This window comes from Labeo rohita, chromosome 3 (assembly GCF_022985175.1).
Source record: "Labeo rohita strain BAU-BD-2019 chromosome 3, IGBB_LRoh.1.0, whole genome shotgun sequence".
Classification (NCBI taxonomy): Eukaryota; Metazoa; Chordata; class Actinopteri; order Cypriniformes; family Cyprinidae; genus Labeo; species Labeo rohita.
In genome coordinates, this window is record NC_066871.1 from 11,685,313 (window position 1) to 11,807,208 (window position 121,896).

General features: G+C 35.7%; 9 protein-coding genes across 13 annotated transcripts; 5 read left to right on the forward strand and 4 right to left on the reverse strand.

The window, feature by feature from the left end:
- Positions 1–31,275: 31,275 nt before the first annotated feature.
- On the reverse strand, positions 31,276–45,157 carry slc29a4a (solute carrier family 29 member 4a). Of its 2 annotated transcripts, none has more exons than XM_051106762.1 (11): positions 44,922–45,157; positions 42,864–43,084; positions 41,458–41,589; positions 39,131–39,244; positions 38,658–38,786; positions 38,446–38,520; positions 38,102–38,367; positions 34,722–34,845; positions 32,469–32,656; positions 32,135–32,375; positions 31,276–31,974 (listed from the first exon to the last, which is right to left on the reverse strand). In XM_051106762.1, exons 2-11 carry the CDS (start codon positions 43,024–43,026, stop codon positions 31,841–31,843), a joined length of 1,566 nt encoding a protein of 521 aa, XP_050962719.1. In that variant the 5' UTR covers positions 43,027–43,084; positions 44,922–45,157; the 3' UTR covers positions 31,276–31,840. The 2 variants fall into 2 exon arrangements, with proteins under 2 accessions (XP_050962719.1, XP_050962721.1); XM_051106764.1 differs by having other exon boundaries at positions 38,111–38,367; positions 44,922–45,156.
- A 12,477-nt stretch (positions 45,158–57,634) lies between these two features.
- Positions 57,635–60,108, forward strand: atp5mf (ATP synthase membrane subunit f). Its single transcript, XM_051106445.1, has 4 exons — positions 57,635–57,761; positions 58,613–58,720; positions 59,663–59,779; positions 59,872–60,108. The coding sequence occupies exons 1-4, from the start codon at positions 57,746–57,748 to the stop codon at positions 59,898–59,900; spliced, it is 270 nt and encodes an 89-aa protein (XP_050962402.1). The 5' UTR covers positions 57,635–57,745; the 3' UTR covers positions 59,901–60,108.
- A 218-nt stretch (positions 60,109–60,326) lies between these two features.
- cpsf4 (cleavage and polyadenylation specific factor 4) lies at positions 60,327–63,878 on the reverse strand. 2 transcript variants are annotated; one of them, XM_051106444.1, is made up of 8 exons: positions 63,475–63,878; positions 63,264–63,314; positions 63,027–63,179; positions 62,851–62,946; positions 62,665–62,758; positions 61,701–61,773; positions 61,443–61,610; positions 60,327–61,337 (listed from the first exon to the last, which is right to left on the reverse strand). In XM_051106444.1, exons 1-8 carry the CDS (start codon positions 63,575–63,577, stop codon positions 61,269–61,271), a joined length of 807 nt encoding a protein of 268 aa, XP_050962401.1. In that variant the 5' UTR covers positions 63,578–63,878; the 3' UTR covers positions 60,327–61,268. The 2 variants fall into 2 exon arrangements, with proteins under 2 accessions (XP_050962401.1, XP_050962400.1); XM_051106443.1 differs by having other exon boundaries at positions 61,443–61,613.
- Positions 63,879–68,103: 4,225 nt separating this feature from the next.
- On the reverse strand, positions 68,104–70,855 carry bud31 (BUD31 homolog). The gene is made up of 4 exons (XM_051106476.1): positions 70,614–70,855; positions 70,263–70,385; positions 70,009–70,175; positions 68,104–68,450 (listed from the first exon to the last, which is right to left on the reverse strand). The coding sequence occupies exons 1-4, from the start codon at positions 70,705–70,707 to the stop codon at positions 68,400–68,402; spliced, it is 435 nt and encodes a 144-aa protein (XP_050962433.1). The 5' UTR covers positions 70,708–70,855; the 3' UTR covers positions 68,104–68,399.
- A 217-nt stretch (positions 70,856–71,072) lies between these two features.
- pdap1b (pdgfa associated protein 1b) lies at positions 71,073–75,734 on the forward strand. 2 transcript variants are annotated; one of them, XM_051106473.1, is made up of 6 exons: positions 71,073–71,353; positions 71,555–71,646; positions 73,437–73,532; positions 74,669–74,787; positions 74,938–75,089; positions 75,187–75,734. In XM_051106473.1, the coding sequence occupies exons 1-6, from the start codon at positions 71,341–71,343 to the stop codon at positions 75,249–75,251; spliced, it is 537 nt and encodes a 178-aa protein (XP_050962430.1). In that variant the 5' UTR covers positions 71,073–71,340; the 3' UTR covers positions 75,252–75,734. The 2 variants fall into 2 exon arrangements, with proteins under 2 accessions (XP_050962430.1, XP_050962431.1); XM_051106474.1 differs by lacking the exon at positions 71,073–71,353 and adding an exon at positions 71,405–71,460.
- Positions 75,735–77,009: 1,275 nt separating this feature from the next.
- On the forward strand, positions 77,010–85,986 carry shmt1 (serine hydroxymethyltransferase 1 (soluble)). 2 transcript variants are annotated; one of them, XM_051106552.1, is made up of 12 exons: positions 77,010–77,153; positions 78,579–78,672; positions 78,927–79,072; positions 79,224–79,339; positions 79,435–79,595; positions 80,358–80,439; positions 81,918–82,130; positions 82,205–82,321; positions 83,262–83,384; positions 83,496–83,612; positions 85,290–85,400; positions 85,484–85,986. In XM_051106552.1, exons 2-12 carry the CDS (start codon positions 78,586–78,588, stop codon positions 85,654–85,656), a joined length of 1,446 nt encoding a protein of 481 aa, XP_050962509.1. In that variant the 5' UTR covers positions 77,010–77,153; positions 78,579–78,585; the 3' UTR covers positions 85,657–85,986. The 2 variants fall into 2 exon arrangements, with proteins under 2 accessions (XP_050962509.1, XP_050962508.1); XM_051106551.1 differs by lacking the exon at positions 77,010–77,153 and adding an exon at positions 77,268–77,329.
- A 213-nt stretch (positions 85,987–86,199) lies between these two features.
- Positions 86,200–92,574, reverse strand: smcr8a (Smith-Magenis syndrome chromosome region, candidate 8a). Its single transcript, XM_051105944.1, has 2 exons — positions 89,978–92,574; positions 86,200–89,324 (listed from the first exon to the last, which is right to left on the reverse strand). The coding sequence occupies exons 1-2, from the start codon at positions 92,107–92,109 to the stop codon at positions 88,877–88,879; spliced, it is 2,580 nt and encodes an 859-aa protein (XP_050961901.1). The 5' UTR covers positions 92,110–92,574; the 3' UTR covers positions 86,200–88,876.
- Positions 92,575–92,690: 116 nt separating this feature from the next.
- Positions 92,691–103,747, forward strand: top3a (DNA topoisomerase III alpha). Its single transcript, XM_051105943.1, has 19 exons — positions 92,691–93,201; positions 93,341–93,400; positions 94,794–94,867; positions 94,951–95,026; positions 95,114–95,222; positions 95,315–95,458; positions 95,545–95,715; positions 95,828–95,931; positions 96,076–96,150; positions 97,343–97,425; positions 97,516–97,723; positions 97,808–97,993; positions 98,622–98,751; positions 99,287–99,400; positions 99,493–99,658; positions 99,779–99,925; positions 100,031–100,153; positions 101,511–102,235; positions 103,454–103,747. Exons 1-19 carry the CDS (start codon positions 93,031–93,033, stop codon positions 103,606–103,608), a joined length of 3,021 nt encoding a protein of 1,006 aa, XP_050961900.1. The 5' UTR covers positions 92,691–93,030; the 3' UTR covers positions 103,609–103,747.
- A 1,656-nt stretch (positions 103,748–105,403) lies between these two features.
- On the forward strand, positions 105,404–121,248 carry flii (FLII actin remodeling protein). The gene is made up of 30 exons (XM_051105900.1): positions 105,404–105,525; positions 106,330–106,440; positions 106,548–106,619; positions 107,912–107,992; positions 108,190–108,275; positions 108,902–109,063; positions 109,218–109,321; positions 109,410–109,585; positions 109,772–109,929; positions 110,020–110,104; positions 111,527–111,674; positions 111,843–111,976; positions 112,060–112,272; positions 112,691–112,870; positions 112,966–113,048; positions 113,147–113,221; positions 113,307–113,390; positions 113,470–113,641; positions 113,733–113,837; positions 114,933–115,124; positions 115,228–115,416; positions 115,514–115,653; positions 116,081–116,288; positions 116,891–117,045; positions 117,712–117,772; positions 117,884–118,012; positions 118,985–119,091; positions 119,472–119,577; positions 119,660–119,725; positions 119,834–121,248. The coding sequence occupies exons 1-30, from the start codon at positions 105,463–105,465 to the stop codon at positions 119,966–119,968; spliced, it is 3,780 nt and encodes a 1,259-aa protein (XP_050961857.1). The 5' UTR covers positions 105,404–105,462; the 3' UTR covers positions 119,969–121,248.
- The last annotated feature ends 648 nt before the right edge of the window (positions 121,249–121,896 follow it).

Below are 121,896 nucleotides of genomic sequence, written 5' to 3' on the forward strand. Positions count from 1 at the left end.
TAAATTACTCAGGGTATGTTTTTCGAGTCACTTGCGCGAATAAAAACGTAGGCCGTTTCTCACACGGAAGGCTGCATCCTCCGGAGGTCGCATTTGTAGGCTGCATACGTCATCAAGCCTGGTTTATTTCAGTTAACTGCATTATATTCGCGAGTCATAAGCATATTACAACAATGTACGCTTCACTAAGAATAATGGTAAAATTTGTAACTGTTAATATTATAAAACAAGATCTTCTTTATGACGTATGCAGCCTACAAATGCGACCTCCGGAGGATACAGCCTTCCGTTTGATAAACGGGCAAAGAAAATCGTGTCGCCCAATTTGCGTCATTCGCGTCGCGTGGCGCGAAGTCGCGTCTAATTCCCTTTTTACATTGTCTTTGTGTGTAATCCACTCCCGTGAAGAATTACATTCGCCTTTGTTATGCACACACCATAAGTGTCATCACTTACTTTCAACACTTTGATAGAAAAAAAATCCAGAAAAGGATCAAATATATAAACTGTACAAACATACTTAGCATGCTGTCGATTAAAAGAACTCAGAACTCAGAATTCTGCAGTTATTTTCCAAAAGTTTCCAGTTTTTAATGCAAGGACTACAGCAAATCCATTTGTAAAACCTTAATCTTCCTCTGGAAGAAACGTGGTGAATAAGAATGTTGTTGTGGCTTAAACATTTCCAGTGAAATCCAATCAGGGACTTAACACAAAGCGTCCATCAGACTCGGAGGGGAGAGAGAGCTTTCAGGAAATTAAACTTATTTCAATGAAAAATTAAACGCAGTTCAAATCAGACCCTATTGAGGGGGTATTCAATGCGGGTGGGAGAGCGTTTGACATTTTTAATTAACTCAGGCTTTGTAGTAGCCCTGGGTTCATCACAAACCAGCAGTGTACCTCAGTAGTCGAGATGCAGTCTTTCAAAAGGGCAATGCTTCAGACGTTTCAGCCAGAGCCCAACGACGCACATACAGAGCTATCATGAGCTCTTCCCCAATAACCCTGCACGTCTGACCTCCGGCGACCTTCCCGCTCTCTTTTTCTGCCAGCTTCTACTGACTTCTGGTCCTCAAGTGTCAGTCTGAATAGAATTTTGTTGCCAGAGCAGAATTTAAGTCCATCTTCTCCCCTTGAGCTTTGGCTGAGCTCACACACACATGACACTCCGTCCTCAGCATGGGGAAATAAGGCCCTCATCCAGTAATATTCACGACCCCCACCGTTTCAAGAAGCTGCGTCTTATATGACCACTCATTATTCACAATACAGCAAGGAGTCTCTTTGACATGCTTTGTTTTAAGCTCTGTGATCATAATCCTAGCACGATAGCTTGGCTTTTGAAACCGTTTCCCCCCTCTCATAAGTGCGCTTGGGTTCTGACGCTTAAAAGTGAGATTAAATGTACTGTTGCCATAATGATGTTGTTTATGCGAGTCTGTGTTTTGTTGTATGCAAATAACACTCTGATCTGATGCACATCAGAGCTGCAATTAAAATATAAGAGTTCTTTAGGCCTTCAGAGTTGAGAATAATATCATTTTAAAGTCATTTCTTTATTTATTTAACCAACTCCACAGAAAGACTGGCTGATTACACGCTCGCCGATGTGGATTATAGATGAGATTGTGGAATATAATCAGTGCATATTTATGTCCCAGTGCTTCATTTCAATCTCTTTTATGTTATTGGATGTTTGAACGTCCGGACCGCATGTTTCCGTGATATTGAGAAATTATTCACTTTATCCGCAGAGATGGGAAAAAGTGTGTAGCTCTTGTTGCTTTTAAACAGCTGCTGGGTACAAAGAGAATATAATGAAAAGTACACAAAATCAGAATTTGTTGCTCTCACCGTCTTTAAATAGCACAAAGCTGGCACTGTATTTTGAGGACGGCGATGGTTGAAAACTTGCCATTAAAAAGTCAAGGGAAAAACATAACAGTAAATAGACACATGCAATTCTGAGGAAATACATGGTTTATCTCAGCTTTTCATTTATGGCGGGGTTTTGGTGCTCTGGACCCACAGTCAATTAAGTGCACATGGCTTTTAATACTAACTGTCAAGAACATTTTCTCTGTGGAAACTTTGCATTTGGTTGTATAATAATATATTTAAACTCAAAGCAATATAATTTAATATAAAATATATCAAAATGTATATAATAAGCCAGTGCATCATGAATCCATTTTGCAAACCGTGTTTCTGGGTTATTCTGAATGACTGCGGTACACCTATAATACGTTTTTATATTTGGACTATCTCAGACTGGCTCTAGGAACCGCTGCGGAGTAGCGCAGAACCTGCGTGATTCGTCATAGACATAAAAGTAGCTCCAGCTACAGTGTCCTTCCGCAAAACAGTTCTGTTTATTTTCGAAAGTTACGGACTGCCGCTTTAAATCTTTCAAGACTCTCTCTTGTTTCTTACAAACGCAGATTCTGCCATTTTGCGACGACTGTAATGGATAATATAACTAACAAACTGGTAAGATTTTGAAACATTTTAATCTTAAATCAATGTCTTTAATTGTCAATTATTCATGAGGTAAAATGCCTTCTTGTTTAAAGGATTAGTTCACTTCCAAAACAAAAGTTTACAGATAATGTACTCACCCCCCTAGTCATCTTAAGTCGTAAAGAAATGATGTTTTTTGAGGAAAACATTTCAGGGTTTCTCTCCATGTGATGGACTTCTGTGGTGCCCCACAAATATGAACTTCCAAAATGCAGTTTAAATGCAGCTTCAAAGGGAATGGAAATTAACGGTTATTTTCCAAAAAAAAAAAAAAAAAAAAAAAAAAATTATATACTTTTTAAGCTCAAACGCTCGTCTTGTCTAGCTCTGTGTGAACTCTGTTTTTTTCTGGTCATGTTGAAAAACTCCCGTTTCATTTTCTCCTTCAACTTCAAAATCGTCCTACATCGCTGTTTTACCTTTTTTTGTAAAGGGTGTTTAATCATATTTCCATGTTCACTTTGTAAACACTGGGTTGGTACTTCTGCAGCAATGTAGGGTGATTTTAAAGTTGGAGGAGAAAATGAGTTCACACAAAGCTAGACAAGATGAGCATTTGAGCTTAAAGGGTATATAAATTGTAATTTCTAAAATAACCGATCGTTTCACTAGATAAGACCTTTCTTCCTCGAAGCTGCATTTAAACTGCATTTTGAAGGTTCAAATTTGGGGGCACCATTAGTTCATTACATGGAGTGAAATCCTGAAATGTTTTCCTTAAAAAACATAATTACTTTTACGACTGAAGAAAGAAAGGCATGGATATCTTGGATGACAATGGTGTGAGTAAATTATCTGTACATTTTTGTTCTGGAAGTGAACTAATCCTTTAAACCGGCACTTGATAGCACCTGGTTTCTTCATGGAAGCTTTGTGTTCAAATATTTAAACTCAAATCAATATTTTGTGTCTAATTATTAATTTTGTAGCAAGTAGCTGTGTAATGTACTGGGATAATGCTGGGATAATGTACATTCAGCCAGTTGTTAATGCAAAATAAAGCCCTTTAATCTTATACAACAGCCGATAAGTCTTTCAGGCTTTATTTTGCGATAGCAACAGTCTGGATGTACATTATTCATTACTTACTGCACTATTTATACTAATTTCTTTTAATAAATCTAGTTCTAAATCTAAAATTCAAATATAAAGTTTAAATTCAAATAGAACGTTTCATTAAAATTCAGAGCATTTTTTCCATTCAAAATGGAAAAAAGACAAATATTTTTAAATTCTATTTTTATTTTATTTTATTGCACTATTTAACCTAATTTCTCTTAAATCTACTATTTTAAATCTGCAATTTAAATATAAATGGTTGCGTTTTTAAACCACCCACATCAAGCACTTCCCCCAAATCTACTCCATTTCATTAGCATTCAAAGCATTTTAATTCAAAATGGTTTTAAAAAAAAGTTGGATGAATTATTTAACAATTACATAAAACACTGAGGTGAAAGTCAATGAGGTGCCAGTTATGTCATTTAATTTGCATTAACCTGAACACATATCTAAAGTTTGCACCTCTGCCACTATTTAGACATCATCTGAAAGGTGAATAAATACACTTTCCATTGATGTATGGTTTGTTAGGATAGGGCAATATTTATTCAAGATACAACTATTTGAAAATCTGAGGGTGCAAAAAAAAAAAAAAATCAAAATACTGAAAAAATTGGCTTTAAAGTTGCCCAGTTTACTCCTGCTACTTAAGACTGGTTTTGTGGTCCAGGGTCACATATTGGTTTCATACAATAATATAAGGTTGTGAATTGTCCTATAATGTCTTATGAGTTAGATATGTTTATTTACGTTTCTAGATCATTTACAATGAGACAAAGTCTCTGCAACACCTCTTTATGATTGGGTTTACCAAAACCATTTTGTTTTTGCTTTCAAACTTATTTAACTTACTTACGCATACACTTGAGTGTCTCCGCTGGGTAAATATCTTTCATCTCATGGCTGAAGCTTGATTTCAAGCACAGGACTTCTGACTGTAGAAGTGACTGTGGTTAAGAAGAGGAATGTAATAACAGCATAGACACCCTAAAAAGGAGCATGAGATGCAATAACCAGCTAGTAGTCATCGCTAGTCCAAAAAAGATTTTATTTGCGTTACGAGAGCCATGACAAACAAGCAGTGGAACAAAACCCTCATATGACATTTTCAGAGTTCATTGTATAGCTATTGATCCATAAAGGAGGGACAAATGACAGTCATTTTCTGCTTTGTTACTGGACTCCATCAGTTGTGCTCATTTGCTCTCATTTTGCTTCATGTCATCAATCACATACAATAGAAATCATTTAGTTTGATGTATTTGCTTTTTGCATCAATACATAGTCTAATAAACGGCGGCTCGGTATCGTAAATAAACAGTTTATGGAAACCTATTCACATTAAATGACTAATTATAAATGTCAATGGTTATAAATGGTTCCAGCAGTGCATAAATTGAAAACAAACAGATGTGAACTTTATTTTAGTTCATCCTCAAGCTACATTCTAAGAGATAAAAAGATAAACATAAGGTGCAAATGACAGCACAATCATTGTTGTTTTCAAGCGATGTAATCAAAGATTGAGCCACAAATGAGTGTTTGTCAAAAAAAGACATCTTTTAGGACACTAAGCAACAAAAACACAATATTGATTTTGTGCTACCGCGATGTTTATCTTGGAGTCTAAATAGTCTTTATGTGCATGAAGGTGACTCAGAGCTGGACGGTAAGTGTGGCTGGCTAGGATTTCTGGGAAATACAATGTGATGTGCTTCAGCTGTTTGCCATTAACCCAGGCGCACCTACCTAGGAAGGTCATCTGACCTCTCCCGTGTTAAATAAAGGCCTGATGCTTTGAATAAATTGGTCAGATGAAGAGCAGGATTGCTGTGGCACAGCGTGAGCGTCACTGCATTGTGATACAATGACCCACGATGGCTGCGATTTATAGCACAGCTTTTTATTTAGTGATAAAAGCTGCGGTGATGGAAGGTGACAGCTTCTAGCACAGAAATAAATCACATAGAAAATGGAAGGCTTTCGCTTTGAGCCTGCATATAAAAAGTGTCATTTTGCATTATTGATCTCTTGGAAACTATGACCGGGATGATGGATGCCTGAATTTCTGTGAACCTGCATGGATTTGAAAAATATCAAGTGCATGCATTAGGGATATATATGTGGGAAAACCAGTTCACTATTTCATTGCTTCTGACCACGATCAAGGTTATTGTTTTTTGGGTTTGCTTAATGTGGCGTGAAATACTGACATATATGCATATGGGAGCGTAAAGCTCGACAGGTAGAGATGGCTTAATACAAGCAGGCAATACATTGCTGTACAAACCTTTAAAATCAACTATGCAAGTTTAACATTTTAGTCTTTCCTAAATCACAGTAATCATAATATTCCAGCAGCTGCTGGAAAAAGACAATGTGATCTTTATTCGGTTTTACGCAATAAAACGTCTCTGAGAATGTTAACAAAGCGTCACCCGCATTTACCCGTGTGCAAAAAGCCGACGTGGAAGTGGCTTTGAAGTTGCTAGCGATTGTGCAAAAATAGCGTAGCGTGACAAAACAAACTCCCGTTAATATGCACTGTCTTATTCTGAATGCACCCACACAGCATTTTTATCTCCCGCGTGCGGTTTGCGTAGTCGGTGAATCTGAGGCCTCTGGAGTGCGGGCGTGTCAGCCTCTATCAACCGCAACATGTATGCCATTTCTGGGCATGAAAACCACAGCTCACCCCCGGAGCCGCGACTTAGCCTGCCAAACAATACCTTACAGTTGCATTCGCTCTTTTCAGCATTCTTTTAATCATGACATCATGACATCATGAGTATCGGCTTCCTCCTCTGAAAAGGCGCCCAGATGCAGCTGCTCGTGTCACTCCGCGAAGCAGACAAGTGCGCGCAGATGAGAGAGAAGCTTCGCCGCTTTGGCACAAAAGCGACTTCGTATTACAAGAATGAGAGACAAATGTTTGAAAGACTTTAATGAAACTGTCATTGTCGATGATCTATATCCAGCTGACGGTGTCGGGCTAATGCTCAGGAAATGTGTGCATGTTGCTAACAACACTTTCAGATGGTTTCCTGAATGATGGCATTGCAGTATGTCGAAATCACTGGGGCTTTTATGAAGTCTCTTGGGTCGTATTACACATGATAACTTGCGTATGATTTAGGTGTATAATAATATCATACCTTATTATATCCTACAACCGTTAGTTTTGCTCCTTCAAAAGTGCTGATACACACAGACAGAAAGCACAGAGACTTTTAACAGAGTGTTTAAAAGCAGGGAACTCTTTTAGGAGGTTACACATTACTTTTAGGTGGGTGACTGTAGAGTGTTTTCACGACGTGTCATCAATCGGCCATACTGGCGCCACTGAACCGAACAAAACTTGCATATTTTGCTGATTATTGCTGTTGAAAACGATCAATTATTGTCATGTTTTAGGCTGTACTAATCGGTCCAACCGGGAAAAACGTTTAGAGTATCATAGACTGCCAAAAGTTATATATCAAGAAGAGTGCAAAAAACTGAGGAACTAAACACGTTTGTGGTTGGCCAAACTAAACCAGGATTTCCAGGGCAAGAATCTTAACAACATTTGTGTTTGTTCTTATCATTTCCAGTCAGGTAGGTGAAATATTAGGCTAATGTCTTAATTAATACTGCTCGTATGTATCTTCACCACCAATTAACTTTAGTTTGTCAAAATATAGCGCCCTTTCCGGCTTACTAAGTTCTTCTTCAAATGATTTAGCAGCTTCCACATTTTTTCGGTGGTTTAGACAGCATAAATAAGCAGAACAACATATTCAGTAGTACATTAACTGTGCAATCCATGCTGTTGTTTACATCAGAGTATTGCCAATATGGTCACCTATCCGGGTAACTGACCAAATCATGACGTAAATGCAAAACCTCTATAACTTCTTTTGTCCAGGACATGTCATGGTCGGAATTTCTAAATTGCCTAAAATGCTCACGTTTTGATTTTGTTTTCCTACTGACGTACTTTCCACTGTCATCAACTTCTTTCAGTGGAAAGTAGCTAAAGCCCACTTGAAAAGTTGCTAAATATCGCTAGACGATGTTATAAACTAATTAGCATATTCATGACATCATTTCGTCAAACTGGCTTTTACATGCTGTATTTTAATGCAGCCAAATTCTCAATAAAACAAGTCATTTTCAATGACTTATTTTTCTGTTTCTGTTGTCAGACAATTAGATGAATATGAAATAGTGACTGAAGCACAGCCCACATGCTGCTTGGAGAGATTGTTTACTTTAGCCACATTTAGCGCACAAACTTGCTAACTAGCACATTTTTAGGAAAGGTGATTGCAGAGATTCATAAAAAAACCTTATACTCACTTCTGCTGTAGGTGAAGCTGGATCACAAATGATTTGCGTGAGCATAGATGCATTTATGTAGATCGGGAGGTGCATTCCCTTCACAAACAAATGTAATCTACTGCATCTCAGATGTCGGGAGTAAATGACGACCACTATGTTCATTATTACATCCAGCAACACAACACCTCAATCGCTTAATCTGAGATATTCTTGTCTAACTTACATCCCTGCTCCGGCATCGAAACAAAGAGGGCGGACTGTTACAGCTGATCGAAGGGTAAAACGCTCATGTCAATCAACTATCATGGGAGCGGCCTCTGTCGGTGTGACGCCAAAATCTTTTTAACAGGAAAGGTCTTACAGACTATTGCAGATAAGAAAACATGCACATCCAAAAGATGTCCATGTGAGCTGAATCATTCATTGAATTTATTTGTTCAAAAACAGTGGTTTGTAGTAGAAATCACCCTTATAATTTTAATATTCCCTACATTCCTCCACTATAAAATAGCCTACACTGAATGAATGATATATGGATTCTAAAAAGGAAGTGCTGCAGAGGTCATCTTCTGGCTCATTTAGCTCGTCACTTACCGTAGTTAAGTGTACATCATTTGTTATTGCGGTACATTATGGGACTTAATTAGTGAACTCAATAATATCCACTATGGTTTCGGACACCACTGGCTGTCCACTTAAAGGTGCACTATATATAATGATATGATTTCAGACTCAACAGTTCATTTTGTTGTAGCTTTGTTTATAACTATTTTCAGTGAAGAAGCAAAAACACAACTGAAGTAACTGTCAATATTCCCAGATGAAAAACAAGCATACTTCCATAATGTACTTAAAATGCTCTATTTTCACGCACTAATTTTATAGGTAATATACTAAAAAAAATTATTCTTTAGTACTTCTTAAAATAATCTTAAAAACATGAAGTGTACTCAAATGTGCTATTTTGGTACACCATGAATATGAACTAAAATGTGCTTTTAACATGCTATCTCTGTATTTAAAAATTATTTAGTTACCACTTGTAGCACATTTGAATGTACCAGTGTATGAAAGATGGGTTCAAGTGTACTACAAGTGATAAATAATTTTTTAATACAGAGATAGTATATTACAAGCACAATTTAATTCATATTTACGGCATCCCAAAATAGCACATTTGAGTAGATAGTGACTAAAATGTTGTTGTGACTAAGATGTAAGTTACATTGAAAAAATTTGATGGTAAAAGACTATAGAAATGCTACAGTAAAAAACTGTTAAGTGGTTAACAAGACCTTACTTCATATGGTTAAAAAACATGACATTTCATGTCATTTTACTGTTAAATGTACAGTTTTCAGAAGGAAAATAAGTAATCTCATAATCTACATCCCTAAAATTTCTACATTTGACATTGTTTTTCAATCAAATAACATTTCTTCTTGGTTATTTCTTATCAGTTATGTACATTAAGGTGTTATGTTACAGATTATGTTGGTAAGTTATTGTTTTTGCATTATTTTAGTGTTATGTGTGTATTTGTTATTATGTGCAATTTTATATATAAGTCTTTACTTCAGATAGTGTAAGTGAACTTTGGTAATGAACTGTGATTCATCATGGCTTTCACTTTACCACATTGTCAGCATATTATAAATATTGGTATTTTTACATTTCAGGTAATGAAATATGTTTTACTTTTGTTACATATTACTGTAAATTTACAGTTAAACTTGCCATTAAAATGTTGCTACTGTATTTTTTCAGTAAAGTTCTGACAAACGTATCTGTCCTTTTTGTTTTGTTTGTTTGTTTGTACAAAGAGCTTTGTACAAAATCAATATCAGACTCGGAACTGCTTTGCTGAGCTGTGGTAGTAAATATGTCAGCTGGATAATAATGTTCTCACTTAAAACATGTGGTGAACGCAAACCACAAATTTCAACGACCTTCAGCGTTGCGTAGTTCTAAACTAGAGCTACGCATTATCTAATTGCAATGCATGTCTGCAGGGACTGAGTGTCAAACACATTTACTACAGTGTCATGTAGCAGCCCTTGCCATCTTTGAATGCTACATGCAAGCAATGTTATTCCTCCGAGGATGTAATGTCTCTAAAATGTTAGTCATACCGCATGGGTGGAAACCTTCATTACTCATTTTGCCTTATGAGCTTTCTGGCTCAGACCAAATAAGCTGTTACCAGCACCCACTTCTCCAAAACGAGATACCCAGCTGTGTGGGGAGAATAAAATTATAAGACCTGAATAAAGGATTGATAGAACGGAGTAGTAAAACATATATGCTGCTATTTCAAGCCCAGCAAAGCTGATCGCACTTTGTTTCCTTTTAATTTCTAATGGCTCCATCTCCTGTGCTCTCTGGGGTGTGTCCAAATGCATAGAAACAGCTGTCTGCAAATCTGGGTCATACCGGCCCAGCCTTCACAGCTTTTAACAGAACAGAACCCAGGGAGCATGGCAAACACAACACCGTCCTGTAAGACCTTTGAGTGTTTTTTTATAATTTCGCACAGATTCAATCAATACGTTTTATTACAAAAACCTGCGCTCGTGTCCTTGCCGTCAAACCGTTTTTCCTGGATTTGCGATTGCTTGAGCGGAGCATTGACGGATGCAATTTTTTACAGGCATCCCAGACATCCTTGGGGGTGCTTTATAGTGACAGTAAATGTGGCTTGGATATTGAAACGCACCCTGCAATTCGCATGACAAGATCCGTTGCTCTCTGAATTGCTGTGGCTTATAGCTGTATTCAGGAAAACAGCATTATCTAAATACTCCTATGACTTGGCTGTCTTCTTTTGAACTGGTCTTTGCAGAGCATTTGTCAAGATATAAATCACTGCAGTTTTTACGGTAATTGTTTAAGTAGTCATATAGAAAAAAATCCTTAAGGAATTTTATCAAAATCTAATGTGATCAAATCAGATATGATCCACTGATTCTACAGGATTCTTTGATTTTCAGTAGTTGTAAATAAAATACTTTAATAGCATAGTTAAAAGAAACTACATGGGAAATATATGATTTTAATACAAGATTTTAGTCAAATTGCTGTTGATATCATACAGAGGCATTTTATCCCAAAAAATCTTTGAACACTATGTATGTCTCAATATTATTTTGTGTTATGGTGTAATCCTATAAGAGAGCTATGGAAGCCCGTTTCTGCTACTGAATTTTTTTTTTTTTTTAAATGCTATTGGGATTTTTTATCTCACAATTCAGACTTTTTTTTCTCAGAATTCCACAAAACTCACAAAACTCTCTTTTTCTCAGCATTGTGAGATATAAACAAGCAATTCTTAGAAAAGAAAAAAGTTTAAAAGTTTATATCTCACAATTCTGACTTAATAATTCACAATTGCATGTTATAAAGTCAGAACTGTATGATATAAATATATATATATATAGAGAGAGAGAGTTATAAAGTCAGAATTTCAAGAAATAAATTCACAGTTTTGACTTTTTTTCTTAGAACTGCGTGATTAAAAACTCACAATTGAGCAACAATAACTCATAATTCTGAGCTCTTTTCTCGCAGTTGCGAGTTTTTTTCTTGCAATTCTGAATTTTTTCTCACAATTTTGACTTTTTTTCTCAGAATTGAATTATAAAGTCCAATTTTGAGGGGGAAAAAAGTCACGCTCTCATAATTGCAATTGAATAATAATTCGTAATTATTATATAAGTCAGAATTGTATGATATAAACACAATAAAGTCAGAATTGCAAGAAATAAACTCACAATTGACTTTTTCTTAGAATTGAGTGCGATAAACTCACAATTGTGAGAAAAAGTCAGAATCGAGAGATAAACTCACAGTTCTGACTTTCTCAGAATTGTGTGATAAAAACTCAAAATTGCGAGAAATAAAATAACAGTTGAGAGATAAAAACTCACAATTCTGACTTCTTTTTTCGCAATTGCGAGTTTCTTTTCTGCAATTCTGACTTTTTCCTCAGAATTGCGTGATATGAACTCACAACTGCAAGAAATAAAGTCACAATTGAGAAACAAAACCTCGTGATTTTGACTTCTTTTCTCACAATTGCGAGTTTCTTTGTCACAATTCTGACTTTTTTTTTGAAAACTGAGTTACAAAGTCCAATTTTGAGGGGGGGGCGGCACGTTCTCACAATTCTGACTTTTTCTTGCAATTTTTGGCCGCAGTTATAAGAAAATAAATCAGAATAATGAGTTTATATCTCACAATTCTGACTTAATTCACAATTGCATGTTATACAGTCAGAATTATTGGCGCCGATAGCCTCGTGGGTAGCGCCGACATATAGCGCCGTTGCACTGTGGGCGTCTCGAGTTCGAATTCTGGTTCATAGACCTTTCCCGATCCCATCCCACTTCACTTCCTGTCCAACTAAACTGTCCTATCTAAAACAAAGGCATAAAAACGCTGAAAATAAATCTAAAAAAAAAAAAGTCAGAATTGTATGATATAAACTTGGAATTGTGACTTATAAAGTTAAAATTGTGAGAAATAAACACACAATTCTGACTTTTTTTTTCAGCAGAAATGTGAGATAAACTTGCAATTGTGAAAAGTCCAATTTTAAGGGGGAAAAAAGACTGCTATGTTCTCAGACTTTATAATTCACAATTGAATTGAGTCAGAACTGGATGATATAAACTCGCAGTTGCAAGTTATAAAGTCAGAATTGCAAGTTTATTTCTCAGAATTTTGCAAAGTTTAAATCTCGCAGTTCTGATTTCATAACTCACAATTGCAAGTTTATATCACGCAGTTCTGAGAAGAAAAAAGTCAGAATTGCGAAATGTAAAAAGTCATAATTGTGCAAAGCATACAAAAATGGCGTTGTGATTGGTTAGATCATCTGTCAATCAAATTCAAACCTTAGATTTAGTTCCAAATTATGACAAATTCCAAATTTGGGATTTTCTGATTATTTCAAACTTAAAATATACATTTTATAAATATTCTAATGAAAATATTCCATGTCGAAGCTGTGTTAGAATTTCAGTAACCAGATCACTTTCCCTTTGTCCTGAGAGTAGTTTCTAATAATAAAACAGCCTTATTGTTACCTCAGCAACTGAAGTTATTCACTGACTCATTCAATAGAAATTAAATACGAGTTTTCCTACAATACATAGTGCAGTCTGTTTCAAAGCATTAACCCTGTGAAAGACGTTAGTGGAACAGGAGAACAGTGGTTGTCCTGACAAACCAAGTTTATAGAACAATAAAACGCACTTATACTCAACTGCGAAGCCTGACTGGAGAAGAGTTACAGCACAGCTTCAATTCATAAAATGACTTTCATTGAATTCTGGCTTACTAGAAGTGACGTCACAAGGTTTATATGCTCTCCTTTTTCGACACAATGCAGTACTCCTTCCAGCAGCCATTTCAGTGGACTCATGCTGGGTAGCTGTAAAATGGAGAACGACCATATATTGAGAGCTGATGGGAAAGCAATTTTCTTTTTCTCGAGGGAACAAATTTCACGTGGTTCTGGTGCCGCAAAATGCTTTGAAAATAGTCTTGAAAATAATAAGTACCAATAGCAGATAAAAAAAAGTTGTCCTAGAGATCCTGAGGGATCATGGACATGATCATTGCCTTCATTCAATACTGTTAGACACTCCCTGGCCCATATATATATATATATTTTTTTTTTTTCAAAAAAAGCTCTTTGTAAAAACACCTGATTTGAAAGTCAATCCCCATATTGAGTGCATGTGTAAGTGAAAATTGAGGTCATACTAATCTGTACCTCTGTCTCTTTCTGTCAAATCATAATCCAATCCATAACCTGCCACTGAAGCCATATAAAAGTAAATGCATAATCCCATATAAGCCTGGGTTTTCACCAAAAGCCTGCAAACTACAGCTAATGCTTTGTGTGTTACAAAAAACAAGTTCATAAGTGATATCCCAAATCAAGGTTGTACCATTTTTTAACCGTAAAAGAGGTTTAGCATGCAAATGCATGAATGGGACCTGAATTATAATCATGACACTCAATTTGTATTCAGGACCATACAACACAATCATAATCCTGATTGCATTTGCTGCTCAAAGTGGATCTTTTGCCTGCACTTATCTCCTAATCCAGAAGTAGAAAGACAGGATGTGACACTTTGGGAGAGAAAGAATAAAAAAGAGAAAAGAAAACACAACCAGCAGGTGGTCTCTAGAGTGATTCCTCTCTTACTTCTGTCACTGTGAAAATCAAAGAGCAAAAAAGCAATGTCAGTCACTTTGTGGAATATCTCTAAAGCAACAAATTAATTTATATCGCTGTCTTGGAAATTGCTTTTATTTCATGTTTTAATCATGGGTAATACATTTTTTGTCTTTTTTTCACAAGGGAAAATAATAGTTACATTTATAAAAATGACCCCTTTCAAAAGTTTACATACTGTCGCCTTAGAATTATAAGTTTTTGTCAAAACTGAATTATTCACATATTCTTATTCAGTGACAACTTATTTACTTTATGTGATGTTTCTTTTGTAAGCTACGTACTTTTTGGGCCTTTTCAGAAAACAAAAATAGTTCTACAAAAGTCTGTGGAACGCAAAAACTGAAGCTCAATATCTCAAAAGTGCTCAGAATGCAGATAGAACCTTATAATTCTAAGGCGACGATACGCTTGATTCTTAATACTGTGTTGTTACCTGAATGATCCAAAGCGGGGTTTTTTTATTTTTATGTGATAGTTGTTCATGAGTCCCTTGTTTATCCTATACAGTTAAACTGACCGCTGTTCTTCAGAATGACTGTATGATTTTGAGATCCATCTTTTCACACTGAAGACAACTGAGGGACTCATATGCAACTATCACAGAAGATTCAAATGCTCCAGAAGGAAACACAATGCATTAAGAGCTTTTTAAATTTGAAGATCAGGGTAAATTTAACTTATTTTGTCTTCTGGGAAACATGTAAGTATCTTCCGTAGCTTCTGAAAGGCAGTACTAAATGAAAAAATACGGTATTTAGGCAAAATAAGAAAAATGTATACACATCTTCATTGTGTTCAAAAGTTTTCACCCCTGGCTCATAATGCATCGTTTTTCCTTAAGGACCATCAGTGAGTGTTTGAACCTTCTGTAATAGTTGCATATGAGTCCCTCAGTTGTCCTCAGTGTGAAAAGATGGATCTAAAATTATACAGTCATTGTTGGAAAGAGTTCAAATACACAAAAATACTGGAAAACCAAAGAATGAAAAAAGATCTGAAAGTGGGAAGTTTAACTGTTCAGAACAAACAAGGGATTCATAAACAACTATCACTAAATTAAAAAAAAAAACAAACAGCTGTGGATCATTCAAGTAACAATGCAGTATTAAGAATCAAGTGTATGTAAACTTTTGAACGGGGTCATTTTTATAAATTCACCTGTTTTCTCTTGTGGACTATATGTAAACGTCTTTTATGTTAAATATCTTATTCAGGTCAGTACTAAATAAAAAATAACATGCATTTTGTATGATCCCTCTTATTTTGGTAAAATAATTGACATTTTCCAGATTCTGCAAGGTGATGCAAACTTTTGATGTTCACCTCAAAATGAAAATTTGCTTTTACTCACCTTTAGGCCATCCAAGATATAGAAGAGTTTGTTTCTTTATCGCAACAGATTTGGAGATATGTAGCATTTTATCACTTGCACACTTGCTCAGAGTCCGAACTGCTGATAAAAACATAACAACAATCCACAAGTAAACCACACAACTCCAGTGCATCTTGTGAATGCATGTTTCTAATAAACAAATCAATGATTCAGACATTTTTAACTTAAAAACTTCTGGATGAAAAAATTTGTCCTCTATTGATAATATTGCTTTCTCCAGTAAAAAAGTCCTTCCCCTGTTGTCCTCTCACATCAAAATCCACCATCATATATTGTTTTTGCTTGACCAGTGCATATATTTCTTTCCTGATTTAGACATTTTACAAGAAATCCTGAAATAAATAATCAAGTATTGCTGATAACCACCATGTCTTTTTGATGCGAGTCCCTCGCATGAGAAGCTGGTTTATTTCAATTACCAGCACAAACTAGCCTGGACCAGCAGGGAAATTCATGCTAAGCTGGTCTATTCATCAGGGAAAACTTGGCTGATAACATGATACATTAAGCTTGTGTAGAACAGGACAATGTTAAGTGATACCTCTAGTTCTTAAACAATGACGTTTTGTCTTCAGTTTCAGCAGCATCTGTCCTTCCCAGTGTTCCTCCTGCTCTATGAGTCATCTAGTGTAGCCACATTAGCACCTTCACAGTCAAGTTCGACTCTTAGCACTGTCTGGAGCAGCTGTGTCAAATGTAACCTTCCCAGTCTGCTCATTACAGTCCCTGTATCTCTGCCATTAACTGGGTCATGGTAATTCAGACACCCACAAGTGGCTATAACAAGAACCTTGACTGTACGATAACTTAAAACCAACCAACATGCTGCTTTAGAACAGAACGTACAACATGAGCACCCCATCTGCTAGCAGAGTCAAAAATGACCCTTTTAGACTGTTACGGCATCCCAATTTGCATATTATTTGTGGATTTATTGATATATTTACTGTATTTTACATTGTTGCCACACAGAATACAAACATGCGATTTCTTTCCTAGCTGTTTACCTTCACAAACATAACTCCTGTGTGTTTTTAACATAAACTTGTGTGTATTTGACAGTTTAAGCTCAATAAGACATGAAAGAGAACTTAGTTTAGTTCTCACATGCCATGTTATAGCGGCTTCCTGTGTGCGTGCTTCAGATGTGTGCGCTCAGAACCCTATATCAGAAGTTTAAATGAATATGCTTTTAAACACATGATTTCAGTGCGATAGACATGACAATCAAAACCAAACAGATGCTTTTAGCAGAGTATCTGAGGTACGAGCTGTAAAGGTACAGTCCTATTCTGGAAAAGGGGGCAGGGAGCAGCAGCTCATTTGCATTTAAAGAGACATGCATGAAAACATTGTTTTGGTTGTGCTTCAGCTCTGCTCATCTGCGTAAATGAATGCAGTTTGATGCATGACAACCTATCAGAGCAAATGGACAAATAAATAACTTTTTTAGTTTCTTCGTTTTTGCAACCACTGTTTCCATACATGTTTGCAGTTTTGAATGATCTATGGACAAATTTTCTCATTACACTCTTTAAAATAAAGGTGTTTCATGATGCCATAGAAGAACCTTTTTAGTCTAAATGGTTCCATAAAGAACCTTTAACATCTGAAGAACCTTTCTGTTTCACAAACGGTTCTTTGTGTCGAAAAAAGTTTCTTCAGATTATAAAAAGGTACAAAACAGATGGTTCTTTAAAGAACCTTTGACTGAATGGTTCTTTCCAGAACCAAAAATGTCTCCTCTATGGCATCACTGTAAAGAAACTTTTGAAACATCTTTATTTTTAAGAGTGTAGTTGCGACAACAAACTTTCAGCATTGGTATGTAAGTGGTTTGCTCCAAAATCTGTCCTGACAGCTCTAAAATATGAATCATTATTATAGGTTTATGAAAGTGTTTTGGGGTAAAGACATGGTTGGTAAGACTGTTTTTTTGCACTCCTGCATTTAATAACATTTCGTCATTTTTTAATATAAAAAGTTAGCGTTAAAGGCATGTTTCACCAGAAAAAAAGAAAGAAATTAGTTTTCTCAAGCTCATGTTGTTCTAAGCCCATAAAACACAAATAGAGGGTTTGCACTTACATCACCAATTTGGTCAGTTATCTGTACACACAGACATTTACTCTGATGTAAACAACAGCGTGGATTGCATAGTTAATGTACTACTGAATGCATTGTTATGCAAATTTATGCTGTCTAAACCATGAAAAAAACACATGGAAGCTGCTAAATCATATAGAGAAGGACATAGTTAGCAGAAAAGGATGCAATGTTTTGACAAACTGAAGTTAACAGGTGGTAAAGATACATACGAGCAGTATTAACGGAGAAGTCCACTTCCAGAACAACAATTCACAAATAATTTACTCACCCCCTTGTCATCCAAGATGTTCATGTCTTTCTGTCTTCAGTTGGGAAGAAATTATGGTTTTTGAGGAAAACGTTTCAGGATTTTTCTCCATATAATGGACTTCATTGGTGCCCCTCTTTTTTTGAACTTCCAAAATGTAGTTTAAAACAATTTTTATAATACTTTTTAAGCACAAAAGCTCGTGTAGCACAGGCTCTGGTATTCACGTTCATGACACTACATACCATTGAATCACGTCGAAAGGTCACACGGAATGTGGTGGAACTACAGACCCAGTATTTACAAAGCGAACACACAAAGACTAAGAAAGTGCAAGTAAGTTTGTAAACGCTGTTTACAGACAAAAAGGTACAATGATGTCCTCCTCTCAAGTTGTAGGAGAAAATAAGATGGAGTTTTTCGCCGTACTCAGTACACAGAAGATGAGCATAGATGTGATTTGTAGTAGTGATGGGAAGTTCGGATCATTTTACCGACTCGGACCTTTGAGTCTCATTCAGCAAAATGAACAAATCTTTTTGAGTAATTTCATTCATTTTAGCAAAATATAATTTAAAGGTTACGTGTTACTTCCCCAACACATCAACTGCTTACACAAACGTTGATCACACTACAAACAAGACAAAACTACAATGCTATAAGAAACAGAAAAGATTAATTCATTGTTTACCTGGGTCTTTAGTCTATGATTAGCTCACTTCACCTTTTATCTGACAAGTTTTCAGGTTTGAGTCGTTCGATCATCATGTGACAAACCCGTAAAATGAACGAACGACTCGAAAAACCTGAAGATTCGAAACAGGTGAACTAATTCTAATACAGAACCTAACAGGATGTTGCGGATGCACGACTGAACAAATCACTCCCCGAGACGACTTGTTCTTCCCGAGTCACATTGAAGATTCATTCAAAATGAAAGAATTGTTCAAGAATAACCCATCACTAATTCGTAGCATCGTGGACGCGCATTCCAGAGCCTGCGCTACACAAGCTTTTGTGCTTAGTAAAAGTATACAAATTTTTATTTTTCGAAAAAAATGACAGATCGTTTCGCTATAGATAAGACCCTTCTTCCTCGGCTAGGATCATTTAGAGCCCTTTGAAGCTGCATTTAAACTACATTTTGGAAGTTCAAAAAAAGAGGGGCACCGATGAAGTCCATTATATGGAGAAAAATCCTGAAATGTTTTCCTCAAAAACCATAACTTCTTCACAACTGAAGACATAAAGACATGAACATCTTGGATGACAAGGGGTTGAGTAAATTATTTGTAAATTGTTATTCTGGAAGTGGAGTTCTCCATTAATTAAGATATTAGCCTAATATTTCATCTACCTGACCAGAAATGATAAGAACAAACATGTTGTCAAGATTCTTGCCCTGGAAATCCTGGTTCACTTTGGCCAACCACAAATGCCTTTTGCTCCTCAGACAGTTTTTTCACTCTTCTCCTTGAGTTGTTCTAACTTTTCCGATCGATTAGTACAGCCCAAAACATGTCAATAATTGATCATTTTCAGCAGCATTATTCAGCAAAATATATGAGTTTTATTCGGTTCAGTGGCTCTGTTTACATTCAGTGCTGCCAATATGGCCGATTGATTATGTGTTGTGAAAACACTCTATATAAAAGATACTTCAATGAAACCTGAGTTTCAGTCCCTCCTTTGAAAGTCCAGGTAGCCAAAACATCCAAAATGATCATAAAGGCAAATCTAAGCAGTTGAATTCATTTATGCGTGTTGATTATTGTTTAGGTGTAAATGAACGTCTAAATTAAATCAGTTCATCATACCTGGATTTGGAACAACATGAGGGTGAGTAAACGATAACAGAACTTCAAATGGAAACAGTCTTTTCCCAATTTTATGCTAAAAGTACTGACATACTCTCTTATTACAGGCTCACCACCAGCAATGTACATAGTTTATAAGTAAACATGCTTGTAAAATGAGTTTTATTGCAATGCAGAGTAAATAAATCATAAAAAAGAAAGTGTAAATCAATAAATTTATGCTCTTGCAAGTCATTTTTAAAATGTACTCACCATAAACAGTTTGAATATGCAATTTGTTGTTGAATTAGTCCCTTACATGATGATCATTAGAAATCTATCAGCATAAACTGGGCCTTCTCAGTACACTTGCTGGCTAAGAAGGCATAAGTCATAAGATTGGGGCCACAGTGTCTGGCGTGTCATTAAACATTCAACACTGTCTCGATTAGAGGTCTCACAGCTGGAAAAATTTGTAGTGCGACGGTACGATGTTCCCGATCTGCTCCGTTCCTTGAGAGTGCACCTCCTTGTAATCAGTATGTCTGTCATGGCTGAGACTCTCGCTCTGACATACTCACAATTTAAAACATTCACATGTCTTTTTCACGAGTTTAACCTTCAAGCAAAATAACTCCACTGCCTGTGTACATTTTTATTGGATCGTCCCTGGCAGAAAGTAACACATACGCATCTAGTATTTGCTTGAGTGTGCTGACACTTGTGTTAGATGAAACAGCTATCAGATACTGTGCAGCTGCGAGTATATGTGTGTGTCAGAGAAAGTGTATAAATGCAACCTTGGCGATGTCCTTGACTTGCGGAGAAGCTTGCTATAAAGAACAAGAGTATTCCACCACAGCGGACATGGGAACTCAATTGAAAATCCCATACTTTCCCAAGGGAAGAACTCTTAACAAGCATATTTAGAGATAATGTTGAGTTTTTAGTGAAGAAACACAGTAAACTGTAGATCGTTGGTCAAAACAGTGATAACACAACTATGACAACAAAGATAAATCAAGGTGACAGACGACAATTTCTAAACTCTAACGGTGTGATTTGGAAATTAGTTATTTCACTTTCTTTTGGAATTCTTGATTCTGATCGGTCAATTGTGGCATTCAGCAGGCATATATATAATATATAGCATCAGCCATGGCAATGCTGTCTGTAACTGACCCTATTTCATGTCTCTAATATCACATAGTGGACCGGCTCTCTTTTCTCCAAACAGAAACAGCTTGTGCCATCTTGCGTCTCAGTTATCGACTGTAGTGAAAATGACCTTAGAGGACTTCAGTATTATTATTACTGTAGTACTGCTGCAGTAGTCTTGTTGCTATAGACTTACTGTGGTTCATATATGGGCAATTCTACAGAACTGGTGCAAACTGCTGTCCCACAACCACAAAACACATTTGAAAAGCATTTAAGTATTCAAATGTTAGATGTTTACTAAGATCCTTTTATTATATATTGAAACCCACAATAATATTTCAAATATCAGGAAGCTTAATATATGTACAATCATAATTTTTTTGGGTACTTTCAATTGGGTGGTGGCTGTCCTGAACCCAAATCCCTAAATTTCAACTTATGAAAATGATATTGAAATAATTTTTGCATTTTATTCCATTGTTTTTAAAAATATCTTTTTGACTTGAAGTTAAAAATATATATATTTAATTTTTTTTTTTTTTTTGTAAATTATGAAAATTTATGTTAAAAAAGGTGTCCCACATTTAATTTCACCAAAACATTAAGTCCAATTGGCTGAGACTGTTTTTAACTACACCCCTACATTTACACTGACCAAAATTATAAATGCAACACTTGTTTTTGCCCCCATTTTTCAGGAGCTGAACTCAAAGATCTAAGACTTTTTCTAAAGGCCTATTTCTCTCAAATATTGTTTACAAATCTGTCTAAATCTGTGTTAGTGAGACCTTCTCCTTTGCCGAGATAATCCATCCACCTCACAGGTGTGGCATATCAAGATCGTCTGAGACAATCAGTTTGCATAACCAAAGAATTTCTGCACAAACCGTCAGAAACCGTCTCAGGGAAGCTCATCTGCATGCTCGTCGTCCTCATCGGGGTCTTGACCTGACTGCAGTTCGTTGTCGTAACTGACTTGAGTGGAAAAATGCTCACATTCGATGGCGTCTGGCACTTTGGAGAGGTGTTCTCTTCACAAATGAATCCCGGTTTTCACTGTACAGGTCAGATGACAGACAGCACGTATGGCCTCGTGTGGGTGAGCGGTTTGCTGATGTCAACGTTGTGGATTGAGTGGCCCATGGTGGAGGTAGGGTTATGGTATGGGCAGGCGTATGTTATGGACAGCGAACACAGATGCATTTTATTGATGGCATTTTGAATGCACAGAGATACCATGATGAGATCCTGAGGCCCATTGTTGTGTCATTCATCCATGACCATCACCTCATGTTGCAGCATGATAATGCATGGCCCTGTGTTGCAAGGATCTTTATACAATTCCTGGAAGCTGAAAACATCCCAGTTCTTGCAGGGCCAGCATACTCACCAGACATGTCACCCATTGAACATGTTTGGGATGCTCTGGATCAGCATATACGACTGCATGTTCCAGTTCCTGCCAATATCCAGCAACTTCGCACAGTCATTGAAGAGGAGTGGACCAACATTCCACAGGCCACAATCAACAACCTGATCAACACGAAGGAGATGTGTTGCACTGCGTGAGGCAAATGGTGGTTACACCAGATACTGACTGGTTTTCGGACCCCCCCCCCAATACAGTAATACTGCACATTTTAGAGTGGCCTTTTATTGTGGCCAGCCTAAGGCACACCTGTGCAATAATCATGCTGCCTAATCAACATCTTGATAAGGAAAAGTGCTCAGCTTTATATGGGGGAAATAAACAAAATTTTAATACAATTCTGCATTTTTTAGTATGTTAGTATGTTTTAGTAGTGTTCTAGTATGTAGGTTAAAATTTTGTAGTGTGATGTGGTTGCTACCAAAACATTGCTGTCACTACTGAAAATGTGCTGTCACGACTGAAACATGGCATGTTTTGTCAAAAAAAGTATGCTGAATTATCAGCTAAGATGTTCTGATAGTGTTTGGTTCAGTGTATATTTACACTAATGAATCCTTAGTTTTAAAATCAGTATGATCCTTTTTTTTCCCTTTTTATAATGAAAAACTGGATTACAACAAATTTCATAAATCACACGTGAAATATTGAAACATTGTAATTGTTATTGATTTACCTCTGAAATCTTTTTAATAAAACAAAAATATATATTTACAAAGAAGACGCGAACACAGTCTTAATAGGTCAATATAACCCTTTTTATTAAATTATATATTAATGTGTTTCTGTCACATTCATGTCTGTGCATGTCATTGGTTTTTCCCATTGTCTCCCCCCGTCGATCTGTCTGATTTGGTTTTACCCTCGTTAGCGTCATTCCCTTCACCTGTTTGCAACAATTAGTTCACCTTTATAAGCCTGTTTGTTTCTTGAGTTCCCTGTCGGTCTTTAACGTTTGTTTGTTCTACGTGTGTGGATTATCGCTCTGTGTTCCTGCCTGTTCCAGCTTATGCTACCAGAAGTTTATATTAAATATTTTGTTGCTTGTTATCTCGTCTCTCGTCTCGTTCCATCCAGCACGCAGCAACTACGTAAGAGAAAGACCGACCGACAACAGTTTAACCGGCGTTATTCCCCTGTGTTTATTTATTTTGTTTCTCAGTGTTTTCTTTTTTGATTTACCCCCATGGACCCCACTGTTCTCCTCATCATAATGAAGCAGGGGGAACGCTCTCTTGAGGACCACACCCGAGATTACATCTTCCTCGCAGAACACTCCCACTTTCCGGATAGCAGCCTTTGCACTTTCTACCGTGCAGGACTGAACACCACCACTAAGGGGCTGCTATCCGGGGAGGGTCCTCAAGAGAGCTTGCCGGACTACATCGAGTGGGTGCTGGCGTCCTGTGGATCGTCATGGACTATTGACTTCGTCAAGGAGGACGTCAGCCCCACTCTAGACCCAGAACCCAGCCAACCATCACCCCGACACGCGGAGTTTGAGCCCGAGCCCACCGCGGATGACGAGCCAGAGCCACGAGCGACAGAGCAAAGGATCGCCACAGAGCCAGAGCCCAACACGTCCGACCAGGTGCGAGAGCCGGCTACAACTACCGCAACGGTGGAGTGCTGCGTGGAGCAAGAGAGGGCTATGGAGAGCCCTGCCCACTGCACCACCGCTGGGGGTGAGCTTGAACTGAACTCTGGGGACTTGATTGACTTCTTTACTGAAGTTCTGGAAACTAACTCTGGAGATTTAATAGACTTTTCTACAGAAATACCTACCTGTCATGATCTACCTGTCGGTATGGAATTCCCACCCACCCCCCCTCTTCTGTCTGTCTGGTCACCGCTGTCCCCTGACAGCCCCTCTGCTCACCCTCAGCCCACTACCTGTGCAGTGGGCTCACCGCGGGTCTGCCAGCTTCCATCGGCGTCAGGGCTGGAGGATCCCTCAGCTCCGCCTCCAGCCTCAGAGTCCAGAACTCCGCCTCGGCCCTCCGACCCTGCGGCTCCACCACGGCTCTCAGCGCCCTCGTCTCCACCGTCGCCCGTCGGCCCACCAGCTCCACCGGGCTCCCTCGTCCCTCCGGCTCCGCCTTGGTCGGTCGTTGTCCCGCCATCGCCTCGGGACTCCACTCCTCCGGCTTTGCCTCGTCGCTCCATCCCACCGGCTCTGTTGGGCTCCTCCCTCCCTCCGGCACAGCCTCCATCCTCTGTCGCTCCGGCTCCGCCGCGGACCTCCGGATCTCCGCCTACGCCTTGGTCGCCAGAGCCTAGGGCTCCGCCTTGGCCCTCCGGATCCTCGGTGTCGCCCTGGATCTTCGGCTCTCCGTCTCCGCCTCGGGCTCCTCCGCCAGCTGCTCCGCCTCTGTCGGTCGGCCCCCTGGAGTCGTCAGCCCTTCCTCCACCATGGCTCCTCCCTCCATCGGCTCCACCGTGGGTCATCATGGCTGCGGTCTGGGTCTCCCTCTGCTTCTCCTGCTCTGGGTCCCTCCTGTTTCCTCCCTGGCTCCTCCCACCTTCGTCGCCCCCCTGGACTGTGTTGTTTTTCCCTGAACTGTCTGTCTGGCCATGGCCTCCTGAACTCCCCGACCCGCCATGGCCTCCTGAACTGCCCACCCTCCCTCCTCTTTCGATGTTATACGGCGCGAGACGCGCCTATTCGGAGGGGGGAGTAATGTCACATTCATGTCTGTGCATGTCATTGGTTTTTCCCATTGTCTCCCCCCGTCGATCTGTCTGATTTGGTTTTACCCTCGTTAGCGTCATTCCCTTCACCTGTTTGCAACAATTAGTTCACCTTTATAAGCCTGTTTGTTTCTTGAGTTCCCTGTCGGTCTTTAACGTTTGTTTGTTCTACGTGTGTGGATTATCGCTCTGTGTTCCTGCCTGTTCCAGCTTATGCTACCAGAAGTTTATATTAAATATATTGTTGCTTGTTATCTCGTCTCTCGTCTCGTTCCATCCAGCACGCAGCAACTACGTAACCGTTTCGCTGTAGTGACAAATTTGGGGAGAGGACAAATATTCCAAAACTTTCTGAAAATACAATATGAGAATTAACTGCACAATTACTAGAAATGTGAACCTTGGATATTACACAATTTGCATACATACAAAATTTGTAGAAAAGATGTTCTGCGTGAAATTCAAATAATATGACCCAAAATATTATATATCATATAATATAACCCAATCAAACCAATGAGAAAAATATTTTCTTCATTTATTTATGAGAAAAATGATCCAGTGTTACTTATCTGTGCATTGAAAAAGTATGTGAATCTTTTGGATTAACAGTTGATTCAAAGGTGAAACTAGAGTCTGTCTGTTCAGAGTTGTTTTCAGTCAGTGAGATGACTTTTAGGTGTCAGTGTGTACTCTGTTTTATTTAAAGAACAGGGATCTATCAAAGTCAGATCACGTTTGTGGAAGTGAATCGTGGCACGAACAAGATCTCTGAGGACCTCAGAAAAAGAGTTGTTGCTCATCAGGCTGGAAAAGGCTACAAAGCCTTCTCTAAAGAGTTTGGACTTCACAAATCCAGTCAGATTTTGTACAAAATCAGTCATAAAAAGCACAGGTATATTTGTAGCATTAGCCAACAATACCGATTGTATGGGTCAAAATTATCTTTTCTTTTATGCCAAAAATCATTAGGATATTAAGTAAAAAACTAGTTCCATGAAGATATTTTTAATTTCCTACTGTAAATATTTCAAATTAAATTTTTTATTAGTACTATGCATTGCTAAGAACTTCACTTGGACAAATGTAAAAGATTTTTACACCCTCAGATTCCAGATTTTCAAATAGTTGTATCTCGGCCAAATATTGTCCTGTCCTGACAAACCAAACATCAATGGAAAGCTTATTTATTCAGCTTTTCAGAGGTTGTATAAATCTCATTTTCCAAAAATTACCCTTATCACTGGTTTTGTGGTCCAGGGTCACAAATAGAGGAAATTCAAGACCATTATTACCCTCTAATGCAGTGGTCCACCAACAAAAATCACTCCAAAAACAAGACCTGTTATAGTCTGTGAGGTCACCAAGGACATCAGAGTAACTTTATAGCAACTGAAGGCCTTTCTCACCTTGGTTAATGTTAAAGCTCATGAGTCCACCATCAGGAGAACACTGAACAACCATGGTGTGCATGGCAGAGTTGCAAGAGGAAAGCCACTGCTCTCCAAAAAGAGCACTGCTGACTGTCTGCAGTTTGCTAAAGATCATGTAGACAAGCCAGAGGGCTACTGGTTTAATGGACGGATGAGACCAAAATAGAATTTGTTGGTTTAAATGAGAAACGTTACGTTTGGAGAAAAGAGCACACTGCATTCCAGCATAAAAACCTTATTACATCTATGAAACATGGCGATTATAATATGATGGTTTAAGCCTGTTTTGCTGCATCTGGGCCAGGACGGCAAACTCTAAAGGAAAATTTCAGGACATCTGTCTAAAAACTGAATCTCAAGAGAAAATGGGTCAGACAATGCACAGATCAGCAAGACAATGACTCCATGTATACAAGTCGTTGTACCAAAGAATAGTTAAAGAAGAACAAAGGAAATGTTTTGGAATGGCAGAGTCAAAGTCCAGACCTTAATCCAATTGAAATGTTGTGGAAGGAGCTGAAGCAAGCAGTTCATAGGAAGAAACCAAACAAAATCACAGAGTTGAAGTTGCTCCGTACTGAGGAATGGTCGTTGTGCAGGTCTGATCAGCAGTTACAAGAAACGTTGCCTGCAGTTATTGCTGCAAAAGAGGTTAACACAAGATACTGAAAGCAAAGGTTCATATACTTTTGCAATGCACATATATTAAACTGGATCATTTTTCTCAATTAATACTTGACAAAGTATATATTTTTGCCTTATTTGTTTGATTGGGTTCTCTTTGTCTACTCTCAGGACTTGAATCTGATGATGTTTTGGGTCATTTTTACACTACCAGTCAAAAGTTTTTGAACAGTAAGATTTTTAATGTTTTTTAAAGAAGTATCTTCTGTTCACCAAGCCTGCATTTATTTGATCCAAAGTACAGCAAAAGCAGTTACATTTTTCAATATTTTTACTATGTAAAATAATGTTTTCTATTTGAATATATTTTAAAATGCAATTCCTGTGATCAAAGCTACATTTTTAGCTTCATTACTCCAGTTTTGCTTCATTGTCCAGTCAGTGTCCATGATCCTTCAGAAATCATTCTAATATGCTGATTTGCTGATCCTAACTAAAACATGGTTTCCACAAAAACATTAAGCAGCACAGCACTGATAACAAGAAATGTTTGTTGTGCACCAAATCAGCATATTAGAATGATTTCTGAAGGAACATCTGAAACTGAAGAATGGAGTAATGATGCATTTTTTGCCATCAGTAAATTATATTTAAAATAATTTAAAAAACAGCTTAAATTGTAACATAATTTTTCTAATCATTACTATTTTTACTGTATTTTTATCAAATGAAAGTAGCCTTTGTGAGCATAAGAGACTTTCAAAAAAACTCTTACTGACCTCAAACCTTTCAACAGTAGTGTTAAAAATGTAAACAGTTTCAAGTCAAACCAATATTTTATTTAAACACGATATGTACTTGGTGAGTAGCCGTGTAATTAAGCGGGATAACCGCTCAAGGTCAGTCCAAAGAGCCATAAAGTTAGCTGTCTGACATTGTTCTGTTGCTGTATATCCAGTTTAGAGGACAGCGAGCAAAGTGGGATTATAACAAAAGATAGAAGATGATTCCCAGTGATGAATTGGATGTCAGTTGGCACATCCTGGCCCGTTTAACTTTCACCAAGTTGATCCATCTCCTCTCGAGTTTTGGAGGCTGCTCAAAATACAGCGCCAGAGAACTAGAGCAGAGTGAAAAATGTTCAGGAACTGTACTATTAGACACCAGAAACCCTCCAGCGGCTAGACCAAAATTAGAAGCCTCATTGTGACCGAGACTACACCCTATTTTAATTCTCTATGGAGTTAATTAGGCCAGCGTGGTTGCAACACTACTATACATAATGGCTCCACAGTACTCTTCTCAGGTGGTTTTGTGAAAACAAGAGAGTGTGGGAAAATGATAGCAGATAAATCCTCACACATGACAAATTTTTTACTTGAGGGAAAGTCAGATTGTTGTATAACAGCATAATTTCTTATAATGTTAGACTATTTAAATATGCCTAAAGACATTTTATTTCACACAGACTGATGCAACAGCATTTAAAATATATATACTGTGAAAAATTATACAAAAAATCAGTTTATTCATTATTTTATCAAGCAAAATGGTTAATGCATACTATATGTAAAGCATTATGTATTTCATAAAATGAACAGAAATAATTTTATGCATATTTTTATGTAATGAACAGGTTAATGCATGTTTTGACACAATGTGGTGTCCATATGTGTGACACAAGTTTAACCCCGGTTCATTCAGTCTGCCAGTTCTCTTGCCCATATTACATCTCGTCTTTTCTCTACTATGCCTGTCAATAAAACATTAGGGTTGCTATTTGAAACCCCAGTGGAGTCAATTCATGAACTGGAGAGGGACTGGAGTCCCCCATCACCATCATGCCCTTGAGCAGCCTCAGGTTGCCCCAGGGTGTCTGTCCATATAGTAAAAGTACTGCAGATCTAGTGACTGAAATATTTTAAAAGTAAGAAAATAAGCTTTTCCTGCTGCATGCAATTAAAACCTAATAATGTGACTGCTGTCATTATATTCAGTAAAAAATAATTGGGTGAGGGCTAATACCAACCCAGCAGTTTTTTTTTTTTCTTTCTACGAATGTATTAACTAAGAATAGGTCAGATAAATTAGGAGGAAATCTGTACTGTGCATGCTACCCAGGCAGAAAGGGATCTACTGCCTGGAATTTGATTGCCTATTGCATTGCTATTCTCACAGAGTAGCTGTAAATTGTCTAGTGCTTTAATGGATTTTAGTGTTGATTAGCCCACCGTGCTCGTATGTTTCTTCCTCATAGCAGCTTATCACGGAGCTTTTCCAGAATCTTCTTCCAGTGTGAATCATCTGCATTAGTCCGAGCATGTGGGCAGCATTTAGCATAATATGAACTGTAGTTTAAGGTTAATATATGAAGTTATCATTTGTGTTTAATTAGATTTTTGTAAACCGAAATGTAGCACAAGGACGTGGATAAATTAAGTCGCTCTTACTGTTTGTGCCTCTAGCTCAAATAAAATGTTATAAAAGCAGTGTTTGTCAAGACCACTGGACAGTATATTAATCTAAAAAAACGTTGTGCAGCAGCGCCATCTGCTGTCTTGAGTATGTTACTTTTTCCTATTACCATTTAGAAGGCTTAAAATGCATAAAATGTACCCACTTACTAACCTAAATCACTGAAAATTGTCTTATATGTCTATCTGACCGCCCTAGGCTCTGAAAAGCGGGGAAAATGACCTTGTTCAGAATCCTACAACTTGAAGTGAGTTTTGGGTGGGACTGTTGACCGAATAGTGTTTGGGAGTACCTTTAATGTACATTTCCGTTTGTTTCTTGAACTAACAATTTAAACTCGAATCTCGTAAAAGTGAAACTTAAATACGGGTTTGTCAGTTCATATCCACCCTATTCTTCAACGTGGAAGTCTATGGGCTTATTAGCACTAGGGAAATAAGGAGAAGAATAACAAAGAAGTAAACGGTAAAACTGTTTGCACTACAAACCAGGGTGTTCATAATTAAGAGAATATATTAAAATAATATGGTAACACTAATATGCAATATCAAGCAGCAAAACGCAGTTTTGTACAGCTAAAAATAGCTGGCCAGACCCATAACATTTACAAATGGGCACTCTTACAGCAGGTGATTTAAATCGGGTGGAAATGAGCCATAGTTACAGATATCATAAATATGCTTTCTTCATAACATTTTCTTCATTTAAAAAATGTGTACAAAAGTCAAACATTTATGTAAACTTGATTCTTAATACTGTGTGAATAATCCACAGCTGTTTGTGTGTGTGTGTGTGTGTGTGTAGTGATAGTTGTTCATGAGTCCCTTGTTTGTCCTAAACAGTTAAACTGCCTGCTGTTCTTCAGAAAGATCCATTCTTGATTTTCTTGATTTTCCAGCATTTTTGTGTGTTTGAACCCTTTCCAACAATGACTGTATGATTTTGAGATACATCTTTTCACATTGAGGACAACTGAGGGACTCATATGCAACTATTACAGAAGGTTCAAACACTCATTGATGCTCCAGAAGGAAACACAATGTGTAAAGAGACGGGGGGTGAAACTTTTTGAATTTAAAGATCAGAATAAATGTAACTTATTTTGGGAAGCATGTAAGTGTCTTCTGTAGCGTCTGAAGGGCAGTACTAAATGAAAAAATATGATATTTAGGCAAAATAAGAAAAATGTACACATCTACATTCTGTTCAAAAGTTTTCACCCCCAGCTCTTAATGCATCATTTTTCCTTCTGAAGCATCAGTGAGCATCTAAACCTTCTGTAATAGTTGCATATGAGTCACTCAGTTGTCCACAGTGTGAAAAGATGGATCTCAAAAGCATACAGAATTTGTGGGGGCTAAATGATTTTTCTGAAGAACAGCGGGCAGTTTAACTGTTTAGGACAAACAAGAGACTCATGAACAACTATCACTAAACAAAAAAAAAAACAGCTGTGGATCAGTCAGGAAACAACACAGTATTAAGTATCAAGTGTATGTAAACTTTTGAACAGAGTCATTTTTATAAATTCAACTATTATTTGCTCTTGTGGACTATATGTAAATGTCTTTTATGTGAAATAAGTACTAAATAAAACAGTCAGCACTAAAAAAAATAACATGCATTTTGTACGATTTTGGTAACATAATTAACATTTTGCAGATACTGCAAGGTGTATGTAAACTTTTGACCTCAACTGCAGTTGTCATAAACCCTAAATGAAGATTAATTGAAAACGCAAAAGGAAAAAGGCAGGAACATTTACAAAAGAGCATTTATTTAGAGACGTTTACATTCAGTTAGCTTTAGCAAAAAGGTCCAGTATTGCACTCAAAAGATTATGGTTTTCTTTTCGGCAAATCCCTTTTACATGCATCTAGATATAAATGACCCTCATTTAATAAGTTCATCAGTCCTGTCAGAATGTATTCATAAACGTTCACATTTGTCTGTCATACCATATACATTAAACAGAAACATCAAATGTATTCACTCCAGCTTTATCACCACACAGCTAACGTTTGGCATCTTAATGGATGCCCCAAAAAACTTTTGGCACCATGAAAAAAAAAACACTCTCAGAGAACAAGAAGAGGCAATACAAGTAAGCACACATATATAACTCTTTACAGTGTCAAAGCTGATTTCTTCATCCATTTGACTACATTCACAGGCACACGGCATTGCAGGTGGGCTAAAAGAAGCCTGCAGCAGAGGTCTGATTTATGGGAACTGCAGAGTTGCTACACAGAGTGGCAATGGTGCCACCTGATGAGATTGATGACAAGAACAGGCATGGCTTTTTGGCTTGGACTAGGGTACTAGTACCCCTGGGTAAAGTTATAGCCAGTCTCTGAGTGGAGGCTGGAGCCTGAAGCAGTAAAACTGTAGGCAGCATAGGCGACCACAGAGCCTAACATCAGTCCAGACATGTAGGACACAGTCATTATGTTCCCTGTGGAAAAAAAAAAATCACAAACTAAAGTTAATGACTGCATCTCTAGAGAAGCGATTATAAACGCATCTGAAGGTTTAGGCTTGCATTTAAGCACCTGTTCATCTGCATAGACTTGTGCATTTATACTCTATGAATCTAAAAGGGGTGATGGATTTACCTGCTAGTTCCCTCTGCTCAGGTGCCACCTTGCCTGCGGCATGAATCATGGGAACACTGCCAAAATAGCCATTAGTGATGCCCATGAGGAGAGAGAAGATGCAAGGCCATGCCGGGTGGCTGAAGGTGGGCTTCTGAGCCGGATATACACACATGATGAACAGAGGGATGAAAACTACCCGCACACACGAGCAGAAGAGAAGACGAATGCCGTTCCATTCATACGGCACGGCTGCCAGGATCTAGACACATGAAGAGACAAGGTCAGGAGTCAGATTACTTCAAAGAACGTAAATGATATATAATCTGAAATATCATGAAGTCAGTAAACATACTTTGCCCACAAAGTCAGATATGTTGAAGATGGCCATGATTAGGATGGGCAGCCATTCCCCCAGTGTGGCATTCCTGATCTCTGACTCCAGTCCAGGGAAAAGACACAGTGTGATGAAGTAAGTGACAGCAATAGACAGCATGTAGGTCCAGATCACTCGGGCTACAACATATCGATGCAGGATCATGTCTGCAACAGAAGGGGTCACTGCTTGATTAACCAATAACATGATTTCTTTTTTGTTTTGCTTTTAAGAAATGAATACTTCACTTTAGGAAGGCTGCATCAAAAACAACATTAAAGATGTTTATACTGTTACAAAAAAAAAAAAAAAAAAAAATCACATGAATGTGTTCTTTTGAACATTCTGTTCATTAAAGAAAAAGATGTATCATGGTTTCCACAAATGTTTCTCAAGCAGAAAAATCAGCATATTAGAAAGATTTCTGAAGGATCATGTGACACTGAAGATTGGAGTAATGATGCTGAAAATTCAGCTCTGCCATCACCAGAATAAATTACATTTTGAAATATATTAAAATAGAAAACATTTACAGTAATAGGAAAAAAATTGAATTTGAAAATTAAAAGTTTTATTTTTATTATTATTTTGAACAGCATTGTTCATACAAATACTTTATTAGGAATTCATAGTAACTTATTATTATTAAAGAAAAACACAAATAATTTAATAATAATAGTAATAATAAATTTAGTAATTTCGTCTTGATTAATTTTAGCATTTTTTGTGTATTATATATTTTTCATATTTATATATTATATAGCCTTTTGTATATTTTAAAATATATATTATTATATTTTATATTTGTATATTATATAATTAATAATAATAATAATAATGACAATCATGTTTTCATCAACCTCAAACTTTTGCAATTTAATAAAAAAAAATTGTCTATTTTATATATTGTATATTATTATTATTATTATTTTATAGAATGTATATTATATATTATATGTATACTGTATATAATAATAATAATAATAATAATAATAATAATAATAATAACCATACATTTTTTTAATCAACCTCAAACTTTTAAATGGCAGCGTTCATACAAATACTTGATTATTAGGATATACTTGATTATTACTGTATTATTATGTATTGTAAATTTTTATTATTATCTGAAAATAAAGCACAAATAATTTAATAATAAAAATAATTAATTTCATTGTGTGCTTTCATTTTCATATGATTGTGTATTATATATTTTTATATTTATATATTATATATTTGCATTTCGTATATTTTTAAAATATGAATATTTTATATTTGTATATTATGTAAATAATAATAATCTTTTTTAAATCAACCTCATGTTTTTAAATGGCAGTGATCATACAAATACCTTATATTATTAGGAGTGTATTGCAACTTATTACCTGAAAATAATCAAAATACAAATTGAATACCATTATTAATGTAATCTTTTGAAGATCTCATAATGAATATCTTTTTCATACTGTACATAATAATGTTGTGATGCCTTTCTTAATTTGCAGCATTAAAAACTTTTCTTATGAATTTAGACAATAGTATAACATTTTGGCAAAACTTTACAATAAGGTTCATTAGTTAACATTAGTTAACTACATTAGTTAACATAGAAATGCATTAGTGAACTAAGAATGAACAATACTTCTACAGCATTTATTAATCTTAGTTAATGTTAATTTCAGCATTTACTAATGTATTATTAAAATCACAAGTTGCCTTTGTTAACATTAGAGTTTATTTTAAGGTGTAACATTTAAGTATTGAGTAATATTAATTAACTACATGTACTTACTATATGGTTAGGGTTAGGCTTAGGCTTAGGGTTACTTGCATGTATTTATGCACAATTTATTGTTATTATAATAGTAAGTACAGGTAACATGTGTAACAAGGACACCTTAAAATAAAGTGTTACCACATTAGTTAATGCACTGTGAACTAACATGAGCAAATGAACAAATAGTTAATATTTCAATTAACTAACATTAACTAACACATAGTGTAATAAATGTATTGTTCATTGTTCATTCATGTTAGTTAATACATTAACTAATGTTAACATATGACACCTTATTGTAAAGTGTTACCAACATTTTAAGTATAGAAAATATCAACCATATCGTCATGAATGATTATTGATTTATTGGTATCAGCTAGAATTGTAAAATTGATGCACTGCTAAATCATAATTTCTTTGTTAATGAGGATTAATATAGAAAAATGAGATCACACCTTTGATGCCTGGCCAGCTCTGTTTTATCTTTGGTTTGGGCACATCAAACCTTACATAAGTGTTTCCTCCAGCAAAATCTGTGCAGCCGTCTTCAGCTGGGGAAGAGCCCACTGCGCCATTACCCTTGAAAACAGACAGGACATCTGAACAATTCATACTGAATACATTATATATCCGTATAGTGGAATGACCATGAATTTTTTTTTCAGTTCAATACAGCAAAAACCTTGTAACAAAACATAACACATCAGAACCAGTGCCTGTATCAAGCAGGTCACTGCGACTTTGTAAGAGCGTGCAGTGCATTCAGATATTGTAATGCTTTTCTTGATGAACTGGCATTTCTGCAGGGCCTGTTTGAGGAGGGCCATTACTTGATTAAGTGTCTGGCTGAGCTAGTAAAACCACTCTCCTTAATTTGCCGAGAATAAAACAAGAGCATTCGGGTCTCACGGAAGCACAGACAGGGAGAAATACACCCTCAGAGTAACATAAGCTACACATGGACTAGCATTAAATAACAACGTAACAATGAACAGTAAAAATCTCATTTTGAGGCATTTTGTCTCGGCTAGATTAAAAATTAGCCTCTTCTGGTCAGTCCTTAGTCAAAGAATCTTGTACTGGATTGCTGATGGATTTTTATCCCATCATAATTTGAAGCTGAACCAATTCTAAATACCCCTAATGGACTCTTTTCACATTTTTGAGGTTCTCATTTTCCTCAACAGCAAAGGAAAAAATCCACAATAGTGCTTCTATGATAACCTATGAATTTCTGGAAGAAGATGAAGAAATCTTGAGAGAAGGAACAGCTGAGTGCTTAGTCTGTCACCCACAGGAAAAACATGAGGTTTATCTGAAGTGCTTTCATATATTACTCCACCCAAACCGCCTGTGTCTAAGTGTGCACTTAAATCATGCTCTCCCTGTGTCCCTCTCAGGGCCGCTGAGAGCACAGTCATCGAGAGCACTGACTGACACAGATGAAATGGAGTTATGGGAGAATTTAGAGAAAACACAGCTGAGTATGCGTAACTAAAACCGTTTTTCACAGTCCAGCTAAATTAAAGAGAGCTTTACGATTCTGCATTCCAAGGAATTTTGTCACACATTTCTATCAGAGCATGATAATGCCTCTGATTTATTTAATTCCAAATAGATTTCTAAACCATAAAGCAGGGACAGAAATGTTATTTTACACAGGATTCAGGAGGACTTTTGCCTGCAAAAACTGACGACGCATGTTAGATAAACTTAATGCAAAAGTATGAGACAGCTAAAGCAGAATAACATATGACTGGGTAACTCTTGTTAAAGGGATAGTTCAGTCAAAAATGAAAATTCTGTCATTAATTAGTTACCCTGATGTTGTTCCAAACCTGTAAGAGCTTCATTCAACTTCAGAACACAAATTAAGATATTTTTGATGAAATCCAAGAGCTTTCTGACCCTGCATAGACAGCAACACAACTAACACATTCAAGACCCAGAAAGGTAGTAAGGACATCATTAAATTAGTTATGTAAATGCATACGTCGTGGTAGTCTCGTGAACGTGTGGCGAAGACTGACACGGAATAGAGGAAATTGTTGAATAAAGTCATTAATTTTGTTTTCTTTGTGCACAAAAAGTATTCTCTTAGCTTTATAAAATTACGGTTGAACCACTGATGTCACATGGACTATTTTAACAGTGTCATTACTACCTTTCTGGGCCTTGAATGTGTCAGTTGTGTTGCTGTTTATGCAGGGTCAGAAAGCTCTCAGATTTCATCAAAAATATCTTAATTTGTGTTCTGAAAATGAATGAAGGTCTTACAGGTTTGAAACGACATGAAGGTGAGAAATTAATTACAGCATTTTTATTTTTGGGTGAACTATCACTAAATATTGCTTATTTTCTATGAACCTTATGCTGAATTTCTATTTTGGATATTTTTAAGATATATATCATTGTTTTACCCTTGGTCGAGACTTTTAATGTTAGAATACATAGTGTACATGGTTACAATGAGACAATGTCATGGAAGAGCATGCTTAAAATTAAAATTCATGGAAATGTATTAATATTTATGTAAAATATCTACATATTACTTATGTACTATGTATTTTTTTATTTTTATATATTACATAATTGCATTTTGTATTATTTCAATATACATTAATTGTGTATTATATATTTTATATTTGTGTATTATTATAATTAAAAATTATTATATTTGTATTGTGCATCATTGCCAATCAAGCTGTAATTTTGTCAAATTATGCAAGAAATAGAAAGTTAAAGTTTTTTAACTACACTAGATAAGATTTTTTTAATGTTTTTTTTAAGAATTTTCTTCTGCTCACCAAGCCTGCATTTATTTGATCCAAAGTACAGCAAAAACAGTCAAAATTTGAAATATTTTTACTATTTAAAATAACTGTTTTCTATCTGAATGTATTTTAAAATGTAATTTATTCCTGTGATATCAAAGCTAAATTTTCAGCATCATTACTCAAATCATTCTAATATGCTGATTTGCTGTTCTGCTGTTCAAGAAACATTTATTATTATTATTATTATCAATATTCAAAACAGTAATTTTTTTTTCAGGATTCTTTGATGTGTAGAAAGATCCAAAGATCAGCATTTATCTGAAATAAAAAGCTTTTGTGACATTATTCACTATACCATTCAAAATCTTGGAATCAGTATAATTTTTAATTTTTTTTTTTATTTGGTAAAAAATTATAGAAATTAATACTTTTAATTTGCAAGGATGCTTTAAATTGATCAAATGTGACAATAAAGACATTTATGATGTTACAAAACATTTCTATTTCAGATAAACGTTGTTCTTCTGAACTTTCTATTCATCAGTGAAAACTGAAAAAAATTCTACTCAGCTGTTTTCAACATAATAATAATAATAAATGTTTCTGAGCAGCAAATCAGAATATTAGAATGATTTCTGAAGGATCATGTGACTGGAGTATTGATGGTAAAAATTCAGCTTTGAAATCACAGGAATAAATTACATTTTAAAATATATTAAAAAAAGAAACAGTTATTTTAAATAGTAAAGATATTTCAGAATTGTACTGTTTTTGCTGTACTTAGCATCAAATAAATGCAGGCTTGGTGAGCAGAAGAGACTTCTTTTAAAAAAATATTAAAAATCTTACTGTTTAAAAACTTTTGACTGGTAGTGTACATGCATCAGAATTCAGAAGACACTTCTCTTCTGCTGAGCACATAAGATATTTTAGAAGAATGTTGTTATTTTTGAGATGAAATTACATTTAAAATGACATTGATGGAATCACTACTGGAGAAAGGCCATAAATAGGTTCATCTTAATATGTCCTTCTCACATTTGGCATGCAAAACTTACAAATCTTACTTCTTCTGTAATGACATCATGATGGACCTGGTACTGGGTTCCATTTTGAGAGTGGTCTTTGGCGTGGGACAGGCCTCGACGTGCCAGACTCGTGTAGTACTGAACAAAGCGCGTCCTTCGCACCAGTATGTGCAGGATAAAACACAGTAGCACCATACAGATTGAAATGATGAAGAAGATGATGGTGTTCTTCCTCTCGTTTTTGATCAGTAGTTTGGTGAAGATACGGCTGAGTGAAATAATCACCCCTGCAGTGCCTATAAAGAAGAAAACAAAGAATGAGAATCGTGGTCGTGGTTTTTCATGAACACATCTGACAGCAAAAAGCCTCTTACTCTCTCCGGTCATTACGCCCTGTGTGTAGCGCTTGGGAAGCATCCCCATGTATCCATAGAAACTGGACTGCTGCACTGGAGACACAACAAGGTAAAATACTGTTACGGCTGGAAATGGTTGAGAACACAATGTGAGCCTATAAGATAGACAGTCACTCCCAACATGCTTCTGCAGTCATGATGGCTTTGGAAAGAAAATTATGAACCAATACCTGTACATCCAAAGGCCACAGTTCCCATAGACATCAGAATAATGACGTATGACTGATTGGTGGTGAACCTCTCCAGCCACACATCAAAAATAGTGACAAAAAGCAGAGGTCCAAGTGCAAATAGGTAACCTGCAAGAAATGAACTCGGATATAAACACATTTGAGACAGCACAACTAAGAAATAATCTAAGTTTTCAGGATTGGTCTAGGATTTACTTTGATGTCATTTTCCTGTGTTTATCTTCTGTTTCAGTTATATGTGCGCTATCCTCTTAGTGCGTATTTAGCAGTATTTGGTGAGTGTTATTCCTCAGGTTGAGATGAGTGATGCAGCTGTCAGACTGGACTGTCGCCCCTCCTCCCTCTCCCCTCAGGCCAGCAACTCTGTCAGGTCAATCAGCGGCCTCCTCCCCCAACCCTTTGTGCTTTACTGTCTGTGTGCGTGTCAGTCTGCTCTAAATAAACACACTCACCCACAGTGATCCTGGTGTGCAGGCTCAGCATCTCCACCAGGACATTGTTTAGGATTACAGCCACTAGGGCTACAAGTATATATGTTAAGCCCATGTCAAACACAATGGACGTTCCTGGAGGACACAGAAGACAATTTCTTTCTTACTATCATAAAGGACAGATCACAAACAGATTTTTGACTTTTTTCATGTCAGATACAAACACAGATGTCAAAACTGATTATCTTTCAATGGAAATTGTATAATTGCATTATATTAAAAGGATAGTTCACCCAAAAATTATTTATCATTAATTACTCACCTTCACATAATTCCAATACTGTGAGATCTTTTGTTCATCTTTAGAACACAAATTAAGATATTTTTGATTAAATCTAAGAGCTTTCTGACCCTGCATAGACAGCAACACAATTGACACATTTGAGGCCCAGAAAGGTAGTAAGGACAAAATAGTTTGTTAAAATAGTTTGTGTGACATCAGTGGTTTAACCGTAATATTGTGAAGCTATGAGAATATTTTTTGTGCGCAAAGAAAACAACAATAACAACTTTATTCAACAATATCTTCTCTTCTGTGTCACATGATGCATGTGAAGACCAATACGGAAGAGAAGAGATTGTTGAATAAAATCGCTATTTATGTTCTTGTATTATTCTCATAGTTTCATAAAATTACAGTTGAACCACTGATGTCACAGGGACTATTTTATGGATGTCCTTACTACCTTTCTGGGCCTTGAACGTGTCAGTTGCGTTGCTGTCTATGCAGGATGAGAAAGCTCTCAGATTTCATAAACAATATCTTAATTTCTGTTCCAAAGATGAAGAAAGATTTTACGGATTTGGAATGACATGAGGGTGAGTAATTAATGACAGACTATCCCTTTAAAAGTTCTGTTTAAAAAAAAAAAAATCAATACTTTTGTTCAGCAATTATGCATTGAAGTGAATAAAATTGAAAGTAAAAATTGCCAAAAAAATATTAAGCAACAGAAATGTTTTTAATGCTGATAATAAAAAAACATTTCTTGAGCACCAAATCAGCATATTAAAATAATTCCTGATTTTTTTTGTAAATACTGTATATTAACATAAACAACTGTTATTTGAAATTATAATATTTCCAAATATTATACTGGATTTTTAGATAGATAGATAGATAGATAGACATATAGACAGACAGACAGACAGACAGACAGACAGATAGATAGATAGATAGATAGATAGATAGATAGACAGATAGATAGACAGAAAGACAGATAGACAGACAGACAGATAAATAGATAGATAGATAGATAGACAGAAAGACAAACAGATATATATATATAGATAGATAGATAGATAGATAGATAGATAAATTAAAATAAAACAGAGCAAATAAAGTGGCATTGATAAAAACACTATTCTTAAAGGGTTACTCCACCCCAAAATGAAAATTTTGTCATTGATCACTTACCCCCATGTTGTTCCAAACCCGTAAAAGCTTAATTCGTCTTCGGAACACAAATTAAGATATTTTGGATGAAAACCAGGAGGTTTGTGACTGTCCCATTGACTGCCAAGTAAATACCACTGTCAAGACCCAGAAAAGTATGAAAGGCATCGTCAAAATAGTCCATCTACCGTCAGTGGTTCAATCTGAATTTTATGAAGCAACGAGAATACTTTTTGTACACAAAGAAAATTAAAATAACAACTTTATTCAACAATTCATCTCATCTGTGTCACCGTAGCGCCATTTTGGACAATATCCGCTGGATGCAAACTGTGTACGCTGTTCTGTGTCAGCCCCACCACACGGATACGCTGTTTTCGTTCAAATCAAAGTGTAAAGAACATAGAAGACGTTGCCTTTCATACTTTTCTGGGTCTTAACAGTGGTATTTACTTGGCAGTCAATGGGACAGTCACAAGACTCCCGGTTTTCATCCAAAATATCTTAAATTGTGTTCCAAAGAAAAACAAAGCTTTTACGGGTTTGGAATGACATGGGGGTAAGTGATTAATGATACAATTTTGTTCGCAGAGTAATTCACAACAGCTTCGAACGCAGCTCAACCAATCAGAATCAAGGACCGGAACTATCCATTTTATAAAGAACAAAAGAACGATAGATAGATAGATAGATAGATAGATAGATAGATAGAGAGATAGACAGTGTTTTAAAGAGATCTCTTCCATCTATCTGTCTATCTATCTACATTATACACAGCAATTCTTGCAAATACCATGAAAACCCAAGTACAACATGTTTTAAAACCATACTTGAAACCATGTTTCATGATAATGCTACAGAAAATATGGAGTCCATAATTATAATGGAGTACCTTCGAATTTATGATGCAGGTAGTCAACATCTGTAATGAAGCTATTGTAAGGCAGCAGGAAGCCCACTCCAGCCAGGAGCATGGCAAAATAGATCCCATGGTAACGGTCATCTGGAATAGGTTCTTCAAACGCTGTGCACAGAAATCAAACCCATTTGTATGCACAAACAACGAACGAGAGTTATAAACAAAACTCCTGTCTGTGTTTTATTTGTATGACATTTCAAAATATGAGCATTTTAAATATTTGTCTCTCAGCCTGTCTCTTTGAAGTGTATTTATGCATATTTATGAGACATTTGACATTTTGCTCCCTCTCTCTTTTTCTGGATGAGGAACTGATTGATGGAAGCACTTCTGTGCCTATTGCTGGCTTCCTAATGGTGAGTACTTTAACACTACATGCCTAATTTAAGAGATGGGGGAAATGAAACCATGCTTAAAAATGAAAAACGTATAGTTGATCAAATACAGAACATATCTATGTGTAGCTAGAAGACTCTAGCAAATACTAAACATCAATGTGTAGCTTCTCCCACTCCACTGATTTAATAAGTATGACCTTTGTAACCAGGCAACATGAGGGGACAGCAGACTCTCCTCCACCTAACATGATTAGCCCTAGCTAGTACATGCCAAGTATTGTAACCTTGTAAACCAAGGTGATTCTTTGCCAAACCAAAATCTGTGTTTATACACATTGTACAGGCAAAACACATATGAAATAGAGTCTTAAATGATGAAAAGAAAAATCTGTAAAATTTACGGTAAAGAAACGGCAGCTGTTGTTGCTGGAATTTTACCGTAAAAAATATGGTAGCAACATTTTAGGTTTTATGGTTTTAACTTAATTTAAATGCAATGTTAACCAACATATTGAAGTACTGACATCTGTTTTGTACCCTTGTAATACACTGATAATCACCAAAAGCAGGTGGCGATGAGAAAGTCACATAATGAACAAAAGCCCATCACACGCAGCTTTTAAATATTAACATATAAATAGAAGGTGCACAGTGTCATTCACACAAACACTAAACACCAGCATGAAACTGAAATAATGCAATAAACATTTATTTAACTACATTAGATGTAACATACAACTCTAATTTACAAAACTGATAAGAAAAAAACTAAGAAACATAGTTATTTCAACAACAAAAAAAAACATCAAATTTGAAATGTAACGCAGGGAATTTTGAGAATGTCAATTTACGGTTATTCACTGTAAATTTTATGTTCTTTTATACTTCGAAAAACGGTATAATACTGTAAAATTACATCCAATGTCCAATACAGTTTTTCACCGTATATAGTAGTGGAATTTATTATTAACCATTTAACAGGATTTTACAGTAGCATTTTTACAGTTTTTTCACGGTACAGTGCATGCAGCAGAGACTCACCAGGTTCAGAAAGGGCCAGCACTCCTTTATCTGAGATGTCTTTCACCTGACAGTCCTCTTCCTCCAGCTGATAGCTCTCGAAACTGAAGCTCATCACCACATTGCCCTCGGGAGTCTGGCCAGGGGTGGCCTGTTTACGTCTCTCTACTCCTTTTGAGCCCATAGTCCCTCTTTTGGGCCGGAATATCTGAAAAGGCCTTCTTAAGCGTCAGAAATATGATCTGAAAGAGGATAAAAATGACACCGGTCAAGCGACATTTCACAGAAATATTAAGCAGCGCTAATTTTAACACCGATAATAATAAGAAATGTTTCTCTAGCAGCAAACCAGCATATTAGAATGGTTTCTGAAAACAACTATTTTAAATAGTAAAAATATTTCAAAATTTTACTGTTTTTGCTGTACTTTGGATCAAATACATGCAGGCTTAGTGAGCAGAAGAGACTTCTACTTACTGTTCAAAAACTTTTGACTGGTAGTGTATATATAATATTTGAATATAAAATGAACACATTTTTAACAACATTTTTTTGTGTTTTCATTTGCATGTATCTCTGATGTTCACAAAGTTCACTACACTCATTATAAGCATTATGGTAAATCATCATGATTTGAGTTTTTCATATATTATTCTAGTTCGTTGAGATGAAAGGGGCTTGTGATGTCAAATTGGCTCTAGTGACTGAAGAGTGAAGTGTAATAAAAGCATGTGAAGAGCAGCCTCAAGCCACTTTCTGTTTAATCAGCCGTGCCATGTGACATTCACTTTTGGCTATGTGCTGCTTTTGTGCAAGTCCTTTTTTATTTGTATTTGCATACGTGTGCATCATTAGTAATAGTGTATTGTCAAGGGATATATATATATATATATATTGCATGCCTGTGTGGTCTATTTTAGAAAAAAGCAATCAGATAATCTAAAATAAATCTATATTGTTAATGCAAATAAGGCACTTCCAGCAAGAACAGCCTTAGTCAAGATGTCACCGTTGGACATGCTATTGAAATTTTCCTCATCTTGGAAGTCTGCCAATGCATCCTTTGAAGAGGCTGGAGCTGGCAGTGCACGACTGGTTCAAAAGAAAAGCAATCTTTGATATCAGTGTTACGTCACTGACTAGAGAGCTGTTGGGCACATTTTGTGCCTTATCCGACCGTGTTGCATTGAGTGAGTGATGAATAAACCAAATGGAATAGGTCATTGTCAATCATTTACATAGTGAGTTTGCAGCCAAACACAAAGACGTAAAACAACATATTCACAAAGCTGTCATGTAGCCCATATTATCATAGTGGCTGATGTTGTTTAAAATATTGTATGTAAACAGTACTGAGACATGCAAATAAAAAGCACAGAGCAACACCTGCTGCTCAACCATGAACTGTCATGTGTCACTCATTTTACTCTGCTTATTTCTATAGATTATCACACAATATGCAACAGAAAGACAGTAAATATATTTAAAATACATTATAAACTAAATATTACAATAATAACTTGTATAAAACCTTTCCAAAATGATGCAGAGAGCCAGTGATATAGAAACACGAGCTGATGAATGCAGATGAAGGATGTTAGACGAACAATAAAAGGACCTGCTGTTGCTGATGTTGTGATATAGTGCCGTTGTGTTTAACATAAGTTAAAACTTTACATTTTCTAAATTTGTGTAGAAAATGTTAGTGAAAAACACGACGGAGTAAAACGGAGTAAGTCTAAAAACAAATTATGCGTGAAAACTTCCTTATGAAAAAATAAACAAACTAATCGCCGCCTATTAAACGTGTTTAATTAGCAGTGAGGCAAAAACACATGCTTTTTAAAGGGAACTTAATCACTTTTTTCTTTTCAAAACAAACCATCCCTTCGATTAAATCGCATATAATGTTTTGCTATCCGTAGGCTGCTTTGTTGCTCTCACAGGACTTGTTATAGCTAGTCAGACGATCATAATATCGCAGCATATATTTCCATTATTCATCTGGCAGCGCTCATGCATCATTTTAAAGAGACAAAAGCGATACACTCGTTAGAAAGACAACAGGTTAAATCTTACCCCCGAACAATTAATTGTGTCTTCCCTCCCTTATTCGCATGTTACTCCATGTAGCCACAACCCTTCTTTACATACTAAGGGTTTCCATCGTAGGTACGGTGTTGTTTGGGTTCTCCGGTGTAAATATCCTCCTGTACAAGGTGAAGAAGCACAGAGCCGCTGTCATTCTCCCTCCCACACAGCGCGTTTTGCATCGGTCTGAATCCTCCAGCTGTCTGCCGAACCCGCTTTCATTACCGCTTTAAAGGAAACCTGCATTAGTGCTCTTGATTAACTGCAATCATTTTAATTTTGCGATTAACAATAAATGCAAAAATAATCAATGATTATCATACAGTGGCACAAATTAAATATTTAAGAAAAACGTAAAACTACAATTTACACAATACATAGGCCTATATATGGAATACTTAATTCTGATTGGCCAGTAGCGGAATTCAGCTTTCGTTACTTCGGAATATATAATAAACTTATATAAACATTTAAATTTAAAGGGGAGTCCAGAACAAAGATGTACAGATGTAAGGTTACTCACCCCACTGTCACTGTCTTTCTTCAGCCGTAAAGAAATTATGTTTTTTTAAAAAAAATGAGTGACTGCCCAGCAAGCAATAGTCGTCGTTTCAACGTCTGGTTTAACTATAGACCCGATATAGTCCGGCTATTTGTAACCCACTTCTAGACCAAATAATCTTGAATTTAGTTACATGTCATTTTTTGGCAAAATACTTGTGAGATGTATGATATTTCATCATGTAAGCAAAGTCAACAGCGTTTACAAGGTGTTTGGTTTTATTTCTATGTTTATATATATTTATACATATATATATATATATATATATATATATATACACTACCGTTCAAAAGTTTGGGGTCAGTAAGACTTGTAATAGTCTTTAAAGAAGTCTCTTATGCTCATCAAGGCTGCATTTATTTGATTAAAATATAGAAAAAAACAGTAATATTGCAAAATGTTTTTACAATATAAAATAATGTTTTTTATTTTAACATACTTTAAAATAGAATTTATTCCTGTGATGAAAAGCTGAATTTTTATCAGCTGTTACTTCAGTCTTAAGTGTCACATGATCCTTCAGAAATCATTCTAATATGCGGATTTATTATTAGAATGATCAGTGTTGGATAATATCAACAGTTGTGCTGCCAAATATTTTTTGGAACCTGTGATTTTTTTTTTTTTCAGGATTCTTTCATGAATAACAAGTTTAAAAAGTACAGTGTTTATTTAAAATATAAATATTTTATAAGAATGTAAATGATTTATTATTAACTTTTAATAAACTTTTAATTATTAACTTAATACATCCTTGGTGAATAAAAGTATTAATTTCTTAAAAAAAAAAAAAAGAAACAATAAAAATGTACTGACCCCAAACTTTTGAACAGTAGTGTATATATATATATATATATATTTATTTATATTTATAGTCTATTCTAGGGCTATGTTTAGACGTCTATTAAATTTTCACTGACAGCCCAATAACAACCTTATTTTAGCCTAGACATCTGGGCTGTGTTTCAACAGCTAATATACGATTTTTAGACCAAAAATTGCTTGCTGGGTGGTGGTGCCCCGATTTTGAACTTCCAAAATGCAATGTAAATGCGGCTTCAAACGATCCCAAATGCGGCTATAAACAATCCCAACTGAGGAAGAAAGGTCTTATCTAGCAAAACAATCGGTTATTTACATTTTAAAAAATACAGTTTAAATACTTTTAATCTCAAACTCTCGTCTTGTGTTGCTCTGCCTGAACTCTGTGTATTCTGGCTCAAGACAGTTAGGGTATGTCGAAAAACTCCAATCGTATTTTCTCCGTCAACTTAAAAAATTATTTCAAAATCATCCTACATCGCTGCAGAAGTACCGACCCAGTCTTTGCAAAGTAAACATGCAAACAACCCTTAAAAAAAATGTAAAACAGTGATATAGGATGATTTTGAAGTTGAGGGAGAAAATGAGATGGGAGTTTTTCGACATACCCTAACCGTCATGAACCGGAAAAAAGACAGTCCAGGCAGAGTAAGACAAGACGAGCATTTGACATTAAAAAGTATATAAAGTATATAAATGATATTATTTTAACTGAAAATAACTGATCATTTTGCTAGATAAGACCCTTCTTCCTCAGCTGGGATTGTTAACGCATTTGGGAACGTTTTTTGCAACATTTACACTGCATTTTGGAAGTGCAAAATCGGGGCACCATATCAGTCCATTATATGCAGAATTTTTAAAAAATGCTTTTGTTTTTTAAATAAAATGTATTGGTATGCATTTAAAATTAGTTTAATATGCTATGTCCATTAAAATTTAGGCTTAAATTTGATTTTTATTTTAATTTTAAACACTGGTGACACAACCACTTATATCTATGGTGTTACCAGGAAAGACAGTAACACCACAGACAAATTAGCCTAAATCCAGACTTTTCTAAAATGGAGGTTCCCATCATGATGATTTCAAGATCAGGTGACATTTTGGAAATATTAATATGTATTTATCAAAATTTTGTTTAAAATATGTCAGATCTGCAAGTTAACAATGTAACACCACAGACACAAATAAAGTGCGACACGTGAAATTGTCAGACATTTAGCAAACTTTAAGAAAATTAATAAGAAAGAATGTACTCACGATGCACCCCTCAGATCAACCAGCACCTGGACCTGCTTTTTCTTAAAGGGGCGACATCCATTGTTGTAACACCACAGACATGAATTTGGGGGAACTTTTTTCTTAGATATAACAAAATATGTATATTTTAAAACAATTAAATAATTGTACATGTTAAATAAAATCTATATTCACAATATAACCACTTTATTTGTGTTAAAAGTGTTATATTGTTGCAGTTACATTCCATGATACCTCTCTGATGTATGGCGGGAACACGCATATTTTGTTACAAATGCAGTCTCTCAAACTCAATTAAATATGTATGTTAAAACAAAAATGTAACTACTAACAGTACACAAATTGTGTTTACCCTACAGAATACAAACATGCAAACATTTTATGATTTATTGGCATTTAAAGTTTATTTCAACTGTTGTAAAGTAGAGGGACACCACTTGCCACCACAAATGAAGAATGAACTAATACATTAGTTCATTAGGCTACAGATTGGAACAAGTGAAACCCAGTGCACACATTTGCAGAGTAGGTTCATTTTTGTCATTTTTAAAACTTTGTGTGTTGGGCAGCATTCAACCTTGAACTTGATTTTGCATCAGCTGTCCAGACAGCATCACTGGGAAAGATCAAAGCTCAACAGTGACTATCAATGAAGAAGGAGCATGTGATAGATCGCTTTATTTGCATTTCAAAGAAATCAATGGGACAACTTTGCATTTTGAACGTACTAGCGGCAAGGTCTACATACATGCATAATACACAAGCTGCTGTTATATATCTGGAGTCACTTATAGAGTGAAAATGCAACAAAAACAAGGTGAAAATGCAGTGTTCGTCTGTCAAATGACCTGCCAAGGCAAAAATGAAGGAGAAATGCACTTTCTGTTTCCTATTTATAATAAATAGCATGTTACACACTCAATCTGTAACCATGTAAAAGAAAATGTCAGCTTTATGCTTTTCTTTCAAGGCATTCTATTCAATCAATATTAAGAAAGGTCACCAAATATAGACATAGGGATGCTTTATTATTTAGCTTTAAGACATGTTGTGCATGAAAAGCTCAGAAATATTTCATCCCAATCTAATTTAGAAAGGAAAAAGTAAAACTGGAAGGGAAAATCATGTTTCCACTTATACTAACATTTATTTATTCAAAGTGTACAAAGAAACTGTTGGTCAATATATAACATGTGTTCATAGCTCTGTCATTCAATAATGTTGTTTTCATTCAGAATGATTGATTTAGGATATCTTATCCAAAAAAAAAAAAAAAAAACCTAACATTTGGCCAATGTTCTGTTTGGCTGATTTATATTGATGAGAAAGCAAATCAATATCATTCAGTCAATGAATCATCAGTCTACATATTTGTTTTCACAGCAGCATTTGCAAGCACAAGGAACTGGCAAAATGAATCAGTCTTACACAAGTTAAATGAGTCCGTTCTTGGTCTGGATGTTGTATTTACCCAGTGGGAATCTAATTTCCTACCCAGTGTCGTTTTCCCAGAAGGCTTCTGTGCTTGTGTATTCAGAAAGCTGACTGGGCTGTTTCATTACCTCCTCTATCACCTGCACTGTTTTGCTGTGTACTGTGAGGGTATAAAATGGCTCAGAGGCATTTGCCCAAAGGTATTTTATACATTTTGAGCCAAATGGTAATGGCAGTCTTTACCATATGTGGGTGTAATTTGACAGGATGGATGTTATGCGTATATTTTACATATTATATTTAAGAAGTCTATTTTTGTTTTTTCCCCCCATCAAATTCCCTGGCATTGCAATCTTGTAAAAACTTTAAATTATATTAAAACAAGTCAATTATAGTCAAATCAACACTCTCATATTCACCCAGTGCATTATTGGCATAAAGATAGATATATTGTTTATAATTCCTGACATAATTATCTGTAATGTCAAGTATGTACAAGTGCACTTAGTATTTATTTCCTCTTTAATAGGTTTTAAATATAAAGAAATAATAACAAAAGACAAAGTCTTGAGTTTATCTATGTGCCCTCCAGTAGAGTTTTGAGTTGATCGCTTTTTATTCAGTTAACTGCTTCTATCAGGGCTGCTGTTTCAGCATATGTTGCTGTGGGAGACGAATGATGAACCAAATCTTGCAGGAACAAGTTCCAGACCTGCTGGAGAGTAATGAGATATGGCTCAAACACTGGCCTGTCATTAATCGTGTCTACTGCTGGGGTTTGTAGCAGATCATCAGCTACATACCTTCTTGACAAACTGGAGGAAATGTTCTCATAACATGCTGTGGAGCAACTGCTATAATAAATCAAAGTTTTAAACATTCAATTTATGTGTTATTTCCAAAATTATTCAGGGAGAACATAGCACAAATCCCAAATAATATTACTGTGCAAATTAAATGAATGAATTACGAAGCTGAAATGCCCACTATGGTCTAACACTCATAAACAAGCCAGTGAAGATGTAAATCTGATATTGATAGACAAACAGTGCTTGAATGTGTGAGTAACGGTTGACATAATGTGAAATAAATCATGAAATGAGAAATATTATCTGTTCCTAATGCTTCTTCAGTATTAATCCCAACTAACAAGGGACGTAATCAGAACTTTGGCTCCAGCAAGATTCTCTCAAAAAAAAGTTATCTGATCTTTTAATAATGTACTAAAACAATATTCACATGAGTTTGTTCTGAAACATTTAAATTGGACGTTCAACTAGCATTTTTAAAAGTTACTACTTGTTCTAGAATGTTTAAAAAAACATTCAAAAGTAATGTTGTTTTAATGGCTTCGAAATGATACAAAGGAATGAACATTTGCAAAGCCAAGAAAAGTGTTTTTAAAACTGGACATTTCGAACGTTCAGAGAATATTTCAGACACTAGATGAATAAAGTTTAAGAACAAACCTTGACGCTGGCTTTAGAAAGACCAGCCTTAAAGTTTAAAGCCGCTGTAAAAGCTTGAAGTTTGGAAGTTTAGATACATTAGATGTTGATAGAATGTTGTATGATTTAGCACATTGTTAACATGATTTAACACGTTGTTAGCATGTTTTAACATTATTAACATGTTGCTAGCATGATTTTAGCATATTTAGCATTTTGCTAACATGTTTTTAATACAATTTGCATGTTTCTAACATGTTTTCAGCATAATAAGCATGTTGCTAGCATGATTTTAGCATATTTAGCATTTTGCTAACATGTTCTTAATACAATTAGCATGTTTCTAACACGTTTCAACATAAGCATGTTGCGAGCATGTTTTTAGCATGCTGTTAACATGTTGCTATAGCGTATTTTAAGCATGGTTAGCATGTCGCTAGCATTTTTTAATGTGGTTAGTGTGTTGTTAGTATGTTACAAACATGTTTCTAACATGATTAGCACATTGTCAGCATGCTTCTAGCATTACTAACATGTTTCATGATTAACATGTTGCTAGCATGATTTTAGCATAGCATGATTAGCATTACTAACATGTTTCTAGCATGTTTTTTACATAAGCATGATTAACATGTTAACATGTTAGCATAGCGTATTTTGATTTTTTTAATGTGGTTAGTGTGTTGTTAGTATGTTACAAACATGTTTCTAACATGATTAGCACATTGTCAGCATGCTTCTAGCATTACTAACATGTTTCTAGCATGTTTTTAATATTAGCATGATTTTTAGTATTTTCCTAACGCATGTTTCTAACAAGTTTCAACATAATAATCATGTTGCTAGCATGTTTTTAACATGTTGTTAATGTTGCTAGCGTATTTTAAGCATGCTTAGCATGTTGCTAGCATTTTTTAATGTGGTCAACATGTTGTTAGTATGTTACAAACATGTTTCTAACATGATTAGCACATTGCTAGCATGTTGCTAGCATGTTTTTACCATGATTAACATGTTGCTAGCATGATTTTAGCATGTTACAAATTATATTAAAAACACGTTTTTTTGCATGTTTGCATGTTTCTAACATGTTTTCAGCATAATACGCATGTTGCTAGCATGTTTTAAGCATTATTAGGATGTTGTTAGCATTTTTAATGTGGCTAGCATGTTTCTAGCATGATAGCATGTTGCCATCATGTTTCTAGCTTGACTAACATGTTGCTAGCATGTTTTTACCATGATTAGCACATTGCTAGCATGATTTAGCATATTTAGCATTTTGTTAGCATGTTTCTAGCATGATTAACATGTTGCTAGCACGTTTACAACATGATTTGCATGTTGCTACCATGTTTTTAACATAATTTAACATTGATTCAGATACAAACCAGTTAAAATCAAGTAAAACCAGCTGATTCAGTAAATTGATTCAGTAAAAAAGCCAACTTAATATCATTTTCGTAACTTAGAGGGATAGTTCACCCAAAAATGAAAATTTTGTCATTAACCCGTAAGACCTTTGTTCATCCTTACAACACAAATTCAGATATTTTTGATTAAATCTGTGAGCTTTCTGACCCTCCATAGACAGCAAGGAAGACAAGAGACATACGAAGACGCACACAGCTCTCAGATTTCATAAAAAATATCTTAATTTGCGTTCAGACGATAGAACTTACAGGTTTTGAATGACATAAGGGTAAGTAGTTAATGACACAATTTTCTTTTTTTTGGGGTGAACTATTTACTTGGCGTGAACTACAAAACATTCTTACGTATTTTTGTCAGCTGGGATAGTGCCTTATAAGCATCTTATAGTCTAATTTGCAATGTATTACTAACTGCTTGTAACTGCAACTTTATTTCATGATTGTGAAACATTATATCATGCTATTGAGATTTCATATCTCATAATTGCTGTATCTAAGTCTCATTATCTAAACGTTAAATCTCATTATGGTATTTGGAGGTGGTGTCCAAAACCAGATCTGTGCCTCAGGGCCTCGCAGGACCATAATCCATCCTGGATGTGAACAGAGGCAGCAAGTACTTGCAGTGCAAGTTGACTTTAACAGAACAGCGTAAACACTGCAGGGAATTACAACGTTGGTTGAATTTAAATCATTTTCCTGAAATTGGAATTAGGTATGAGGGTGTTAAGGAGTCTAACAGCCTCAGGGAAAATGTTTCAGAGCCTAATAGAGTTAGTCTGTGTACTGTAATATCATTTGTGAGATCGCGGGAGGGTGAAGAGTTTACAGGAGGTGGCGTTTATTGCACCGTAGGCCTTCTGCGTGTGATATTTGTAGTATAGGTCATTATAACAATTATTTCTTGTATATGTAATGAGATTGAATATTGTAAATTAAAAATCATTATGCTGTACATGTTAATTCCCATCATGACAGTTATTGCAGATATGAATGTATAATGCAACACATAATAGTCTCTCATCTCTGCCAGACAGGTTTTTGATATATTGTCAAAAGCAATTAGCTTGTGAGACATGCCATGAAGAAGAATTACTTGGATACACTTCAAGGCCTTAACTTTATTAATACAATCTGTGTAAACTGATCTTCCTTGACAGCTCTTATACGATTAAAAACAAGGGCTGTGTTCTAAATGCAATACTAGCACACTGAATTTTACACTACCAGTCAAAAGTTTTTGAACAGTAAGATTTTTAATGTTTTCTAAAGAAGTCTCTTCTGCTCTTGATCATTCATCTGATCCAAACAAAACTAAAATTTGGAAATATTTTTACTATTTAAAATAACTGATTTCTATTTAAATATGTTTTAAAATATTATTTATTCCTGTGTTTTTAAAGCTGAATTTTTAGGATCATTACTTTAGTCACATGATCTTTCAGAAATCATTCTAATATGCTAATTTGCATTAAAAATATTATTATTATGTTAAAAACAGCTGAGTAATTCGTCACTTTTGATCAATTTACAGCATCCTTGCTAAATAAAAGTATTAATTTCTATAATTAAAATTATATAATTAATTTATTAAAAATGTTACAAAAGCTTTTTATATCAGATAAATGCTGATCTTCATGATCCTATGAAAATTTAACTTTGATTACAGGAATAAAATACAATATTTTAAAATATATTAAAATAGAAAATTGTTATTTTAAATAGTACAAATATTTCATAATATTACTGCTTTTGCTGTATTTCGGATCAAACAAATGCAGACTTGGTGAGCAGAAGAGACTTTTTTAAAAACACATAAAAAAATCTTCCTGTTCAAAAACTTTTGACTGGTAGTGTACACTATATACACTGTATTTTTTTTTTTTTTTTTCTAGTAAATTCAACAGTTTTATTTCACAGTGTTTGTCATTTTGCATGTAATTAGGCAAGTTCTTGAAAATAAAATGGGTTATTATGCATTTTAAAGAGAAATAGGTCTAACTTTACACTTATATTTACATTTGGCAAACTAAAAAATGTTAAAATGTTGTTAAAAATGATTATTATTACAGTTACAACTAAAAATAAAACCATAAAAACGTTTTAACTAAAATAAAATCAAATCTCTCATTTTGATTTTGTTTAACTTGACAAACTAAAATAACTAAAACTGAAATAAAAATTATTTTAAAAAATTTAGACACATTTGAAAAAAAAAATCTAAAACTAATAAAAATGACAGAAACACACAAGAAAATTAGCAAAATGGTAACTAAAATTATAATTATAATAAAAATATAAAAATTAAACTATAGTATTCTAAGTGATACTAAAACAACACTGAATATTACTTCTCATTCAACCATCAAACAGGATGTCAAGTTAAGTGCGTTGCATTGTGGGATACAGTATTTTGTGCAGTAAGGTCAATTGTATACTGCTTGTTTTGGCAAAAGTACTAAGTCATCTGGGATCCTATTCAAATAGAAAACATTCTAGTACACATATCATTTGCTGCAGCAATAGTATGCATAGTATAATAGTATTCAAAGGCAAATAAATAAATAAAAAGCAGATGTTTCATTGCAATAAAAAAGAACAAAAATGAGTTAAAAAGGAAAGATGGAATGCACCGGCACACATGGAATTTATATTTTCTCTATCCTTCACATGGCAGATAAATGAGCTAGAACAATAACATTTTTTCCATTACATCATTTTCCTAATCACGAGGATTATTAACTTATTCAATTAGAGTCTGGAATTGAGATTGGCCTGATCCTCCATCTGTTAGCAGACATTACAGATGAACTAATAAACCTGGCTCTCTGAAAACATAGATTAGAAATAATATTATTATAAATGTGATAACCCCACTATCGTGTGTCCTACAGCAATGAAAGAATAATATTTGCGGAGTAAACATATGGCTAGTGAAAATCAGAGCAGATATGTGAATAATGAAAATCAATATAATGTAACTGCGCGCCGGACGGTATAACTCCTGGAAGACTGTGAACTGATCTGTCCTTTGATGTGACTGCCGCACCATCTTAATTAAAATCTCAAAATTATAATTCTGCCTGGAATTTTTATGGCAGAGCGGAGTAATGAATGGCACTTACGCCTTTGACCTCCTGTCTAATGCATCGACCACAGTAAGTCAGACAGCTGTGTGTCTCATACATTCTAATGAGATCATCATGACAGCCTCTTCTCTTTCTCATTTAGTTTGAATGTTACAGAATAGTAAGTTTTGCACCAGCATTGTTTAAAATACCTACCATGCATTTGTTTTAGCCAGTGTTCGGGGGTAACGCATTACAAGTAACGCAAGTTACATAATAATATTACTTTTTTCAAGTAACTAGTAAAGTAACGCATTACTTTTGAATTTCTAAGAAAATATCTGAGTTACTTTTTCAAATAAGTAACGCCAGTTACTTTTTTCCCCATTTATTGATTGACAAATCTCCTGTCGGGAAATTGTGAGTAAACATGATGTTCCTCTATTCTAGACTAAATGTGAACATGCATTAATTCATCTCACTCACAAAAAAACAGATTCAGTTCCTCAAAATGAATAAAAACAGTGAAATGCAAACTCAGAATATGACACAACCCTAATTAAATATGTTAAATAAAACAAATATCTTTTATGTATTTAATCCTATTTTATTAACCAGTGTCTTTGCTGCTGACCTTCGATGATGCAATTTAACCATACTAATAAGCAAAAATTACTTTAGATGAACTAACATTTGTGCTTCATTTTTTTAGCTGAAGAGTGATGCCCTGCATAAATGTACTTTTCTTTCAGCCTGAGGTGAATTCATTTCACTTTTGGTGTAAAAGGGATTTTACATTAGAATTGCTTTATATTAAAAACAAAGAAGCAAGCCCTGCCCAGATTTAAACGCAAAAGTAACATAACGCATTACTTTCCATAAAAAGTTACGTAATTAGTTACTTTTTCAAGGAGTAATGCAAAATTGTAATGCATTACTTTTAAAAGTAACTTTCCCCAACACTGGTTTTAGCCTATACAGTCTTACAATGATTCTTCCTAATAAATGCACATATATAGTCATTTTGCTTACATAGACAACATCTACTCATGTCATCAGGACAAAAACATGTTGTATAGAATATTTAAAGTTTATAGTATATACACTGCAAATACATTGTCTAAGATATACCTATAGAGTGTTTTCACGATCAATCTGCCATATTGGCGGCAATGAATGTAAACAATGCCACTGAACTGAACGAAAATGACATATTCCTGTTGAAAATGATAAATTATTGTCATGTTTTGGGCTGTACTAATCGGTCGGACCAGGAAAGACATTTGGAGTACTATAGACTTCCAAGAGTTATAACATATCGAGAAGAGTGCAAAAAACTGTCTGAGGAACAAAAGGCGTTTGTGGTTGGCCAAACTAAACCAGGATTTCCAGGGAAAAAATCTTGACAACATTCATGTTTGTTCTTATCATTTCCAGTCAGGTGGGTGAAATATTAGGCTAATATCTTAATTAATACTGCTTGTGCGTATCTTTACCACCTATTAACTTTAGTTTGTCAAAATATTGCGCCTTTTCCTGCTTACTAAGTGCTTCTCTAAATGATTTAGCAGCTTCCACATGTTTATTTTCTATGGTTTACACAGCATAAATTATCAGAACAGTGTATTCAGTAGTACATTAACCGTGCAATCCATGCTGTTGTTTACATCCGAGTATCACCAATATGGCCGTGCATCCGATAACCGACCAAACTGTGACGTAAGTGCAAACCCTCTATTCACTCAAAGACTTTCAGTTGCCCAGACATCTCTTGGTATTCAGCCATATGGAAAGATCTATGCGCACCTAAATGTAATGGCACTAAAAAAGACTTGGATAAAAGTTTACTCTGGGGTCTTCATTAAGGAAAGAGCCTGTAAAAACTGATGCTGTTTTTGTCACTTGTACTACTGTATGACTTTGAAAAAATAATCCTGACAGCAACACGAGTCCAAAAGCTGAATCATCACACTTTGTAATGCTGCAAAATGAATCTTATTATAAATGAGCTTGGCACACAGTTAATGGCACTGGTTATGAACATCCCTGAAACGCTTTCCTGGCTTCGCAACAATAAAGTCAGTGTGACCAAAAGCAGGATATTGGTCTGCTGTTCAAAGAAGGTTATGTTTTACCACAAACCACATAACAACAACTGTAAAAACAAACAAACAAAAAAACAATCCATAGTAAATATCTCTTTAACTAAACTTTAACAAAATTATTATCTGCTTAAACAAGTAATGACCAATATTTACATTATAAAAAGTCCTTATTTTTATTTATTTATTTTACTTACCACTAAAAACATGCTTTACCACAAGAAAGATGCTGAATGTAGATGTAAATGCAGTAAATGTCTCCCTCCAGTGGTACCAGCGTATACAATTAAAAATATCAAATATTAATAACAATAATAATATTTAAAAAAATAAATAAATTGTGTGTTTTAGATACAGAGATCATTTTACTTTGAATGTTACCAAATGCTCGAAAACGTAGTATTTTATTATCATCTTTGGATTGTATAGAACTGTAGGTCTGTTTAAAACTTTGCTTTGTACTAGGAGATTAAACACATAAAACATTGTTTTCTGTTTCGTTACATTAATATCAAAGCCAGACAATGAGAAGTTAGTGTGGTCATTTCTATGCAGAGGACGCTCTTCTGTCCATCGGTCACGTGATCTATAAACCCCGCCCCACGCTTTGCTCGTCGACGTCACTCCATTTCACTCCCAGCGTCCCCTGCTGCAGCCATCATCTTGAAGTTCAGAGCAAGATGGCGGATAAACCAGGTATGGTGAATGGGACATGCATAGTTGAATATATTTCACTGTTGGATGGGAAGGCTTTACTTAAATTGCACTCTTTTATTTATCTGTGTGTGTGAAGGCATGAATGGAGTGAATGTTTGTGATGTCGTTTGTGCGTAGCGCCGCTAAAGGCCTCGGTGCAGGCAGACGCGAGTCATGTCAAGGACTTTCAGTAACATTGGCCGCACCGACTTTCCGATTACATTCATGACTGAATATAATGCTCAGGACATGCTAATTCCTGTAGTGTTTTGTGAGATATTCGTTAGAGAAGCGTACTGGTTAGTTAATGACATAAAACACAACTACGTTTTCTATGAACTACTGCCTGACAGCTTCCATGCAAGAGTAATGACTCTTATAGAAACACAGTTTAATTTGATAGATTAGTACTGTTATTCTACTGCAAGTGTCCAGGGTATGACCAAATAATTATAGTAGCTATAAATACATCAAGTATTTTAGCGTGGAACTGTTCTTGCAAGAAGGATAGTTCATATGTATACGTTCAATAGTCCTGAATAGCTATCAAATAATACTTTTGTAGTGCTGAAAATTATTCTAATATATGTCAAAAGCAAATAGATGTGCATTTTGTGTTTGTTTGGGCTTATTTAAAACAAGTGGGTTTTGTGTAAGCTTCAATGTCAGACTGAAGTGTGACATCCTTTAGCATTTAAACCAGTGCATGCAGCTATTAATTTTGCGTTTTTACAAACTAGTTTGTTCTCAGATCATTTAGATGCACAGGAGAACTGGCTTGCTGAGATTATCAAATAAAACCCAGTGGAATTATTTATAAGTGTGTTTATTTAATGCATTTTTTCCCCTAGTGGCCCTGGCCCAGAGGAAGCTTATGGATGTCAAGCTCGGAGAGCTGCCATCATGGCTTGGAACGAGAGACTTCACCCCAAACGGACTTCTCGGTAGTGTTCGTGGAGGTAACGACCTGTGCATTTAAAGACGTTCACTTCTAGAATGAACATTTCCTGATAATTTACTCGCCCCCAATGTCATCCAAGATATTCGTGTCTGTCTTCAGTCAAAAAGAAATTAAGGTTTCTGAGGAAAACATTCCAGGATTTTTCTCCATAGAGTGGACTTCAATGGGGATCAGCGGGTTGAAGGTCCAGTTTCAAAGGGCTCTACACAATCCCAGCCGAGGAATGGGGGTCTTATCTAGCAAAATGATCTGTCATTTTCTTAAATAAATAAATGTATATACTTTTTAACCACAAATGCTTGTCTTGCACTAGTTCTGTGATGCATGTCTTCACACACTACATAGTCACTTTGGAAAAGGTCACGCAAGGTTAGTTCTTTCTCTCTGTACCTCGGTTCAAAAAGGTAGGGTAGGGTGAAATTAGATGGAGTTTGTTCTCCAACTTCAAAATCGTCCGACATTATTGTTTACCTGTTTTTTGTAAAGGGCGTTTGACTTTCTTTGCACGTTCACTTTGTAAACACTGGGTCAGTACTTCTGCCTTCATCACGCATACGTGATTAAATAATGGTTGAGGTCAAGTTAGTGCAAGCTGAGCATTTGTGGTTAAAAAGTATATAAATTAATAAGTATATAAATTTGACCAGTTGTTTTGCTAGATAAGACCCTTATTCATCGACTGGGATTGTGTAGAGCTCTTTGAAGCTGCATTGAAACTGCAATTTGGACCTTCAACCTGATGAAGTCCACTATATGGAGAAAAATCCTAGAATGTTTTCCTCTAAAACCTTAATTTCTTTTCGACTGAAGAAAGAAAAAAAATGAACATCTTTGATATGGGGGTTAGTAAATTAGAAAAACCTCTTTTATCAGTATTGTAATGTTTCTGTTTTTATTTTAGCTGTTGTTTAATCTTTTCCCCAATCAAAACTTCTTTTAGGATATGAGAGATACTACAACAAATACATTAATGTGAGGAAAGGTGGCATTGGTGGAGTTGCCATGTTCCTTGCTGGTTACGTTGCCCTCAGCTACCTCTGGGAATACGATCACATCAGTAAGTACAAACTAAATGTAGTGTGGTGTTCACTGTTGTACTGTTGTCTATATTCAGTGTCACTGAGGAAGTATTTGTTTTTTGTCCCTCAGAGCACGACAGGTGGAGGAAGTACCACTGAAACCCACTAGACCACCAGGCCACTCAAATCTTTTGTCTGCAGCAGTGTGATCATCACACCTTCCAGCTTTCTCTGTTTGTGACCAAGAATAAAATGACATTTATTTAATTTGGACTCTTCATTGAAAGTATACGAAATCTTGGCTGTATGTATAAGAGCTTGATTATTATTCACATTTCTTGTGATGAATTAAACATGTATTAAATTGGTTGGGGTATAGTGTTTGTATGGCATGACATTAGCATTAGCATGGACTGTTTTAAAACAGGCTCAGTAGTCAGCAAAAAAGGTGGTCAGTAACACTGCAGCCCAGATTACTAGAGAAAATGAGGGAGAGCAAGACCTTATTCAGGCAAAAGGCCCATTTAAAAGCTAAAATGAAATACGATACTAGTAATATTTAGAAATGTAGATAAAACACATATAATGATTTCATAAATCCAGTAATCTTTATTGTAGTAAGAACAACTCAACAATCAGTTTTATGTAATGTACACAAGAGTCTTGATAGACCACAAAGTGATGTCTTTTCTAATGTTGCTAAAGGACAACATTCTCTCTAAAAACATAGATGTAATATTTTCCTCTAACTCCAGCATTGCTGTAAAGTTTAAGCAAGATGCTTTTTGCTCAAATCCAAAAGACTGTAAGGTTTCATGTGAAAGTAAAACAAAAGTCTATATGAAAACGGTGGTTGCTGATCATTCTTCATTTTCATTGTATACTGAGACGCACTTGGCACATGGACAGTGAGGTAGAGCCACATGTATGTCCCTCAACTATAGCCTTTGCAGGGAAGCATTAAAAACATGGTTCACCCAATAATTTAAATGTACCCACCCCTCAGGCCATCAAAGATGTAAATGAGTTTGTTTCTCCTTCTTCTAAAATGTAACATTACAATCATTTGTCACCAATGGAACTTTTGCAGTAAATGGGTGCTGTCAGAAGGAGAGTCCAAACAGTTGCAATCCACATGACTCCAACAGTCCAAAACTGATATAAACAAATATGGTGGTGGATTATAGAAATGCCTTTGTGATGGATTTGTTTTTTAGAAAGCATGTGGTTTTCACTTCATTAATTCATTAATTGATGGACTACTGTGGTGTTTTTATCAGCTGTTCATTCTGACGGCACCCATTCACTGCAAAGAATCCATTGGTGAGCAAGTGATGTAATGCTAAATTTCTACAAATCTGTTCTGATGAACAAACAAACTTACTTATATGTTGAATAGCCTGAGGGTGAGTACATTTTAAGCAATTTTTCATTTTGGGTAAGCTATTCCTTGACTGTACCAGGAATGAAATGTCTCACGTTGCAAGTTATAGTCACATTTATTGGACATCCTTTTTGTAGAAAACTTTACTGTCCACTCAAAAACGCCAGGTGTCCTTTTGTGCATTTGTTTGCGTAATGGCCCTTCTCACCGCACTGGGAAAAAAGCAAACATACACTGACTGTTACTATACAATTGAAGGCATCATAATAGTATATCAGAAAAATGTATTTCATGCATAAAATCAAATGACGTCCCACCTTGTAACACGTAACTTGATCCAGTGGACGAGGACCGCGAGGTCCACCCATGTTGTTGTTAGAGTGCACAATCCCAACAGCATTTGGCATTCTCTGGTTGCTGTTAACATTGGTGTTGGTTAACTGGATGAGCGACTGTGATGACCTGTTTGTGGGCTGCGTGTTTTGCTGCTGGAGATTGAAATGAACAGTATGAAGGTAAACGTTAAACATATTTTGAACAACAACAAAAAAACCTGATTAAAAAAATCCACAAACCTTTTGCTGTGACTGTGCCTGTTGTGGTAATGGTGGCTGTTCAGTCGCACCCATAGGGAGTTCAAATCTTGGACTAGGAATTACAAATAAAAATTCATGATTAGAATTAATGCAGAAATGTTTATTTGAAGGGGTCATCGGATGCCCATTTTCCACAAGCTGATATGATTCTTTAGGGTCTTAATGAAAAGTCTATAATATACTTTGGTTAAAAATTCTCAATGGTTGTGTAAAACAACACCCTTTTTACTGTGCCAAAATCAGCTCTGCAAAAATCATCCCATTCTGGTCGAGGCTGCTTTAAATGCAAATGAGCTCTGCTTGCCCCGCCCCTCTCTTCTCTCTGTGGAGTGACGAGCCTGTTTACTTTAGCTGCATTTAGCCGCTAAACTTGCTAACTAGCACATTATTATCATAAAATAACCCTTATACTCACTTCTGCTGTAAGTGAAGCTGGATCACGAATGATTTGTGCGAACATAGACGGACATATGTAGATCGAGAGGTGCATTCCACATCTCAGCAGCTTTAGCAGCTCAGATGTCGGGAGTAAATGACGACCACTATGTTCATTATTACATCCAGCAACACAACACCTCAATCGCTCAATTCTTGTCTAACTTGCATCCCTGCTCCGGCATCAAAACATGGAGGTTGGACTGTTACAACTGATCTGAGGTAAGACGCTCATGTCAATCAACTATCATGGGAGCAGCCTCTGTCGGTGTGACACAACAACGACAGGCATCTGAGAATGGCTTGATTTGAAAAAGGGGATATTATTTTTACAGATCAATTAAAAACCACTGCATGGATTTTTATCATTATAGGGTAGATTTGTACATACACTGCCAAAACATATTAATGTTCAAACAACATGAAAAAGTAAACTTAGCATCCGATGACCCCTTTAAATCACACATATGAATATGTATATGCATACATTGCAATCACAGATACTCACTGCATAAATTTGCATGATTTGCCCTCCGGACAGAAGCCAACAAGGTAATTTACACAGATGACTCTTCGTGTGTGTCTGTGCCTGCAATCCGGACCTAACGGGAAGGTAAGGGAGTAAAAAAAAAAAAAGTTTACAATCTATTTTTTTAAAGATGCAAATATCTGAAAATCACTGCAAAAAACTTACCATGCTTACAAAATCCCCTATCATACCATGGGCAATCTTTAATCTTAGATTCTGGGTCGATATGCAGAAATGGACACTCTTTATTACTGCACTCCCCTGCAAAACAAAATTAAATTATTAACACACATACAGAGTGCCAGATAGATAGTTAGATAGATACACTTTTAAATACTAACCAAATTTAGAGTAGAAATAACATTCAGGCATCTTTGTCATATCATACTCGTGTAAAAATTCACATTGGTCTCCTTTCTTGCATAAACCTCGAAGCCAGTGCTTGCACACCACAGTCTTTTCTCCACTGATGTGTCTGAAAGGACACATTCCACCTGTCAAAAGAGAAAGCTGTAAAGTCTGATCAAAGCAATAATCATGATGACATAAAAATCCTTAAAAGCTTTTGCAATACATGCCTTTCATACAGGCAGCTCTCATGAAGAACTCGCATACAGCTGCACCAGATTCTGAAAAATAAGAACATTTTTGTATCATTATTACGTCTTCTGTTTTAAATAATGCTTATCTAACAATTCATTTTGTATTTTAAAAAATAATAAATCAGAAACACAATTGTAATTGAACATTTAAAAAAATATATTAATCGATATACTCGTATTAACTTACTATCCATTCCTGGAAATGGCAGTGGTTGAGCGCCTAACTGTTGTTCTACAGCAATTTCTAGATCAAACTTGATATGATCGACATTCGCGATTAATTCCTGCATTTTGGGAGTATATACTGTATGTTTTTACCAGCAGTTGAAACTCTTCTCTTTGTAACACCTAATCAGAAAACTAAAAGAAGTCTTAATGGCTAACAACTTATCAGTTTGCCGTTGGTCAGGTTTAAATTCTAGACGTAAAAAGAGAGAATAGCGAACACGTATACAGATTTATTAACTGGGCAAACAGTTTTTAATGCAGCTCATGAGCAAATCGGTAAAGATAAAGATAAACATTGTAAATAAACAGTTGATTTTTAGAACCGTCTACTTCCACAGCGCTGTTCACCAGTGACCCCTGAACTCCAGCCCGTACAATCGATTACAATAACATCGATTTTCTGGAAACGCGCGGATGTGGTTTTCAAAATGTATTTGTTGAGATGACTTATTTCGCCTTATTAATATTTAAAAGTGTGTCAATGATCTTCTAGTGATTTGCTGAAGATGGCAACTTTGATGGCATTGAGAATATACGAAAGGCTGGTCTTGATCAGTGTGTTGGCTGTTGATTAAAAGGTCTGCTGTAGTTACTAGCGCCATGCCGCTCCTAACAATTGTACTATGAAGAGTGCTGACTGTGGTGTCAGGAGGTACCTAATGAATAGCTGTTCTGGGGTTACGAAAATGTATTAAAAACAATATGACGAGAGTATAGAATGAGGGTTAAAGTTAATAGGTGTAAACTACCAACCAGAAGCTATTTTCTGTTCTTAAAGAAACCCAAACTATATACATTCTATCATGTTCAGGAGACCAGGACTCAATAAAACTACCTTATTAAAACTTTTTTTTTTCAAGCTTTTTGTGTTTCTTCACGTATTTTCTACTTTTTTTTAACCTCTGGCTAATTTGTTATATCTATATATATATATACTTTTATAATGAAACAGAATAAATAACATTATTTCAAATGTATTTTCGTTTGGTTCTGATGTGTCAGATCATTTAAAACGATTTAATACACTAAGATTTGCTCAGGTTGTCCTGAACTTCAATAACTAGTTTGTAGAGCTACTAGTTACATGTAACCTGGATTACATAATCAGATTCCAAAAAATAAATACTTGTAATAAGATTCAATTAAATTTTCATAATCAGACTACAGTTACTTCTTATGGATTACACCATTACATATTATTTACACAATAGCAATACATTATACATAATTTAATTAATCTATTTTATCTTTTACATTTTCCTTTTTAAAATAACCTATACAGCTTACATACATTCGACAAGTCTTCAAGTTTTGTAGACATTTACACACACACACACAAAAAAAGTTATTAGTCAGGTGGCGACACAGCATCTGACCACTGGATTTACAAAAATCATTTCGGGTTTAAGAAGTGTTTCAAAATTGCATCAACTACCGATGAGCACATTCATTTTTATTTATGTTATCACTGTATTTCTATGTCTTTGGAAGGCTTTTGTCTTTCAAACACATTAAAATACACACATTCACAAACGTTTTTGTCATCTGATCCTCTTTCACCTAATATATTTATTTTAAGTACTGAGATTTGAAAATAAATATTTTACAGTTTTAAAATATTTACTATACTTACTATATTCAGGTCAGAATGAAGCTCTCCACTCAAAACCACTCAATCTTGCTGAAAAAACTAACTTTGTTCTCAGACATGACACACAAACCCTCAAAAACACACACACTACAACACAGTTTTACACACTGATGAGATCAATTCAAAACAGTACTACGAAAACTGGTAAAACTTGGGAAAAAAATTCACATGATGAACACAACGATTGTATGCATTTGCAAGTGTTTAATACTTAATTTATTGTACTGTAGAGTACAGCACAAAACAGCAAACAACAACAAAAATAATTATTCTGCCCCAGCATCCTGTCTGTGGTCTGGGACAGGCCAAACAACCTCCTCAACATCACAGACTAAATTGGTCCTGGACAGGCAGCGGGGGTAAAATCCTCTTGCATGCCTGATCCAACCCTGGCACGCATCAACTAAAATATATAAGACTGCTTGTTTTCTTGCCCTTGCCCTTCCTATTTCTCTTCCACGTTGTTGTTGTCGTCCTCCTCCTTCTTCTCCTCCTCTTCTCCCTCTTTCACCTCCTACTCTTACTCCTACTAGTGGTCTGACAAAAAAAAAAAAAAAAAAAAAACAATATAAATACATTACAAAGTCATTGTGAAATAGAAAAGAAAAAGGAAATATGGGCAAAGGCAGAAATATGAATTAGAAAGTCCACTGTCAGAATTTGTAACTCTTGTGTTGTCCTCTGTCTATATATGCTTAACAAATTGAAGGTTCATGAGATGTTGAGATGTACCTTTGAGCTATTTCGGAGAACTGCTTTATCATTGGTTGATCTGTAGTCTCTACATTAGTGAAACTCAATATCCACTTGAACAATTCATGGCAAATTTACAAAAAGTCTAACAGAAATGTGTAGAATATGCTTGACAGTTTATGACAACTAGATCAAAAATTTTGCATTTACTGCAAAGACATATACGATGAGCTAATGACTTGATGTTTTGAGGGGTAAGACTATAGCACAGAGAACTATATACATGTAATACATTTTGAACAACATGACAATAGGAACTGATAATGTAGGAAAACCGTAGACAAATCAGTTGCATAATCAGTTGCGTGAATGTACCAAAGCCAACGCAAATTGTTAAAAAAAAATTAGAAACATTTTATGATGTGCACAAGTGACTAGATGATGTGGAGGTTGAATAAGTAGTTTTGAGAATTTTATTTCTGATCTGAGAAAAGCAACAAACTGTAAGCTGACTTTGGCCTTTTATCTAAATCGAAGGTTCTGATTGGTGTGTGATAAATTTTGACTCCTAGTGTTTCCACTTGAGTAATCGTGTGCTAATTGAGCTCAAACTTTGCAGACTTGAGTGAACAATATTGAATGCTAGTGCTTTCTAAATGACCACATGGTGTAAGCACTGAGAAATGTAGGGATTTGTGTGCAGAGTTTTGCAGTAACAGTTCACCAAATCTGACTCATGTGTTAAAGCAGGGGAATAGTGTTTATAGTTCAGGGAAATGGATGTGCTTTTTGAAAAATGGCATTATGGTTTTGAAATTTTAGTTCAAAAGACTGGTTATAGTGTTTTAGCAATCGAGAAAAACTGTAATAAGTATCACATTTGCATGTTTATGGTTTTCTGATGTTGGTTATGGCTCCATGTTGGCACACAAGGCTCCACATTTGACGGTGGGGATGGTGTTCTTGGGGTCACAGGCAGCATTTCTCCTCCTCCAAACATAGCGAGTTGAGTTGATCCCAAAGAGCTTGATTTTGGTCTCATCTGACCACACCACTTTCACCTAGGTCTCCAGTGAATCATTCAGATGTCCATTGGCAAACTTTAGACAGGCCTGTACATGTGCTTTCTTGAGTAGTGGGACCTTGCGGGTGCTGCAGAATTTCATTCCTTCACGGTGTAGTGCAGAGGTCACCAAACTTGTTCCCGAAGGACCGTGGCCTGCAGAGTTTACCTCCAACTTTCCTCAACACACCTGCCTGGAAGTTTTTAGTATACCTAGTAAGACCTTGATGAGCTGGTTCAGGTGTGTTTGATTAGGGTTGGAGCTAAACTCTGCAGGCACACTGGCCCTTCAGGACTGGGTCTGGTGACCCCTGGTGTAGTGTGTTACCTATTATTTTCTTGGTGACTTTGCTCCGAGCTGTCTTGAGATCATTGACAAGATCCTGCCATGTAGTTCTGAGCTGATTCCTCACTGTTTTCATGATCATTGAAACTCCACAAGGTGAGATCTTGCGTGGAACCCCAGACTGAGGGAGATTGACAGTTATTTTGTGTTTTTTCCATTTGCGAATAATCGCACCAACTGTTGTCACCTTCTTCTGCTTGGCGATGGTCTTGTAGCCCATTCCAGCCTTGTGTAGGTCTACAATCTTTTCTCCTGACATTCTTGGACAGCTCTTTGGTCTTGGCCATGGTGGAGAGTTTGGAATCTGACTGACTGATTTCTTCTGTGGACAGGTGTCTTTTATACAGGTAACATACTGGGATTAGAAAATCAATTTATAACTTCTTTGAAATGCGTTTTTCTGGATTTGTTTTTGTTATTCTGTCTCTCACTGTTAAAATAAACCTACCATTAAAATTATAGACGGATCATTTCTTTGTCAGTGGGCAAACGTACAAAATCAGCAGGGGATCAAATACTTTCTTCCCCCCACTGTAGAACAAAGCTGACAAATCAGGGAGATTCTCTCTTTGACCCTGACATGTACATTTTCATCTTTGTTTTGGACAAGGAAATGGTAATTCTGAAAAGGTCAGGATATGGGCAGGATGTGGTAACATACCCTCATTCCTTCCATGATAAAGCTGATAACACCCATTTCATTTTTCTAACATCAAATGCATTAAAAGATCATTCTTAGGCCTGCTAGGGACTAATATTATTGTTGCCTTTCTGTAGCACGTAGTCATTTAACAATGGACATGTTAAATAAATAATTTGAAGATTCATACAAACAAACTTTACAAACACAAGAATTCTGATTTGTATTTGTATGGGAAGAGATATTTTACCAGAGAATGCTTATATAACATTTCATGTTCATAACATAAAAGCACACACTCAAAAGTATGAAATTGGCCACTGCAACCCAGAATGATTAAGATACATCACAGTTTAATACAAATAATAAAAATAAAAACATACACAAAATCATATAATTTCAACAGATCCAACATTGTAATGACACTCCAAAAATGTATTAAAAATACAAATCAAAGTTCAGTAAGTTCAAAAAGTTGTTTCCCTCTTGACTCATCCAGAACATCCTCGGCATCCACAGTGAGTGCACTCAATGATACGACCCTAAGAAAACAAAGTAATAAATTAAGACCAGTAGCATACCATGAATAATGGGACAGCTATCAGATAAAAAAAGAACATCTGACAGATGTGTAAGGCTTTGAATAAATTAAACAGCTTAAAAGGAGATGTCCACTTCCAGAACAACAATTCACAAATAATATACTCACTCGCTTGTCATCCAAGATGTTCATGTCTTTCTGTCTTTAGTCGTGAAGAAATAATGGTTTTTGAGGAAAACATTTCAGGATTTTTCTCCATATAATGGACTTTATTGGTGCCCCGATTTTGAACTTCCAAAATGTAGTTTAAATGCAGCTTCAAAGGGCTCTAAACGATCCCAGCTGAGGAAGAAGTGTCTTATCTAGCAAAACAATCGGTCATTGTTTTCGAAAAATAAAAATTTATATACTTTAAATACAAAAGCTCCTGTAGCGCAGACTCTGGGATGCACGTTCACGTACTACTGAATCAGGTTGAAAGGTCACGCCGAACGCAGGTGGAACTACAGACCCAGTGTTTACAAAGTGAATGCGTAAAGACTACGAAAGTGCAAGTAAGTCAAGCGCTGTTCACAAACAAAAAGGTACAACGATGTCGGACGATTCTGAAGTTGTAGAGTATAAATATAAATAAGATAAGAGTTTTTTGCCATACTCAACTTTTTTTAGCTGAAGTACACAGACAATGATTTTAGATGTGATTCGTAGTAGTGATGGGAATTTCGGATCATTTTACCGACTCGGACCTTTGAGTCTCATTCAGCAAAATGAACAAATCTTTTTGAGTCATTTCATTCATATTAGCAAGATATAATTAAAATGTTACATATTACTTCCCTAACACAACTGCTTACACAAACGTTGATCACACTACAAACAAGACAAAACTACAATGCTATAAGAAACAGAAAAGATTAATTCATTGTGTACCTGGGTCTTTAGTCTATGATTAGCTCACCTCACCTCTTATCTGACAAGTTTTCAGGTTTGAGTCGTTCGTTCATCACGTGACAGCCCCATAAGATAAACAAACGACTCGAAAAACCCGAAGACTCAAAACAGGTGAACGAATTCCAGTACAGAACCTAATAGGATGTTGCGCATGCGCGACTGAACGAATCACTCCCCGAGACGACTCATTCTTCCCAAGTCACATTAAAGATTTCTTCAAAATAAACGAATTGTTCAAGAAGTCATTTGTAGCATCGTGAACGCGCATCCCAGAGCCTGTGCTACACAAGCTTTTGTGCTTAAAAAGTATACCAATGTTTACTTTTCGAAAAAAATGACTGATCGTTTCGCTAGATAAGACCCTTCTTTCTCGGCTGGGATCGTTTAGAGCCTTTTGAACCTGCATTTAAACTACATTTTGGAAGTTTGGTGCACCAATCAAGCCCATTATATGAAGAAAAATCCTGAAACGCTTTCCTCAAAAACCATAATTTCTTCACGACTGAAGACAGAAAGACATGAACATCTTGGATGACAAGGGGGTGAGTAAACTATTTGTAAATCGTTGTTCTAGAATTGGACTTCTCCTTTAACACTTCATAACTTACCACTTCAAGCTTGCCCTTGGGAACTCTGCATATGCAATTTGTTCCAAAGTTTGTGTCACGAGTCTGAATGCACCGCAGGCAGCACAGATTTTCATAGCCCTGTTTTTTCCATTTGGCAATCAGATTCTTGTCTGCATAGCCCTCTTTGATGCAATATTCATAAAGCTCTGGAAATGGTAAAATCATAAGTTAACAACCAACACAGAAAAACACATCGACATAAAATACTTCAAAACTGCACCCCACCACCATACCTCGACTGATGGCCTTTCTCTTGTAAAAAAGGTCGAAAATGTAACGGCTGCGCTGGTGATGAAGTCGGAAGATTGGCCACAGAGACTCAACTTTACGTTTGCCCTCATGTGGCTCGGTTTCAGCTGTGAAATTAAAACATCACTTAATGGCATCGTAGCAAATGCTTACCAATATAAAACAAATGAATATATAACAGTGACAATGAACTAATTTTCCATTTTAAATAAACGAGGTACACATGTCAATATTAATGTTAAATTACACAAGCATTCATTCCGATTCATTAAACATTCAAAATAAACAATCGACTCGTTAGCTTGTCTCGCTAGCATGTAGATTGCTGAACAAACCTTCGCGCATTTTCTGGTCCAGTTCGTCAAGAGTGGGCTCTATGAGCTCCCAACCATCTGGAGGTGGTTTCCTACTCCTTTTCACCTTCGGCATTATATTATTCAGACAATATAAGATCCTCTCAGCTATTTAGCAACAGCGAGCTGCTGCTGCTGCATTCAGTACTTTCCCGATTTCTGTCGCCGAGCGGATGACGTCACTCTGAGGTCCTTTCAGTGTGAATTGTTACACGAAACTTACGTCAACGAGTTGTCTTTGTTCTTACACATAAAACACGAACTATATGTATCGTCAGCCGTGTTTAATTCGACATTCCGTTGCAAAAATGAACTACATGAAATCCTGACAATTTCACATCTCAGAAATGGTTTTATTATGGTGAAGCTTTATGGTTATTCTCTCTTCCAGCATATTGCATCAGGCTAGGTGCCTGATCGAGTGCCTGAGTTTAAATATAGGAACATGGACCAGCTGGTTATATGCTAATCGATGACTGTACCTACTTAATCGTGGGATTTTGTATTTGTTTTATTTACTGTATCACACCCGAGCCGAATAAAACCACGTATTATTAACTGCTGCCATTCGGTGTCTACATTGTTGGATACGCGAGAGTGTGGTGAAGTGTGGCAACCTGATATCATAACTACCTCGGCTTTTTTTGGGGACTGGGAGTGTGTTTGACTAGACTGTTTTTTTTATACCAAGTCAAGTTTAATCTACATCATGCCTAAAGGAGGTAAGAGATCGTTTTGTTGTGTATGTTGTGGCAGCGCAGCAGAAGCACACGTCATGTACTCGTAATCGTTTACGCAGTGCTGTCATGATTGACATTATATACAGTCTGTACGTTTTACGTATAAACAAAATCTTCTGTGTTACAAGGATATTTTCATTGATTAGAAAGTGACGTCTCCTGCTTTTTATGTGCTTATTTTAGGGAAAAAGGGTGGCCATAAAGGTCGCATGAGAACCTACACCAGTCCTGAAGAAATAGATGCTCAAATGAAAGCAGAAAAAGAGCGAAAAAAGGTAAGTTGTATTACAAGCTAACACAGACATTTGAACAATATAAAGAAATATGGGTAAAAATGAGGTTGGGACTGAAAAACAAGCATTGACATTTAAGTAAGTCTTGAGAAAGAGATGAAGAAACAGCTGACATGAATTGCACAATTCCTTAATGTATGTGTCATTAAAAAAAATTAGATGTAATTTCTAATCAAAATCATAACTCGATCTTCTAGTGGAACAACACTTCTATCTGGTGATGTAAGGTAGACGTCTCCAATTATTTAGTCTGCTTAAATCTCATCCCTTTATTACTCACATTTAGATTGGTCTTCATTCGTTTAACAACTAACGGAGAACCAAGTCTTGACACTAGCTGTGTTGTTCTAGTTTACAGAGCAACTTTTAAGGGTTAGTTCACTCAAAAAGAACAAATCTGTCATTAATTCTCTCACCCTTGTGTCATTACAAACCCGTAAGACCTTCGTTCATCTTCAGATCAGAAATTAAAACTTTTTTGATGAAGCTCGAGAGCTTTCTGACCTTGAATAGACAGCAACACAACTACCCCAGAAAGGATAAGGACATTGAAAAGGAAAAGGCCCAGAAAGGAAGTACGGACATTGATAAAATAGTCCATGTGACATCAGTGGTTCAACTGTAATTTTATGAAGCTACGAGAATACTTTTTGTGTGCAAAAAAATTAAAATAACACGTTTATTCAACAAGTATTCTCTGCGTCACCCTAGCGTAATTTTGGAGAGTATCACGGCGCATGTGCGAGCTTGCAAGGACCTAATAAGGACTTAACAAATGTTTACTTGTCAATGCACAACAAATCATATTGCACTGTTTGCTTCGTAACCTTTAAATACCTCTTCTGCACATTATCATGCACAGTTATTATGTAAACTACTTGTATAGTCTGTCTTAGGTTATGTGTATGTAGAGTCAATTATTTATAGTATATGTATAGTTAGATGTATAGGTTTAAATACTTGTCTAGTCTATGTATGTTCATATGTGACTCTGGACCACAAAACCAGTCTTAAGTCGCTGGGGTATATTTGTAGCAGTAGCCAAAAATACATTGTATGGGTCAAAATTATTGATTTTTCTTTTATGCCAAAAATCATTAGGAAATTGAGTAAAGATCATGTTCCATGAAGATATTTTGTAAAATTCCTACTCGAAATATATCAAAACTTAATTTTTGATTAGTAATGTGCATTATTAAGAACTTCATATGGACAACTTTAAAGGCTATTTTCTCAATATTTTGATTTGTTTGCACCCTCAGATTCCACATATTCTCATAGTTGTATCTCAGCCAAATATTGTCCAATCCCAACAAACCATACATTAATGGAAAGCTTATTTATTCAGGTTTCAGATGATGTACAAATCTCAGTTTTGAAAAATGGACCCTTATGACTGGTTTTGTGGTCCCGGGTCACATATTTATGTTTATTTATGTAGCACCATGGTCCTGCGAGACACAACATTTCGTTCCACTGTATGTCCACACATGTAGTGTGTGTGGTCAGAAAGCTTTCATCAAAAATATCTTAATTTGTGTTCTGAAGATGAACGAAGATCTTACAGCTTTTGAACGACATGAGGATGAGTAATTAATGACATTATCAATTATCACTTAAAGTAAAAGTAGTCAAAGCACAGCAAATGATGATCGATTCTCAAAAGCTCCACTCACTACAACCACTTTCTGATTCAGTTAACATTTGCAAGTCAAATTGGCTAAACAAATTCATTGTTGCATGTGGTAATTTTTATTTTTTTTACATTGTAGAACGAAGAAGAAGAAGGTGCGGCAGTGAACGACAACCAGAGCGAGGACAAACTGACAGCATCGGGTTCAGAGGACAGTGACGATGAGGCGTCTCAGGTAAGTTTTCTCTCAGAATGATGAAAAATCCATGTTCCTGCAGACATATCCATCTACTTATAGATCCTCCTGCAGATTTATTAGTCAGAGACAACCGTGGCAGGACATAGACATTCAGTCAAGCGTCAGACACTCTTACTCAGTCTAATTAAGTATGAGTAAGATTTATTTTATTTCGCTAATAAAGTGTAATCTTAGTGGGTGGAGCAGAGCATTGCTCTTTGATTAATCACTGTGTTTAGAATGTAGGAATTATGTAGAACGTCAGAGTCGCTGTCGTCAGATGGATGAAGTTTGGTTGGCGATACTTTGGAGGATTAGTTCACTTTCAGAATAAAAAAGTCCTGATAATTTACATCGAAGATGTTCATGTCTTTTTTTCTTCAGTCAAAAAGAATTTAAGGTTTTTGAGGAAAAAGTTTCAGAATTTTTTATACATATAGTGGACTTCAATGGGCATCAACAGGCTGAAGGTCCAATTAGGAGTTTCAATGCAGCTTCAAAAAGCTCTACAAGATCCCAGCCGAGGAATAAGAGTCTTATCCAGCAAAACGATTGGTCATTTTCCAAAGAAAATAAAAATGTATATACTTTTTAACCACAAATGCTCATCTTGCACTAGCTTGACTTCACGCATTACATAGTCATGTTGGAAAGGTCACGTGTGGTTCAAAAAGGTAGGGTAGGGCAGGGCGAAAAAAACCTTTTTTTTTTTTTTTTACCTTTTTTATAAATGCCATTTGACTTTATTGCAATGTTCGCTTTGTAAACACTGGGTCGGTACTAGCTAGTGCAAGATGAGCATTTGTGGTTAAAAAGTATGTACATTTTCTTTTTTTAGAAAAAGGCTGATGGTTTCAGTAGATAGGACCCTTATTTCTCAGCTGGGATTGTGTAGAGCCCTTTGAAGCTGCCCTGAAACTGCAATTTGTACATTCAACCCATTGATCCCCATTGAAGTCCACTATATGGAGAAAAATTCTGCAATGTTTTCCTCAAAAATCTTGGATGACATGGGAGTGAGTAAATGATCAGGAAATTTTTATTCTGGAAGTGAACTAATCCTTTAATGAAAATGATTGCAATAGTTTTAGTTTCAGTTTACAATAACAACACTGATCACCATTTTGTTACAGAAAAAGAAGGGTATTGAGGGCTTAATAGAGATTGAAAATCCCAATCGAGTCGCCCAAAAAACAAAGAAAGTCACAGAAATAGAACTCGAGGGTCCTAGACAGCTTTCCAGACGAGAAAGGTAAGCAACACTGGGGTGAGTGAAGCTAACAATATTTTCTTCAAGCTACTTAATGCGTCTCATCATTTTATGTCACATTTTTTGTTATTTCTAGTGAATCTGAATCTGCTTCTTTTTAGCTTTTTCAATGTATGTCTTTCCATATTTCAGAGAAGAGATCGAAAAGCAAAAGGCCAAGGAGAGGTACATGAAAATGCATTTAGCAGGAAAGACAGATCAAGCTAAAGCTGACCTCGCTCGACTCGCCATTATAAGAAAGCAACGCGAGGAGGCTGCACGGAAAAAAGAAGAGGAACGTAAAGGTAAATTTGCAGTGTTTGTTAATGTTGTAAAGCAACTTATGAAAATCTCTCATTGTAAATCAGAGATTTATTCATGTTTTCTTCTTTGTCATTGTAGCAAAAGAAGCAGCGCAGGCGGCAGCAGCAGCGGCTAAAGGACTACATACGTTGTCTCTCAAATAATCCAGATAGTGGATTCTTAGAGGTTTTGATGCATTTGTGGACAGTATACGATTATATTGACAATATTATTTTTGAAGATAAAGCAAAAAAAAAATGTGGTATGCTATAACACTGTTCCATTGAAAAGGAATATTTCAGAGTATATTAACCCAGAATGCAGGCATTTAATTGTCCAAATAAAATGCCTTTGTGAGAGCCCTGGTGCTTTCACCGAAGTGGCTAAATCTTAATGCTTGCTTTCACTAAGTGATATTAGGAATATAGACATATTTATTAATATATTAACATGTTGCCACGTGTAACTGAGTCAACATTCGCCGTCTCAGTTTAAAGGGTTATGGTAAGAATAAAAATGTAATAATCTGTCCTCAGTTGAAAAGGACCTGGTGTAATTTAGATGATGTTCTGATGGTATTCTCTTCTTCAAATTATGTAAAGAATAACATACACCAATAAAATGTCAGAAAGTTTTTTTTGAAAATATATTTGTATTATATTGTGAATTGTTTTGAATCTGAGTAGTATTCTTGTTACCCTTCTTAGAAACTGTTTTGATTTAATAAGGTATACACTACCAGTCAAAAGTTTTTGAACAGTAAGATTTGTTCTTTTCTGCTCACCAAGCCTGCATTTATTTGATTCAAAGTACAGGATAAAACAATATAATTTTAAATTTTTTTTTTACTATTTAAAATAACTGCTTTCTATTTGAATGTATTTTAAAATGTAATTTATTTCTCTGATCAAAGCTACATTTTCAGTATAATTACTGCAGTCTTCAGTGTAACATGATCCTTCAGAAATCATTCTAAAATGCTGATTTGCTGTTCAAGAAACTTTTATTATTATTATTATTATTAGCAATATTTCACAGTTGAATACATTTTTTCAGGATTTTTTGATGAACAGAAATATCCAAAGATCAGCATTTATCTGAAATAAAAAGCTTTTGTAACATTATACACTATACCATTCAAAGCTTGGAGTCATATTTTTTGGGGGGAAAGAAATTATAGAAATTAATACTTTTATTTCGCAAGGATGCTTTAAATTGATCAAAGGTGTTGATAAAGACATTTATTACAAAAGATTTCTATTTCAGATAAATGCTGTTCTTCTGAACTTTATATTCATCATAGAAACCTGAAAAAAATCTACTCGGCTGTTTTCAACATAATAATAATAATAAAAGTTTCAAATCATAATATAAGATTTATTTCTGAAGGATCATGTGAATGGAATAATAAATATTCAGCTTTGAAATCACAGAAATAAACTGCATGTTCAAATAGAAAACAGTAATTTTGAATAGTCAAAATTTCTCAAAATGTTACTGTTTTGCTATACTTTGGCTTAAATAAATGCAGTCTTGATGAGCGGAAAAGACTTCTTCAAAAACATAATAAACATATACTGTTCAAAAACTTTTGATGTAGTGTAGTTTTATTCTTGAATATGTTTATATTCAAAATTTTGTAGTTGTTAGATACATTGACAGTCGACATTTATTTTTAGATCATTTTAGAATGCGTAAGAACCACATTGTCAAGTTTATTTTTAAATATTTTTTGTATTATTATTTATACATATATCAGTATTATCATGTTGGAAACAACTCCATACCTTTGTTCTCCACGTCCCAGAAAAGCCCAGGGTGACTGTAGCATGTTTTATCTGAGATCATAACAAAAGGTAAGTTAAAAAATTCCGACTACAAAGAACAAACAGATGACAATGCAGAAAAGTCGAGCCTTTAGTTGTGGGTGGGTCAGGAGATCGATTAGCCACGCCCCCCAGAGCGCTGATTGGCCTCCAAATTTCGCGGACTTTGACACGAGGAAACCTAAAAGAAACTTTACACAGAAAGAAATTTGGGGTGAAGCATTAATCATATTTGTAAAGGTAAGCAGAAGGTGTTTTCCATTATACGTTTAACATGTCTATATAGATAAACATTGTTTAAAACGTAGCTAACGTAAAACAGAGTTTTGAAGTAACTGTTAGTGGATCAAATCAAAACCTTGTGACTGCATGTGCTGCACATTCTCGGCCGATGAACACAGTGCTACATGTCGTTTGTGAGTCAAAGAATCACAGCGTTTCCAACTGTTTATTATTAAGTAAGCTTTTGTCATTTAGCCACACGTCGTTTGATATGCAAGTTACAGGATGCATTTCGCGGGAAAAAATGTAACCCTAAACGCAGTAGTTCCGGTTTATTTGTCACTCTATAGATGCGAATCTTATTTTACCTTCAAAGTTTTCGACAAGACGTGGAAAAGCTTTCCTTCGTATTCTGTCAGAAGCGTGCTCTGCACTGGTAGCTGGGGTTGCATCATTTGATTGACAGCTCAGCGGTGTTATTTAAGGGTTATTTATATACTATAACAGAATTTATTAACATTCTTAATTTTATTTTTTATATTTTCAAGTTGAGTCTTAGTAATTTTGTTTTGTGCTTTTGTCATTTTTATTATTTTGTTTGTTAAATCTGTTTACCTTCATTTTATGTAGTTTTAGTAATTTTAGAACTTAGTACTTAAGTATTTTCGTGCAATATTTTATTTCAGCGTTATTTGATTAAAAAATACGTTTTTTAATAGATTTTGTTTTAGTTAATAACAATACTGCAGCAATGTGCACTACACCGCTGATCACTGTATGACTTTAAGCATAACGCAGTAGATAAAGAACAATAAACAATATACTGTTTGCGTTTGAACCAAGAATATCTTCCTTTAGAGTTAAAGAGCTCAAATTAAGTATATTAATGTTTTTATTAACAAATTTGACTCGACCACAAAGCCAGTCGTAATGGTAATTTTTTTTTTTTAAGATTTATTAATCTTTTTTTTTTTTAAGATTATGATTTATACAACATCTGAAAGCTTTCCACTGATGTATGGTTTGTTAGGATAGGACAATATTTGGCAGAGACACAACTATTTGAAAATCTAGATCTAAATATTGAGGGGGGGGAAATAATCTAAATATTGAGAAAATTGTCATTAAAATGTTCTTAAGTTCTTAGCAATGCATATTACTAATCAAAAAGTAAGTTTTGATGTATTTACAGTGGGAAATTTACCAAATATCTTCATGGAACATGATCTCTACCTAATATCGTAATCATTTTTTGGCATACTTTTATACTGATTGATACTTTTGACCCATAGAATGCATTTTTGGCTATTGCTACAAATACAACCATGCTATTTAAGACTGGTTTTGTGGTCCAGGGTCACAATTATGTAACCCAGTGTATACAGTATGTTATGCATATGTGGGTCTTCTCACATTTAACTATAATTTTTTTCCCTCTTCAAGATCAACTATGGCTCAAATCAACGGCCATAACAATAAAACATGGGAATCTCATAACAAGATGATGCTGGAACCTCTGAGCACAAATGATCCTGAGGTAAGTGTGATTTTTATATATACAACCAGCCTCAAGATTGTATTATTGTGAATCCATGCAGTGAACCATGAGTGATATTCTGCTCTGCAAGAGGGTAAAAACCTTTTGTTTTGACTTGTTCTGGAGGTTGTGATGAAATCATGTCTCCTAGACTCTGATCTGCCGTGTGACCCAACAGCTTTAGAGTTGCTGTGTTCAACTGGAGTGTTTTATATCAAATCAATGCTTATTTATAGCATTTCTGTATGCACTAGGTCTTTAACATCATAAAGAAGGAAAAGAAGCGGCAGACGTATGGATTAGAGCTCATTGCCTCTGAGAACTTCACTAGTCGGGCTGTTTTGGAGGCTCTGGGTTCCTGCATGAACAACAAGTATTCTGAAGGTTATCCTGGTCAGAGGTGATTATTGTGCAATGACATTTTATGCGGTTACATTACAATTTTATGTTGTTGCATTTGCCAATAAAATTAGTATTGTGCAGACTTTGCACTTAGCTTTTGCTCTTATGCATTTAAAATTCTTCTGTTAAATGTCAAACGTTGTTATTAGATATTATGGAGGCACGGAGCATGTCGATGAATTGGAGCGTTTGTGTCAGGAAAGAGCTCTCAAGGTATACGGGCTCGACCCGGAGAAATGGGGAGTGAATGTTCAGCCGTACTCTGGTAGGTTTGTTTTTGTGTCACTAGACCGCTGCCGTAAGAGATGATGTAACATATGAAACATTAACTCAAGCGTTGTGTCGTTTTTCCCCCCTTAGGGTCACCTGCAAACTTCGCTGTATACACTGCCATCGTGGAACCTCATGGGCGTATCATGGGCCTTGATCTTCCTGATGGCGGCCATCTGACCCACGGCTTCATGACTGACAAAAAGAAAATCTCAGCTACTTCTATTTTCTTCGAGTCTATGCCGTATAAGGTGACCTTGTGATTAACTAACATTGTGGTGAACTCTAAACTGATGTAATGGAAAAAATGACATTTTGTAATTTGGCTAGAAGGTGATTGTTATGTAATTTTGGGTTAAACTTTAAATGATTTTTTTTCTCAGTTACATAATGGAGTAATGGAGACAATACAGTACATAATGGCAAACATATTACCACTGTACTATTGAACTTTTATATCTGTACAAGTAACATGGGCAGAATTGGCAGCATGTGGACTAATTTGGTGAATGACACCTTTACTATTCAAACATTTTGAAATTTGAAACCGCAATTTGGTGCACTCTTAATTGATGATTTTAGTTTCCAATGGATAAATCTGCCAGACAGCTTGTTTAGAGTAAATACTAGGGCACAGAAAACCCTAATGCTGAGACATCACCGGTATATTATCCACTTCAATGTGGAAGTAAGCCTATGGGTGAGACTTCCAGTTCATTCGCCGCTATGAGTAATAACGGGAAGAATAACAATATGCAGTAAACAGTAAAACTGTTTGCACTACAAACCAGTGTGTTCATAATTAAGATAATACATTAAAATAATATGGTAAGACACAATCATTTTTAATATCAAGCAGCAAAATGAGCTGTTTTGTACAGCTAAAAATAGCTGGACACAGATGAGACCGGAAGCTACACCCATAACATTTACAAATGGGGGCAAAAATAAGGTGGATACCTGTATTCCTTTTTTAAATGTATTTTTTTTTTTTTTTTTTTTTTTTTGTCCAGGTCAATCCAGAAACTGGATACATTGATTATGACAGACTTCAGGAAAATGCTCGTCTCTTCCACCCAAGACTAATCATTGCAGGTCAGTGCTGTTTCTAAGGAAGTCTGATGATTTTTTTTTTAAGTACAGTATGTAAAGCATTAATCGTTTTAGTTGTTGATCGACAAATTTAAATCTTACTTGAAATCCCTTTTTTCTTTACTTGTTTTTTTTCCCCCACCAATTTGACAGTTTAGATTTGTTTGTCCTTTTTTGTGCAATGTTTTTCTCTTTATTTTTAAGCCGCGACTACCGACCACCCTGCTTGTACTATGACTGAACATCAATGGACAAGTTTATATTGTTTGTTTCTGAGAATTTATGTCTTTACCAGATGAAAATGGCGGACTACCAAATTATTGTTATGAAAAATAATGCTTGGAGAAACATTTTATTCGTTATGTGTCTGCCATATACTTCACTGGAAATTCTGTATCATAGCAACCACAGCGTCTCAAAAAAAAAACGCTTGCCATTTTCAGATGGCTAAAAATGCTTTGGTGGACACGTAGCCTTACTTTTGTTACATTTTTATTCAGCACTTTGTGTTGTTTTCATACATGTTGTTTTAATGGTGCTTCATCATTCTTTTTTTTTTTTAAAAGGAAAAAAAAAGATTGTAAAGAATTACACAAACTGGTTTTATGAAGGTTATAATTAAATTTGATAACAACCAATTACACCTGAAAGTTAAAATCTTAATTTTTTTTAATTTAGTATTTTTTTCTATCAAATATGTGTTTGTTTGGGTTTTTTTTAAATGAAACGGTAAATATTTATTTGTATATTTTATTTAATTCTAATGTTAAAGGAGAAGTTCACTTACAGAACAAAAAATTACAGATAATGTACTCACCCCCTTGTCATCCAAGATGTTTGTCTTTCTTTCTTCAGTCATAACGAAATTGTTTTTTGAGGAAAACATTTCAGGATTTCTCTCCACACAGTGGACTTGTATGGTGCCCCCAAATTTGAACTTCCAAAATGTAGTTTAAATGCAGCTTCAAATGGCTCTAAACGATCCCAGCCGAGGAAGAAGGGTTTTATCTAGCGAAAAGATCGGTTATTTTCTTTTAAAAATTTACAATTTATATACTTTTTAACCTCAAACGCTCGACTTGTCTAGTTCTGCGTGAGCTCTCTGTGTTCTGGTTCATGACAGTTAGGGTATGTCAAAAAACTCCCATCTCATTTTCTTCTCCAACTTCAAAATCATCCTACATAGCTTTTACCTTTTTTTTGTAAAGGGTATTTAACCAGTTTTGCACGTTTACTTTGTAAACACTGGGTCGGTACTTCTGCAGCGATGTAGGACGATTTTGAAGCTGGCGTTGACATTTTCAGAACATTTGAACATTCCCCATTTCTGTTAGTAATCAATCAGACAAACAACTTCACAACATTAGCTGAGTCAGTGCTGCTCTGATGGGCTGGCTGGAGAAAAAAAGTGTTTCAACATCAAAAGAAATGACATTTCATTTCTTTCACAACCTTTAACATTTCTTTGTACCATTTTGAAGGCACCAGCTGTTATTCCCGAAACCTGGACTACAGTCGCCTGAGGAAGATTGCAGATGAGAATGGAGCGTATCTTCTGGCAGACATGGCTCACATCAGCGGTTTGATCGCAGCAGGAGTCGTTCCATCTCCGTTTGAATACTGTGACATTGTTTCCACCACCACCCATAAGACCTTGAGGGGCTGCAGGGCAGGAGTCATTTTCTTTAGGAAGGGTGAGTTCAGTGTAAATCGACATGGTAAATCTAGGCCATTGACAGTGCTGTCATGACACACTTTCGAATTTCAGGAGTTCGTAGTGTTGATGCAAAAACGGGCAAGGAGACCCTGTATAACCTGGAGAGTCTGATTAACCAGGCAGTGTTTCCTGGACTGCAGGGCGGCCCTCACAACCATGCCATTGCAGGTAAGAGCTGATGTCCTATGAGTGTTTAGATGAGATAAGACAAATTAAGATTAAATTACACTTAATCATTTAGCAGATACTTTTTTCCAAAGCAACTTTGGAGCAATCAAACCAAGATGAGGAGTTTAGATAAGTTTGCATTTACACTAGGAATTATGATTAATCCATGGTCTATTAATTAATGTTTAATGTAAACATTTAATTTAACAGTTAAACAGCTTTACACAAATTAATTTAATATTATACATAGTCTAAATGTAATAAAGTTTTATTTAAACCGCAAATATTTATTAATTGTAAATTACATAATTTAAATTGTTTATTAATTGTTTATTAATATTATCACTACTAAAATTACTAAATTGTATGACAGTTGGTTATTAATATTTATGAAAATGGACAAAACACATACCAAAATATGTGCATTATTTAAATCAAACAATAAATATTTATTATTTATTAATAATTTAAGTTATTTACATCTATTAATATTATTACTTTTAAAAAATGACATTCAATTTTATGATTGTTGATTGTTAATATTCCTGTTAACTGTCATCCTTAAACTGAGTTCAGATTTTTTCTACCCAGTCTGTGCATTGTTAAAATTCAGCCTTAAATATTTTTTAGTTATATATGAAATTATTTACATACAAAAACAATAATTACATTTCTACCTTTCTGACAATTTCTACCAGTTATGTGGTTCATTTTATTTGTTTAAATACATTTCCAAAAATATTGTTGATTTGATTGCACAGATACTATTTCAACTGACTTTAACTGAAAATGTAATGTTTACTGTTGTCCTTTTGCATTATCGACACACTATTTTCCTATGTAATACTGTGAAGTTGCTTTGATACATACTGTATTGTTAAAAGTGCTAAATAAATAAAGGTGACTCGACTTGACTTTGATTGTTTGATGTGATGCACAGGGGTTGCTGTTGCATTGAAGCAGGCTCTGACTCCAGAGTTCAAGACCTATCAATTGCAAGTTCTGGCAAATTGCAGAGCTTTAGGAGCCACCCTCATGGAGAAGGGTTACAAAGTTGTTACAGGTGAGTTTCTTAAGGATTTAGGTATAAATATAGGTAAATGAAATCATTGGCGTGACAGAGATTGGATATAGTTGCAGCTGTATTCACTTTATCATTTGTTTTTATATTTAGGCGGCTCAGATAATCATCTCATCTTGGTTGATCTGCGTTCAAATGGAACTGATGGAGGAAGAGCAGAGAAAGTACTGGAGGCTTGTGCCATTGCCTGCAACAAGAACACCTGCCCAGGTGCATTGAAAATAATCAATCAATAACAGCCACAGTTGAGGTCAAAAGTTTATATACACCTTGCAGAATCTGCAAAATGTTAATTTTTTTTTTTTTTTTACAAAAATAAGAGGGATCATACAAAATTCGTGTTATTTTTTTTTTAATTTAGAACTGACCTGAATAATATTTCACAAAAAATGTTTACATATAGTCCACAAGAGAAAATAGTTGAATTTATAAAAATGTTCTAAAGTTTACATGCACATGCATGTGTTTTTTCCTGAATGATCCACAGCTGTGTTTTTTGTTTAGTGATAGTTGTTCATGAGTCCCTTGTTTGTTCTGAACAGTTAAACTTCCCACTTTTCTTCAGAAAAATCCTTCAGGTCCCACAAATTCTTTGGTTTTTCAGCATTTTTGTATATTTGAACCCTTTCCAACAATGACTGTATGATTTTGAGATCCATCTTTTCACACTGAGGACAACTGAGGGACTCATATGCAACTATTACAGAAGGTTCAAATGCTCACTTATGCTCCAGAAGGAAACACGATGCATTAAAGGAGGAATCCACTTCCAGAACAGCAATTTACAGATAATGTACTCACCCCTTTGTCATCCAAGATGTTCATGTCTTTCTTTCTTCAGTCGTAAAGAAATTGTTTTTTTGAGGGAAACATTTCAGGGTTTTTCTCCATATAATGGACTGATATGGTGCCCCGATTTTGAACTTCCAAAATGCAGTTTAAATGCGGCTTCAAACGATCCCAAATGCTGTTGTAAACAATCCCAGCTGTGGAAGAAGGGTCTTATCTAGTGAAACGATAGGTTATTTTCATAAAAATAATACAATTTATATACTTTTTAATGTCAAACGTTCGTCTTGTCCTGCTCTCCCTGAACTCTGTATTCTGACTGAAGTTAGGGTATGTCAAAAAACTTAAGGGTGTTTGATCTTCTTTGCATGTTCACCTGGCAAAGACTGGGTTGGAGCTTCTGCAGTGATGTAGGGTGATTTTTGAAATCATTTTTGAAGTTGACGGAGAAAATACAAGAGTTTTTCGACATACCCTAACTGTCTTGAGTCAGAATACACAGAGGCACCATATCAGTCCTTTATATGGAGAAAAATCCTGAAATGTTTTCCTCAAAAAACACCATTTCTTTATGACTGAAGAAAGACAGACATGAACATCTTGGATGACAAGAGGGTGAGGTGAGTACATTATCTATAAATTGTTGTTCTGGACTTCTCCTATAAGAGCCGGGGGGTGAAAACTTTTGAACAGAATGAAGATGTGTACATTTTTCTTATTTTGCCAAAATATGACTTTTTTTTTTCCCATTTAGTCCTGCCCTTCAGAAGCTACAGAAGTTACTTACATGTTTTCTAGAAGACAAAATAAGTTAAATTTACTGTGATCTTCAAATTTCAAAAGTTTTCACCCCCTATTATTTTCTCTTGTGGACTATATGTAAACGTCTTTTTTGTGAAATATCATATTCGGTTCAATCCTAAATTAAAAAAAATAACATGCGTTTTGTATGATCCCTTTTATTTTAAGGTATTTAAGAGGTAAACTTTCAACTTTTGACTTGTCCTTTACAATGACTTTGATCATGTTCAACATCTTTTTACTACAACAATCTAACCCGTTATTCCATTGTTCCTTTTTCCAAACTTTGTAATGAAGGTGATAAAAGTGCCTTGCGCCCCAGCGGCCTTCGTTTAGGCTCTCCGGCTCTTACATCTCGAGGACTATTGGAGGATGATTTCCGTAAGGTGGCCGAGTTCATTCACCGGGGTGAGTTTTATGCAATAATGCAACATTAAAGAATATTGTACATTTATATTACAAATGACAACATGCGTATATTGTGCCCTTAGGCATCGAGTTAACATTGGAGATCCAAAGAAACATGAATCCTAAAGCAACTTTGAAGGAGTTTAAAGATGAACTGGCTCAAAACGAGAAGTACAAACTGAAAACGAACGAAATTCGAAAGGAAGTCGAAGACTTTGCTGGAAAGTTTCCAATGCCTGGGTTGCCAGAGTTATAATTATTGTCATTCTCACTATTTGCTTTTCCGGAAATAAAGATTTCTGTTGATTTAAAGGGCACAAAGGCTTGAATACCACTCAGCAATCTTCATGCACCTCAATGAGATGATCAAATGATCTGTTTTTGATCTCACACATTTAATTGGTTTCTGTACGGTGTTTCTAGTCTTTCATATCCGTGGTTAAACCCACTGTGGAAAAAGCTTCGTAGTCTATAAAAAGTTTTACTGTGCACTTAAACAAATCAACAAAGAAGAAAGAAAATAACCAGCTGGCACAATGAATTTGTACATGCAGTGCAAATAAAGCTGGAACATTCTAAATGTGAACATGTGACTGGACCTTTTTCTTGCTGAAAATGTGTAAAACGTACTCCTCACTGTAACTATTTAGTCTAATAAGTTTACATATGGAAGTCATTACAAATTCAGAATGAGACACATCATGTGCTTGCTTTACTATATAACAAAGGATAGTATGTTTTTGCTGAAGACAAGACAAAGATTGTTTTGGCATGCCATTGAATAATGATGCAAAACAGCTAAATCAGAAATAATTTAATTCAATTGAAGGCAGAGAAATTTCACAGTGGGCAGCAACTCAAAGCACACAGATGACCCTCAAAATTTACTCGACTTAACATCCATAAATATTTTACCATGAAGAGCATACCTCACAATACTGTCTTAAAATAGATTTGTGAAAAGTGGCAACAAAAATGCATGATTTAGACAAGTTACAGCAAACAAGATTTGTTCAGAAACAGCAAAAAGAAACAACCTGCTTAGAAGTTAATGTGCGTATAATGGTATGGCTTATTCTCAATTTACATTCAACAGACTCTGCAATTAAATGCTGAAAAATCTGTCTCTGACAAACCGTTACCAAGGCCAATAATAACTGGGTAGCCAAAACAACTTGATATTAAGACACACTTGCGATTAGAAACAGCGGTGGCAGTCAAGATCTGTAATTTTGGACTACAACTGCTGTCATGCAGTAGTGGGAATAACAATTACAGACAATGGATTTTGGCAACAACCACCATTACCGTTCATTTCACATCACAGCAACAGCCATTAGAATGAAGGGCCACTTCATCCACAGTTACTCATGCTGACGTTGCTTGCACACAACTTAGACAACAATTTTATATCCATTTTAAATATATCGAGAAAGGCTGAATAGTACAACACATGAGATACAATGGAAGTGTCCACAAATTGCCACCATATGTTGCCGTCGTTACATTTTTGTGTTCTTCGAACATGCAGAAAATTGTGTAACAGTTCTTCACGATGTGACATTTTACATGCAGTACATTCGTTCATCTTATCACACGATTACGCTGAAACACCAAGGGCAGTTGTCTCCATTTTTGTTTGTTTAACAATGCCTTTTGTTTTTGTATTATAAAAAAATGATTCAGTTTTCCTCTCAGATTTAATGTCCACAAGAGGGCAGGAAAAATTATACATCTCAGGCTCTATTATTAATCAGTTTAGTGTATTTCTCAAGCCTAGAAAGCAAGTTTTAAAAGCTAATTACTGACCAATCCATTTATTACCATCCCATTTTTTTTTTTGCTAATTTACAGTTGAGGTCAAAAGTTTACAAGTTAGGAGAAACTGCAAAATGTTAATTGCTTTATCAAAATAGGAGGGATCATACAAAATGCATATAATTTTTTTTATTTAGTACTGACCTAAATAATATATTTCACATGAAAGACGTCTACATACTAGTGCACAAAAGAAAATAATAGTTGAATTTAAATAATAGTTTAAATGACCCCGTTCAAAAGTTTACATACGCTTGATTCTTAATACTGTGTTGTTACCTGAATGACCCACAGCTGTGTTCTTCAGAAAAATCAGGTCCCACAAATTCTTTGGCTTTTCAGCATTTTGAACACTTTCCAACAATGGCTGTATGATTTTGAGATACGAAGAGATTTTGAGATATCAAATGCTCACTGACGCTTCAGAAGGAAACACAAAAATTTTTGGAATTTGAAGATCAGGGTAAATGTAAATTATTTTGTCTTCAGTAAGTATATTCTGTAACTTCTGAAGGGCAGTGCTAAATGAAAAAAATATGATATCATGCAAAATAAGAAAAACGTACACTATCCAAAAGTTTTCACCCCCTGGCTTTTAATGCATAGTGTTTCCTTTTGAAGCATCAGTAAACCTTCTGTAATAGCTGCATATGATTCTGAAAAGATGGATCTCAAAATCATACAGTCATTGCTGGAAAGGGTTCAAATACACAAAAACTTTGAAAAATTAAAGAATTTGTGGGATCTGAAGGATTTTTCTGAAGAACAGTGGGCTGTTTAACTGTTCAGGACAAACAAGAGACTCATTAACAACTAACACTAACAACTATCACTATCACTTAAAAGTTTCTCTTAAAAATGTTTCACAGTATTAGGAAACAAGCGCATGTAAACTTTTGAACAGGGTAATTTTTTTATAAACAACTATTATTTTCTCTTGTGGACTATATGTAAATGTCTTTTATGTGAAATAACTAATTCAGGTCAGTACTAAAAAAAAATAAAAAAATAAAGCATTTTGTATGATCCCTCTTATTTTGGATAAAATAATGAACATTTTGCAGATTCTGCAAGGTGTATGTAAAATTTTGACCTCAACTGTAAAAAAATGTTAATGCATTTTATAAAAGATGCATAGTGAGGAGGATGTGTATTATAAAAAAAAAACTGTTCTGTTGCCATTTAAGATGCTTATAATTTTCATGCAGCAACAGCTGCTTTCCTTGTGAAGACAAATAAGCATTAATTATTAAATGGGATATAAGCACTAGATTAATTAAATGGTGATTAGAGACTCTCCTGCTGCTGTTCCTGTGTAGCTGTAGCTGTCAATGAAAACAAGCATGTGACTACACATATTTAAATGAGTGGTTTCACACGGCCTCTTTTAAAACAAGTCGACTTGTGTTTGAACGACAGTGAAATTTTGCTTTTGTAAGGTCTTTAGACCACAAGAGGAACCATTTTCTCCATTTTACAGAAAATGGTTTGCCAATATGCAACAAAAAGTCAAAACCACATTTTGTAACACCAGACGTTCAACCTGCCGCTTCCTGGAATGCCATGAAGAAAAAATAAAAAATAAATAGGTGATTACATTCAATACATTTGGTCTCCTGATTTCATCGGGGTTAATGCTGAACAGATAGTGGGCACATTCAGATTTTGTACAAATAGCTGGTGGTGTAATTAAAACAAAAAGACGGGTTGACCCCCTTCGGGGACCCCTGGATGTAATGCTGCTTGATGAGCTCACTCAGGTACTGGACGATTTTGCTCTCCTCCACAGTGTAGCCGAGCTGCAACAAGAAGTTAGTCCTGCGCGACGTTACCGAGCCCTGGTCGTTGATGTCCATGGGAAGGTGAATGTGATGGCAGAATGTGTAAAGGAAGGCCTTGGCTGTGAGCTGAGTCAACATACCCTGAACATGGAGGAAGTAGGTACTGCCGCGTTTGATTTGAGTCCTGTGGTCTGCCAAATGGTTTATTAGTGTTCCTTTGTACGGCGGACACCGGAGGGTTTTGCTGTCACAGTCCAAAATGCTTATGTAACGGCTGTATCGATTCAAAGAGTGGAGAATGCTGGATCCAGCCGGAGAGGCAGCCCTAGGAAAAAAAAAAAAAAAAAAAAAAGAGGAAATGCCAAAAATAATGAAACTCTGCACTTTTGGTCACTGATTTAAAGCACTGCAAGCAGAATAACTATCTCTGACTACTTTTGAAACTATGATACTGAGATATTGATTGACTTAAGGTCAGCTTTTCTTGAAGGGTTTGTTCAGCCAAAAACAAAAATTCTGTCATTAATTACCCTCGTGTCGTTCCAAACCCGTAAGACCTTTGTCCGTATTCGGAACACAAATTACGATATTTTTGATGAAATCTGAGAACTTTCTGACCCTCCATAGACAGTAAGGGTAGTACCATGTTCAAGGCCCAGAAAGGTACCAAGAACATCAACAATTGTTGAATAAATTTGTTATTTTTGTTTGTTTGTTGTTGTTGTTTTTTTTGCACACAAAAGTATTCTCGTAGCTTCATAAAATTACGATTATTTTGTCGATGTTTTTGGTACCTTTCTAGGCCTTGAACATGGCACTACCCTCGCTGTCTATGGAGGGTCAGAAAGCTCTTCGATTTTATCCAAAATCTTAATTTGTGTTCCGAAGACGAACGGGTCTCATGGGTTTGGAATGACATGAGGGTGAGTAATTAATCACAGCATTTTCATTTTTGGGTGAACTACCCCTTTAACATACCTCTGCAATCCAATAAGCTTCCATCTCTGCAGGTCGGTTAGCTGAAATGGCGATGAAAGCCACGGTTGGACGGTTTCACCGTACTTTCCGAGATTAGGAACGAAAATGAACAAAGCATTGACCAGCTTCCTCACCGTGCCTTCATCCACCCCTAAAATAACAAGCGTTCGCCCACTCATAAGGCAGAAAATGGCTTGCTGAGCGAATGGATATTGCCTGATGAATCGAAGAGCGCTGTGTCCAGCTTTCTTCTTTTGCTTTAGGGTCAACGTACTGCCGTAGGTGAACGGAGACACGGCTCTATCGGAGCTGGTGGAGGCGCTCATGAAGCTTGTACTATCAGAAACATCTTCGATATTAATTTTCGCCACCTCCTCAGAAAGAACAGTAGCGTTTAGATCGGAGAAAGTCAGTCCCATGTTTGGACTCTCGGAGTCCTCCAAAATGTAGTCCACCTGTAAGGCAGGGTCTCCTTGAAGAAGAGACAGAGGTTCTTGGTTCACCACTGTGTCGCCACAGCACTCCTGAGCGAGCTCAGGTAGAGGTTCGTCAAAAATGAAACCGTCCTGTCCAATACAGCACGCTGCATCCATCGGGACTAGATTCCCATCAGACGTCCTCGGTGGGACGGCGATAGACCTGGATGCATTTTCACATGGTGATGCAATGGATATCTTGCTCTTTCTCTCGAGACCATCAAAGAAATTCGCCTGTAGGCTGGAAGGACTAACACTTCCAAAAGCTTCAATGCTCTTGTCGCTACTAAAACTCCCTTTGGTCTCCGTGTCGGCGGCCTCTGAGGTTTCCTGCGTAATGTCAGATGTACTAGACTCAGGAGGGCCTTCCATAGACTCCACACCTGGCTTAATGTGATCTACATCTATGCAGGTGGTGTATGAATCGATACTCATCGGCTCGCCAGAAAAATTCAGAACGGGGACAGTTGGATTGTTGGAAGAAATATTGAAGTTCTTTGAGGTTCCTTCGTATTCTCGATCACGTTCAGCTTCGAAGAGAAAACTAGTAACTTTCTGTTTGTTTAGAAGAGCCCTGTCGATCTGGCTAGTGTAAATAAAGCATAGATCTCCCCGGAATGACTTCTCAATTACGTTTAGTTGCTCTAGAGTTTGGTGAAAAAAGCTGGCGTCGCAAAGCTCTTCCATTGTTTTCAAGCGTTTGTCAAAGCATTTTGCAGATTTGGCCTTAATGAGCTGAGGCGTGTAAGAGGACTTTCTACTATCGCTTTCGGTTTCCACAGTCTTGTCTGCAGTGTCAGAATGATTAAAATTTAATGTGTCATCTATCACATGAACGTCAGCCGGTTTCTCTGTCTCACGTTGAACGAAATCCACATCTTTCTTTTTCCTGTAGGGATAAGATGTGATTTGCCTCAGCAGATCTTTGTGTTCATAAATGGACTTCTCCACATTTGCCAATTCATTCGCCTTCTCAATAGCTTGGGTGGAATAACAGCCATTGTTCATTTTCTGCAGCTCGGTCTCTTTGTGCAACACCGATCTGGTGTACTCCAAGTCTTTTAGTTTCTTTTCCAGCTCATTTGCGAAAGCTCTCCTGTTGCCTGATTTTAGAAATTCGGACGCCTTGGAAAACTCAGCAGACAGTTCTTGAAACTGATGCATGATCTTCCGTTCGTCTGCGGAAATGTAGGCCATGCAAAAGGGCCGTACAAATCCGCGAGCCTCCAAATCGTACAGCGTCAGATGATGGACGTACGCAAACGCCCCTTCCTTGGAATCGCCCAGAACGACTTTTGAGTCCTCCACAAAATTAAGCTTTGGGTAGTTACTGCCAGGAGGGTGTCCAACAAAGGACGCCTGGTAGTCCACAGACATGATGCGAAGCGAGAAGTAGTTAAGGTCAAACGTCCCACACACTTTGGGATCATTGGGAATGGTGAGTAAAGGCTGTGGACCAACCTGTTCCGAAAATTCAGAGATGAGTATGAAATCTTTCGGGAATTTCGCATAGGATGTCTTCGTCCAGGGATTTGCATTGGCAGCGTGAGCAAACAAAGGCACAGAAAACTCCTCTGGAAGCGAGCACGGGTCCGAGAACGAGTCCCCAAAGTCATCTTCTTTGGTAAAAGCCACCACATCTGGTGAGCCAATCATGTTCTCGGAGTATATAGAGAGACATCAGCAGAAACACCCATCCATGCTCAGGTTCTCAACAGCTGAAAGCATAATAGTTCACACAGACGTCATTTGAAAAACACAAATCGTAAATAGGCTGTGCACTGAGGACTCTTTCTCTCTTTGCAGCAGGGCTGGTTAGTGCACTGAGGCAGATCACGATCTGATATACATGAGCTTGAAGACGATGCTCTCCAGCCTGACAGAGCTTGGACGTCACCTGCCATAAATCTCACACATCTATCAATCGTCGCCGCTTGTATAAACCGCTTTATAATAAGACAAATCTAAACGAAGACACCGCTGTTTGAACGTATTCCAGCTGCTCAATAAACTGACATCCTACAACAGCAGCCATATTTAAACGATCGTAACCTACCCATGTGACTATCCTGACTAGGAAGTAGCTATGTTTCCAAAACTAGTGAGCTGACTAGCTAGACAGCAGTTTGAACATTCTAGTCAGCTCTTATGATGCCGCCTAGGTAGGAATGTTGCTAGTTTTGAGACACGGGCAGTGCATGTGTTATGATGCGTTGTGCGGCTGTTCAAGGGGAGAAATTATATTCGTTTCGACTCGTTATTTTATACACATGCAAATTCACTATTTTAGCTTGTTATTTATTTTTAGTTAATTACGTTTCGTTGGGAAAACACAGCACAGCGTTCAAACCAGACGCTAACGCATTGCTTTACGGTATTTTTACGACATTTCTCGTCAGGCGCCCGAATTGGAAGTTTTTGCACAGTTGATTCATCTGCTCCTGTGTTCACACTTTTCGTTTACGCGTTTTATCTCAGTTGACTTATAGGTTATCAAGGTTTTATGCTATTTAGCAAGCTGTTGTTTTGACGTAATGTCCAAAGTGTACAGTGATCATGCGCCGCTAGATCACAGTTATGAACGTTTTGTTTAGATCACTGAGAGGGACCATTGACAGTCGACTTTCTAGGCAAATATCTGTAAGCATGATTAGACGTACACAGATTAAGAAAGTGCTCTGTGTTGCTGAGAAAAACGATGCAGCTAAGGGCATAGCAGAGATCATGTCAAATGGGAGATCGAGAAGAGTGAGTGTTACTTTGAGCTATAATGTCAGATCTTATAGTTATTATTTTTATGTGTATACCCTGGTGAAAAAACCCAGCATGTTGTTTTTATGTGTATGTAATAATGATTTTCACTAGTAATGTTTTTTTTTCCTGACAGAGAGAGGGCTACTCTGTTTACAACAAAATATATGAGTACGAATACAACCTGTTTGGTCAAGTAAGTGCTTTTTTAGTTAATTAATGAAAAAGATGTATATGGAGTTTGGAGATGTCTTGAAAGAAATATGTCTTTTTCCACAAATGTTGTATGTATGTAATATTACAGTAAGTGCAGTTCTAGTAACTGTGTCAGAGAGTTTTGGAGTATTTTTCCTCTCCCCAAATATGTCACTACTAAAACACAGTGATATATAACTGAATAACTGAATGAAGAAGGGTTATATTGACCTATTAATATTTTGCTTACATCTTCCTTGTAAATATATTATTTTCTATGTAATTAAAACTTTTTTAGAAGGAAATCAATAACATTTACAATATTAACAATATTTCAAGTGTGACGTCTGAAATTTGTTGTATTTTGAATCCAAAAAAGTAGATCATACTGATTTTAAGCTTAAGGATTCATTAGTTTGAATATACATTGAACCAAAAACTGTCATAACATCTTACTTGATAATTTAGTATACCTCATTTTTGACAAAACATCCCACGTTTGGTCACGACAGCACATTTTCAGTAGTGACAGTAATGTTTTGTCAGCGACCACATCGCATTACAGAATTTTAATCCACATATTGAAATTGCATAACTGTACAAAAATGTTGTTTATTTCACCCCAAATAGAAGATTATGTGTTCCCTTTGATGACATGTTTCGGTCGTGACAGTTACAAAATGTTTTGTTTCGATAATGACAATTTTAGATACTTTTGAAGCTAGCTCAAAGGTGTTAGCTGGCACAGTTCAGAACAGTTATGTGCATATAAAACCTAAATGTTATGGAATAACTCACAAAAAAGTGTGTTTAATTATAGAAAAATGATGTTTGGTAGTGACATTCTTTAAAGTTACACCCAGATTTTTCATACTTTTGAACAAGTTTACCTCAGAATGTTGAGGCCTATATACGCACCATGTAGCTATGAAAGAAAGAGACACAAATATATCCTGATCATGAATGTAGGGGTGTAGATAAAATCAGTCTCAGTCAGTGGAATAAAACATAGACTGTTTCGGTCGTGACATGAATTTTTTTTTTTTTTACACAAAGTTTCATAATTTAGAAAGAATTTCTAAACTTTCAAAAAAAATTTAAAAAATTAAAAAAGATATATTTTTTAAAAACACCAATGGAATAAAATACAAAAATTATTTCAATACCATTTTCATAAGTTGAAATTTAGGGCTTAGTGTTCAGGACAGCCACGTCCCAACTGCAAGTATCCAATAAATTATGATTTTATATATATTAAGCTTACTGATGTTTTAAATATTATTGTGGGTTTCAATGAAAATGATCTTAGTAAATATCTAAGATTTGAATACTTAAATGCTTTTTAAATGTGTTTTTATATTCTTTATTTGATCATAGTGTTTGTTTGTTCACAGAATGTAACTGTAAGCATGACATCTGTGTCAGGACATCTCTTGGGTCTTGAATTCAAAGCTCCTTTTCAGAAATGGTAAAAGGTTATATTTGTTCATATCTCTCAGTTTAAATATTCAGTTTAAATATGTAAACTTAATCATGTGGTCTGTTTCACAGGCATAGTTGTAATCCAGTCCTGTTGTTTGATGCTGAGGTGGAAAAGTACTGCCCTGAGAACTTTATACCGATCAAAGTATTCATTTTCATTCATTTACGTATATTTGGTTTTAGAATACGTGCTTGTATTTTAGACTTTAATGTATGTGTTTACATTATCCAGAGGACTTTGGAGAGAGAGGTGAGACAGTGTCAAGCTCTGGTCGTTTGGACTGATTGTGACAGAGAAGGAGAAAATATCGGCTTTGAGATCATTGATGTCTGCAAAGCAGGTACGTTTAGTGCATCAGTGGTTCTTGTTATTTATTGCACTAGTGCTGTATATTTCTAACATGTTTTTAACATGTGATATCTTTTAATTAAGTGAAGCCAAATGTTCAGGTCTTCCGTGCGCGCTTCTCTGAGATCACCCCAAACTCCATAAGGAGAGCCTGTGAGACCCTTACTGAGCCGGATATCAACGTCAGTGATGCAGTGGATGTGAGACAGGAGCTGGATCTCCGCATCGGTAGGTATTTCAAAATAAATGAAGACATAAACACAAACTATTGTCTTTTAGACAATGTTTAGTGTATGTACATTGTGTTCCATCAGGGGCATCATTTACCAGGTTCCAGACATTACGCTTGCAGAAGATATTCCCAGAATCTCTCTCCGATCAGCTCATCAGTTATGGCAGTTGTCAGTTCCCCACCCTTGGCTTTGTAGTAGAGCGGTTTAAAGCCATTCAAGCCTTCGTCCCTGAAACTTTCTTTAAAATCAAAGGTAATTGGTTGTTTTCACTTCATATTTAATATTTTTTAACCAAATGCAACAAGTGCTTTGCAGTGTTGTCTTATACTCTTTATTGTCTGTATGTGAAATTTCTGTTTGATAGTTGTCCATGAGCCTAATGAAGAGGAATCGGTAGAATTCAGCTGGAAAAGACATCGTCTTTTCAATCACACTGCATGCCTTGTGCTGTACCAGATGTGCATGGAGGTGTGTGCTTCTACTTATTTTGTAAAAGCTTTTTAATCTATTTTTAAAACACTAGCTTTTTATGTATTACACAGTAAGCGGTATAGGTTATTATTGTGCCATCATAAGTAAAGTTTCCTGTGTTTGGTTTTAATCTTTGTTTAGGATCCCATGGCGAAAGTGATATCTGTAACAAGTAAACCGAAAAGCAAATGGCGACCGTTACCTCTTGACACTGTGGTAAGTAATTTAGAATTTGACAAAATTTCTAAAAAAAAAGAAAAAACAAAAAAAAAGAAAATATGGACTAAAGTATGTGGAAATCACATCCATACACTAAAATGTTTAAGTTTAAGATCTTTTGAATGTTTTTAAAAAAGTCTGTTATGCATTTATTTGACCAAAAATACAGTAAAAACAATATTCTAAAATATTGCAGTTTAAGATAACTGTTTTCTAGTTTAATCTGTTTTAAATTGTATTTTATACCTTTATTCTTACTGACCCCAGACCTTTGAACAGTAGTGTATTTTTGGTCATATACATTTGTGGACAAGATGGTCAATATGAATGAATTTGGCAGTTTTGCAATAACAATATACACTACCATTCAAAAGTTTTTGAACAGTAAGATTTTTAATGTTTTTTTTTCTTCTGCTCACCAAGCCTGCATTTATTTGATCCAAAATACAGCAAAATTTTTAAAATATTTTTAATAATTTAAAATAATTACTTTTTATGTATATTTTTTAAAATGTAATTTATTCCTGTGATTTAAAATCTGAATTTTCAGCATCATTACTCCAGTCTTTAGTGTCACATGATCCTTCAGACATCATCCTAATATGCTGATTTGCTGCTCAAAAAACATTTATTATTATTATTATTATTATTATTATTATGATGTTGAAGTACAGCTGAGTGATTTTTTTTTTTTTTTCAGGTTTCTATGATGAATAGTAAGTTCAGAAGAACAGCATTTATCTATAACTTATTTCTATGATTTCTTTCCCAAACAAAAAAAAATCTTGGACAGCAAATCAGCGTGTAAGAATGATTTCTGAAGGATCATGTGACACTGAAGACTGAAGTAATGGTGCTGAAAATTCAGCTTTGATCACAGGAATAAATTACTTTTTAAAATATATTCAAATAGAAAACAGTTATTTTAAATAGTAAAAAATATTTTACAATTTTACTGTTTTTGCTGTATTTTGGATCAAATAATAATTTTAAAAACATTAAAAATCTTACTGTTCAAAAACTGTTCAAAAACTGGTAGTGTACACAATGGCCATTAGCTGCTTAAGTTATTTCTTGTAATTTCATGACCATAATCACCCAAAAATGAGGAGTGCTGCTGAACTGAATGAGTTAAGTGGATCATTGAAAAATGTAATATATTTGTTAATATGTCTCTTTTTTTATTCAGGAACTTGAAAAACTGGCTTCAAGAAAACTGAGGATAAGTGCCAAAGAAACCATGAAAATCGCAGAAAAGCTGTACACACAAGGGTATGTTAACAGTTATTTCTTCCACATGTCTGTGGTCTACAGCATGCCTGTTGTGTCCCTTCACAAATCATCCTTTATGTTTCCTTCCAGGTTTATCAGTTATCCTCGTACTGAGACCAACATGTTTCCACAGAACCTGAACCTTACCATGCTGGTTGAGCAACAGACACAAGACAACGAATGGGGAAATTTTGCTCAGCGCATTTTGGAAAGCGGTGGGCCCACACCTCGAAATGGAAACAAATCAGATCAGGCCCACCCCCCCATTCACCCCACCAAATACACCAACAGTTTACAGGTGAGCAACATCTCCGTTAGGACCATCATTACTGGTACCAACTTACACAAAGACAGTGTTTAATTATATTTCCTCCTTTTAAAGGGAAATGAAAAGCGGCTGTATGAGTTCATTGTACGTCACTTCCTAGCCTGTTGCTCCAAAGATGCTCAGGGTCAAGAGGTGACGGTTGAAATTGAAATAGCTGAAGAGAGATTCTCTGCTAGTGGATTGACGATCATTGCACGCAATTATCTGGAAGTGTACCCCTATGACAAGTGGTACAATAAGGTGAATACTGCTCAAAACATGACATTTTATAGCTAAGCATATTGAGTTCAGTTTTAGGTTAAAGAGATAGGTCACCCAAAAATGAAAATTCTGTCATTAATTACTCATCCTCATGTCGTTCCAAACCCATAAGTCCTTCATTGATCTTCAGAACACAAATTAAGATATTTTTAATGAGATCCTAGAGCATTCTGACCCTGCGTAGACAGCAACACAACTGATAGGTTCAAGACCCAGAAAGGTAGTAAGAACATCATTAAAATAGTCCATGTGACATCAGTGCTTCAACCGTAATGTTATAAAACTACAAAAATTCTTTTTGTGCACAAAGAAAAAAAAAATATTATTCAACAATTTTTTTTCTTTTCCGTGTCAGTCTTCACATTGCGTTTACATGAGTACCAAGTACCAAGTAAAGCATGCATTAGGTGCTGCTGATGCGAGAGCCAATGTTCATTTTTGGGTGAACTATCCCTTTAAGAAACCATGTGATCATAGAAATGTGGACATATATATTGCCCAAACATTTTTTTTGGCCTGATTGTGTTTGAAATTGTCACACCAGTTTGTTCTTCAGTTCCACTTAAAGTATATTAGGCATTATATATCTTTTTTTTTTTTTCAAAAGGTTATTCCATTATACACGGCTGACACCACATTCCAGCCCACAGCAATTGAGATGGTGGAAGGACAGACCAGTCCACCACAGCTTCTGACAGAGGCCGATTTGATATCGCTCATGGAGAAACATGGCATTGGTACTGAAACCTATCAGTCCAGTTTTGTACCTTGTATATTTGACATCATTTGTGACCCTGGACCAAAAAAACGGTCATAATGGTCAATTTTTTGAAATTGAGATGTATACATTATCTGAAAGCTGAATAAATAAGCTTTCTATTGATGTATGTATGTTTGTTAGTATAGGACAATATTTGGCCGAAATACAACTATTTGAACTATCTGGAATCTGAGGGTGCAAAAAAAAATCTAAATATTGAGAAAATTGCCTTTAAAGTTCAAATTATGTCCTTAGCAATGCATATTACTAATCGAAAATTAAGTTTTGATATATTTAAGGTATGAAATTTACATGGGACATGGAACATGATCTTTACTTAATATCCTAATGATTTTTGGCATAAAAGAAAAATCAATAATTTGCACCCATACATTGTATTGCTGACTATTGCTACAAATATACCCATGCTACTTTCGACTGGTTTTGTGGTCCAGGGTCACATTTGTGAATAAAGTTAGTTATGTGACACTCAACTTGAATTGTCGCTGCAGGTACCGATGCAACACATGCTGAACACATTGAGACCATAAAGAGCCGCATGTACGTGGGTCTGACGGCTGACCAGAGGTTCCTTCCTGGAGAACTTGGCATGGGTCTGGTTGAAGGTAACAAGATCAGTGTATCAGTAGTACTGAAGTCTTTAAAGAATGATTTAATGTCTGTGATTTGTTTGAAATTGGGTGTCGCATTGTTTTAGGGTATAACTCAATGGGATATGAGATGTCTAAACCAGACTTGAGAGCGGAGCTGGAGGCCGACCTTAAACTTGTGTCAGAGGGCCGAAAGGACAAAGCTTCTGTCCTCAGTTATCATGTGGCAAAATACAAGGCTGTTTTTATAGAGTCCGTGAGGAAGGCAAAAAAGTGAGTCTGAATGTAGCATCACTTCTTTTCAGTAAGGTCAACAAAACATACAGCTCTACTTTGATTTGATCCAAATTGAATTGAGTATTGCTCCAACTTGAATTGTCATATTGTCTGCAGATTGGATGAGGCTTTGTCCAATTATCTGGGCCCTGCTCAGGAAATTACTGAACAGGAGCAAGGAGAAATGGAGATACCATTACCAGTACGAAAGTGTCCTCAGTGTAACCGTGACATGGTGCTAAAAAAGAAGAAAGACAGCACAGGGTGAGACAACACTATGTGTTAATCTAACTGAAATAGATTGTAGTCTATTAATTAATTTTTTTGCACCTCCACTTCTGATCACCTTTTTTATGTCACACTTTGCAGGATGTTTCTTTCATGTATGGGATATCCAGCTTGTAAAGCAGCCGTGTGGTTTCCAGACACAGTTCTGGAGGTCAGCAGAGACGAGAGTGTCTGTCCAACTTGCCGTCCACCTCCAGTGCATATGTAAGGATTCATTTTAAATGAGAAGTTCACTTCCAGAATCAAAATTTACATTTACTCAACCCCTTGTCATCTAAGATGTTTATGTCTTTCTTTTTATGTTTTTTGAGGAAAACATTTTTCCTGAAATTTCCTGAAGTTATTTTCTGAAAAAGAAAATGGACAATTTGTATACTTTTTCACCTCAAATGCTTGTCTTGTCTAGCTCTGCGTGAACTAAGTGTATTCCGGTTCAATACAGAAAAATCTTCTCCTCCAACTTCAAAATTGTCCTACATGGCTGCAGAAGTACTGACCCAGTGTTCACAAAGTGAATGTGCAAAGAAGATCAAAAACCCTTTACCAAAAAAGTTAAAACAGTGATGTAGAATGATTTTGAAATTGGAGAAGAAAATAAGATGGGAGTTTTACGACCTACCCTAACTGTAATGACCCGGATTACACCGAGTTCACGCAGAGCTAGACAAGACGAGAATTTGAGGTTAAAAAGTATATAGATTGTAATTTTTTTTAATACCCGAACTTTTTACTAGGTAAGACCGTTCTCCCTTGGCTGGGATCATTTAGAGCCTTTTGAAGCTGCATTTAAACTGAATTTTGGACGTTCAAACTCACAGTCTCCATAGAAGTCCACTATATGGAGATAATTCCTGAAATGTTTTCCTTAAAAAACATAATTTCTTTATGACTGAAAAAGAAAGACATGAACATCTTGGATGACAAGGGGTGAATAAATTCTGCCAGACCCATAAAATTTGCAAATAAGAAAAATAAAGTGGATATTAATTGTGTAAATTAACTCAAATTGCAAAATCATTTTTGTCAGTACCATGAACAAACATGAATAATCAACATACAACAATATATTTGTGACCCCGGACTAGAAAACCAGTCATAAGGTATGTTTGTAGCAATAGCCTACCACATTGAATTTCCTACCACAAATACATCAAAACTTAATTTTCTATTAGTAATATGGATTGCTAAGAACTTCATTTTGACAACTTTAAAGGTGATTTTCTCAATATTTCGAATTCAGATTATTTAGAATTCAGATTTTCAAATAGTTGTATGTCAGCCAAATATTGGCCTATCATAATGGAAAGCTTATTTATTCAGCTTTCAGGTGATGTATAAATCTCAATATAAAAAGTTTACCTATATGGCTGCTTTTGTGGTCCAGGGTCACATTTATAAATTAATAATAAATGCTAACAAATTGTTGTTCATTTGTTAGTTCATGATTTCTACTGTATTAACTAATGTGAACAAATTTGCAAAATCATGGACACTAAGGTTAGTGTATTAACAGAATAAATGCTGCTTTTATTCATTGTTTTACTCATAAAATCCTCAACAGGCTGAAGTTTAAATTCAAGAGGGGAAGTTTGCCACCTATGATGCCTCTTGAATTTGTTGGATGCATCGGTGGATGTGACGAGACTCTCAGAGAGGTCTTAAACTTAAAATATATCCGAGGAGGAGAAGCAGATTCTGGCTCTCGGGCACATACCGGCTCTGGATCAAACCAGCATCATGTACCTAGAACCAACTCAGCACCGCCATCCAGGGTGGAGAACATTAGACCTCCAGCACCCAGAGCCAACGGTAACCGTCCCCCAGCCAGTCTGCCACCTCCACGGGCAGCACAACCACCAGCTTCAGCCCAGGGTGGGGACATTGTGTGTAACTGTGGCCAGGAAGCCATTCTTCTCACTGTACGCAAAGAAGGTCCCAATCAAGGCCGTCAGTTTTACAAGTGTAACACAGGAGACTGTAAATTCTTCCTGTGGGCTGATCAGCCAGCTGAGCAGGCAGCGCCTGGAGGGAGCAGAGGACCCCTCAGTCAGAATTCGCAACCTCCCAGGCCCTCAATTGGCTTTGGGAACATACCTCAGCAGAGGCAAAACAACAGAGCACCTGGAGGTGATGATGGGGAAACTATGTGTAACTGTAATGAGCCTGCAGTGACCAGGACCGTCATGAAAGATGGGCCAAACAAAGGACGAATGTTCCATACCTGTGGGAAACCACGTGATCAGCAGTGTGGGTTCTTCCAGTGGGCGAACGAAAATGTGGCTCCAGGTATAATGCCTGTGTATAATGCTTTTGCACTGAAAAATATTATCAGAATATCTTGAACAGGATCAATCATACGTACACTACCAGTTTTTGAACAGTAAGAACAGTTTTTTTCTATTTGGATATATTTTAAAATGTAATTTATTCTTGTAATCAAAGCTAAATTTTCAGCATCATTACTCAAGACTTCAGTGTCACATGATCCTTCAGAAATCATTGTAATATGCTGATTTGCTGTTCAAGAAACATTTATTTTTATTATTATTATCATCAATATTTAAAACAGTTGACTACATTTTCAGACTACAAAGCTTTTGTGACATTATACACTATACAATTCAAAAGCTTGGAGTCAGTATTTTTTATAGGGGGGAAAGAAATTATAGAAATGAATACCTTTATTTAGCAAGGATGCTTTTATTTGATCAAAAGTGACACTAAAGACATTTATAATGTTATAAAAGATTTCTATTTTAGATAAATGCTGTTCTTGTGAACTTTCTATTCATCAAAGAAACCTAAAAAAAATCTGCTGAGCTGTTTTTAACATAATGAATGTTTTTTGAGCAGCAAATCAGAATATTAAAATGATTTCTGAAGGATCATGTGACTGGAATAAATTACAAAAATAATAAATTACATTTTAATATATATTCAATTAGAAAGCAGTTATTTTAAATGATACAGTTTTAAATGGTGTTTTTGCTGTACTTTAGATCAAATAAATACAGGCTTGGTGAGCAGAAGAGACTAATTTAAAAAATGTAAAATCTTTCTGTTCAAAAACTTTTAACTGGTAGTGTAGAGTGCTGTTCAAATATTTGGAGTCAGTAACATTTTTAGAAATTAATTTAGTACTAAGTATTAATAGGAAAGAAATTAATACTTTTATTCAGCAATTGATCAAAATGACAGTAAAGACTAGAATAATTATTCTGAAAATTCAGCTTTTTATTTTACATTTTAAAACACATTAAAATAAGGTGTGATATTTTGTCAGTCGCTTGGATTCTGTTTATGTCAGTTTGTGCTGCAAAATCCAGTCCACAAATTAAACATGAGGTTTGTTCCAACTGGCTTTGAGCTACATTTTGTGGAGGTAGAAAATAACAGCTAGGCATAGTTTTACATGGGTTCAAAGATATGTAAATTTCAGTTGGCAGTAGGTTCTTCAATATTATCTTTTTTGCTAATAATTTCCATCTCATGCCTCTTTTTCAGCCACAGGTTTCTCTGGAGGAAATGGTGCCAGACATCCCGGGAACAAAAAGCCCAGCACTACCTCCAACAAACCTCCAGCCGCCAAAAGGCAAAGAACCTGTGGATTATGTCATGAGCCGGGTCACACACGGGTCACCTGTCCACAGGGCAGATGAAAATAAATGGTTCCTGTAATTTTTGCAAAATGAAAAATATGTGTGTAAATAAAATGAATCTTATCATATGTATAGTTATTTTTTTATATGTATAATAAATGGTATTGTGTAAAATAAAGTTATTTTAAGTTAAACATTACTTTTTTGTGTGTTGTCATGTATTCTCATGAGTAAAATTTTTACATATTGCATGACCTACGGTAGTATTACACAGTCTGACATTTACTGTATGCTACATGTAAAATGTTGACCTGAAAGGAAAAGGTTTATCATAGTATTTTACTAAATTATCATAATTGGACACTTTTTACATTATGGTGTCATTACAGTGAGTAGTTTAAGAGTGAGTAATACTAAAAAACATGTTTTTATGCAAGTTTTTCCTCTTATTAGTCCTATGGTAATTGTGTTAGTGTAATTATTATACAATACCAGTTTTTAGACAGTATTTTTAATGTTAAAGATGTCTCTTCTGCTCACCAAGCCTGCATTTATTTGATCCAAAATACAGCAAAATCAGCAAGATTGTAAAATATTTTTACTATTTAAAATGACTGCTTTCTATTTGAACATATTTTAAAATTTGATTCATTCCTGTGATCAAAGCTACATTTTTTAGCATCATTACTCCAGTCTTCAGTGTCACGTGATTCTTCAGCAATCATTCTGATGTACTGATTTGCTGTTCAAGAAACATTTATTATTATTATCAATATTTAAACCAGTTGAGTACATTTTTTCAGGATTCTTCGATGAATAGATAAAAAGCTTTTGTGACATTATACACTATAGCTTGGAGTCATCAGGTTTTTATAGAAAAGAAATTATAGACATTAATATTTTTATTTAGCAAGGCTGCTTTAAATTGATCAAAGGTGATAATAAAAACATTTATGATGTGACAAAAGATTTCTATTTCAGATAAATGCTGTTCTGCTAAACCTTCTATTTATCAAAGAAACCCGTTTTTAACATAATAATAATTGTTTTTTTAGCAGCAAATCAGCATATTAAAATGATTTCTGAAGGATCATGTGACTAAAATAATGATGCTAAAAATTCAGCTTTGATCACAGGAATAAATTACATTTTAAAGTATATTCAAATAGAAAACAGTTATTTTAAATAGCAAAAAAATATTTCAAAATGTTAATGTTTTTGCTGTACTTTGCAGGTTTAGTAAGCAGAAGAGACTTCTTTAAAAAACATAAAAAATCTTACTGTTCAAAAACTTTTGACTAGCAGCGTATTAAATACGCTCAGTGTAAATAATGAGATGAGATAATAGTGAGATCAGTGTAAATAATGCATAATATTGCATTTATATTTGGAAATATTATTACATACTATTACATATTGTTGACTTTGATAAACTGCTTTTTGTTCCTTTGTTTTAAGTTGCTAAATGCATAAATGTAAACGTTATATGGACTCAGTAGCATAAAATACTACTCCAGACCTCCAAAAAACAAAAAAAGAAAGACAGAAAAAAAACCCCACAAATTACCAGTGCAGTCGAGGTTGAACAACTGGTAATGTTGTGACAGGCCCTAGTACGAGGGGCCCAGGAGAGGCAGCCAACCCATCATGTTTTGTCTTAGGCCCTGTCAGTGTGTCTATTGCACTGCAAATGATTCATTAATGAATCAGTTCTGAGTCAACTGCAGCAGGGTGTATCTTACTACGGGCGGGTTTAACTAACAGTTTTTACTTTATCGAAACAGAAAGAACTTTTTGTGACTGGTTGGTAGTAGTTAGTGGGCCGTACCATGTGAGCGGGGGGAGTGTTTGTTCCACCAGCAGCCGCTGCCAAACAGAAATAGGCTGCGACTGCTGCCATATCCTGAATTAGACATGGCCGCGACCGGAGTTCTCCCCTTTATCAGGGGAGTAGACCTAAGTGGGAATGACTTTAAGGTATGAATTCGACTTTAATACGTTTTCGTGTACTGTGTAATGCTAATAAATCATTCGCTCAAGCGAGGAAAGTGATATAGGTTAGTTAGCGTGTTAAAACAGGTTGAGATGGTGCGCTAGCAGTGCTAACTGTGCTAGCTTAGAAGAACACTGGGCGTTAGCTCGCAGCTTGTCAAAATTTGTCGCGGTCAATCAAGCTGTGTGACAGCGAGGAAATAACTAGAAGTTTGTTAGCTAGCTAGATATGTGGGTTGACACTTTGTAATGCGTCTGGCCTCAATAAATGAACTGCGATGCTGACACAGGCTTTCAAAACATGTTGGAGCTTCTTTAAGACTGCACTAGAGCGTCTAGCATACGGTATCTGTATGCATATGAAAGAAAACGTTTTTTTTGAAGCATTAAGTGTGTTAAATACACAATTCTTTTACTTTAGTTCCTCAAGTAGTATTACACAAGCTCTCAAGTGTGTCAGTTCACTTGAGTTAATTTGTATTGATGCTCTAAGTCTCAGACTTATATAAAACCACTTCACATTTGCTCATCTAAGTTTTCTAGCTTAGGCTGAAGTTGTTGCCATAGCAAACACGCCCCATAATCGTTTTTTTCTGTCTTGAAATGACATCATTGCACCAAGCTTAGCTTGTTTTACATCTTATTTAGGCTTCAGACTGAGAGTAGGATTGTTTGGGAAATGACATCACTGTAGCAGATCCATCAAAGACCGCTTAATCGCTGACACAGAAGCTGATTCATGACTCATGGTCTGATTTGAGATGGTAATATCTCTTCTGTTGAACACAGGGGGGTTATTTTCCCGAGCATGTCAAGTCTATGACCAGCTTGCGATGGCTGAAGCTGAACAGGACGGGGCTTTGCTATCTTCCAGAGGAACTGTCCTCCCTACAGAAACTGGTGATTGTCAACTGCACCGCTGAGTCACAATGTCATATTTTGCAATTAGACTGTCAGCTTGCTAATGTTCATTCTTGGGTCCTTTTTGATGTTTTGTGTGAAATCAGGAACATTTGTCTGTGAGTCACAACAGCCTGACGACGCTGCATGGAGAACTGTCAAGTCTTCCCAACCTGAGGGTAATATTTCGCAATACTATCGATCACGTTTCTTTGCTTACATTTCACAGAAGTATGTATACATATTAATGCAGCCTTTTACAAACACTACCGGTCTGAAGTTTTTTTTTTTGTTGTTCATGAAAGAATTACTTTTAATCAGCTGATGCCTTTATAATGTTGCAAAATATTTCTATTATTCTTATGTTTAATGTTTTTTTTTTTTTTTTTTAAATAAGTCTCTTCTGCTCACTAAGCCTGCATTTATTTATTTATTTAATTAATTTATTTATTTATTCCAAAGTACAGCAAAAACTGTACTGTTTTTTTTAAATATTCTTACAATTTAAAATAACTCTTTTCTATTTGAACATTTTTTTAAAATGTAATGTATTCTTGTGATTTCAAAGTCATGAAGTTTTTAGCATCATTACTCTAGTCACACAATCCTTCAGAAACATTGTAATATTCTGATTTGCTGCTCCAAAAAACATTTATTTATTTATGTATTAAAAAATTTTTTTTATTATTATTATGTTGGAAACAGTTACATTTTTTTGAGGTTTCTTTGATGAATAGAAAGCTCATAAGAACAGCATTTATCTGAAATCGAAATCTTTTGTAACATTTATAAATGTCTTTATTATCATTTTTGATCAATTTAAAGCATTCTTGCTAAATAAAAACATTAATTTATGTAATTTCTCTCTCTCTAACTAACTAAAAAAAAAAAAAAAAAAAAAAAACAGACTCCAGGCTTTTCAATGATATTGTGTATAATGTTACAAAACCTTTATATTTCAGATAAATGCTGATCCTTGGTTCTTTCTATTCATCAAAGAATCCTGAGAAAATGTACTCAACTGTTTTAATATGAATAATAATAATAATAATAATAATAATGATAATATTTTTTGACTGGTAGTGTAAATGCTGTTCTTTTGGACTTCAAAAAAATCATTAAAAAATACACCATGGTAAAATGTTACTACTGATAATAATGAAAATATATTCTTGAGCACCAAATCAGCATATTGCAATCACAGGAATAAACTGCAAACTAAAAATATTAATTTTATAAAATATATTATATTGTATATTACATATCGTAGAATATCTTAATTTTCTTTTTCATCAAATAAATGTACCTTTGGTCAGTATAAGATGTCTTTCAAAAATATAAAAAAATCTTACCAGCTCCAGATTTTTTTTAACTGCATTTTGAATTAGCACAGCATTATTTTCCACATTGTAGAGTATATGTTTTCGATGCTTAGAGCAGCATTTAATCTGCCTTTGTTGTTTTGCTATAGGCGGTTGTGGCCAGAGCAAACAACCTGAAGAACTCTGGTGTTCCTGATGATATTTTTCAGCTGGATGATCTTTCTGTGCTGGTATGTTGAGAATTACTTGTTTATTTCTCTGTTGGGTGGGTGAAGTATATATCTCAGTTAAGTGCAAAATTACAGGCATGATTTAATTTTATGTAAACAGGTCTGTGTCTTGATTAGTGAAACTATGTAAATTTGTCATAGATAGTGTACTGTATTATGAAAGTGTGTTTAGATGTGTTGTTTCCTCTTCTGTTCAGGATCTGAGCTACAACCAACTAACAGAAATCCCTCGGGACTTGGAGAACTCCAGAAACATGTTGGTCTTAAACCTCAGCCACAATAGGTATGGTCTTTCTGTTTAGTACCCACGTTCTTGAACGAGAGGAATAATGATCACTCATTAAAACACACTTTTATTAAAGGGATAGTTCAGCCAAAAATGAAAATTCTGTCATTAATTACTCACCCTCATGTTGTACCAAACCTGTAAGCCCTTCGTTCATCTTCAGAACACAAATTTAGATATTTTTGATGAAAATTTCTGACCCTGCATAGACAGCAACGCAACTGACACGTTCAAGGCCTTAATGGATGCATTTTTTGCACCGTAATAGCTAGACTAAGTGCTACTGTAGGAATGGAAAATCTGTTTGTAAAAGTTGAACTATTTTTAACTTGACACACCATCTTAGAAATGCTATGTGCATGGCACAAGATGCTGAAAAAATTTTCAAGGTTCTCAGCCTTTTTACCTCCCAACTGTATTTGAAGACCCAATGACGTTTTTAAGTGTTTGTGAAATTCAAGCTTGACATGACTAAAAAATGTGTTCATTATAAAAATGCCAGTGGGATATTTACATGACCTTTCCACATTCTTTTTTTTTTTAACGTTTTGAGGTCACAACCGTGGATTTCTGTAAACATGTGTAATCTTAAACTCATCTCTGATGTTTGCTCTTTCTCGCAGCATTGATAACATACCAAATCAGCTGTTCATTAACCTCACTGATCTGCTGTACCTGGACCTAAGTGACAATAATTTGGACAGTCTGCCGCCTCAGATGAGACGCTTGGTCCATTTGCAGACCCTCATACTCAATAATAATCCTCTTATGCATGCACAGCTGAGGTAAGATGTAAACGTTTTTGTGGTTTGATTTTTCATCTATGCAGTTTGTACACTGCCATATAGGGAGAAGTCTACATTCATTTGAGATGACGTCATTGTGTTATCAGCACTGATTCTGATAAACTGGGTCACTTGTGTGCCTTTGTCATAACAGGCAATTACCTGCTATGGTGGCCCTTCAAACCCTCCATTTAAGGAACACTCAGCGTACTCAAAATAACATGCCCACAAGTCTGGAGGGTCTCACCAATCTAGCAGGTAGAGATTGGTCTCTTCGTAAAACAATCATCAGTATCTGTAATTGCTGTTGCTCCATGTATAATGAATGTTTTGTGTTTTTGTGTAGATGTGGACCTGTCCTGTAACGATCTGTCTCGGGTACCAGAATGCTTGTATTCGCTGCCTAATCTCAAACGGCTAAATCTGAGCAGCAATCAGATATCTGAACTGTCACTGTGCATAGATCAGTGGACCAAACTTGAGACGCTCAACCTTTCAAGGAATCAGCTCACATCCCTGCCAGTAAGTCTTTCATTGCCATATAAAGCAGAACAGAGGAACTTAGCACTTGTTGTTTGGCCTTAAAAGTGCTTTTGTGCATGTACATAATGCTTCATCACATTAATTGTATTGTCATTCAGCTTGCATTGATGTATTTGATGGCTTGTTGCTAATCTCTCTTTTTTCCCTGTTTGATGTGATATGCAGTCTGCCATTTGCAAGCTGTCTAAGCTGAAGAAGCTGTATGTGAACTCAAACAAAATTGATTTTGATGGGCTTCCATCTGGTGTGGGAAAATTGTCCAACTTGGTTGAGTTCATGGCTGCAAATAATAATTTGGAGCTTGTTCCAGAGGGACTTTGCAGGTGAGAACTGACAGTTTATTGGTAGTTAAACTTATAAAAACCAATGTATATGATATTGATGATGATGATAATATGTGGCTTTTTGATTAGGTGTGGAAAATTGAAAAAGCTGGTTTTGAACAAGAACCGGCTTGTGACATTACCAGAGGCCATTCATTTCCTCACTGACTTGGAGGTAAAACTCTTTATTCTGTAACTTTATTGTTAGTTACACTACCTTTTGGGGCCAGTGTGAATATTTTTTTTTTTTTTTTCTCCTTATATAATAATACAAAAGATTCCTATTTCAAACAAATCCTGTTATTTTGTACTTTCTGTTAGTCAAAGAACGGATTCCACAGAAATGTTAAGCAGCACAACTGTTTTCAACATTGATGATAATAAGAAATGTTTGAGCACCAAATCATGTATTAGAATAATTTCAAAGAACATAGAAAACAGTTCTTTTAAATCCTAGTAATATTTCACAGGAGCCATGCTAAGCATAAGAGACAACCCCAAATGTTTAAATGTTAGCAAATGTTTTTATATACAGTTAGAGGGATCATACAAAATGCTTGGTATTTTTTTTTTTTATTTAGTACTGACCTGAATATGTTTACATACAGTCCACAAGAGAAAATAAGTTGAATTTATAAAATTGACCCTGTTTAAAAGTTTACATACACTTGATTCTTAATACTGTGCTGTTACCAGAATGATCCACAGCTGTTTTTTGTTTAGTAATTGATGTTCATGAGTCCCTTGTTTGTCCTGAACAGTTAAACTGATGCAGTTCTTCAGAAAATCCTTCAGGTCCCACAAATGCTTTTTTTTTTTTTTTTTTTTTTTTTCTAAAGCATTTTTGTGTATTTGAACCCTTTCCAATAATGACTGTATGATTTTGAGATCCATCTTTTCACACTGAGGACAGCTGAGGACTCATATGCAACTATTACAGAAAGTTCAAACACACATTGATGCTTCAGCAGGAAAAACTGTTTCAATTTGAAGATCAAGGTAAATGTAACTTTTGTCTTCTGGGAAACATGTAAGTATCTGCTGTAGCTTCTGAAGGGCAGTGCTAAATGAAAAAATGTACACATCTTTATTCTGTTCAAAAGTTGACACCCCCTGGCTCTTAATGCATTGTGTTTCCTTCTGAAGCATCAGTGAGCATTTGAATCTTCTGTAATAGTTGCATATGAGTCCCTCAGTTGTACACAGTGTGAAAAGATGGATCTCAAAATCATACAGTCATTGTTGGAAAAGGATCATTCAGGTAACGACACCGTATTAAGAATCAGGTGTGTGTTAACTTTTAAATGGGGTCATTTTTATAAATTCAACTACTATTCTGTCTTGTGGACTATATGTCATGTCTTTTATGTGAAATATCTTATTCAGCTCAGTACTAAATAAAAAAAAAAAATGTGTTTTGTGTGATCCCTTTTATTTTGGTAAAATAATTAACTTTTTGCAGATTTTGTAAGGTGTATGTAAACTTTTGACTTCAACTATACTTATTTATAAGAGTAAAGCAACAAACACTCATGTATCTATTAAAGCAGTTAATAAATGCTGATTGAAGTTATTTATTTATTCATTTATTTTTAAGGTTTTGGATGTCCGTGAGAATCCAAATCTAGTAATGCCCCCTAAACCAGTGGACAGGACAGCTGAGTGGTACAACATAGATTTCTCACTGCAGAACCAACTGCGATTGGCTGGTGCATCTCCAGCCACTGTGGCAGCAGCTGGTGGAGGTACACTATGTTTTTCCTTTTTATTCAATTTCTCTCTAAGAGTTGTTGAGATGGTGAGCATTTTCCTAACCCTTGTTGGCTCTCTTTGCTGAATTTGAAGTAATAAACCACAAAATATAACAGCGTAATGCATATCAAATTGCAATATAATCTTTGTGTGTTATACAGGAAATAGCCCAAGAGACCATATGGCCAGAAAGATGAGGCTGAGGAGGCGCAAGGACTCAGCCCAGGATGATCAGGCTAAACAGGTGCTGAAGGGAATGTCAGACGTGGCTCAGGAGAAGAACAAATCCATTGAGGTAAGGAAACAGCAGAGCTAATGATAGAACGTACGGTACAAGTCCAAACATTCCTGGTCTTGATGTGTCTCACAATGTTTTAGGAGAATGGAGACTTGAAATACTCTGATCTGAAGACCAAACGATGGGACAAGAACCTGGAGAAACCGCATCTGGATTACTCAGAGTTCTTCATGGAGGATGTGGGGCAGATCCCTGGTGTTTCAGTTTGGCAGATAGAAAACTTTATACCCATCCAGGTGGACGAGGCCTTCCATGGGAAGTTCTATGAGGCAGATTGTTACATTGTTCTCAAGGTCAGACTTTACATGTTTTTTTTTTTTTTTTTTTTTTTTTTTTTAATTGTCGTGTTTCTGAAATGTACTATATTTACATATGTGACCCTGGACCTTTTATGCCAAAAATCATTAGGATATTAAGTAAAGATCATGTTCCATGAATTTTCCTACTATAAATATATCAACTTAATTTTTGATTAGTAATATGCATTTTTTTTTTTTTGTGCCCTCAGATTCCAGATTTTCAAATAGTTGTCTTATCCTAACAAACCATACATCAATGGAAAGCTTATTTTAGATGATGAATAAATCTCAAATTCAGAAGATTTATACTTATGACTGTTTTTGTGGTCCAGGGTCCGAAATTGTTTTTTTGAGATCTGCAACCAGTCTGCATTCCTTCTTTCAATGAATGCTTTGTAATGCACTTTCACAGACATTCTTAGATGACAATGGAGCCCTGAACTGGCAGATCTATTACTGGATCGGGCAGGAGGCTACCCTTGATAAGAAAGCCGGCTCTGCCATCCATGCTGTCAATCTCCGTAATTATTTGGGTGCCGAGTGCAGGACTATCAGAGAAGAGATGGGAGACGAGAGTGAAGAATTCACTGCGGTCAGTAAAACAAACACAATTTTCAGCACAAAATGATTTATTTCTGCATTGTCAGCATGTACTCAGCTATGTCTTTCTGCACTGTGTCATTTTAGGTGTTCAACAATGAGATTTCCTACATTGAGGGCGGAACTGCCAGTGGATTTTACACAGTGGAGGACACTCAATACCCAACCAGGTGCCCCTCCAAAAACAACAACCAGGACAACCTCTCCAGTACATACCTGATCTGACTCACACTAATCCTGTTTTTTTTTTTTTGTTTGTTTTGGGCAGATTGTACAGGGTTTATGGGAAAAAGAACATCAGATTAGAATCTGTGCCTCTGAAAGCATCCTCCCTTGACCCACGGTGAGCTTAATGTCCCGTTTGCTTTATGTATTTTGACGGGAGTGATTCAATCTGATAATGTTGTTTTTTTTTTTCCAATTTCAAGGTTTGTCTTTTTGTTGGACGCTGGTCTTGAAATATTTGTTTGGAGAGGAGGCAATGCAACGCTTGGTGGTACTACAAAAGCAAGGTAAGATGCAAACAAATGCAAAAGCTGTTTTCCCCCCTCTTGTGATTCAGTTTTGAAGTAATGCCTGTGTTGTTTATAGGTTATTTGCTGAGAAGATCAACAAAAATGAGCGAAAAGGCAAAGCGGAGATTACGACTTTAATGCAGAATCACGAACCTCCAGAATTCTGGGAAGTTCTTGGGGGACAGCCTGAGGAAATCAAGAAACATGTCCCAGATGACTTCACTCCTGTCCGACCCAAGCTCTATAAGGTCAGGGGATGGTCTGTTTTCTTTTATTGTTGTGTATTTCTTTTTAAAACTACTATGTTCTAAAATATTTTGTACTTTCTTCATCTGTTAGGTTGGTTTGGGCTTGGGATACCTTGAACTTCCTCAGATCAACTACAAACTCTCTGTGGAGCACAAGGACAAGCTCAAGCTAGATGTGGTTCCAGAGCAAAGATTGGTAATGCAGAGTTTAGACTGCTATGATTTGTCATTTCCATGATTTTAGCAGCATAAATATAATAAAAATGTATAATGCAAGTGACAAATGTAACAATGTTTACTATTTCAAATATATAAAACCTGAAAAAAAGTATCATAGATTCCACAAAAATATAAATAAATGATATATATTTTTTTAATATATCAAAATAGAAAACAGTTCTTTTAAAGAAGTTCACTTCCAGTATAAAAATTTCTTGATAATTTACTCGCCTCCATGTTATCGAAGATGTTCATGTCTTTCTTTCTTCAGTTGCAAAGAAAAAGTTTTTTGAGAAAAACATTCCAGTATTTTTCTCCATATAGTGGACTTAAATAGGGATCAACGGGTTAAATGTCCGAACTGCAGTTTCAATGCGGTTTCAATGCAATCCCACCCAAGGAATAAGGGTCTTATCCACCAAAATGATCTGTCATTTTCTTAAAAAAAATAAATAAATAAAAATTGATATACTTTTTAACCACAAATGATTGTCTTGCACTAGCTCTGCCAGGCTCATGCGCATCTTCACGCATGTGTACTTGAGTTCAAAAAGGTAGGGTAGGGCAAAAAACTCAGACAACATTGTTTTACCTTTTTTTTGTAAAGGCTGTTTGACTTTCTTTGTGGAGTCGGTCCTTCTATCTACGTCTTGTGTGCATGATTATGTACTACGTTAGGTCGAGCTAGTGCAAGACGAGCATTTGTGGTTAAAAAGTATAGAAATTTATATTTTTATTAGAAAATGTAGTCATTTTGAAGCTGCATTGAAACTGCAGTTTGGACCTTCAACCTGCTGATTCCCATTGAAGTCCACTATATGGAGAAAAATCCTGGAATGTTTTCCTCAAAAACCTTAATTTCTTTTTGATTGAAGAAAGAAAGACATGAACATCTTGGATGACATTGGGGTGAGTAAATCATCAGGAAATTTTCATTCTGGAATTGAACTAATCCTTTAAATTGTAATAATAGTTCACATTTTACTGCATTTCTTTAATCACTTAATTATTTGTATGGTACTTTTGATCCTCCCTGAATACACTTAACTGGTGGAATATCTTGCTGTTTTAGGTACAAGGTCTTTTAGACACTAAAGGTGTCTACATCTTAGATTGCTGGTCTGATGTCTTCATTTGGATTGGCCGTAAGTCCCCTCGGCTTGTGAGGGCAGCTGCACTGAAGCTTGGCCAAGAGGTGTGCGGTATGCTCCATCGACCAAAACATGCTGTAGTCATCCGTAATCTGGAGGGCACAGAGTGCCAGGTAAAATTGACAAAATAAAAGATTAAAAAGCCGCTTGACCTTTTATTTACAGTCATTCTTTTAAATGAACCCACAAGCTCTAATACCGTGTTACACTCAACAGGTCTTCAAATCCAGGTTCAAGAATTGGGATGACGTGTTGAAGGTGGATTATACCAGGAACGCAGAGAGTGTGAAACAAAGTGAGGGCTTGACTGGAAAGGTGAAGAAGGATGCAGAGCAGAAGGATCAGATGAAAGCCGACCTAACGGCTCTGTTCCTTCCTAGACAGCCAGCGATGCCTCTCACAGAGGTAAGACCTGAATTAACAGCTCATTAAACAGCCCAACCTTTCATTATCTGCTACAGTGTGTGAAATTCAATGTCTTTGTGGATTTGTTGTAACTCAGGCAGAGCAGATGATGGAGGAGTGGAATGAGGATTTGGATGGCATGGAAGGATTCGTTCTGGAGGGGAAGAAGTTTGCCCGTTTACCAGAGGAGGAGTTTGGTCACTTTCATACTCAGGATTGCTACGTATTTCTCTGCAGGTTGGTCAGAGGGTTTCGCTAAAAGTAACTGTGAAAAACACAATAATGATTGCTAACTAGGTGAAATCATTAGACCGGGGTTCTAAGACAAATTTCTTATCACTGGTTGAAAGACATTTTTGAATCTTGAATCTTTGGCCCTCAAGGTCCAGTGTCCTGCAGATTTTAGCTCCAACCTTGATCAAACTCACCTGCCTGTTACTTTTTAGTGATCCTGAAGACCTTGGTGAGCTTGTTCAGGAGTGTTTGATTAGGGTTGGAGCTAAACTCTGCAGGAAAGTGGACATTGAGGCCCAGAGTTGAGAACCCCTGCATTAGACAAAAAAAAAAAATGACAGCACATCTTTTCCATTTAAACTGGTCCTTAGTGTGCTACCTACAACTTTCATGTTTCAACTAAATAATGGAATATATGTGTCTGTCTTAGGTACTGGGTGCCAGTGGAATATGAGGATGATCAGGCCAAAGACAAAGAGAAAGGAGAAGAGGGAGATGATGAGGACAAACAGCCTGAAGAAGACTTCCAGTGTGTGGTTTACTTCTGGCAGGGCCGTGAGGCCTCCAACATGGGCTGGCTGACCTTCACTTTCAGCTTGCAGAAGAAGTTTGAGAGCTTGTTCCCAGGCAAACTGGAGGTACCACATGTTTACATGTTTAATGTGCATGTTATGAAATATATCTCAGGGCTCAACGCTAAAGATTTTTTTCTACTGGCCCAGTCAAAATTTTCACTGACCCTGCCACGAAAAACAAAATAGTTGCTGTTATCATTGTTTTTGACCCATGTTATCTTTTATTTTAAGAAATAAGCTTACATGACACCAAAATTTTACAAACCAATTAAATTATACAATTCTCGATTTCAATCTCGATATCACCGCAGAACCTACTAGTGTAACAAATAAGTTCAAACATTATTTGTTTGTTCAAAAATGTGTACTCCACTGTATATTTAAATATAGATTCATTGTTAAAGCTCGTCAGAGACGGCAAATTTTAAATGAACAAGGCTTAAAAAACGTGTGCAAAAAATGACGCCGCGGCAGTGGCCCGATCAGGCCAGTGACAGATTCATCAGCTGTCCCAAGCATCTTTCACACTGGCCCTGGGCCATCGGGCACTCCTTATTGTTAAGCCCTGTATCTTCATTCTGTTGTAGTGACTTGTTGTCTTGATGTAATCCTCATGTGTGACTGTTCTGACTAGGAGGAGATGTCATATCTTGTGTATATTTCAGGTTGTGAGGATGACCCAGCAGCAGGAGAATCTTAAGTTCTTGTCACATTTCAAGAGGAAGTTCATCATCCACAAAGGCAAGAGGAAGCTAAAAGTGGACAGTGTGCAGCCAAGCTTATACCACATCAGGACAAATGGAAGTGCGCTATGCACCAGGTAGCTATATTATGTATATTATGTCCAGGTAGCATATTTTCATCTGCTAAACTGCCATTCAAAAGTGGGTGAAAACTTTTGAACAGAATGAAGATGTGTACATTTTTTGATCGTTAAATTCAAAAAGGTTTCACCCCCGCCTCTTAATGCATCATGTTTCCTTCTGAAGCATCAGTGAGTGTTTGACCCTTCTGTAATAGTTGCATATGAGTCGCTCAGGTGTCCTCAGTGGGCAGTTTAACTGTTCAGGACAAACAAGGGACTCATGAACAACTATCACTAATCAAAAAACACAGTTGTGGATCATTCAGGTAACAACACAATATTAAGAATCAGGCGCATGTAAACTTTTGAATGGGGTCATTTTTATAAATGCAACTTTTCTCTTGTGGACTATATATAAATGTCTTATATCAGATTTTATTCAGGTCAGTAATAAATAAAAAATAACATGCAATTTTGGTAAAATAATCAACATTTTGCAGATTCTGCAAGGTGTATGTAAACCTGTGACCTCAACTGTCAATGCAACCTTGATAGGCAGGACTATCATTAAACATTAAAAACATTAAAAATCTTACTGATCCCAAACTTTTGAACAGCAGTCTATATCTGAAATAATAATAAAAAAAATTAATATAAGTGGTGTTTCCGTGTTGTTTTTAGGACTATTCAGATAGCCACAGATTCCAGTAACCTCAACTCTGAATTCTGCTTCATATTGAAGGTAAGCATTAATGTACAGTTCATGTATTATAAATATCAATTAATAGTAAAGAAATAAAGATAATTTGCTATGGTTTATGAACAATTAATAACTCAGACATTATTTGTGTAGGTGCCATTTGAAAGTACAGACAACCAGGGAATAGTATACACATGGGTGGGGCGAGCAGCAGACCCAGATGAAGCCAAACTAGCAGAGGACATCATGAACACGATGTTTGATGACACCTACAGCAAACAGGTTCATAACATGTTCAAAGAGAAGTTTACTTCCAGAACAAAAATTTACAGATGTACTCACCCCCTGTCATCCAAGATGTTCAAGTCTTTCTTTCTTCAGTCGTAAAGAAATTGTTTTTTGAGGAAAACATTTCAGGAATGCTCTCCTTTTTGTGGACTTCAAAGGTTCCCCCACGAGTTTGCACTTCCAAAATCCCAGCCCGAGGAAGAAGGGTCTTATCTAGTGAAACAGTCGTTTATTTTCTAAAAAGAATTACAATTTATATACTTTTTAACCTCAAATGCTTATCCTGTCTAGTTCTGTGTGAACTCTGTGTGTTCCTGTTTATGACAGTGTATGTCGGAAAACTCCCATCTCATTTTCTTTTCCAACTTCAAAATCGTCTTACATCACCGTTTTTTGTAAAGGGCATTTGATCTTTGCACGTTCACTTTGTAAACACTGCGTCGGTCTTTATGCAGCGATGTAGGATGATTTTGAAGTTGGAGAAGAAAATGAGATGGAAGAGTTTACACAGAGCTAGACAAGACGAGCATGTGAGGTTAAAAAGTATATAAATTGTATTATTATTATTATTTATTATTATTATTATTATTATTATTTATTTTATTTTATTTTTTTTTTTTTCTTGGCTGGGATCATTTTGAGCTCTTTGAAGCTGCATTTAAAATGCATTTTGGAAGGTCAAACTCGGGGCACCATTGAAAATCCTGAAACTTTTACCTCAAAAAAACAATTTCTTTACGACTGAACAAAGAAAGACATTAAAGGGGGTGAGTAAATTATCTGTAAATTTTTGTTCTGGAAGTGGAGTTCTCCTTTAATGAAAATCAAAACATGCTACATGTTGTTGTTGTTGTTGTTGTTGTTGTTGTTGTTGTTGTTGTTGTTGTTGTTGTTGTTGTTGTTGTTGTTGTTGTTGTTGTTGTTTTTTAACATTTTTTTTTTTTTTTTTTTTTTTTTTTTTTTCAGGTGATAAATGAAGGAGAAGAGCCAGAAAATTTCTTCTGGGTTGGCATCGGCTCACAGAAGCCATACGATGAAGACGCAGAGTACATGAAATACGCTAGACTGTTCAGGTGAGTATCTTTTATGATTTCTGAAGGATCATGAGACACTAAAGACTGTAGTAAAGATGCTGAAAATTCAGCTTTAACATCACAGGAATAAATTACACTTTTAAAATAGAAATTCACATACTTATTTGAAATGTTAACAATATTTAAAGTAATAGTTCACCCAAAAATGAAAATTCTGTTATTAATTACTCACCTCATGTTTTTACCAAACCCGTAAGACCTTCGTTCATCTTCAGAACACAAATTAAGATATTTTCGATGAAAACCGAGAGCTTTCTGACCTTTCTGAACGCAACTACCACATTCAAGGCCCAGAAAGGTAGTAAGGACATCATTAAAATAACATCGTTAATTCAACATATTTGTCCTTTTTGTCTCAGGTGCTCCAATGAGAAGGGTTACTTTGCAGTATCAGAGAAGTGCTCAGACTTCTGTCAAGATGACCTGGCCGATGACGACATCATGCTTTTGGACAACGGAAAAGAGGTACAACTTTATGCTTGCATTCAAACAGATTCCCTTGGCAGTGATTTTTGTCGCTGAGCTGTTTATTTTGCTTGTTTTGCAGGTTTACATGTGGGTTGGCTCACAGACAAGCCAGGTGGAGATTAAACTGAGCTTGAAGGCTTGTCAGGTCAGTGACACATTGAGTGGCAGTTGTATTGTACACCAGCACTTAGTTTTATCTTTGCCCTCAGGCCTTTCCTGCGTCTGCTTAACATTTGTGTCACCCTTCAAACAGGTCTACATTCAGCACATGAGGTCCAAGGATGCAGAGCACCCGAGAAAGCTGCGCCTGGTGCGCAAGGGCAACGAGCCTCACTGTTTCACCCGTTGTTTCCACGCATGGAGCGCCTTCAAGACGGCACCTGCATAAATCAGCATAGTAACTCTCACAGTCTGTCTGAATACAAGCATTAGGGTTCAGAAAACAACAGCACTCACAACAGACCATATGTTATTAGTGTGCACTGCATCACTCTCTTTAAAAAGCTCACGTATATATATTTGCTAATTGAAGCAATATTATTGAATTTTATATTTATGTGTAGATGTAAAATCAAAGGAAGAGTCTAAATGAAACAGCACCTTAGGTAAGCGTTACCTCGAGAGATCAAATGCTGTATTCCTTAAGGGATGTTTTAAGAAGAACATATCTGTTGAGGGAGAGTCTATACGTTTTTTTAACCATCTGGCTGCACAAGTGTTGTGAATTGTCATACCTGTTTACATTTTCTAAATTTTGCAGCGGTTATTTTAAAGGTGACTCTTTAAGGCTACACTTTTCTCATTTTGTTCTGTAGATGCATATCACATACTGCCAAAACGTTCAGTTATTGAAAGCACAAAACCTATGTCTGTTTCAGATATCACCTAAACAAGATGCTGATTTGGTGCCTCTCACACCAGATTTTTTTTTTTATTATTATTGTTTGCCTTTGAATGTTTCTTTCCATCAGCTTGATCTGTTTTAGTGCTTCACTATTGGGATGTTGACATTGATGCCAATGCTGATGGAATAATGAGTTGCACAGTTAATGTGGGATGTTATTTCGGTTATTTACGCGTCCAAATGAGAATTTCAGCTTTTATGCCCTTTAAACTGCCCCGTTCATCTACACCAATGCAGCAGATAATAGTGAATTTTAATTAAAAACGCAATCTGTAACAGGCAATCCAGTGGTAGTACTACTAACAGTGCTACCGTGATCCGGTCTTCACATATCAAGGCTGTTTGAGCTATTTAGCTGGCAGTTTCATCAATCACAGATTGTGTTTTTTATTAAAAAAAAAAAAAAAAAAAAAAGAGAGAGAAAAAGTTATGGTCCTGTGTATGGACTACTCAATAGTTTTTTGAATTGTGAGTATTTGTTGAACTTGGACAGGGAAATTTGTTTAGCCAAGGAAATAAATATTCTTATTTTAATTATGCTAATCAAATTTGTTACGTCTGTCATAAAAGGGATTGGTAGAGGAAAAATAATTTTTTGCAGTTGGTGATATTGGCCCTGTTTTGTTTCTTTTTGTCACCGCAGCTTTTTTGTCTGCATATATAAATGTATTTCTATGTGTACAAAAATTTTCTGCCACTGATTTCACCTGCAGATGCTCTATTTATGTATTTTGTATTGAATAAAGTTTCATCGCACATCTGTATGACTGTACTTGTTCAGTTTCACAGTTTTTAGGAATGCTATAATTATTTTTATGAAGGAAAATACAGAGTAACAGCTTAGAACAAAATATGAGACTGTTAAAAATGTATTAATAATATAATAATAATAATAATAAAATATATATATATATATACACTACCGTTCAAAAGTTTGGGGTCAGTAAGACTTGTAATAGTCTTTAAAGAAGTCTCTTATGCTGCATTTTTATTTGATTAAAAATATAGAAAAAAAACAGTAATATTGCAAAATGTTTTTACAGTATAAAATAATGTTTTTTTATTTTAATATACTTTAAAATAGAATTTATTCCTGTGATGAAAAGCTGAATTTTTATCAGCTGTTACTCCAGTCTTAAGTGTCACATGATCCTTCAGAAATCATTCTAATATGCGGATTTATTATTATGAATGATCAATGCCAAATATTTTTTTGTGATAATATCAACAGTTGTGCTGCCAAATAGTCGCTGGGGTTTTTTTGGAACCTGTGATTTTTTTTTTTCAGGATTCTTTCATGAATAACAAGTTTAAAAAGTACAGTGTTTATTCATAATATAAATATTTTATAACAATGTAAATTATTTATTATTAACTTTTAATAAACTTTTAATTATTAACTTAATACATCC

What these genes read in the sequence shown, in the direction of transcription:
- atp5mf (XM_051106445.1), top strand. An exon ending in TCTCGGTAGTGTTCGTGGAG is followed by an intron (nt 58,721 to 59,662) that starts GTAACGACCTGT and finishes AACTTCTTTTAG; the next exon opens with GATATGAGAGATACTACAAC. An exon ending in CTGGGAATACGATCACATCA is followed by an intron (nt 59,780 to 59,871) that starts GTAAGTACAAAC and finishes TTTGTCCCTCAG; the next exon opens with AGCACGACAGGTGGAGGAAG.
- cpsf4 (XM_051106443.1), bottom strand. Translation starts at nt 63,577, where the DNA reads ATGCAGGAATTAATCGCGAATGTCGATCATATCAAGTTTGATCTAGAA. An exon ending in AAATCATGCAAATTTATGCA is followed by an intron (nt 61,774 to 62,664) that starts GTGAGTATCTGT and finishes TGTAATTCCTAG; the next exon opens with TCCAAGATTTGAACTCCCTA. An exon ending in ATCAAGTTACGTGTTACAAG is followed by an intron (nt 61,338 to 61,442) that starts GTGGGACGTCAT and finishes CTTTTTTCCCAG; the next exon opens with TGCGGTGAGAAGGGCCATTA.
- bud31 (XM_051106476.1), bottom strand. Translation starts at nt 70,707, where the DNA reads ATGCCGAAGGTGAAAAGGAGTAGGAAACCACCTCCAGATGGTTGGGAG. An exon ending in GGACCAGAAAATGCGCGAAG is followed by an intron (nt 70,386 to 70,613) that starts GTTTGTTCAGCA and finishes TTAATTTCACAG; the next exon opens with CTGAAACCGAGCCACATGAG. An exon ending in CCAAGGGCAAGCTTGAAGTG is followed by an intron (nt 68,451 to 70,008) that starts GTAAGTTATGAA and finishes TTGTTTTCTTAG; the next exon opens with GGTCGTATCATTGAGTGCAC.
- flii (XM_051105900.1), top strand. Translation starts at nt 105,463, where the DNA reads ATGGCCGCGACCGGAGTTCTCCCCTTTATCAGGGGAGTAGACCTAAGT. An exon ending in GGGTCTCACCAATCTAGCAG is followed by an intron (nt 109,322 to 109,409) that starts GTAGAGATTGGT and finishes GTTTTTGTGTAG; the next exon opens with ATGTGGACCTGTCCTGTAAC. An exon ending in ATCAGCTCACATCCCTGCCA is followed by an intron (nt 109,586 to 109,771) that starts GTAAGTCTTTCA and finishes TGTGATATGCAG; the next exon opens with TCTGCCATTTGCAAGCTGTC.
- pdap1b (XM_051106473.1), top strand. An exon ending in CAGAAAAAGAGCGAAAAAAG is followed by an intron (nt 71,647 to 73,436) that starts GTAAGTTGTATT and finishes TTTACATTGTAG; the next exon opens with AACGAAGAAGAAGAAGGTGC. An exon ending in AAAAGAAGAGGAACGTAAAG is followed by an intron (nt 75,090 to 75,186) that starts GTAAATTTGCAG and finishes TTGTCATTGTAG; the next exon opens with CAAAAGAAGCAGCGCAGGCG.
- top3a (XM_051105943.1), top strand. Translation starts at nt 93,031, where the DNA reads ATGAACGTTTTGTTTAGATCACTGAGAGGGACCATTGACAGTCGACTT. An exon ending in AATACAACCTGTTTGGTCAA is followed by an intron (nt 93,401 to 94,793) that starts GTAAGTGCTTTT and finishes GTTTGTTCACAG; the next exon opens with AATGTAACTGTAAGCATGAC. An exon ending in TGGCATGGGTCTGGTTGAAG is followed by an intron (nt 99,401 to 99,492) that starts GTAACAAGATCA and finishes GCATTGTTTTAG; the next exon opens with GGTATAACTCAATGGGATAT.
- slc29a4a (XM_051106762.1), bottom strand. Translation starts at nt 43,026, where the DNA reads ATGGGCTCAAAAGGAGTAGAGAGACGTAAACAGGCCACCCCTGGCCAG. An exon ending in GCTGGCCCTTTCTGAACCTG is followed by an intron (nt 41,590 to 42,863) that starts GTGAGTCTCTGC and finishes TTCTGTGCACAG; the next exon opens with CGTTTGAAGAACCTATTCCA. An exon ending in TGAGCAGAGGGAACTAGCAG is followed by an intron (nt 31,975 to 32,134) that starts GTAAATCCATCA and finishes TTTTTTCCACAG; the next exon opens with GGAACATAATGACTGTGTCC.
- shmt1 (XM_051106551.1), top strand. Translation starts at nt 77,283, where the DNA reads ATGTGCTGCACATTCTCGGCCGATGAACACAGTGCTACATGTCGTTT. An exon ending in GAAGGTTATCCTGGTCAGAG is followed by an intron (nt 79,073 to 79,223) that starts GTGATTATTGTG and finishes CGTTGTTATTAG; the next exon opens with ATATTATGGAGGCACGGAGC. An exon ending in GGGTTACAAAGTTGTTACAG is followed by an intron (nt 83,385 to 83,495) that starts GTGAGTTTCTTA and finishes TTTTATATTTAG; the next exon opens with GCGGCTCAGATAATCATCTC.
- smcr8a (XM_051105944.1), bottom strand. Translation starts at nt 92,109, where the DNA reads ATGATTGGCTCACCAGATGTGGTGGCTTTTACCAAAGAAGATGACTTT. An exon ending in AAGCTTATTGGATTGCAGAG is followed by an intron (nt 89,325 to 89,977) that starts GTATGTTAAAGG and finishes TTTTTTTCCTAG; the next exon opens with GGCTGCCTCTCCGGCTGGAT.